Below are 144,179 nucleotides of genomic sequence, written 5' to 3'. Positions count from 1 at the left end.
AATGAAAACTAAGGTGCCACAACGAAGAATTGATACTTCTCATCTCTCTGCCTTACTGTCTGTCTGTCCCTAGCTGTCCTTTTCTCTGTCTCTCTCTGTCTTTGTCACACACACACAAAAAAAAATTAAAGAAAGAAAGAATCAAATGGGAGATTAACTCAAGTCAGGTCTGATTACACAAAACATTTTAAAGAAGTCATGGCTTCTATATTATAACACAATTTTGGAATGGCCCTAATAAACAGTGTTTGTATGCCTCCTCCAACACCCATTGACTCTACAATGTGTAATTTGGGCCAAAATAGCTGAGAATATAAGCATCAAGTAATTATGGTTTATGACAATAGTTTTCCATAATTTTACAAAACTAACAGTTTCTTCTGTGGCAGGTTTACAATGAAGTCCAAAATGTAACAGAGATAACCATGGAGAAAAGAATGGTGACACAGAACACCGTCCAACAGTGTCCAATTTTATATGATTGGAAATAATTCAGTAGGGCAGATGTTTCTTTATTATTTTATTATTTATAAGGCACTGGTCCCAGCCCCCCACAGCAAGCAGGAGAATGTTGGAAGAGAGTAAACTTAAACAACCTTTAGGAGTTTACAAAGCACATTGTTGCATTCCATTTTCTCACAATAATCCTGTGTGATAGGTTCCAGTAGAAATTTCAGACAACTTGGCCAGGACTGTGGAATTTCAACCTATTTTTTAAATTGGTTTTCCTTCAGGGATACTCATACAAATGGATTTATAAATATGTTCTCAAAATAATGTTGAAATTGGCCCTGGCCTATGAGCTCAGACAGACTGTTGTCCCAAAATGCCAAGGTTGTGGGTTCAATCCTTGGTGAGGATACGTAAGAGAAGTGACCAATGAATGTACTACTAAGTGGAACAACAAATAAATGCCTCTCTCTCTCTCTCCCTCCCCCTCTCTGTTTCTTTAGAATCAATCAATAAATAAAAATTAAAAAAATAGTCTAAAAAATAATGTTGAAATCAAGAAAATATTTTGAAATATAAGATTTTTTGGCAATGCTAAAGAATCACTTTTTATTTCAGAATATTATAGTTGATTAGTAATGATGAAATGAGTCTATACTTTTCATTGTCCTATTCAGTGTGCTTTGAAAGTTCCTGAAAAAATGAACATTGTACATTCTTATTTTTTTTATTTTAAATTGACATGCAAGGAAGGCTTAAACTTTTTAAGTCAACTATTATATCTTTCTTTACCATTGATTCAAGGGATTAGAATCCTAATTATACCTTAACATCTTTTTTTTATTTTATTTTTATTTTTGTATTTTTCTGAAGCTGGAAACAGGGAGGCAGACAGACTCCCGCATGCGCCCGACTGGAATCTATCCAGAACGCCCACCAGGGGGCGATGCTCTGCCCCTCCGGGGCGTCGCTCTGTCGGGACCAGAGCCACTCTAGCGCCTGGGGCAGAGGCCAAGGAGCCATCCCCAGCACCAGGGCCCGGGCCATCTTTTGTTCCAATGGAGCCTCAGCTGCAGGAGGGGAAAAGAGAGACAGAGAGGAAGGAGAGGGGGAGGGGTGGAGAAGCAGATGGGTGCCTCTCCTGTGTGCCCTGGCCGGGAATCGAACCCGGGATCTCCGCACGCCAGACCAACGCTCTACCACTGAGCCAACCGGCCAGGGCCATACCTTAACATCTTTAACATGTTTCTTCTTCTTTAAAGTGGGGATGGAGTTGCCTGACTAATGATGAGCTGTGTATAAACTAGTTTATAAAATTAATTACCTGTCAAATGTAAAGTTGATGAAGGTTAATGGATGTATCTTTAAGTATTACCATTATAATTCCTATATTTTCTTACAATAGATGCATAGTATAATTTTTTATTGTAAAATCTCAACTTAAGCCTCACTTCCTCCAGGACACAATGCATTGCCTTCCTGCATGATTATGTTATGATACCCTGCTCCAGGCTCTAATACAGGGGTCCCCAAACTACGGCCCGCGGGCCGCATGCAGCCCCCTGAGGCCATTTATCCGGCCCCCACTGCACTTCCGGAAGGGGTACCTCTTTCATTAGTGGTCAGTGAGAGGAGCATAGTTCCCATTGAAATACTGGTCAGTTTGTTGATTTAAATTTACTTGTTCTTTATTTTAAATATTGTATTTGTTCTCATTCTGTTTTTTTACTTTAAAATAAGATATGTGCAGTGTGCATAGGGATTTGTTCATAGTTTTTTTTAGTCTGGCCCTCCAACGGTCTGAGGGACAGTGAACTGGCCCCCTGTGTAAAAAGTTTGGGGACCCCTGCTCTAATAGAACCTGGTCTTCTTCCTCATCTGGAACCTGTCCCATTTTATTGTAATTACTTGTTTAGTTACCTTCACTGCCAGATAAAATGAAAGCTTTTGGGAATAAGGACTCTTTCACCATTATATCCTATATGTGCCTAGGAAAAAATATGACATAGTAAAAGTATAATAAATCCTTGTAGAATGAATAAAAAGTCAAATCTAGAGCTTTTTTGTCCATTTTACTAAAGTTTATTTTCAGTGTTGAATATTATTACTTAAGAAAATTTTATTAATAATGTAACCCCCTAAGGTGTTGATCACTTTACTGTTCCTCTAACCCATTAATATAAACATTTTGCATAGAAAATGCAATAATAATGATGATAATAAAACAATATCATTAAAATGACTTCATGATATATTTGCCTAGAAAACTGGTGTCTTTGAATGAGCATATCAAGAAGATAAATTTCCAAGTTATATCACACCTGTTGAGTTGCTGTGAGGTGATTATATGATATGTTATTCTCCAAAAAGTCATCTTATCAAAGTCACCCTTTACCCTAAGAAGATAATTCTTAGTAGAGAAGAAAAAAATGTTTCTATTTTTGGCCATGGTAAAATAAATCTATAAGCAAAATTATAATAAAATATTAACACTGTTTGAATGCATTAATAATTTTCTTTTAAGTTCCTAAGATTTCCAGGTAAAATCACATATTATTTAGACTTTCTCATGATTACTTCCAAGCCAATCTTCATTTAAATAAACAATATGACCTATGAATAAGTTTTATGGTTACCATCTTAATATTAAAGCTTATGCACAATTTAATCAGGAAATTGAAAAAATCAAAAAAAATCGAGGATCCAAGCATTATTTGTTTGTTCTCCTCTTTACTCCCACACTTTACTACCTGGAAGAAAATGGGGAATTCATATAATTTTTAACATTTTATTCAACATATATCCACCAAAAGAATATGAGTGTTAAAAAAATTGACCATGACTTTTTCTGCTCTTTATGTACTTAGCATTTAGCAAATACACAACATGTTGTGTATATTCTATAAATGTTTAATGTTTAATTGATGGATGTGTGAAAAAATTGTTTTTATAAGTCTCACTTATTCTTACATTTTCAAAAATCCTACTTTAATCTCCTTACAAATGTGCATTTGGTTGCATTGATGATATTAACCAATATACCTATTAATGCCTAGCAGAGGGAAAATAATCTCTTATTTATAGATAATAACCATCTTTTCAAAGTAGACTGAATCCAATGCACCCTCGTCATCTCCTCCTCTTATGGTTTCTTAATAGTAGTGTGTCATTAGAATTACGGACACTCCTTTTTAAAAATCATTAGCTCTTTCACAAGGAACAAAGTAAAAAACTCACAAAAGAAAAACAAACAGTCAAAAAGGTCAAATAATTAATCATATTTAAGAAAAAAAATCTAATCATCCTCAATTAAGCTGATGTCTTTGTTCCCAATTTTGTTCGACTGCATCTACCTGATTTAATGTTCTTTGTACAGAACTATCTTTCTCTCAAAATCACCAAGTATAGATTCAAAGCAAAACAATTTAAATCAAATTCACATGCAGATTATAGAGTCTCCCAGCCACTTCCTCTTATCACAATTGACCAGAACTGTGGTACTGTTGTGCTTTATAGAGTTTTAGAATAATTTTCTTTGATGCACATTTTATATCATTATGAAATGATATGGCCTGTTTAAAATATGTTTTATAAAACCAGTTCCCTGTCCTTTCTCCATTTTGAGAGTATTGGATGGGAAAATTTTTGAAAGTTATTTATTTCTATCTTTTTGGCTTTGAAATTTTCTTTAGACTAGAAATTGAAGAAAACATAAATAAATTTCACCTGTGTTTTAAAGTAGTTTTAATTATACCAAATATTTTTTAAAGTACTACAAAATGTATATCATCTCCAGTTATCTTTCAAAATGCCTCCTAGAAATAATTAATTAATATTAGCAAAAGCAATTAAGTCCAAAAAACAAGGAATTTTATAGTAAAATTGAAAATGCTGATTTTTTTTAAGTTTGCAAGTAATCTTAAAATTTTTTTAGATATATAATATAGTCATGAAAGTATATAAAATTTAGGCAGTCTAAACAATAAAAATAATAAAATGAACACCTATAAACCCATTGGCTTAATATATAAAACATTATCAGTGTCTTAGAAACTGTTTTAATGCCCCTACCAGCTACAAAATCTTTCTTTATACTATCCCAAGAGAAAACTGCTAACCTGACTTCTCTGTTATTTCCTTGTTTTTCTTCATAATTTGTATCACCTATCCTTAAGCAGTTTCACCCTTATTGTTTAGTTTCAAAACCCTAAATGACAAATACAAACCTAGATGTATACTGAAAACTCTATATTGCCAATGCTATATATACCTTCTAAGGAGAATAGAAACTGAAAAGAATTTGTATGTTACAATCCTGCTTCAGCTTCTCTGAAAGTTTTAATGAGTCCTTTTTAAAGAAGTCAGTGAGCAAGGCCAGAAGTGAATAGGCAGAACATCAGTCAGGCCAGTAATGTGGGTCAGCTTGAAGAAGACAGAAACAATGCAAAGAGGACAATCTTAGGAAAAATCATTGATATAGCCAAAGCATAACAGAAATATATAATATATATTATATATTTCTTTGAAATATAAAGAAGTCCACTCTTTAAAAAAATTTTTTTTACTTATTTATTTTAGCGAGAGAGGAAAGGAGAGAGAAAGAGATGGGAACATTGATCTGTTCCTGTATGTGCCCTGACTGGGGATCAAACCAGCAACCTCTGTGCTTCAGGAGATGCTCAAACCAACCAGCTATTCGACCAAGGCAAAAAAAAAATTCTTTATTGTATACACTGCATACATGCAATGGATTGAATGTTTATGCCTCCCCCATTCACATGTTGAAATCCTAACCCCCAAAGCAATGTTGTTAGGAAGTGGGGCAATTGGGAAATGATTATGTCCTAAGGGTGAAGCCCTTATAAATAGAATTAGTATTCTCATAAAAGAAACTCCAGAGAGATCCCTTGCTCCTTCTACCACATGAGGTTATGGGGGAAAGACAGTGATCTATGAGGAAGTGAACACTGACTTGAGACCAAATTGCCAGTACCATGATCTTGGACTTCTTAGTCATTAGAACTGTGAGCAACAAATTTCTGTTTTGTATGAGCCACCTCGTCTGTACTTTTTATACAAGTACAAATGGACTAAGACTATTATTTATTTATTTATTTATTTATTTACTTATTTATTTTGGAAAATTAGAATAAGTTCTGCAAATTAAAAATATGATAGAAAAAATGAAAACTCAATAGACAGTTGAACACTAAATTGAAGAAACCTTCCAGAAATAGAGCAAGAATATTAAGAATCATACACTAAAAAAAAAAAAAAAAAAGAACATTTGAATATCAGTTTAGGAGACACTATATCTAAATTGAAGGTATTCCTAAAATATGAGAACAGAGAAGAAGGAAAGCAAGAGATTGTCAATGAAATAATTCAGGAACATGGCCCATAAAGAAAGGCATGTCACTAGATTGAAAGACCTTACCTTGTGTCCAACACATGGATGTAAACAGACCCAAAGCAGATCATCAAGAAATTTCAGAATACTTAAGACAAAAATAAGATATTATATGCTTCCAGGAGTATAAAAGAATAATTCCATACAAAAGACAGGAATCAGGATTGCTTTAGACTTTTCAGTAGCAACACTGTAAACAAGAAGATACTTGAACAATGCATTTCAAATGCCTGAGGAAATCTAATTTCCAACTTAGAATTTTATAACCAGCCAAACTATTACAGTATAAGCTATGAAGTAAAATAAAGATACTTTAAGACATAGAAAAATGTAGAAAAAGTTTAATTCCCCATATCTTTCTAAGCAAGCAACTGAAGAATGTAATCCTTCAAAGAAAATAAAATGAACCTGACCAGGCAGTGGCAAAGTGAATAGAGCATTGGACTAAGACACAGACGACCCAGGTTTGAAAGCCCAAGGTCGCTGGCTTAAGTGTGGGCTCACCAGCTTGAGCACAGGGTCGCTGGCTTTAGCGTGGGATCATAGATGTGACCCTGTGGTTGCTGGCTTGAACACAAGGTTGCTGGCTTGAACAAGGGGGTCACTTGCTCTGCTGGAGCCCCCTGGGTCAAGACACATGTGAGAATGCAGTCAATGAACAACTAAGGAGACACAATGAAGAATTGATGCTTCTCATCTCTCTCCCTTCCTGTCTGTCTGTCCCTGTCTCTTTCTGTCTCTGTCGCAAAACAAATAAATAAATAAACAAATGAACAAACAAACAAATAAATAAAATGAGACTGTAAACAGGGACTAACTTCAAAGAGAGCTGAAGTGAATATTCAGAATGTTGGTGAAGGGAGATCTCAGGATGACACTTGTGTGTCTGGTTAATAGTATAACCAGTTTAGTTTAGTTAAAGGAAGTTAAAAAGTCTTAGGTGGTGGGGAGAACATTTTCAAGATAAACCTGCCAGAATGTTTGTTGTATGAACTTCTCGAAAGGACATCTAGACAATTAGTGAAGATGTTGGGATTGAATTGTTAGTAAATAGAACATTAAGCAAAATTGAAAAATAATGAAAAACTCTAGGAAAAATATAAAGTCATCCCAGAAAAGTAAACCTCATTTATCTTACAGTTCAGCTCTGAATATATTCTATACATATATAATATTGATCCAACCTAAATTCCAATACGACTAAATTAGAGGAAGAGCAATAGAAAGTAAGTGTGTTATAGTGGAAGCAGTAAAAAGAGAGCTAAGGCCTCTTCCATAGTGGGAGTCAGTATGGTAATGCCAACATATTATTTGGAGATATAGAAGCTAGCAAAATAATAAGGTGAAAAGTTACAAGTGGTTTTCTCTGGGAGCAGAGGAAATGACTATAGATAGGTGTGGGGCACTACAGTTTCTAAAATTTCTTAAGAACTAATTGATTCTTTAAATAAGGTATAATTTTTGTCAAAAAAGGAAAAACTAAAGAGAAGACACACAATTTTTCAAAAAAAAGAAAGAGCATCCTATGTACCCTGCAGAGAACCCAGAACTGAATGTCTAGGTCTGGTAGCACCCGTGGTGACTGAAAGAAGTAGAAGGATGTTCACAAGGTCAGCAGACAAGACATAGTTCTCAAGTTCAGATTCCTATTCCAGGCTCACATTATCAGCTTAGTTTTCCACTCTTAAACGGACTCCTGCACCATCTGCTATAGGCAACTCTTATCATCTTAACTCTTTTGCCAGGGTCCACCGTAATTAGTTTGCTAATGGTATTAACATGTGATGTAGCTGTTAAGGGCATGAATTTTAAAATCAGAAAGACTAAGTTTGAATTTTGACTTGATGCTTTATTTGTTATATGGTCTCTGGTGAGTGAGTGAGTAAACATCTCTGAGCTTTAGTTTTCTCTTTTCTGAAATGAAGAATAATAATGGCTGCCTCTAAGGACAAATGAGAGCATTAAGTGAAACAGTATATGTAAAGGTGCCGACTACAGTGTCTGGAATTTAGTGAGTGCTTAGTTATTATTATTAAACTCCAGAAGCATATTAGAAACAGTGTTTTAATTTAAAATATGAGACTGTTTATTTGAAATAATTACAGGTATGTGATGCTATTTTAAACTTTTAATCATAATTCATTGTTGGATCATTAAATCAATGCAGTGAGTCATTATAAATATTTTTAAAACTAAAACAAAGTACTGTAGTAATGTATATAATGTATAGACTAGAGAACTTCACACTAGTAGGGTTCATTTATATGTCTGAGAAACAATGACCTAACTGTTGATGAGAGGGAAGGCGGTGGTGGTTCTCTCCTTTTAAGTAAAATCACAACCACAGTTATAAAAAAAATTGTCCATGTTTACAATAAGATAACTCCTAATTTTCAGGGCCATTACAAATCAAAAAGGTACTTTGGTGAGTCCATGGCATCCTAGCTCATCTTTCATGTCTAATAACAAAATTCTAAAATCTTATAAAATAAGTTTAGTTATTAAATATATCTCTGATAAAATTTTATATTTTAAAAGAGCAGATATACATTTATCACCCAGAACTTGGTTTCTAAATACAACTCCCCAATAAAAGAAACCAGGTCTCTGTGGAGCAATGACTGAGTCCACAACAGGAGTTGGAAAGTATAAGATAAAGCTGGAACATCTTGCTGTGCTCACAAGTACATATTGTTGAAATATTGATGAGCCAAGTTAAAAGAAGTTACAAGCCAGTTTGAAGAAGTTCCCATAGGCTAAATCTGGGGCAAACTAAGAATCAAAGAAATATTTGGGAAACTTTAGTTATTCTTGGGCTGGGGTAGGGAAAATGCAAACTGAGCCTAGACCAGGGGTCCCCAAACTACGGCCCACGGGCCACATGGCGGCCCCCTAAGGCCATTTATCTGGCCCCCGCCGCACTTCCAGAAGGGGCACCTCTTTCATTGGTGGTCAGTGAGAGGAGCACATTGACCATCTCATTAGCCAAAGCAGGCCCATAGTTTCCATTGAAATACTGGTCAGTTTATTGATTTAAATTTACTTGTTCTTTATTTTAAATATTGTATTTGTTCTCATTTTGTTTTGTTTTTTTTACTTTAAAATAAGATATGTGCAGTGTGCAGAGATTTGTTCATAGTTTTTTTTATAGTCCGGCCCTCAACGGTCTGAGGGACAGTGAACTGGCCCCCTATGTAAAAAATTTTGGGGACCCCTGACCATCTTATAGTGAAAAAATTAAGTACTCCAAAATGAAAGGATGGATTTATCAAAGGAGCCAATGTGAAAGAACTTCTAATGACCAGAGCTAAAACAATTTAAATACCAATAAAGTAATATTGGATTAGACACAAAGTATAGAATAAATAACCATGAATCCATGTTTATATAAATAAATCACTAAATAAATAAATAAATAGTGGACAAATTGGCATTACTGAAGAATTTCAAATAATATATGCAGATACTCTTTCCTCCTGAAAGTGGAACTTAATTCTGCTTCCCACTGCCACTCGCACTCCACTCTGGCTTTGAATGTGAATTAGGTTTATTAATTTCCAAAGCACACACTATAGATAAGGAACAAGTGCAGTGGAGAAATCTGGAAAACACTACCTTAACCAAGTGATCAAGGCTGAATCACCAGTAGTAATTTATGTAGAAAACATTTTACCTCTATGATTTTATGTGACGAGGATAGTACAGCTCTGTGATAGTCTCTCCCCAAATCCTTAATTCCAATCTAATCATGAAATAACCATCAAATTGAGAAAAACTCTAAAAAATATCTGACAAGCACTTAACTATCAAAGTCTTAAGAAATTTAATGCAATTCCCATCAAAATTCCAATGACATTTTTTAAAGAAATGGAGCAAAAAATCATCAGATTTATATGGAACTATAAAAAACCCCGAATAGCCAAAGCAATCCTAAAGAAAAAGAATGAAGCTGGAGGCATTACAATACCTGACTTCAAACTATATTATAGGGCCACGACAATCAAAACAGCATGGTATTGGCAGAAAAATAGACACTCAGACCAATGGAACAGAATAGAAAACCCAGAAATAAAACCACCTATATATAGTAAAATAATTTTTGATAAAGGGGCCAAGAACACACAATGGAGAAAAGAAAGCCTCTTCAATAAATGGTGCTGGGAAAACTGGAAAGCCACATGCAAAAGAATGAAACTGGACTACAGTTTGTCCCCCTGTACAAAAATGAACTCAAAATGGATCAAAGATCTAAACATAAGACCTGAAACAATTAAGTACATAGAAGAAGACATAGGTACTCAACTCATGGACCTGGGTTTTAAAGAGCATTTTATGAATTTGACTCCACAGGCAAGAGAAGTGAAGGCAAAAATTAATGAATGGGACTACATCAGACTAAGAAGTTTTTGCTCAGCAAGAGAAACTGATAACAAAATAGACAGCCAACTAAATGGGAAATGATATTTTCAAACAACAGCTCAGATAAGGGCCTAATATCCAAAATATACAAAGAACTCATAAAACTCAACAACAAACAAACAAACAATCCAATAAAAAAATGGGAAGAGGACGTGAACAGACACTTCTCCCAGGAAGAAATACAAATGGCCAACAGATATATGAAAAGATGCTCATCTTCGTTAGTTATTAGAGAAATGCAAATCAAAACTGCAATGAGATACCACCTCACACCTGTTAGATTGGCTGTTATTAACAAGACAGGTAATAGCAAATGTTGGAGAGGCTGTGGAGAAAAAGAAACCCTCATACACTGTTGGTGGGAATGTAAAGTAGTACAACCATTATGGAAGAAAGTATGGTGGTTCCTCAAAAAACTGAAAATAGAATTACTTTATGACCCAGCAATCCCTCTACTGGGTATATACCCCCAAAACTCAGAAACATTGATAGGTAAAGACACATGCAGCCCCATGTTCATTGCAGCATTGTTCACAGTGGCCAGGACATGGAAACAACCAAAAAGCCCGTCAATAGATGACTGGATAAAGAAGATGTGGCACATATACACTATGGAATACTACTCAGCCATAAGAAATGATGACATCGGATCATTTACAGCAAAATGGTGGGATCTTAATAACATTATACGAAGTGAAATAAGTAAATCAAAAAAACCAGGAACTGCATTATTCCATACGTAGGTGGGACATAAAAGTGAAACTAAGAGACATTGATAAGAGTGTGGTGGTTACGGGGGGGAGGGGGGAGAGGGAGAGGGGAAGGGGGAGGGGGAGGGGCACACAGAAAACTAGATAGAAGGTGACAGAGGACAATCTGACTTTGGGTGATGGGTATGCAACATAAGTGAATGACAAGATAACTTGGAGTTGTTATCTTTGAATATATGTATCCTGATTTACTGATGTCGCACCATTAAAAATAAAATCATAAAAAATAAAATAAAAAAATAAAAAAAGTCTTTTAAAATCAAAGAAAGACTGAGAAACTGTCAGAGAGGAGAAAATGGAGACATGACAACTATATGCAATTTTGCACCCTTGATTGGGTCATGGAACAGCAAAAGAATATTAGTGGAAAAACAGTGAAGTTTGAGTAAAGTCTGGAGTTTAATTAATAGTAACATACCAACGTCAGTTTCTTGATTTTAACACATAACGTAAGAGGTTAATTTTAGGAGAAATTATATGAAGGACATATGGGGACTCTCTGTACTATCCCTATAACTTTTCTGTCATTTTAAAATTATTCCAAGATAAAAAAGTTTATATTAGAGCAAATATAATTTAATGACAAAACGTTAATAAAGAAAGGGAAGCAAAGAGCTCTAGAGGAAGGAGGCCCATAGCTTTTTTGCATATTCTGAAAAATTTTCAGAGCAATGGGGAAATAAGCAAGTTTCTAGGAAGTTGATCATAGCTTCCAGATGAGAATAACTTGAAGTCATCTATTTTTCAGTCCTTCATACCTAGAGAGGTTGAGAATTTTGCTAAGGTCATTTGGCCGGGCAAGCTGTATGAACAGCTATCTTGTTATATATAGTCTAATCACTAAAGTCTAGATTTCGATGAAACTATTTGCATTCTAGCATGAACTTCTGGTCCTGTGAGAGCCACATTTTTGCTTTATCATACTGTTAATAGATTTCCATTGTTCTTGGGATAAAATTTAAACCTCTTAGTTGTTTGCCAGAGATCTCCAGCTCCAGTCAGTCTAAACTTTGAAGGCCATCACACATTTTTTTTCCTCTGACTAGAATGCTGTCCCTTTTTCTTTTTTTTATTTGTTTTTTGGGGTTTTTTTGTATTTTTCTGAAGTTGGAAACAGGGAGGCAATCAGACAGACTCCCGCATGCGCCCGAACGGGATCCACCCGGCATGCCCACCAGGGCGATGCTCTGCCCATCTGGGGCATCGCTCCGTTGCAACCAGCGCCATTCTAGCACCTGAGGCAGAGGCCATGGAGCCATCCTCAGTGCCCAGGCCAACTTTGCTCCAATGGAGCCTTGGCTGCAGGAGGGGAAGAGAGAGACAGAGAGGAAGGAGAGGGGGAGGGGTGGAGAAGCAGATGGGCGCTTCTCCTGTGTGCCCTGGCCGGGAATTGAACCCGGGACTCCTGCACGCCAGGCTGATGCTTTACCACTGAGCCAACCGGCCAGGGCCTGCTGTCCCTTTTTCTACTGTCCCCATTCCTCCTGGTTAAATCTGGAATTGTCTTTTTCAGGTTTCAGCACAATGGCTCTTCCTAAGAGGGGTAAAGTTATCACAATATAATCAGCCAACCATAGCGAACAGTTCTCCTTCCTTCGGGTCAAATATACTTTAACAGTTTTCTTTCTTCTTAAGTTACATTAATAATGAAACTACAAATAAATGTGAGGGGGATAAAGCAGCATTTCGACCACCCTAATAAATGAAATTATATTCATTTGTTTAAACTCTTGTCTTATTCTTAGCTATTTGCACATATAAATTTTACATAGTTATGTTATGCAGGTCAACTTTTTTTTTTTTTTATAAATAAATTTTTATTTTAATGGGGTGACATCAATAAATCAGGGTACATACATTCAAAAAAAACATTTCCAGGTTATCTTGTCATTTAGTTCTGTTGCATACCCATCACCCGAAGAGAGATCGTCCTCCGCCACACTCCATCCAGTTCTCTCTGTACCTCTCCCCCTCCCCCTCTCCTTCCTTCCCTCCCCCCACCCCCTGTAACCACCACACTCCTGTCCATGCCTCTTAGTCTCGCTTTTATGTCCCACCAATGTATGGAATCCTGCAGTTCCTGTTTTTTTCTGATTCGCTTATTTCACCCTGCACAATGCTCCCAAGACTCCACCATTCTGCTGTAAGTGATCCGATGTCATCATTTCTCCTAGCTGAATAGTATACCATGGTGTATATGTGCCCTATCTTCTTCATCCAGTCCTCTATTTTTTTTTACAGTGATTAAAAGCCTTTAAGCAAACTCTTGGCCAATACAGCAAGAATCCCTAAAAGAGTAGTGTCCTTAACATGTTCACCAAATCCAAGTTGGCCCCATCACCATGCCAAATCCCTGAAAAATGCAACCCAACCACAGTTCAGTCTGTTAGGAGCTGTCACAGGGAGCAGGAGTCCAGGAAAGTTCCCCACAGGAAAAGTCCGCATGGCACTGGAATTGTTGTCACCATTCTATACTTTGCAGCTCATGTCCAAGTCCCAATGACCGCTGCTTCTAGCTGGTAATGATTCAGGTAGACTGGAAAAAGCCATTTGCAGCATGCGTGGATATGGAGCTTCTGTTCTCCTCTGCCTGGAGAGTTGAGACCAGGTTGCTTTTCCCTGGAGCTCTGTGACTGTGGCCTGGTAAAGAGAACCTTGGGATACACTAAGCTGGGTGGCAAAGGTAAATTCATAATACAAGTTGGCAAAAGGAGGAAAGAGAGCTCTAAATTAGGAGTAGGTCCCAGCCTGAAATATGAGTGGGGCATTGAGGTAGGAGGGATAAAGGAAACACTATATATTAAGCAAAGTAGCATAAAATAGGACTATCAACACCCACAACAGAGATCTATGAGGGAAGAATAAAAAGCCTGACTATTCAGGCAAAACATAGTTAAGTGGCACTTGTGCGAATGAGATCAGTTTACCTGCTTCTTGGAAGAAATACCCTAGGCTCGTCCACAGTGTCGTAGATGGGGCCGACGGCCCTGGGCACCTTCAGCCTTCAGTGGCAAACCCCAGCTTTCTGGGCAAGGTTAGGTCATAGGTGGCTGGAGCAGGGCTGGAAGAGACTGAACCCTCCCTTAGAGGAGCGAGGGGGAAGCCCACCTTCCAGTGTCCCTGTTTCCTCACAGCAGAGGCGTGTAAGCCTGGCAGGCTTTAGCTCAATGACCTTCCTTTCCACTATTGAAGCAGGACCCAGATGGCATCCTATGAGACCCCTTTGGGGAGTTGGAGCCTTTAAGGGTGTATCCTAAAAGCTGGTAGTTCCCCTGATCTCTATTGGGCTTTTTCTGCCTCTAGGTATCTTAAAAGCCATTCTCAGAAGATCTCACTGAGGGGTTTGAGGATCCCCATCCGCCTATATAAATCTTTTCCATATATCTGGAGCTATTTGGAAAAAAGACAGAACAGTGTTATTAGCTAGATCTAATAAAGAAGGTAGTAGTTTGCAGGCGAAAAAGATTTGGTGTTTCCTGTTCATCAGCATTCAAAAGAAATGTAATTTTTTTTTTTTTTAAGTAAAAAGCATGATATGGTAGACCCGTCGGAGTCATTGGCCTGGTGTGCAGGATTCCCAGGTTTGATTCCTGGCCAGAGCACACAGGAAAAGCACCCATCTACCTCTCCACCCCCACCCCTCTCCTTCCTCTTCGTCTCTCTCCTCCCGCCCGCAGCCAAGGTTCCACCGGAGCAAAGCCACCCTGGGCGCTAAGGATGGCCCCATGGCCTCCGCCCCAGTCACTAGAATGGCTCCGGTTTTAACAGAGAAACACCCCAGATGGGCAAAGCATTCCCCCCTGGTAGGCATGCCAGGTGGATCCCAGTCAGGCGCATGCAGGAGTCTGTCTGACTGCCTCCCCATCCCCATCCTCAGAAAAATACAAAAAATAAATAAATTTTTAAAAATACTTAAAAAAAAAGGGGGGGGGGCATTCCCTTGTGTTAAAGCTCCAGGGAGCATGGAGTGAGCTTGAGTATGTCCTATGAAACATGGAGCTCTATGTTGACATATAAGTCTTTGAAGAAGGAGGAACTGCTGAAATAGTTTATCAGCATTTGTCCCTAAGACAGCAGTCTTTATAGTGGGAACACCATACGTAGATATTTGCTGTCTGTCTATAGATTAAGCGGGGAATATGGCAAATGCTGAAAAGCCATGATCTTTGTGCTCCTCCCCTCCCCTAACCCCCACCTTCTCCTCCCCCCACCCTGTAACCCCAACACTGTTGTTCATGTCTCTGAGTCTCATCTTTATGTCCCACCTATGTATGGAAACATATAGTTCTTAGTTTTTTCTGATTTACTTCTTTCACTCAGTATAATGTTATCAAGCCCCATCCATGTTGTTGTAAAAGATCCTATGTCATCATTTCTTATGGCTGAGTAGTATTCCATAGTATATATGTACCAAAGCTTTTTAATCCACTCGTCCTCTGATGGACACTTGGGCTGTTTCCAGATCTTTGCTATTGTGAACAATGCTGCCATAAACATGGGGGTTATGCAGGTCAACTTTTATATTCTGCTTTATTTTTTATTTGCATATTGTTAAGCATTATCCATGTTGTTACATACATTAGGCATTTACTTTTATTATTTCTATCTGATAAATATTTCATATTTAGAGCCTACTATAAATTAAGAATTAGGCAAGATAAAGTTGTGCAGAAGCAGAAATAAAATTTCACTCTAGGGGACTTTATATATAGTTTACATTAGAGAGACACTTTGCTTTCTATCTTTTATGAATATTGTTAATATAAAATACCATAGTTTATATTAATAAGATAAATATCCTTTCATACTCTGTAAAAGCAGTGCTATATATATATATAGCCTTCTTTTTCAAATAGCCTGACCTATAAACTGCATTTACTCTTACTTTTTCTCCTCTTATGCAGTTTGCAAGGAATCAGCTTTCCTGATCTTAAATGCTAAATATTTACCGTAGACACCCCAAACATAATCTTGACCCTACACCTGTACTAAAATCTTCACTGAATGTTTTGAAGACACCTCAAATGCATTTCCCAAACAGAACTTACTTTTCCTCACAAGATTTCCCCCGTGTTCTAAATAATGGCATCTTTACGTACCCAATGTCCGAGTATAAACTTATATATAGCCCTGGCCAGGAAGCTCTCGGTTGGTTAGAGTGTCATCCAAATATGTCAAGGTTGTGGGTTTGATCCTCAGTCAGGGCATTTACAAGAATGAATCAAACAATAAATGCATAAATAAGTGGAACAACAAATCAATGTTTTTCTCTCTCTCTTTACCCCTTCTTTCTAAAATCACTTACAAATAATCCTTAAATTTTTCCTTGAGTCTCCTAATTTCCCATCATATCTCTAGCTGCTCTCATTCCTTCAATGTTTTAAGTATCTCAATTTTTTCTCTTTCTCTCCTTCCTTGTTGTTTTAGTTCAGGCTTCTTTACACTTGCAATAGTCTTTTAACTGGTTTCTGCCTTCTCTGTTTTCATTTTTAAGTCTTTCTCTTCCTAAACCCAAACATGGTTAAGTGATTTTCCTGCTTCAAAATTTGTGATGGCTTGCTCATTATCTGGCACAATCACCATCATTTATTGAACACCTAATATATAGCAGGCATTCTCAAGTGCTTCATATATATTATTTCATTTTTACATTAGCCCTTTTGGAATGCCCAGTATTTTCATCCCAATTTTAGATATATAACAAAAAAAGCTAGGCACAGAGTGGTTAAATAACTTCCCCAAGGTTACAGCTAGAAAGTGGCAGAGCCAACAGTTTGACTCTGGAGTTGTTGCCCTTAACATTACATTACAACTGCCTTTCAGAAATATACTAACATGTTTTATTTACAGTATTCTTCCCAGTAGGATCAAAAATCTATCCATACATTCATTAAATAGTTATTTAAATACCAAATGTAGCTAGGTATAAAAAAAAACTGCCTTCAAAGAGCTTATGGGTTAGTGAAAAATAATGAAGAAAATATTAAATTTTTATATTAACATGCAAATAATAAGTGTGCAAAGTGTTACAATTAAGTGGATAATATAATGGAATAAAAATATTCCTAATTCTATGTGAAAGAGTGAAAGCTTCAAATGGTCTCAATTTTTCTTTTTCATACTTTTGGTCCATTTTCATGTTGTTCTTGTGTTTGAAATGTGTCCTTCCTTGACTACATGACAGACTGCAGTTTTTTCAAGATGCCACTAAATTGTCTTCTGCCCTGCTTTCTCAGCACAGAACTGGCATTCCTCTTTTGAATGTTCATCTTACATGGGACAGAATTATAATACTGTATAGTCTGTTTAATTTTCATTGCTTATTTATGGGGCTATCCCCTACCTCAACCTCAGACTGTAAACAGAGATCAGGCTGATTTTTCTTTGTATTCCCTTAAACCACACCTACCACAGGGCATGTACTATCCAATAATTGTTTAAAACATAAAAAATTAAAATGGTGACAACCAACCCTGTACTGTTTACTGTGTGCCTGGTTTTCCCCTAAGTTTTTTTATATGTTAGATAAGTAAATGAATAGGTGAATCAATAAATAAAAGTGAGCCTAGAGATAGGTTGGCTCGTTACAGGTGTGTGTCACAGAGTCTCCGAGTCAGTAGGTCCTGCTCTCTTTACATTGTGCTAGGCAGAATTCTAAGATGGCCCTTGTGATTCTTGCTCCCTAGTTATTCATGTTTTTGTGTGGACAGAACCTATAACTGTAGCAGGAAGCAACTCAAGGGAGGATAGACACTCAGATAACTTAATCAATAAAGGAAGTAGGACTTATTAAAGCTGGCGGACCATGTGGAGTTTGTAGCTCCAAAACACAGGCTCCCCAAAGTTGATTTTCTTACAGGTTATATACCTTTACAGTATCTAAGCAATGGGCATGTGATTTCTTTCTTTAAGGTTTCCCATGACTCAAGGAGAGGGGTGAGAAAATTTCAGTGGGGGAAACAAGGGGGCAGGGGTTTCCAGATCACTGGCCATAGTTACATACAGATCCTGCTATTCTTTCTTTGTATTGTAACTATGGGAAATAGTTAATTTATCACTGGCTGACTCAGTTACCCCTGCTGGCTCCTTTCCTTTGTATTCTTTTTGTTTCTTCCTTCTCAGGGAAGAGGGGGCCTGCCCCTCCTTCCTCATAACTTGCTTCTAATCAATAAAATACAGTAGACCCCTCTTATCTTTGGTTTTGCTTTACTTGGTTTACCAGGGGTCAAAATATTAAATTAAAAAGTCCAGAAATAAGCAATTGATAAATTTTAAATTGTGCACCTTTGTTAATAGTGTGATGAGATCTCACACCATCCAGCTCCATCCTGCCCAGAACTTGAATCATTCTTTAGTTTTGTCCAGTGTATTCACACTGTATATACCACCTGCCCAGTAGTCACTTAGTAGCCCCCTTGGTTATCAGATCCACTGTTGTGGTATCACATTTGTGTTAAAGTAACACTTATTTTACTTAAAAATGGCCACAAAGTGCAAGAGTAGTGATGTAAGCAATTCAGATGTGCCAAAGAGACACTGTAAAGTGCTTCCTTTAAGTGAAAAGATATGTACATACATATATATGGTACATTTTTATGTGTTGGTTGAATAAATATAAATATATGGTTCCATACTATCCACGGTTTCTGTAATTTACTAGGGGTATTGGGACATTTCTGCATGGCTAAGAAGTGACTACTGAATGTCAAAGGTGAAGGTGTTTTTCTGATGCAATTAAGGTACCTAATAAATTGACTTCAAGTTAATTAAAAAGAAGATTATGCTGGGTGGAGCTGATCTAGTCAGTTGAGCCTTTTAAAGGAAAGTCTAGAGGTCAAAAACTGTGAAGATTAATGTTGTCAACTTAGCTAGGCTATGATGTCCAGTGTGTAGTCAAACACCAGTCCAAATGTTGATGTGAGGGTACTTTAAAGATGTGGTTAACATTTAAATCAGTATATTCTGAGTAAAGCAGGTTATCTTCTCTGGTGTGTTTTTTTCCAACACCATCAAACAATTCTTTAATTCTCGGTAGAGATGAGTGAGTGTCCTACAAATTTAACTCAGTTATGACACTGTCTACCTGGAGAAGCATCAGATCCCATAGGTTAAGAGCTCAGTCTTACAAGACTGCCCACACTTAAGAGATAATCAACAAGTCCAGGTTGCCACTTGTGCTTCCGACAGACCTATAAATTGGAGATTCCCATGATCCTTTTCTCAGATTCAATTAATTTGCTAGAGTGCCTGACAGAAACATTTACTATATTCACCATTTTATTATAAAGAATATTATAAAGTATACAGATAAACAGGCACAGAAAGGGGCATAATGGTTGAGGTCTGGAAAGGTCCAGAACACAGAAGATTCTGTCCCTATGGAACTAGCATGAGTCACCCTCCCAGCATGTAGATGGTGTAATCAATTCAAAAGCTCATCTGACTTGGGGCGGGAATGAGGTGGGGGGCAGGGAACATACAATATGGTATACAGAGACGTGTTAGAGAATTGGGCACCTGAAACTTGTATAATTATGTTAACCAGTGTCACCTCAATAAAATTCAAATAAAAAAATATTTTGTAGAGATTTGAAGTCCAGCTTCTCTCTACCTCCTTTCTCCTTCCCAAAAGTCAGAGGTAGGGCTGAAAGTTCTAACCCTGTAATCTCTTGGTGTTTCTGGAGACTAGACTGTCCTGAGGCTATCTGAAGGCCTCATCTTAAATCATCATGTCAACAGAAACTCAGATGTGCTTATAAAAAGCTCCTTACAAATAACAAAAGATACTCTTATTACTGAGGGAAATTCCAATTTAAGGGTGGTGAGGAAGAGAATGATTGGTTGATTGACTAATAGATAGATAGATTGATTGATTGATTTTAAAGAATCCTGCTCACACAATCCTGAGGGCTGGCCAGTCCGAAATCCACAGGATAGGCCATCAGTCTGTACATGCTGGCAATATTTGACACTTCTATCTTGTTTCAGGGACAATTTCCTTCCTTTGTGAGAGGCCTCAGTCTTTTTTCTCAAGGCCTCAATTGATTGGATGAGATCCACCTGGATTAAGGAAGGTTTGGTATATCTTGAATAGATAATATATGGTCTACCGGAAAGTTCTGTCCATTTTTGGAATAAAACAAAATACAAATTTTTCTTACCATCAATAAACTTTATTAAATAATATAATTGCCACTATGATTAATGATTTCTTGCCAGCATGAGGGCAATTTGTATATCCCATTTTTGAAAAATGTTTTATCTTTTGATGCGAAAAATTGAACCAGTGCTTGTTTGATATCTTCTACATTTTTGAATTTTTTGCCCTTCAAAAAATTTTGTAAGGACAAAAACAAGTGATAGTCGGAGGGTGCTAAGTCCGGGGAATATGATGGGTGTGACAGAATTTCCCAGCCTAGTTCTGCAATTTTTTGACGAGTCCCCAAAGCAGCATGTGGCCTGGCATTATCATGATGCAGTATGATGTTCTTCCTATTGAACATCGCCGGCCTCTTTTCTTGGACTGCTGTCTTTAAATTATCCAGTTACTGACAATACTTCTCTGAATTGAGCTTTTCATTCGGTTTTAAAAGCTCATAATGTATTGGTCCTCGAATGACCCACCATATACACAACATTCTCTTATTCAGAGTCAAATTTGGTTCAGAGGTGGAAGGGATAGGTTTTCCAGGTTCACAATATGCCCTTTCCCTTATGATGTTTTCGTAGGTAATCCACTTTCATTCCCAGTTATCATCCAGTTAAAGAAGGGCTCGATTTTGTTCCGAACAAGCAGAGATGTGCATATGACGACTCTATCATCCAAATTCTTCTGACTTAATTCATGTGGCACCCATCTTGAATATTTCCACACCAATCCTATCTTCCGAATATGGTCCAAAATGATTTGCTGAGCTGAGTTAAGCCTTTCTGCGATCTCCGATGTTGTCAGAAAAGGATCTTGCTCCAACATGGTCTTAACAACATCGTCATCTATCAAAGATGGTCGCCCAGAACGTGGCTTATCAGAAAGGCCTGTTTCGAATTTTTCGAACCATCTTCTGCATGTCCTATCAGAAACTGTACCTTCACCAAACACTTTCAATAAATTTCTATATGCTTCTGTAGCATTTCTTCCTTGTTGAAATTTGTAAAAATTACAGTGGCGTAAATGAACTTTATCAGTAGCCATGGGTATACTATTGCTTCACACATAAGACTAACGTGAATCAACTTTGTTTTAGTTAATTTGCTATGTCAGTATGTATACATTAAGTGATAAAAATACAGAGGCACACATGCGCCAAATAAACATGTGCTTATGTGTCGAAACTTGTTGTGATAGAAACAGACAGAACTTTCCGGTAGACCTGATATATGTTGTTTAAGCCTCTCAGTCTGTATCAATTTAACACAAATTTTAAATGACTTACTATATCCAGGTGATCTTGGTGGTTGATTTTGTTTTATTATTTTGGGGGTGGGAATGTCATTTTATTTACAAAATTTTACATTTAAAAAAATTATAAAAGGGGGATTCCAAGATGGTGATGGAGTACACGGATGTTCCAACTGCCACCTCCCAGGACCATATTGGATTACAACTTAATTTAAGAACAATCATCTTGGCCCTGGCCGGTTGGCTCAGTGGTAGAGCGTCGGCCTGGTGTGCGGAAGTCCCGGGTTCGATTCCCGGCCAGGGCACACAGGAGAAACGTCCATCTGCTTCTCCACCCCTCCCCCTCTCCTTCCTCTCTGTCTCTCTCTTCCCCTCCCACAGCCGAGGCTCCATTGGAGCAAAAGATGGCCCGGGTACTGGGGATGGCTCCTTGGCCTCTGCCCCAGGCACTAGAGTGGTTCTGGTCGCCACAGAGCGACGCCTCGATGGGCAGAGCATCGCCCCCTGGTGGATCCCGGTCGGGCACATGCGGGAGTCTGTCTGACTGCCTCCTCGTTTCCAACTTCAGAAAAATACAAAAAATAAAAATAAAAAAAGAACAATCATCTTGAAAAACCAACTTTGGATGAAACAAAGAGAAGTCTATAACCAAGGATCACAGAAGAAGCCACACTGAGACTGGTAGAAAGAGAAGTGACGCAAAAAGGAATGCCTCACTCCCAGGAGTGAGCGGCAGTGGGTCTGGAGGGACTTTCACTGGGCGGTGAGTCACTCTGAGAGGGAAGGGTCCTCAGCCCTAGGCCAGCAGCCCAGCCTAGAGCCCTAGAGCTAGAAGAGGCGCCTACACTCCATTTGGCAGTGAAAAGAGCCAGGTTTCTGTCTGCCAGAAAGAGATGAGAGTGCCATGGCTGGTTGGCTCAGTGGTAGAGCATCAGACTGGCGTGTAGATGTCGCGGGTTCAATTTCCAGTCAGGGCACACAGGAGAAGCAACCATCTGCTTCTCCACCCTTCCCCCTCTCCCTTCTATCTCTTTCTTCCCGTCCCACAGCCAAGGCTCCATTGGAGCAAAGTTTGCCTAGGCACTGAGGATGGCTCCATGGCTTCTGCCTCAGGCACCAGAATAGATCTGGTTGCAATAGAACAACACTCCAGATGGGCAGAGCATTGCCCCCTAGTGGCAGACTGTCTCTCTGCCTCCCTGCTTCTCACTTAAGTACAAAAAAAAAAAAGGAGCTCTCAGAGACACAGGCATTGTCTTAAAGGGCCAGTGCAGAAAATCTCATTCATAGCCACTTACCTGGAGTACCAGAGGAGGGAGGTGTGGGACAGCTGTGTTAGGCTTGCTCACGGGGTTACCAGCTGCAAGCCCTTTGCCTGAATGGTGCATGAGTGTGTGCCACATGTCTATGACCTATGCAAGGCAATAGGTGCTTGTGCTCAGGGAAATTGAGGATGGAAGATTATGGACTGCTTGCCCACCACTGTGAAGGGCCATTTTTGCTAAATATTTGTTTGTCTGAGAAGTGGTTTTCCCCTGCCTATTTGCACAGCCGATGTTGCAAGACTTTATTATACAGGAATAGCCCAATGTTTTTCAGCTCCACAGTTTTTCTTCTATCTGCACAGATCCAATGTGGACCTGCCTGGTCTTGGCCACCAGCATTATAGGAGGGTTGAGCACCTAGGACTAGAGTTGTGTGAGGAGAGTGTGAAGTTTGTGGCCCAGGGAGAGACACCATGGGGTATGGCCACCAGAGCCCCTGTGCTGAGTCACTCTCCAATACCACAGTCACCATCTTTCTTGGGTGGAGCAGTCCCCTCATGCATCATCAGCCTGTTGGAAGTAACTGCCCCATCCTCGAGAATACCTCCTGCCCAACCCTATGGAGACTGGGCCATTCTGAGAAGTCAGCCAGGAATCAGGGGGCATGTCAGTGGCTCAGTTTTCTGATGTTGAGGCCCGAGCTTTACCTGCACACTCCTGAATCTATGACTCGTGCTTCTGCCTCATGGGAGACTCAGTAGAAACTGCCCAGACTGTGGGCAGACCACATCCACCAGACTCCTGGTGGCCACACCCTACTGAGGTCTGGACACACTGACACCTGGGGCCAAGAGTCAGAGCCACACCCACCACCCTCCCTAATCCCTAAACTGCCTGCCCCAGGCTTTGGAATCTACCAGAAGTTTTATTTCAGTGGCTGAGCCCAACTAGCAGCCAGCAGACAGGTGCTGCAGGAGGCAAACCTCAGGGAACTATGGCCTATTGCAGACCTTCCCCCAGGTCCAGTGTGGGTAAAAAACAGCCGAGGTGTGCGGCTTGGTATTTGCATGTACACCTGGGCCCAGCACAGGCAGCTACAAAGTCTGGATTGCTTGTAGCTCCAAGTAGGTTGCTGAGGGCCAGTCACTGGCAGTGTCCCCCAATGGTCTGTGCCAATTTCCCTCCAGGGAGGCCTAGGGCTGGCACATCCAGTGGCCAGCTGTGGAGAACATCAGTTTAGGACCTAATGACCCTTGCTGGTGGTGTGTCTTGAGGGAGGGCTTATCAGAAACTGGGCCCAACTGAGGCAAGTTCTGCTCTCTGTGGTCAGCACCTACACAGTGGCTCATGTACATTGGACAGGGTGGACTTCACAGCCAGCCAGCCCAGGTGCTGGATATCCTGTCCCGCTGGACTAGGTTCCACAGGGGAAGAGAAAGAGGCTTGGAACATGGACATTTAAAGCATAGGTCCCTATTGGGCAAATGAGTTTGTAAACTTTATATTTTTTTAGTTTGCTCACTTTTATTGTTAAAAAACGGTGCTGGGCAGCCATCTGTGTGCTTGCCCTCCTAGCAGGGCAGTTGATTGCAAATTGCAGATTGCATTCCTGCTTAGGAGGGACCATTGTTTTACTAATGTTTGCTGGAGGAGAGATCTTTGTGGGCCCAGACACTTTTGCAGGGAGAGTGGAGAGAATGCAGAGTGCTGAAGAAGAAGCCAGTTTTGCAGAGAGTGAGAAGGTGTGTAGATGGGGAACCAGAGCTGAGGGGCTTTGGGAGTCCTACTGAGGCTTGTGGGGGCTTATGATTCTGGGAAGAACCGGAGAAGATTCTTCTGGTTGTGGAACCAGAGAATGTGTCAGGGCTTTGTGAGCCCTGAATGAAAGGGAAATGTTTTCCCTGTGTGTTTGCTCGTTGGCCAGTGCAAGTCTTTAATAAACAGAATGGCCTACCATTTTTGGCTCCACTGTTTCTTTACCATCTGCCCGAATCCAATGTGAATCTGCATGGCCATGACAGCTGCACCACTGGCCATACCGTCCCTGTGAGCCTATTGTTGGGTTCGATCGAGGGGCTTAGCCACTTTCTGGGGGAGAGGCACAGTCAGCCTCAGGAGAGAACTTTCTCAATCTTCATCCCTTAGACCAGGGTCTCATCAGCTGGAAGAACTTCTGCAGAGGGGACTGATGGCTGCACCCAATCTGAACCTGCTACTTACCTCGCCAGGGAGAAAAAGAATTGAAGTACCCAGCATTGCCTGAGGGATAGTCTTTGGAGTAGGGGCCATTTTCCTCATACTGAGCTCCTGACCAAGTCACCACTGAAGTAGGGGGTCCCACTAATGTTATATTCCCAATCTCAGCTTCCCTAAGCCACCGAGCTTGCAACCTGTAGAGAGTTCGGTGGGCTGAGGCCAGTCTGAGCTCACACCACAGTCTTTCTACAGAAGACTCTGTAAGAAGACCATGCAGCTGAAAGAGGAAGTGGAGTAGCTGAAAAGTGGAGGCAAATCTTACAAAACTTAGGGCTTTTATGGAGCTGCTAACATCTGTAAGCAGGAGGAAGCTGATCATTTTACGCAGGTTGGACCCTCCCTTACTACACATGCACAGAAAATGCAGACACAAACAGCAAACACAGCAGTAGCTCCAGACAGGTAACACATGGCAGGTTACAAACAACAGCTGATGCCAACCCAAGAAGACCAGAACCAACACAACCAGTAGTGGGTGGGAGACAGCACTAATGCTAACCTCAGCTAGCTACACAAGCAGCATGCCCAAAGGAGGAGTCCAGCCAGTACCAGGCACTGTAGAGAGTAAATATGCCCAACAGGACAAACATTGCACAGTGTCTAATACACATCATCAAGGTTGACCCTTGGAGCCAGCCAGACTGAAGGGATAACTGCACCCACAAAAGGACTGACTGCATTCAATACTCACAACAGGAGGGTAAATACTATCCTCAAGAAGCATTCTTGCCTGACCAGGCAGTGGCACAGTGGATAGAGCATCAGACCGGGATGCAGAAGTCCCAGGTTCAAATCCCTGAGGTCGTTGGCTTGACCATGGGCTCATTTGACTTGAGCACAGGCTCAGTTTGAGTGCAGGGTTGCCAGCTTGAGCGTGGGATCATAGACATGACCCTATGGTCACTGGCTTGCACCCAAAGGTGTCTGGCTTGAAGCCCAAGGTCACTGGCTTAAGCCCAAGTTTGCTGGCTTGAGACCAAGGTCGCTGGATTGAGGAAAAGGTCACTCACTTTGCTATAGCCCCCCAGTCAAGGCACATATGAGAAAGCAATCAATGAACAACTAACATGCCACAATGAAAAATTGATGCTTCTTATGTCTCTCCATTCCTGCCTATCTGTCCCTCTCCATCCTTCTCTGTCTCTCTTTCCCTGTCTCTCTCGCTTAAAAAAATAAAAGTAAAGAAACATTTCTAGAGCAAGAAACTCAGGTGACCTGGAGGTTAGTACCACCACACCCATGTTCCTCATAAAGACATTCCAACAAATTTCAAAGTCAGACAGCACTACATAATACATAGACAAAATGGGCAAAGAAACATGACCCGCCCTGGCTGGTTGGCTCAGTGGTAGAGCGTCGGCCTGGCATGCAGAAGTCCCGGGTTCGATTCCCGGCCAGGGCACACAGAAGAAGCACCCATCTGCTTCTCCACCCCTCCCCCTCTCCTTCCTCTCTGTCTCTCTCTTCCCCTCCTGCAGTGGAGGCTCCATTGGAGCAAAGATGGCCTGGGCGCTGGGGATGGCTCCTCGGCCTCTACCCCAGGTGTTGGAGTGGCTCTGGTTGTGACAGAGTGATGCCCCGGAGGGGCAGAGCATCGCCCCCTGGTGGGCAGAGCATCGCCCCCTGGTGGGTGTGCCAGGTGGATCCTGGTCGGGCGCATGCGGGAGTCTGTCTGACTGTCTCTCCCCATTTCCGGCTTCAGAAAAATACAGGAAAAAAAAAAAAAAAAGAAACATGACCCATGAATCAAAATGAGAAATCCCAGAAAGAGAACTAAATGAAATGAAAGTAACCATACTACTAAATGCAGACTTTAAAATAATGATTTTTCAGATTCTCAAGGATCTTAGAGCAACAATGGGTGATCACAATGAGAACTTCGGCAAAAAGACAGCAAGCATCAAAAAGGACATTGAAATCATAAAAAAGAACCAGTCAGAAATGACAAAGACAATATCAGAAATGAAGACTGCACTAAAAGGAATCAACAGCAGGCTGGATGAAGCAAAAGATTGAATCAGTGATTTAGAGGACAAGATAAGCAAAAACACAGAAGCAGAGCAGCAAAAAGAAGAGGCTCAAAAAGACTGAGAAAATTCTAAGAGACCTCTGCGACAACATGAAGAGAAACAACATTCACATCATATGGGTTCCTGAAGAAAAAGAGAACAAACAAGGGATAGAGAACCTATCTGAAGAAATCATAGCTGAAAATTTCCCTAAATTGATGAAGGAAAAAAGTCACACAAGTTCAAAGCACACAGGATCCTGTTAAAGATGAACCCAAGGAGGCCTACATCAAGACACATCATAATTAAAATGCCGAAGTCAAGAGACAAAGAAAGAATACTAAAAGCTGCAAAAGAAAAGTAGTTAATTACCCACAGAGGAACCCCCATAAGGATGACATCTGACTTCTCAACAGAAACACGTAAGGCCAGAAAGAATTGGCAAGAAATATTCAAAGTGATGCAAACAAAGACCTATAGCCAAGACTAATTTATCCAGCAAGGCTATTATTTGAAATTGAAGAAATAAAAAGCCTCCCAGACAGCCTGACCAGGCAGTGGCACAGTGGATAGAGCGTCGGACTGGGATGAAGAGGACCCGGGTTCGAGACCCCGAGGTCACCAGCTTGAGCCCTGGCTCATCTGGTTTGAGCAAACCTCACCAGCTTAGACCCGAGGTTGCTGGCTTGAGTAAGGGGTCACTCAGTCTGCTGAAGGCCTGCAGTCAAGGCACATATGAGAAGGCAATCAATGAACAACTAAGGTGTCGCAATAAAAAACTGATGATTGGTGCTTCTCATCTCTCTCCATTCCTGTCTGTCTGTCCCTATCTATCCCTCTCTCTGTCTCTGAAAAAAAAAAAAAAAGCCTCCCAGACAAAAAAAAATGTCTCAAGGAATTCATTACAACCAAGCCAGTAATGAAGGAACATTGTCCTTAAATGACACACTAGATCAACTGGGTTTAATTGATATTTTAAAATTTTTTTACCCCAAAGCAGCAGAATATACATTCTTTTCTAGTACTTATGGTACATTTTCTAAGATAGACCACATATTAGGAATCAAAACAAATCTCAATAAATTTAAGAAGATTGAAATCATATTAAGCTTCTTTTCTAATCATAATAGCATAAAACTAGAAATCAACAACAATAGAAAACCTGAAAAACTTTCAAACATTTGGAAGCTAAATAGCATGTTAACAATGAAATGAAAGAATATAAAATTTCCTTAAAACAAGTGAAAATGAACATCCAGCAACGCAAAATCTATGGACACAGCAAAAGCAGTCCTGAGAGGGAAATTCATAGCATTACAGGCATGCTCTACAAAGCAAGAAAAAGCTCAAGTAAACAACCTAACCCTGTACCTAAAAGAACTATTAAAAGAACAACAAATAAAGCCCAGAGGAAGTAGAAGGAAGGAAATAATAAAGATCAGAGAAGAAATAAATGACATAGAGGTTAAAAAACAATACAAAAGATCAATGAAATCAAGTGCTGGTTCTTTGAAAAGGTAAACAAGACTGAGAACTTTTAACCAGACTCACCAAGAAAAAGGAGAGAGGACCCAAATAAATAAAATTAGAAATGAAAGTGGAGAAGTAACAACTGACAGCGCAGCAATACACAGGATTGTAAGAAAATACTATTAAAATCTATATGCCAAAAAATTGGACAATCTAGGATAAATGGATAAATTCATACAAACATACAATCTTCCAAAACTCAATCTGGAAGAATCAGAAAACCTAAATAGATCGATTACAACAAATGAATTTGAAACATTATCAAAAATCTCCCAACAAATAAAGTCCTGTACTGGATGTCTTCACAGGCAAATTTTGCCAAACATTCAAAGAAGAACTAACACTTATCCTCAGGTTGTTCAAAAAAATTTGAGAGTAAGGAAGACTTCCAAGCTCCTTTTCTGAGGCAAGCATTATCCTTATTTCAAAACCAGGTAAAGACACTACAAAGAACGAAAACTATAGGCCAATATCCCTGATGAACATACATGCTAAAATTCTCAACAAAATATTATCAAACCGAATCAAGTAATACATCAAAAAGATCGTATATCATGATCAAGTGGGATTTATTCTGGGGAGGCAAGGCTGGTATAATATTCGCAAATCAATAAATGTGATTCATCACATGAACAAAAAGGAAAGATAAACATCACAGGATTAAATCAATAGATGCAGAAAAAGTGTTTGATAAAATTTAGCAGCCATTTATGATCAAAACTCTCAGTAAAGTGGGAATACAGGGAACATACCTCAACATAATAAAGGCCATTTATGTCAAACTGATAGCCAACATCATACTCAATGGGCAAAAATTAAAAGCAATCCCCTTAAGATCAGGAACAAGACAGGGGTGCCCCCTTTCACCACTCTTATTCAACATAGTTCTGGAAGTCCTAGCCATACAGTCAGACAAGAAGAAGAAATAAAACGTATCCAGATTGGAAAAGAGAGAGTAAAACTGTCATTATTTGCTGATGACGTAAAAGTGTGCATAGAAAAACCTAAAGTCCCAGTCAAAAAACTACTGGACCTGATCAATAAATTTGGCAAGGTTGCAGGATATAAAATTAAAATTCAGAAATCATTTGCATTTTTGTACAACAATAATAAAGTCAGAAAGAGAAATTAAGGAAACAATCCCCCTCACTACAATATCAAAACAAAAAAAAAATAAAGTACCTAGGAATAAATTTAACCAAGGAGGTAAAAGACTTGTACTGGGAAAATCATAAGACATTGAAAATGAATCAAGAAAGATACCACCAAGTGGAAGCATATACCGTGTTCATGGATAGAAAGAATAAACACCATTAAAATGTCTATACTACTCAAAGTAATCCATAAATTCAATGCAATTCTTATTAAAATACCAATGGTATACTTCACAGATCTAGAACAAATATTTTAAAAATTTATATGGAACCAAAAAAGAACCCAAATAGCCTCAGCAATCTTGAAAATGAAAAATAAAGTGGGAAGTATCACACTTCCTGATATCAAGGTACACTACAAGGCCATTATAATCAAAACAGCTTGGTATTGGCATAAGAACAGACATATGGATCAATGGAAAAGAACAGAGAACCCAGAAATAAACCCATACCTTTATGGTCAGTTGATATTTGACAAAGGAGGCAAGAGCATACAATGAAGTAAAGACAATCTCTTTAATAAATGGTGTTGGGAGAATTGGACAGGTACATGCAAAAAAGTGAAACTATACCATCATTTTATACCATCACAAAAATAAACTCAAAATGGATAAAAGACTTAAATGTAAGTCATGAAACTATAAAAATCTTGATAGAAAACCTAGGCAGTAAACTCTCTGTTATCTCTCACAGCAATAGACAAAATAAACAAATGGGACTATATCAAACTGAAAAGCTTTTGCACAGTAAAAGATACTATTAAAAAGAGGCAAATGTATGTTTTTCTTGTTTCCATAAATTGGTTATCAAACAAACATGATTTTAAGTTAATAAAATTATAACTGGAACTAATTTCATTTTTTGAAATAAAAACTCACTCCCAGGGGTCACTACTCAAAGAGTTAACAAAATAAAAAGACAACCCACACTATAGGAGAACATATTTGCCCATACATCTGATAAAGGGTTAATACCCAAAGTTTATAAAGAACTTCTAAACTCAACAGCAGGAAAGTAAACAATACAATTAAGAAATGGGCAAAGGACCTGAATAGACACTTCTCAAAAGAGGACATATAGATGGCCAATAGGCATATGAAAAATGTTCAACATCACTAATCATTATTGAAACACAAATTAAAACCACAATGAGATACCACTTCACACATGTCAGAATGGCACTCATCAACAAATCAACAAACAAGTGCTGGCAAGGGTGTGGAGAAAAGGGGACTCTAGTACACTGCTGGTGAGAATGCAGACTGGTGCAGCCACTGTGGAAAACAGTATGGCATTTCCTCAAAAAATTAAAAATTGAATTGCCTTTTGACCCAGTGATCCCACTTTTATGAATATATCCTAAGAATCCCAAAACACTGATTCTAAAGAAGATTTGCACCCCCATGTTTACTGCAGCATTATTTACTATAGCCAAGATCTGGAAACAGCCCTAGTGTCCATCGGTGGACGAGCAGATTAAAAAATGGTGGTACAATTGCACAATGGAATACTACATAGCCATGAAAAAGAAAGAAATCCTACCTTTTGCGATGGCATGGATGGACCTGGAGATTATTATGTTAAGTGAAATAAGCCAGGCAGAGAAAGACAAAGATCATATGATCTCGCTTATATGTGGAATCTAGGGAACCAAGTGAACTGAGGAATGGAATAGAGGCAGAGGCAGGGTCACGGGGAGCAGAGGGTCAGCTGTCAGAGGGAAGGGGGATGAGAAGATGGGATCAGAGTAGGTGAAGGGATTAGTGAAGTTATATATACATAACACATAAATATAGATAAAAGGACAGTAAATCTCAGAGGAAAGGGGGAGGAAGTCAGGGAGAGGGAGGTAAAGGGGTTTAATGGGGGTCATGTTGTTGGGGGTGAGGGAATTATATTGAGTGGGACACTTGAATCCATATTAACATAATAAATTCTAAAACTCAATAAAAAAAGATGCAAACATAAGTAGGAAGCCACACATGGACACCATAGCCATTCTGCAATGTAAGACTTAACCTGGACTCAATAACTGTGCAGGTTTCTCTGCATAAATATTTGTGGACACTGAAGATTTCTGTTCCAAACCAAACAACTATTTCAGCCTCCCTTTGAGGCTTTTGGGGCTTTATACATAGGTACTATTTTTTTAAACAAAAAACTAAAAATGAAGGACTTTGCTCTTTAGTGTTTCCAAATAAGTGACATTAAAGGTCATGAAAAATTAAAAAAAATTATAAAAGTTAATATATGCTCTTAAAAGAGAAAAGTAAAACAATCTATATGAAAGAAACTAATCCACCATCATCTCCATAAATAAACTGTTCTCTAGCTAATTTCCCCTAATACATGTGAAAGAGCTTTCTATATTTTCACATATATATCTACTTCTATTTCAAACCTTCTTGGGTCAGAGCATCCTTAGTATCACTGTACTCAGAACATTGTCCAATTAAATGCCCAATGACTCTATTCATTAAGTAATTAGATCAAAAGAACTTAAGAAGCATTCATGTCTGACCTGTGGTGATGCGGTGAATAAAGCTTCAACCTGAAACACAGGTCACTGGTTCAAAACTCTGGGCTTGCTTGGACAAAGCACATATGGGAGTTGATGCTTCTTGCTCCTCCCCACCTTCTCTTTCTCTCTATCTTTCTCTCCTCTCTCTAAAATGAATAAATAAAACCTTAAAAAAGAAGTATTTATGTTCTAACAATTTAATTGACATCTGAAAAACTAATAAGTATAAACTAGCAGAAAAAATATCTTAATCTCATTCTTAAGGAATCCAATTCCTTACTAATGGGATGTGATATTCATTGGTCAGTATATACCTCTCATAGAACACAGTGGACATTGTCACCCTCATTTCCTATTCCATGTTGATTTTTGCTTTTGTTACATTAATTGCTGAAAACCAATGCTTGCAAAGTTATGAAATCATCAAAAGGAATGTATCATAATCTAATAATGAAACTATGAACTACCTTGAGATAGCAGTGTGCACAATATCTGACAGATATCAAGAATCACTGTGCTTATCTTAGAAATGTAAAATATTCTAAAGTATTTCTATGAATTCAGTGCCATGTCCTGGTGCCTGTTGGTGCACAATTTGAAAACTCTGGCTCTATCTCATTCCTTTTAATGAATGCATATTAATCAATTTTATAGCTAAACTTGTTAACTTGTTTTAATTACTGTTCTATTAAGGGTTAATCTAGGCCCTTTTTGGTTTTATGTCCTTTCCTCTTTTATTTTTTTCTTAATTGTGATCATGAATTCTTTCCACCAATAAAAAATCCTCATGAATTATCTTGCAATTTTATTGAGTAAATCTGTGGAATGAATTCCTATAAATTGAATTGGTAGTTTAATTTAAATATTGATACCATTGAAAAATATGTCTCTAAAGAGGTTGAACTAATTTATATATTTGTGTATCAATATCTCTATTCTCCATATTTTTTCTACATTTGTTTCATCAAAATTTTAAGTCTTTATCATTCATAGAGGAGAAAGTGGTATCTAAACAATATTTTAATATGTATTTCTTTTTGTTGATAGTTGTGAGCATTTTCTACTATGTTTATTGATCACATATTTAGTTTTATATTGACTGTTTATGTTCTTTGTCCGTTTCCTTATGGAATTATTTTCCTTATGAGTTGAAAGAGCTCTATTTTAGAAGGAAATTTAGTAATTTTTTTCTCCAGGCTGTTTTTTGACTTCATGGTATTTTTTTTTCTTTGAAAACTTTTAAATGTTTATGTATTCAAATTTACAAGTTTTTCCTTATTGGCTTCTGGGTATACTGTAATGGTAGAAACAATTGAATAATAATTTAAAATTAACCCATATTTACTTGTAGTATTTTCAGGATTACTTTTAAAGTTAAGTCTTATTACACCTGGAATTTATTCTGGTGTAAAAAGTAAAATAGAAACATCCATTTTTCAGGTGATTCCATTCTAACTGCTTTATTAAACAACCCTAAAGTCTTTGTGGCTTAACATTAATAAAAATATCTTTCCTGCTTATGCATAGTCCAAACTAGAAAATGACAGAGCTGAACTTCAAATGGGCATTCCATATTCAGAGTCCATGCTCTAACTTTATTATAACTATTCTTCAAGTGGGTATGCTATCTACTCCTTTTTGCTTTAAGTTCAACTTACGTTAGGTTGGGGCATATAGAGGAAGGAGACTCAGTTTCTCACTTGCAAAATAAAACCAGTACGGTTTCTTTCTTCTTCGTTCACTCTGTGATGCCTATAAGAACGAGGGACTCCACACTATCAAGACAACTGGAGTGACGTCACGGAAATGGCGCCGTGAGCAGCGCGTCCGACAGATCTCCCCAAAATCACAACAAATTTATCAACTAGAAACAGAAAAATTTATCCTCGGAGCACTCCGGAGTTCCACACAAACTGAAAGCGAAAGGACTGTTATCACTTGAATTTGAGAAACGAGGGTGTAGAGGAAGCTACCGCAGAGACGTTCATTCAAGCCGCGAAGGGAGGGCGCCTGTGGTGAGTCAGCCCACACTCGGGAGCGGTGAGCCCGGTCCGGTTGCAGAGTGAGTACCGCCCACACTCGGGAGCCGTGGAGGGAGTGCGCCTGCGGTGAGTCGGCCCACACTCGGGAGCGGCGAGCAGCCACCGGCGCGCGCCCGGTCCGGTTGCAGAGCGAGCACCGCCCACACTCGGGAGCGGCGAGCAGCCGCCGGCACGCGCCCGGTCCAGTTGCAGACAGAGCACCGAGCACCGCTAACGTTCCCAGCGGCCTGCGCTCTGCGAGTGAGAGACCCCAGCCACCGGTGCCCGGAGCACCCCATTCGTGTGCGTGCCCTGGGCAATCCACGCGCCCAGAGTGCCCTACTGGCCCGCACACCCAGGGTGCCCCATTATCCTGCGGCCGGTGCGTCCCAGCCGCCAGCGGCGGGGCGAGCAGGAGAGGCGCCAAGGCGGTCTCACCTACTTGGGAGATTCTCTCCGCAGGCGGGGCACCTCACCCAGCTATTCAAGCTAACAATCAAGCGTTGGGGGAGGGGCGCTCAGGCAGCCTGAAATACCTTCGGGAGCACAGCTGCGGACCCAATCACTGAAATTAGCTTAACCCATGAAATCTGCGCACCCACGGGCTCTAATTGATAAGATCTCTCTCAGTTCAGCGATCCAAGACAAGAGGCGTGATATTTCTTAGTACCTCTCGCTAAAGGGGCGGGGGCAACTTCTGATTGATAGAGCCTCCATATTCAGGGATAAACGCTAACAAGAGGGACTTGGCAGATAATAAGATCTATACCACACTAGTCGCAAGCAGAGACTAGTGCCTCTTATTCCCAGCCAAAACAGGCTACAAAGTGTGGAAAGCCTGGGTTGAGTGGTCCAACTGAATGCTAGGTGCTAAACAGTCACCTTGACAACAATTGACTCCAACTCCTGCCTGCCTGATTACACTGGAGGCTCTGACTGCCAGAGCCTTTCCCAAAGCCTTGTGCTGAGTGGGGATAGAGTGGGGATTTCCCAGCTCTTTGAGCCTCTTACTCCCCAGGCAGAAGCAGTTGCAGCCGTATAGCTGGATCACCAGGCTGCTAATTCAGGAAGGGGGGACTAGGAGAGAGACTCCAGGAAAGCAAACTCTCTCATCGTTGGACCCTGCAAACGCCAACAAGCCTTGACTACCAGCAAGGCTAAAGCCAATTATATGACATTGCCATAGAATCCCATCAACTGCAAATCCCTACCTAAGTGTGACACAGGGGCAGAGCCTGGGGTACAGAGTCACCGACCAGGAAGAGGGAGAGAAAAGAAAAAGGAAGAAGTTAACTTCTCAAAATCAAGAAAAATCCACAGACTTTACAACTTGTTCCACTAATTTTTTTGTTGTTGTTGTTTGTTTCTTCTATCTTATTGCCTTTAATATTATTATTTCTATTTCCTCCACCTTGGTCCTTCTATTCTCTGCCCATCTTATGCTTCCCTTTTCTTGAACTACACTACCTATGAGTGTTACATTTTATTTCTCTTCTTCATCCTCACCCTCCTTTAAGGTTATACTCCAAACACTCTCTCCTCTTTTGTTTTGTTTTTTTTTGTTTTGCTTTATTTTGTTTTTTTCTCTTCCTTTTTTTTCTTCCTTCGTTTTTCTCTTTTTCTTATTTTTTCCTTTCTATTCATTTTTTCTTTTCTCATTTTACTTTCCTCCCATTTAATCCTCAATCACGAACAAATAGTTAATTTGGGACTCAAGGTTTTTTTTTGGCTTTATTTTTCTTTTTCGCTTTTGTTTTTGTTTTTTTATTGTTTGTTTGTTTATTTTTGTGGCATTTTGGGTACTTTTTACGTTGCTTTTTAACTCACTAGCATTCCTCCCAACCCAAGGTCTCCATTGTATTTAGTATTCACTCCACTTAATACAACAGATTTTTACTTATTATTTTTATTTTTTTCTTCTTTATTATTCTTTTTTTTCCCTCCTTTTTTCTGGTTCCCTCTTATCCCTCTCATTATATCTCTTAGTCAACCATCACTTACAAGCAAATCATCTTATGCTTGTCTAAGATTTTCTTCCTTTTTTTATTTTTTTATTTATTTATTTTTTGCATTTAGTAGGAACCTACTCCCTTTTTTTGCCCCTTAAACTCTTCACCCCAAATCAGGCCCTCCATTATAGGCAGTTTTTGTTCCATTTAGCATAATATAATTCACAGGTCATCACGATATTTCCCTGAGGAGGGGAGAGGAGGGAAAGAGAACAAAGAAAAAAGGGGGAAATAATAAATTATTACTGTTTTGTTTTTTTTTGTGGGGTGTTTTACCTTTTTTTTTTTTTTACTTTTTACTCTTTATTAATTCTAATTAGTGCTATCAACAAGACCACCCTCAGATGCCAATAAGAAAGAGGAAATCGAACATTATGGATACAAAAGAAAGAGAGGTAACACAAATAGATGTGGAAAAATCTATGGAGAAAAGACTTAACATATTGGAAGCCTTGGACCTAAATGACAGAGAATTTAAAATAGAAATCTTAAAAATACTCAGAGATATACAAGAAAACACAGAAAGGCAATTTAGGGAGATCAGAAAATAACTCAATGAACACAAAGAATATATTACCAAGGAAATTGAAACTATAAAAACAAATCAAACAGAAATGAAAAACTCAATTCACGAGCTGAAAAACGAGGTAACAAGCTTAGCTAACAGAACAGCCCAGATTGAAGATAGGATTAGTGAAATAGAAGACAAACAACTTGAGGCACAACAGAAAGAAGAAGAAAGAGACTTAAAAATAATAAAAAATGAGAAAGCCCTACAGGAATTGTCTGACTCCATCAGAAAGAATAACATAAGAATAATAGGTATATCAGAGGGAGAAGAGAAAGAAAATGGAATGGAGAATATACTCAAACAAATAATAGACGAGAACTTCCCAAGCCTGTGGAAAGAACTAAAGCCTCAAATTCAAGAAGCAAACAGAACACCGAGTTTTCTTAACCCCAACAAACCCACTCCAAGGCACATCATAATAAAGATGACACAAACCAATGACAAAGAAAAAATTCTCAAGGCAGCCAGGGAAAGGAAGAGTACAACATATAAAGGAAGGCCTATTAGATTATCATCAGATTTCTCAGCAGAAACTCTACAAGCTAGAAGAGAGTGGACCCCAATATTTAAAGCCCTGAAAGAGAGGAACTTTCAGCCAAGAATACTATACCCATCAAAGCTATCCTTCAAGTACGAAGGAGATATAAAAACATTCACAAATACAGAAAAGATGAGAGAATTTATCAGCAGAAAGCCCCCACTCCAGGAAATACTAAAGGGGGTTTTCCAACCAGATTCAAAGAACAAAAGAAAACAACACCACAAGTAACAGCTCCACCAAGAACACAATAAAACCAAACTTAAACTGTGACAACAAAGAAAAAGAAGGGGGGAGAGGATGGAGATTAACAGTAGCAAAGGACGATGAAGTGCAGAAATACTCATAAGATAGGGTACTACAATGAATATGGTAGGTACCCTTTTCATTACTTAATGGTAACCACCCTTGAAAAAACCACCACAAAAACACTTGACTTAAAAAAGGTAGCAACAGAGGAAAGAAGTATGGAACACAAACAAACAAAAACAAATGATAGAAAAACAAAAGAGAAGAATCAAACAAGATACAAAACTAACAGAAAGCAATTTATAAAATGGCAGTAGGGAACCCACAAGTGTCAATAATTACACTAAATGTAAATGGATTAAACTTACCAATAAAAAGACACAGAGTAGCAGAATGGATTAAAAAAGAAAATCCAACTATATGCTGCCTACAAGAAACACATCTAAGCAACAAGGATAAAAACAAATTCAAAGTGAAAGGCTGGAAAACAATACTCCAAGCAAACAACACCCAAAAAAAAGCAGGCGTAGCAATACTCATATCTAATAATGCTGACTACAAGACAGAAAAAGTACTCAGAGACAAAAATGGTCATTTCATAATGATTAAGGAGAAGTTGAATCAAGAAGACATAACAATCCTTAATATATATGCACCAAACCAAGGAGCACCAAAATATATAAGACAGCTACTTATTGACCTTAAAACAAAAACTAACAAAAATACAATCATACTTGGAGACCTCAATACACCGCTTACGGCTCTAGATCGGTCATCCAAACAGAGAATCAATAAAGATATAGTGGCCTTAAACGAAATACTAGAACACCTGGATATGATAGACATCTACAGGACACTTCATCCCAAAGCAACAGAGTATACATTTTTCTCTAGTGTACATGGAACATTCTCAAGGATTGACCATATGTTGGGCCACAAAGACAATATCAGCAAATTTAGAAAAATTGAAATTGTACCAAGCATATTTTCTGATCATAAAGCCTTGAAACTAGAATTCAACTGCAAAAAAGAGGGGGAAAAACCCACAAAAATGTGGAAACTAAACAACATACTTCTAAAAAATGAATGGGTCAAAGAAGAAATAAGCGCAGAGATCAAAAGATATATACAGACAAATGAAAATGAAAATACGACGTATCAGAATCTCTGGGATGCAGCAAAAGCATTAATAAGAGGAAAGTTCATATCACTTCAGGCCTATATGACCAAACAAGAGAGAGCCGAAGTAAACCACTTAACTTCACACCTTAAGGAACTAGGAAAAGAAGAACAAAGACAACCCAAAACCAACCGAAGAAAGGAGATAATAAAAATCAGAGCAGAAATAAATGAAATAGAGAACAGAAAAACTATAGAAAAAATCAATAAAACAAGGAGCTGGTTCTTTGAAAAGATCAACAAAATTGACAAACCCTTGGCAAGACTCACCAAGGAAAAAAGGCACAGGACTCAAATAAATAAAATCCAAAATGAAAGAGGGGAGATCACCACAGACATCATAGATATACAAAGAATTATTGTAGAATACTATGAAAAATTATATGCCACCAAATACAACAATCTAGAAGAAATGGATAAATTCCTAGAACAATACAACCTTCCTAGACTGAGTCATGAAGAAGCAGAAAGCCTAAACAGACCAATCAGCAGGGAGGAAATAGAAAAAACTATTAAAAACCTCCCCAAAAATAAAAGTCCAGGCCCAGACGGTTATACTAGTGAATTCTATCAAACATTCAAAGAAGACTTGGTTCCTATTCTACTCAAAGTCTTCCAAAAAATTGAAGAAGAAGCAATACTTCCAAACACATTTTATGAGGCCAACATAACCCTCATACCAAAACCTGGCAAGGATGGCACAAAGAAAGAAAACTACAGACCAATATCTCTAATGAATACAGATGCTAAAATACTAAACAAAATACTGGCAAACCGAATACAACAACATAATAAAAAAATAATATATCATGATCAAGTGGGATTCATCCCAGAATCTCAAGGATGGTTCAACATACGCAAAACGGTTAACATAATACACCATATCAACAAAACAAAGAACAAAAACCACATGATCTTATCAATAGATGCAGAAAAGGCTTTTGATAAAATACAACACAATTTTATGTTTAAGACTCTCAACAAAATGGGTATAGAAGGAAAATATCTCAACATGATAAAGGCCATATATGATAAACCATCAGCTAACATCATATTAAATGGCATAAAACTGAGGACTTTCTACCTTAAATCAGGAACAAGACAGGGTTGTCCACTCTCTCCACTCTTATTTAACGTGGTGCTAGAAGTTCTGGCCAGAGCAATCAGACAAGACAAAGAAATAAAAGGCATCCATATTGGAAAAGAAGAAGTAAAGGTATCACTTTTTGCTGATGATATGATCCTATACATCGAAAACCCGAAGGACTCCACAAAAAGATTATTAGAAACAATAAACCAATACAGTAAGGTCGCAGGATACAAAATTAACATACAAAAGTCCATAGCCTTTCTATATGCCAACAATGAAATATTAGAAAACGAACTCAAAAAAATAATCCCCGCCCTGGCCGGTTGGCTCAGCGGTAGAGCGTCAGCCTAGCGTGCGGAGGACCCGGGTTCGATTCCCGGCCAGGGCACACAGGAGAAGCGCCCATTTGTTTCTCCACCCCTCCGCCGCACTTTCCTCTCTGTCTCTCTCTTCCCCTCCCGCAGCCAAGGCTCCATTGGAGCAAGGATGACCCGGGCGCTGGGGATGGCTCTGTGGCCTCTGCCTCAGGCGCTAGAGTGGCTCTGGTCGCAACATGGCGACGCCCAGGATGGGCAGAGCATCGCCCCCTGGTGGGCAGAGCGTCGCCCCTGGTGGGCGTGCCGGGTGGATCCCGGTCGGGCGCATGCGGGAGTCTGTCTGACTGTCTCTCCCTGTTTCCAGCTTCAGAAAAATGAAAGAAAAAAAATAATAATAATCCCCTTCATGATTGCAACAAAAAAAATAAAATACCTAGGAATAAACATAACAAAGAATGTAAAGGACCTTTATAATGAAAATTACAAAGCATTGTTAAGGGAAATCGAAAAAGATACAATGAGATGGAAAAATATTCCTTGTTCTTGGATAGGAAGAATAAATATAATCAAAATGGCCATATTACCCAAAGCAATATACAAATTTAATGCAATTCCCATCAAAATTCCTATGAGATTTTTTAAAGAAATGGAACAAAAAATCATCAGATTTATATGGAACTATAAAATACCCCGAATAGCCAAAACAATCCTAAAGAAAAAGAATGAAGCTGGGGGCATTACAATACCTGACTTTAAACTATATTATAGGGCCACGATAATCAAAACAGCATGGTATTGGCAGAAAAATAGACACTCAGACCAATGGAACAGAATAGAAAGCCCAGAAATACAACCACATATATATGGTCAAATAATCTTTGATAAAGGGGCTAACAACACACAATGGAGAAAAGAAAGCCTCTTTAACAAATGGTGTTGGGAAAACTGGAAAGCCACATGCAAAAGAATGAAACTCGACTACAGCCTGTCCCCGTGTACTAAAATTAATTCAAAATGGATCAAAGACCTAAATATAAGACCTGAAACAATAAAGTACATAGAAGAAGACATAGGTACTAAAATCATGGACCTGGGTTTTAAAGAACATTTTATGAACTTGACTCCAATGGCAAGAGAAGTGAAGGCAAAGATAAATGAATGGGACTACATCAGAATAAAAAGTTTTTGCTCAGCAAGAGAAACCGATATCAAAATAAACAGACAGCCAACTAAATGGGAAATGATATTTTCAAACAACAGCTCAGATAAGGGCCTAATATCCAAAATTTACAAAGAACTCATAAAACTCAACAACAAACAAACAAACAATCCAATAAAAAAATGGGAAGAGGACATGAACAGACACTTCTCCCAGGAAGAGATACAAATGGCCAACAAATATATGAAAAGATGCTCAGATTCATTAGTTATTAGAGAAATGCAAATCAAAACTACAATGAGATACCACCTCACCCCAGTTAGATTAGCTATTATCAACAAGACGGGTAATAGGAAATGTTGGAGAGGCTGTGGAGAAAAAGGAACCCTCATTCACTGTTGGTGGGACTGTAAAGTAGTACAACCATTATGGAAGAAAGTATGGTGGTTCCTCAAAAAACTGCAAATAGAACTACCTTATGACCCAGCAATCCCTCTACTGGGTATATACCCCAGAACCTCAGAAACATTGATACGTGAAGACACATGTAGCCCCATGTTCATTGCAGCACTGTTCACAGTGGCCAATACATGGAAACAACCAAAAAGCCCTTCAATAGAAGACTGGATAATGAAGATGTGGCACATATACACTATGGAATACTACTCAGCCATAAGAAATGATGACATCAGATCATTTACAGCAAAATGGTGTGAACTTGATAACATTATACGGAGTGAAATAAGTAAATCAGAAAAAAACAAGAACTATATGATTCCATACATTGGTGGAACATAAAAACGAGACTAAGAGACATGGACAAGAGTGTGGTGGTTACCAGGGGTGAGGGGAGGGAGGACATGGGAGGGAGGGAGGGAGAGAGTTAGGGGGAGTGGGAGGGGCACAGAGAACTAGATAGAGGGTGGCGAAGGACAATCTGACTTTGGGTGAGGAGTATGCAACATAATTTAATGACAAAATAACCTAGACATGTTTTCTTTGAATATATGTACCCTGATTTATTAATGTCATCCCATTACCATTAATAAAAATTTATTTAAAAAAAAAAAAAAAGACAACTGAATTCAGTAGTTGGGTTTAATGTAATTTTCTTTAATATGCTCATACTCCATTTCAGATAATATTTTGTGATTAAAAAAATCGGATAAGCTTAGGGAATGAAAGTTGAAATATTTAAAAATTTTTACACTTATTTATTGATGTGTGTATGTTTGCGAGAAAGAAAGAGAAACATCAATTTCTTGTTCCACTTACTTATGCATTCATTGATTGTTTTATTATATGTGCCCTGACCTGGAATCAAACCCACAACCTTGGCATTGAAGGAAGTTTCTCTAACCAACTGAGCTACCTGGCCAGGGTAAAGGTTGAAATATTTTAAATGATGACTCTTGAGTCTTTTATAAGCTATTTATTAAATCTTTACTTTTGAGAAAGAAAAACTCCTATAGTCTTACTTTAGTCTAGTTAAAATTATTTTCAAGTAATTACTTTGAGGAGATTTAAAATGATAACAAATTTCCATATCACATTTTATTTATTTATTTATTTTTAAACTTTTATTGTATTGATGAGAGAGAGAGAGAGAGAGAGAGGGAGGGAGGAATATCAATTAGCTCCTGTACGTGCCCTTACCAGGGATTGAACCGGCAACCTCTGTGCTTCAGGGTGATGTTCTAACCAACCAAGCTATATGGCCAGGGCTCCATATCACATTTTAATAAGACAACTCAAACTAAAAACAGTGCCATAGAATTGATCAAACCTTATGTTCTTAGTGTTCCAGTACCTGTGTATGCAAAGTTTCATTATGTGCATTTAATTCTATTTTAAAGAACATTTTCCTATTTAATTTATAATTCTATGAAGTTAGAAATAGTTCTACTTCTCTGGAGTGGTGAACACACAACACAATATACAGATGATATATTCTAGAAATGTATACCTGAAACCTGTATAATTTTATTTTTATTTATTTATTTATTTATTTTTAAAGATTTTATTTATTCATTATAGAGAGGGGACAGAGAGAGAGAGAGAGAGAGAGAGAGAGAGAGAAGGGGGGTAGGAGCAGGAAGCATCAACTCCCATATGTGCCTTGACCAGGCAAGCCCAGGGTTTTGAACCGGCAACCTCAGCGTTTCCAGGTTGACGCCTTATCCACTGCGCCACCACAGTAAACCTGTATAATTTTATTAACCAAAGTCACTCCAGTAAAGTCAATAAACATTTTCAAAAGAGAAAAATAAAATGGAAAGGGGAGGACTTAAATCTTAGTTCTGCTACTTAGAACTTGCATAACCGCAGTTAAAGGTTTGGTTGCTATACATTTCAGCTGCATACTGGAAATTGTAAGGTCTGCTGAGCAGGAATAGTAAAGTGTTAGTGGGAATCGGGGAAGGTTCTAAAGAAAAATGATTTTATCATGCAAGACCTAAAGAGGACCGATCTTTACCTTTCAAAGTTCAGATAATATGGAATACTTTGGCTTGTATCCAAATGGAATTTTAGCAGCTCTTACACTGAATCATTCACATTAAGAATCAAAACCAAACAATACACTGAAGGCCAAAACAGAGAGAGAGAGAGAGATAGATAGACCCAGAAAGTAAACTAGGACTCTCATACATTGCTGGTGTGAAGTCAAATGGCGCAACCACTTTGGAAGAGTCTGACAATTCTTCAAAAAGTTAAAAATGGAATTAATACATGAACCAACTATTCCAATTCTAGGTATATACCGTACCCAAGAGAAATGAAAACACACATCTGTTTATACAATAACTTATACAGGATCCTTCATAGCAGCATTATTCCTAATATGCAAAAAAGTGTAAATGACCCAAATTTCTATCAAAGGATGAATAAATCAAATAATGTGGCATGTTCCCACAAAGATCTATTTGACATTTAAAAAAGAGCTAGTAATGATACATGCTACAAAATGGATGAAACTTGTAAACATGCGACTGATAGAAGCCATTCATAAAAGACCACATACTGCATGATTCTATTTACACAAAAGGTCACCAGGCAATTCTATAGTCAGAAAGATTAAGGGTTGTCTATGGTGTGGGATTTAGGCTGAAATGGGGATGGTATATACTAAGGTGACCATTCTCCCTCCTTTAGGGAGGACGGTCATTCTTTTGTAAGTTCTGTCCTCCCTTGAAAAGTGTCCTCCTACATGGCCTCCTTTTTGATATTGGAAGACTAATCTGTAAACATCCATACTCGATCGATGCAGAGTCAATCTATTGTGTGTGATGTGATGTATTTGTATTTGACATGACGCTTCTTCAAGGATCAGTACAGTGTGGCGAGTCGCGATTATGAGATGCATGCTTTCCACGTGGGAGACCTTGAGAGAGCGTGCAATATACCGAGTGTGCAAATGGCTTTGTATACTTCTTACTGAAACACAACATGGCACACACGACATTGTAGACTCACAATTATTTCTTTCTCAGTGAATATTCAATCATAGGTAAGCACAATTCATGTTTTATTAATTCATTATCTATTTAATAATTTCCAAATATGTATAATTTTATTTACAAGTATTTTCCCAAAATTAGAGTTTTAAAGTGGAAACCTAACCTCAAACCATATCTATTAATAATGCATTTTGATTAAATAGTTGGATAAAACAGATGTTTTTTAATTAGAAAATGATAAATACACCCAAATATCACTCCAAATTAGTGCTTTTGTTTGCTGTTTAGTTTTACTAAATGAGTACTTTTTTCTTACAATTATTATTATTATTATTTTTGTATTATCCAAAGTTAGAAGCAGGGAGGCAGTCAGACTCCTGCATGCACCCAATCAGGATCCACCCGGCATGCCCACCAGGGTGTGATGCTCTGCCCATCTGGGGTGCTGCTCCTGTTGCTGCTGGAGCCATTCTAGCACCTGAGGCAGAGGCCATGGAGCCATTCTCGGCGCCCAGGCCAACTTTGCTCCAATGGAGCATTGGCTGCGGGAAGGGAAGAGAGAGAGAGGAAGGAAAAGGGAAGGGTGGAGAAGCTGATGGATGCTTCTTCTATGTGCTCTGGCCAGGAATCAAACCCAGGACTTCCACATGCCAGGCCAACGCTCTACCACTGAGCCAATCGGCCAGGGCTCTTACAATTATTAAAAATTAATAAGCATGTAAGTATAATTATAATATAAAATATTACAAATGTTTTTATTATGCATTTATCATATTACAGTGTATTATTGTTGTAATGAATAAAATGATTATTTACAATATTGTTTTCTTCAATTTATTTTTGTTCTTTTCAGTGTAAAAAAGTTGGCCACCTTATATACAGTATTGGATAAATGAAGCCCTTACTAAATAATGGCTGTTACTCTTTGATGGCTATTTAGTTGATGTCTTCTTCACCATGACTAACATTTTAAAAAACATTCTGTATATAGAAATACAATACTGAAAACTTTTGCAGCCACCATTTTCTTTTAGAACCTTTGGAGATGTAGAAGTGCTCATCAGATGTTATGTACATTTCCTTGAGGACAACCCCCCTCTTTCTCCCAGAAAGGCTGGTATCTGTGGGCATTTCCTTGAGAGTATGGAGTGCCAGTAAAACATTTTTTTTTTTTTCAGTTTTTCTGTCAAAATGATAATACTACATACATATAAAAGAGTCCTAGTGTTACTTCTAAAGGTCTTGACAAGCCAAACAAATTGATTCTGCTTCGATCCTATTTGTGGAAGTTCGCAAGCATTGCTGCAGTGGAAAACGTAGGCCTCTATTAAAAGTTTCTCTGACTTTTCCCAACAATGGGTATTAACCTAAATTCTGGTTGTGAACACACCTAAATTGAACTGAAAATGTTTTAAACAGCCGAAGTGCTAACAGGCGTGGAGAAGCCTCGTCCAAACTGTGAGGTGTAGGAAATGTAGAAGATGACTCAAGACCACCGATTTTTAAAAACAGATCTAGGCTAAAGAATTGGGAGCACATAGTATGTGCTTTTTTAGGCTCCCTTCTCCCCTCAAAGTTTTATCAGTAGGCACTGGAGCCCCCAAAGTTGCTCAGCCCTTCCTGAAGTTTTAGGACGAGATGCTGGAAAGCAGTGGAATGAAGATGAAAGGGGCTGGTGAGATGAGGGTACTTCATTCCCAGGCGCTGGGAGGCTGTTGCCCGCTGCAGACCGCGACCCCCCGCCGCTGGGGGCGGAGACGTAGGGGCGGGTCAACAAAGGTCGGGCGATTGTTTCGGAAGAACCGGGCGTCGGCGGCGGAAGGCGGGGCCGGGGGCGAGTGATGTAAAAAGCCGAGGGACCCCACTGGGAGAGTCAGGGCTGCGCGGTGAGACCCCAGGGGTGTGGGGCGGGGGGTTCCAGTTCCCGCCCTTTCCCCGCCCCTCCCCCCGCCTCTCAAAGCTCCTCCCCTCCTCCCCGCTGGTTGGAAAGTTTCTAGAATCTCTTCCCAGCGGCCTTTGCGGTTCCAACATGGCGGAGCTGACGGTGGAGGTTCGCGGCTCCAACGGGGCTTTCTACAAGGTACCCTTTTGCTTCTTTGTCGGGTCTTCCGGCGGCCGGGGCAGCTTTGGGAGAGGGTTGGTGGTCCCAGAGAGGGAGGCTTGGGGTCAGAAGGGGCCGCCCGACCACAACCCTTGGTCGCTGGGTTCCTTGCTTCTCCCCCCTCCACCCGCGGTTTAACGGTCTTGGGGGCCTGGGCTCCGTTATGTTTTGAAACAACACGTTGGACACCTTTGCGTTTTTCTACTTAAGAAGCTTCTTCTGGGACGCTGGTACGGTCCTTGGCCGGCTGGTGGCGAGAAGCCGAGTGGCCGCCGGGCGGCGGGGCGCTCCCGGGAGCAGGCCTGCGCGCCGCGAGGTGGGAGTCGTGAGAGGAGGCGGTGGGATTGTGTGGCCGCAGCCGCGCTCCCGCCCCTCGGCCGGCGGAGCAGCAGCGCCGGGCGGCCGCCGGACCCCTCCCCGCCCCCGTGGGGGGCGCGGCGCGGCATCTCAGGAATTCACCTTTGTACTGGGCTTGGGGGCTGATCAACTTTCGTGTCAGAAGAAGCGAGCACCGATTTGAGGGATAGGTTCGAAGACAGAAAACTAGAAAACCTTGAACTGTGGCGGGTGTACATCGTTGCGGCCTGGGGAATTGGGCGGCGCCTGAGCCCCTCTGTTACGGAAAAAGGCGAGAGTTGCAGGCTTTAAAGTACGATTTAAATGTGGAATGGATCTGGGAGACAGGTAGGAAGGTGACCAGTTTCTTTTAATCAGTTACCAAGTGCTTTTGAAAGGTGTAGAGTTTGTTTGGTTTTTTTCGCCACGAGGTTTTTTGTTTGTTTCTGTCGGGCAGAAGGAGATTCGTTTCTGTGGGATCGGGGCTGGAAAACGGGGGAGGAATTCGAGAGTGGAGGAATTTAGTAGGGGCTTCCAGTATGTAGGGGCCACATAACAGAATGAAATCCTTACAGTGTAGTTCTGCCATTGTAACGGTCTCTTCCTATCTCCCAAAGTATGCCAGGATGTTACAAGATCAATACAAACTCTTCCCAGCTGCTCTCTGTCAGTCAATCTTAGTAAGCCAGCATCTCAAATGTTTGAGAGCCCTGGCTATTTTTACGAAAGGGCCTCCTAATACAGGAGTACTGTGCGTACGCAGAATGTATTCTCACTACATTTCATTTCGACGTACCTTTTATCCCACGGGATATAATTTTATTTGGTGGTCGAAATTTCCTGTGCGTTTTTTGAGCGTTTTTATTTTTTTCTTAGTTTACTGATCAGCTGTGTAGATTTGTGTTACTGTCACGTGGTAACAGCATAGTGGGAAGTCACAGTTGGCGTCTAAAGGATCGCCCTAAGCTTTTTACAACTTTAAACCTTCTTAGGTGGTTAGTGGTTGCCTTCTTTGAATGACTGCAGACATAGCTGTGGCACAATACACAAAGAATATTATACTTGTCCTATCAAGGGTAAATAAACAAGGTGTATCATTTTTGCATTAGCACTCCCTCACCCATGGAAAACTCAAATTCTCACTGTTTGGCTATACAGTTCTTGTTTAATGAAGGCGTGTTATTTTTTGTTTTGTTTTGTTTTTGGTCATTGAAAAACAAATTATTTTGTCTTATTTTGCAGCATGTATGGTAGAATACCTTTTCAACTAAATTTACTTATGTTGATTGCTACAGAAGATTGTCTTCATTCCTTTTTCATAAAACACATTTAAGATCATGGAAAATTTTAGTAAAAACTTAATCTTTGGTTTATCAGTAGTATTTTTTTTTAAGCCACAATAAGTCAAATGTCCCCGTTTTGGAACTCTAAAGGACTTTTTTTGTGTGTGTGTGACAGAAAGAGGGACAGATTACGAAAACAGGAAAGGAGATGAGAAACATCAGTTCCTGATTGCGGCTTCTTAGTTGTTCATTGATTGATTTCTCATACGTCCCTTGATGAGGGATCTAGAGCAGAGCAGGTGAGCCCTTGCTTAAGCCAGCAACCTTGGGCTTCAAGCCAGCGACCTTTGGGCTTAAGCCAGTGACCATGCAGTCATGTCTATCTGATCATATGCTCAAGCCAGTGACCCTGCGCCCAAGTTGGTGAGCCCGTGCTGAAGCCAGCGATCTTGTGGTTTGGAGCCTGGATCTTCCCTGTCCCAGTCCGACTCTTACCCACTGCGCAACCGCCTGGTCAGGCTAAAGTACTTCCTGTTGTTCCCTATCCATGCTTTATGAATCTGCTTGGTTCTACTTAGATTCTGACTCCATTACTCAGTATTACTTAACAAAGTAAGATGGTTCTTTGGAAAAGGTTGGGACGAACCCTAGCTACGTTTTTATGTATTAAAATAATTGTACTTTAACATTTGGAAAGTTATGTCTTGCTATAATCCACTTATACTTGCACTTTGTGGAAACTTGTCTTAGAACTCTGGAATCCAGTGTGAGAATGGTCAAGTGGAGGAAACTGTGGATTTGAAGTTAAACAAATGGGGATTCTAAGCCTGTACTTCAGCTTGCTATATATATTATATTATCTGGCAGTGGGACTGTTTCCTTTTGTGTAAATGAAGGGATTGAAAGAGCTCAGTGTCCCCAGTATTTTTTTATTCCCTGAAACTACCCACTTGGAAAAAGTTGGCTTACCACACAAGCAATTTTTTATTTTTAATTATGTGAATTGAGATTACTATGCATATAGTAAAATTCACCTTTTTTGATACACAGTTGTATAATGTTTGATAAATGTTCATAGTTCTGTAGCCACTATCAGAAGGATGAAGCTATCAGCAGGATGAAGAGAGAAAGAATAGTTCCACCATCCCCAAATTTCCCTTACATTTCTTTGTAGTAAACCTCTCTCCTTAACCTCTAACCAGACCCTAGAGTGTTTTCTGTCCCCTTAGTTTTGCATTTTTCAGACTGTTCTATGTGTAGAATCAGATACCTTTTAGCATTTTGAATCTGGCTTCTTTCATTTAGTGTAGCAGCAATTTTAAGTACTTTTTAGTAATCTTTTCTAATTTAAATAACAAGTGGTTAGTTGAGGGAATTTTGGAAACTATCAGAAATTGCCTTGAGATCACAGCTAACATTTTGGTCTTTCAGTTGTGGTTTTCAGTGTACAGGTTGATCTTTCTTTATCTCCTTACTTACCTCTACATGCACACACACAATTGGCTCAGAATGTGAATTGCCAGCGAAGAATTTCAGCCATGGGATTAGAAGCCTTGAGGCAGTGTTCTGTAGACATTGATTAAAGATTTTTCTTCTGGAACTGAAACTTCATTCCACAAATTAATTGGAACCAGTGAAAAGCTAAAGATTTGACAAAAAAAAATAGGATAGTTTTATTTTTTTAAATTTACACAAGTAGTAGCATGTTCTGTATTTTGCTTTTTATAACTTAACTGGACCTATAGTTAAAGAGAGAAAACTTCATAGGCTCCTGTTTGCAGCCTTGTCAATCTATGGGGATGGGAAGAAATGGAAGATAATGTTAATTAAGCGCTTGATGCTTTTTTAACCTTGCCTACCTGGAGCATGGCATTTTAGGGTTTATACTACTAGCCTTTTTTTTTTTAAGCTGTGAGGTAGAATTTATAATTTATGATAGTGTATTTACAGAATGTTGTGTAATCATTACCACAATCTTATTTTAGAACATTTCTATTACCCCCAAAAAACTTTGTGCCCATTTGAGGTCATTAAAATTTTTTTCTTTTTTCTTTCTTTCTTTTTTTTTAAGTAAGATAGACAAGAGCCAGAGAGGGTCAGACAGACAGGAAGGGAGAGTGATGAGAAGAATCAATTCTTTATTGCAGCATCTTAGTTGTTCATTGATTGCTTTCTCATATATGCCTTGATGGGGGGAGGGCATCCAGCTAAGAGCCCAGTGACCTCTTGCTCAAGCCAGCACCCCTGCTGCTCATGCTGGTGAGCCCACCCTCAAACCAGCAACCTCCAGGTTTCGAACCTGGGTCCTTTGTGTCCCAGGCTAAAGCTCTGTCCACTGGACCAATGCCTGGTCAAGCTAAAATGCTTTTTAACTGATGGTTTCTGATATTAAACTTTGTAATAACATGACAACTTGCATAGCCAAGAGCAGAATGTAATTTTAAACATAAGTTGAAAATCACTCAATTTCTAGTTCATGTAGAGGAGAATTTCCACGGTGTTCAAAGAAAAGTGTAATCTCAAAAGTGTTTGAATGAAACATTAGGCTTTCTTTATAGAAGATGGAACTAATTACTTTTAGAGCTTTGTGATTTCTTTTTTGACAATGTTGACTACAAACTTTTTTTTTCTTTTTACAGAGACAGAGTGGGAGTCGGAGGGATAGATAGGGACAGACAGACAGGAACAGAGATGAGAAGCATCAATCAGTTTTTCCTTGCGACACCTTAGTTGTTCGTTGATTGCTTTCTCATATGTGCCTTTACCGTGGTGCTACAGCAGACCGAGTAACCCCTTGCTCAAGCCAGCGACCTTGAGTCCAAGCTGGTGAGCTTTTGCTCAAACCAGATGAGCCTGCGTTCAAGCAGGTGACCTCGGGGTCTTGAACCTGGGTTCTCCACATCCCAGTTCAACGCTCTATCCACTGTGCCACCGCCTGGTCAGGCGACTACAAACAAATTTTAAAGTAAATTTCCAAAATTTTCTTATTATCTTAATATTAAAATGAAATTTGATAGTAATTAAATTTTCAGGTTTATTATCGCTACTGATGGTGACTTACGAAGTTTTAGTCAAGGATTGTTCTGAACGTGTACTGACTTCAAAGTTGGTATGGTTTATTGTTGGTTTCTTTGTGGAGATCAGTAATTGAAGAAAAGATGGTGGCTGTCTTAATATTAGGGACACTTATATTAAAAACATACAATTTCAGATATTTCAAAGATAGTTTTTAGTTTTGCATGTTTTAAAATGCTACTGTTATAAAACTTAAAAAGAACTAAGATTTAACTAAAGGAAAAGGTTAATAATTTTTAAAGATTAGTTTTCATGTGCTTTTTTTTTTTTTTTGTAATACCAGAATAGCACAATTATGAGAAATGAAAACAAATTGATAAAACAATCTTACCTACCTAGAGATATATTGTCAAGGCCTTGGCTTTATATCCTTACAGAAAGCATACTTTTCCCCATATTTTTACTTTATTTGCACCAGTATATTTCCAACATCATATTTGTGTGCCTTTTTTGACTTAGATAATAGTTTTCTGTGTATGAGTGCCTGTTATTTACTAGAAGTTCTGTTTCACTTATTTATGCATGTATTTCCTGATTTTCTTGCAAGGACTCCATGAGGTATGTGGTATTAGCTTCATTTTACATTTTAGAAAACCTGCATGATTACACTGTAGCTGAAGTAAGATTTACCTCTAGGGCCTCTCACTCCCCATTTGCCTATTAGAGTACGTATAGTATTAGAAGTTCTTCAAAGGAAATTTTAACATAGTGTGCTTACATTTAAGAACACAGGACAGATGCCTGACAGGATAATAACTCAAGAAGTGCGTTCTCTTAGGGATGTAGCAAATTGGTTTTTTTAGTGGGGAAAGCAAGAAGTCTTCCATGTCTGACCCATAATTTTTTACTGGCTGTTCTTGAGACCTTTATTTTTTTATTTTATTTGCAGTATGAGACAGTTGGGTATCTTCTAACAGTTTTTCAAGTGGTGAAATCTGCTAGGTTCTGTTAACATCTAGCTCTAACAATAACAGCTATTATTTATTGAGCATGCAGACAATCAAATAGTGCGGGTACTTTACATGAATTTATCTCATTTAATCTTTTAATCACAAGGGGGGGGATAGTGTTATCAATTGAGAGAACAGGCTAAGCGAATGAATCTAGAGCCATAAAATTAATCGGAGGCTGATTGAGGATTCTGACTGATCTTTTAGACTTGAGAGAACTTGATGTCTTTAATCATTAGAGTGTGATTTTTTTGAAATATAAATATTCTATGGCTTATTTAATTATTATAAATTACTACTAATTAATACAGTGGAAGTCAAGAGGACTCAATTGGGAGGATTTCTGGAGAATTGATTTGAGCTATGTGTTCTCTTTATAAAAATCTCTCCTGTATGGTAGCCACTAGCCTTTGGGCTGAAATGTGCTAGTCTGAGTTGAGATGTACTTTAATTGTAAATTCCATATGGATTTCAGAGGCTTAGTATGATAAAAAGCATATTCACTGTAATTTAAAAATACTGATGACATGTTTAAATATTTTGGATATATTGGATTAAATAAAACTTAAATTTTTATTTGTTTTTACTTATTTGAATACTGCTAATAGAAACTTTAAAACTAGATATGTGGCTCAAATGATCATTTGTGCTGGATATAACTATCCATATATTTATATCATTCTTAATTATTGGCGTTATATTGATTGTGTAAGGAATTTGGGGAATACTTGAAATATTTCATATATGCTTATGTAGTAGTGTACAACATCTTGCTTATAATGCGGCACTTCTCGTTGGCAGTATTACAACACAATATTTTTTGAGGGTGCCAGAGCTTTTTTTAAAAAATGGTTTTTCATTTTCAGTTGATGTAGTCTTCTATTAGTTTGAGGTGTACAACAGTGATTAGACATTTATAAACCTTATGAAGTGATAATCCCAATAAGTTTATCTGACACCATACATAGTTATTGCAATATTATTGACTTCTCTAGGCCTCATAGTATTTTTTCTTCTTCTTTATTTCCAAGTGAGAAAAGGGAAGATAGAGAGATAGACTGTCGTATGCGCCCAAACCAGGATCTACCCGGCAACCTGGTCTGGCATCTATGCCCTGCCCATCTGGGGCCAAGCTCAGTAACTGAGCTATTTTTAGCTGCTGAGATGAGACCAAGGCTCCCTGGAGCCACCCTCAGTGCCTGGGGCCAGTGCACTTGAACTAGTGGAGCCATGGCTTCAGGAAGGGAAGAGAGAGAGAGAATGGGGAGTGGAGAAGCAGATTGTCGCTTTTCCAATGTGCCCTTAGTGGTAATTGAATCTGGGACATCCACATGCCAACGCTCTACCATTGAGCCAACCAGCCAGGGCCACCACAAAGTATTTTTTGAGTATAAAAGGGCCTTAGAAGATTTTTGTTTTAATTGAGAGGATGAGAGGTGGGGAGTGAGATTTTTCGACTTTTTAGTAAATAGTAAGAAACTATTGTGATGCTAGTTAAATTTTCTAGGACCAAATCTTTATAAAAACAGTTCAAGCAAAAGAAAACATGGCAAGGCATTGCTCTGTTAATCTGAGCATAATCTATTTACATGTATGACAACCCCTTTGATTTATTTGTCCTTAGATTAAAGAGGCTGATAGCCATGGCAAAATTGAACCAACATTAAATCTGAGTTAAATATCAGTTGTTTTAACTTGTCTCTCATACTCTAGCCTCAGTACTTGCCTCCCTTTTTGGGGAGGATGCATAGAGGTCTCCTCCCAGTAATAATAACTGATGGAGTTTATAGGTACTGTTGGCAAAGGAACATGCATTCACCTGGCAAGATTTCTTCAGGATAATTAGTCATATGAAAACTTTTCCTTTTTCTTTTCCATGTTACAACTTTTTTGCTTCATAAAGTTTGTCAGGTTGTTTTCAAGTCTTAGGTTTTGCAGAGACTTGATGTGTGTACTTCAAGTGTGCCTAGTAGGCTTTCAGTACATATTGAATAAGCAAATGAATTTGCTATTTTTGACACTCAGACACTGATTTATTGTTAATCTTAGTATAACATCACATGTATACAAAACTAATTTCATTTTTAATTTTGATTCAAACTGAACTTAAAATGGATATTTGTAAAATTAACAAGCCAAGCCATTACTAGTATGCAAGCACTAATAGATATTTATGCATTCTCACAAAATTCTCATATCTTCACTGATGTTTTCTCAGAAAGTGAAAAACAATTATGGTAGCATACAACAGCTTTTTACAAACAATCTTTTTACAAAACACCTACAGAAGTATTCATCTGTCAAAAATTACATATACTTAAAAAAAGTTAATGTCATTTTAATCTCATACAGTGAAACAATTGAAACCATACTGAGGAATTACCTACAGCTGTCAGTACTGGGAAACACTCCAGGAGAAAGGTGCTTATTCTCACTTGGAAGGACCAGGTCAAGGCAGCTAGTGCACATGGCAGCAGAGAAACACTGTCCCAGTCTTTCTTGTTAACTGCAGCATTGTAGATGTCATGGTGAATCAGGAAAACATACTCTTTGGCACTGTTAACAGTATCAAAGTTTCCTATACAAATTAGGATTTACATAGATACAAACTAGAGAAGAAGGGAATTATATGTAAACATCAAAGATAACTGGTGATTTAAACTTAGGTTATTATTAGAATAAAGTTACAATTTAGATGAGGTAGATGTTGTAAATAACAAGTTTGTTACTTAGAAAGTACATTTGAGATTTCTAGAGATGAGAAAATTAAAAAGATGTGTGTAGTGGTGATATATATATGTGCTGTATGGAAAAAGTGCTGGCTGACAAAGTGTTTAAGATAATTTCAACTCCTTGAAAATACGTATGCATATGTGTAATTTTACACATGTGTAAGTATATATACAGCCTTGCTTTAAGTACACCCCCAACCCCCCACCCTGTTGGCTTTTTTTCACCACTTGGTCTCTTTTTCCCCATTTCATTTTAGGTAAACCACTTACCAGGTTTTCCTCCATATTCATTAGAATTATATATTATATATTATATAATTATATATTATATATTATATAATTATATATGCATGCATATTCAGATACTAATGTAGGTTTTTCCCCCCATACTGCTATAAATACAAGATAATCTACAGCTTGGCTATTTTCACTTGGAATATAATTATTTTTTAATGATTACATAATGTTTCACAGTAAGAATTACCTTGAAATCCATTCATTCCCCAATAGATATACACTCACTTGCTTTTCATTTTTTTGCTACTCCACAGATCTGTTTCCATAGATAGGTTTCAAAGAGTGGGACAGGTTGGGTTGGTGGAAGGGAACTTTTTTTCCCAAGTCTAATAAAAGTTAACAGATTACTTTCCAAAAGGTTTAAGACTTCCTTTTTCTTCCATTGATGAATATCAATTCATGTTATATTCTTGCCAGAAAATGAGTTTTATGAGCTTTAATTTTTGTGTGTCTGATGTAAAGAATTGTCTCATTGGAACTTTGACTTGCCAATCTCCGCTTGTGAATTCTGATATTTGTTGGCCATTTGAATTTACTTTTTTTTTTTTTTTTTTTTTTTTTTTTTTTTTTTTGAGAGAGAGAGAGAGAGAGACAGATACAGAGATGGGGACAGATAGACAGGAAGGGAGAGAGATGAGAAGCATCAACTTGGAGTGTTGGCACTTTAGTTGTTCATTGAGTTCTCCTCATATGTGCCTTGACCAAGGGGCTTAAGCCAAGCCAGTGACCCCTTGCTCATGCCAGTGAGCTTCAGCTTGAAGCCAGCGACCCATCAGGTCATGTCTGTGATCTCATGCTCAAGCCTGCGACCTTAAGGTTTCAAACCTCAGTCCTCAGCTCTATCCACTGAACCATCACTTGTGTAGGCTGAATTTACTTTTCCATAAATTGCCTGTCAGTTGCCTGTCTGCTTGCTGGGATGTAATTTATCACTTTTTGAGATTGCCTAAGTCATTCACTGTAAGAGTGTCCCTTCCACATTTATTGTCTGTTGACTTTATTGTATCCCTGGCCATAAAAGAAGTTTTATTTTTTATATACTGAGCTATTTTTGCCCTATTACAGCTTCAGGGTTTCCAGTGCTGGGTTAAGACTGCCTGTGTTCAGATTATACATAAAATTTTTTAGGTTTTCCTGTAGTATATCATTTACTCATTTTATATTTACTACATAAAGACTTATTTTTGAATAGGCAGTTGTATTAGCACCGTGTATTAAATAACCCTCTATTTTAAACTTTTTTTTTTGGCACGTGGGAAAATTTGCTCTCCTTAGCCAATCTTTCCTTTCTTCTGGGACTAGGGTGGGAGGAGGATGCCCAATTCAAACAAAGCTGGTTCTCATTCATGGTTGATAGAACCTCTTGAGAATTGCTCCAGAAAGCCTTCTGGGGTGCTCTGGGAAGACCATTGTATTCCTGAAGGGGTACTTTGTGACTTCATTTTGGGCAAATGAAGCTATTTAAGAGTCTTATTTTCCTTATCTTATTAATAGTCCTGGGTCCTCTCTTTTGTTTTACCTACCACATAGTAAATAGTGGATCTCAGCCCAATCTTAATAGAGAAACTCCACTATACCAAAGTGTTGTCAGTAAGATTTTTTCCTTTCCCCATTGGTAATGAGTTCTTCTCATTATCTGTTAACTGTATATATAGTTCAGCAACAAAATGTTTTATTATAAATTATTTAAGTAACCTGATACAAAAGCTCTAGGAAGAATTACCATAGTATTTATGGGGCCAGTGGGAGGGGTGGGAGTAGTAGCTATAAGTATTTCTGACTGGCACGCCTTTGAGTGCCTGGAAATACCTTAGTTTAAGATGCTTTAACTGGCCTGACCAGTCGGTGGTGCAGTGGATAGAGGGAGGTCGGACTGGGACTCGGAGGACCCAAGTTTGAGACCCCAAGGTCACCAGCTTGATTGCGGGCTAATCTGGTTTGATCAAGGCTCACCAGCTTGAGCCCAAGGTCACAGGCTCCAGCAAGGGGTCACTCAGTCTGCTGTAGAGCCACCGCCCCTCTGGCCCCCCCCCCCCCCCTTCAAGGCACATATGAAAAAGCAATCAATGAAAAACTAAGGTGCTGCAACAAAGAATTGATGCTTCTCATCTCTCTCCCTTCCTGTCTGTCTGTCCCTGTTTGTCCCTCTCTCTGAGTCTGTCTTTGTCGCCCCACCCCCGGCCCCCCAAAATGCTTTAACTGCTTGCAAATTGAGACTCATATATAAATTGCTTAGGTTGTGATTGCCTGCATCTGGGAGCCGCTAAGTTAGTTTTCTCGATAGAGTTTCTCATCTGAATTATGAAACACAAACAACTATTTTCTCAGTTTTTCAAGGACGGTGCATAGCTAGTGTCATTCTAGATCCTGATGGTGAACCTTTTTATAAAAACCACCCACTTTTACAGTGCTGGTCAACCTGCTCCCTCCTGCCCACTAGTGGGCGTTCCTGCTTTCAGGGTGGGCCTAGCAGAGCAACCAAACAGCACCCCGATTCACCCACCATGCAAGCTGGAACGCCCACTAGTGGGTGAGAGGGATCAGGTTGACCAGCACTGCAAAAGTGGGCAGTTTTTATAAAAAGGTTCGCCATCACGGTTCTAGATGCATGGGAGAAAAATTAATTTATTATAGACAGTGAATACCTTGATGATTGGGCTTTATTTTCTTAACTGCTGTATTCAATTTTCTCTTTTTAGTCCTGTAAATTGGATCATAACGTGTAAAGAGTGCAAAGTAGGATGGCGGATAATGATTCTTTTGGCATGTTGATTTGAGGTGTAAAAATAAGCCAAAGGGGGATATGTTTTTAGTTGGAAGTTGGGGTTAGAGTCCAGGAAATAAGTTATTTTTTCATATAGTGATTTTTGGAAGATCCATATAATTTCACTGTATGGGAAATGGTATTAGAGGCACTAAGAGGAAATATTGTCAATTTCTTGAGTGTAGTTTTCTTTATCTTTTAGAATTGTTTTATATTTACTAAAAGGTTATCTTTAAATAATTCCATATATAAAATGGTAAATATATAAGCATTTTAATTTAAATCAATAAAATGTAAATTGGTTAAAACATCTTCACAGTTAGGTGATTGTTTATTCTCACACTAGCTTCCTCAGTGCCGTGGAGAGCATTGATGTTACAAGCATACTTTAAAAGAGCTTTCCTCTATTATCTCCAGGATTTTCTTCCAAGAATTTTCACCCACTCTGCAAGTTTTGATGCTGGTGCTTTCTTGATTTTATCAGAAGGTGTCAGCAGAACAACCTTCTGGTAAGAAACCTCAGTCTTCCCTACAATGATTCTTCATTGGTTTGCTGAATGAAATGTCTAGGTGTAAACAGTCAAGTGTCAAAGGAAATTGGAAGCAAACCAAGTTTGAGCATACTTAAACAGTGACATTTCTGTTTATATCCTGACTGCCATATGGCTCTCAGCTATTCTAAGATGTCATCAGTTGTAAGAAGCATTCAGTTTCAGAAATGTTGAAATTACTAGAAATGATGGGCTGGCAAGGTAGACCGGGGACTGAGAATGAATCAGTAAACTGATTATTGATCAAAGGGTAACAAGTGATAAATCCATTGTGGCAGTTCTTGGAAAAGAAAAACTTTAGGTAAATTTTACATGAATTATGGTATTAACTTTTCCTTTCTCTTGGGTTACGTCAGGGGTCTCAAACTCGCGGCCCGCCCACCAATTTTGTGCGGCCGCAGACTGGCCCGCAGATTAATCCACGAAGTTTGATTAGTCTGCGGGCTGCACAAAATTGGTGGGCGGGCCGCACGGCCGCGAGTTTGAGACCCCTGGGTTACGTTTTTATAATCACCTTTATCCACAGCAGTAAACTTAATCTGAGGTAGTTGGGGGAAATGGAGACTTAACCTGGTCAGATAGTCCCTTGTAGGATCTGATATATAGAGAATTTATTCTAATCAGTTTTTTTTGGATGCTTCAGTAATTAAGTCATCAACTGTAATACTTTTAACACATTTGGAGAAGGTATAAAAAATGTAGTTATTTCACTGTTGTGCCAAATAAATGGAAAAATAAAATCTCGAAATTTCACAACAGTGATCCTGACAAAGACTTTAAGATGAAAATCTGATAGAACTATCAAAACTGGAGTGAATCTTAAATTATATAAGAATACTTGATCAATTGTGAGTGTGAGAACGCTATACTTGCTTACGATAAAAAAAGTAAACTCGTATGATTCCTGATGGATCCTTTTTTTTTTTACTACTTGAGATTGGAGTCAGAAATCTACCCTCCATTTACCAAGATAGTACTGTTTCTTGCTCAGTCTACTGGCAATCAGCAAACTCAGTTCTAAGAAAAATTTTGAAGTTTATGAAGGAGTTACAGCTTAAGGGTCTGAATCTCCTGTTTGTGAATCTAGGCTTCCACTCAGCCTTTGAAGATTCATGCTGTTTTCTGTTATGAGTATTATAAAGTTTTTACATTTTTGTTTCCCATTTATAAGAATTGTAATGAATCCCAATAGTAGGAAGTCATTAGTGGATTTAAAAAAAATTGAAAGTAATAGGTGAATTTGAAATCATTGTTACTTTGCAGTCAAAGGAATTTTTCTAGACTGGGATGATATGTTCATAATGAATGTAGTGGGAATGTTTTCAAAGGGATGCACGCATTTCTAGATTTCTAAGCCACAGCTCAAGCAAAGTCTTTGATAAATTAATAAGTATTTTAAATATTAAAATTTTATTTTTGCTTTAGCTTATGTTTTGGATATAACAAAACATACCTTTCCAGTTTTGGACATGCCTTTTTCAGTTGTGTTGTAGATTTTGATGTTTTGTTCTGGAACTTTGCCTTAGTCTTTTTAGGAAAGGTACCTTATTTCTTCTAATTAGTATTGCTACCAGACTTACCTTTTGGAATTTAAAAGTATGAATTAGCAAAAGCTCTTTATTATCTGATTGAAGAGCTTGAGACAGAAGATGAGGTTTTGAATTCAGTACATATAATCTAGGGATTTAAACTTTGGGGCTATGTAGATGTATATGGTTTCAGTATCCTTTCTCTAATATAAGGGATCTGGAAGATCTATAAATGATCTTCAGAGTCATTAGCCAGGATTCATAATTCATCTGTTTTTGACTATATATTTCAATCTTTGAATTCCAGAAAAACACTCATACTGTGTTGCTTTCTGTTCACCCAATATGGTTTTCTTCCACCTATGAGGACTTGCCTCAAGTCGAAAAACCTGTTTTTCAGCTGTAGTGTTCTCTAACTTCAAAATGTATCCTTACATTAAGCAAATATCCTGTGCTCCTTTTTCCACAGATCATTTAAGCTTCCACCTCAAAATATCATATACCTTATGTAAATGTTTAAAAGCTGAAGTTGATTTTTATATTCTGATAAGCAAGGATCTACAAGATATAAAGGGAGGAGAAAAGCAAAATTCAAAACATTGTAGTAAATGTATAACACTTTAAAGAGGATTCATATATTAAAATTACAACTTTTTGTGAACTGCCCACTCTCATAGTTCATACCTATTCTTCTCATGTTAGCTTGTTCAGCTCATTCTTACTCACTAGAGACTATTATAGAGAATTTAACTTGGTTGTTTCACCCTCCTGTTCTTTCTTCCTTTCTTTGTATGTGATACTGTTTGCTTGTCATAGTTTAGCTTTTATTTTATTTTCTTTTTTGTATTTTTCTGAAGCTGGAAACGGGGAGGCAGTCAGACAGACTCCTGCATGCGCCCAACCGGGATCCACCAGGGGGCGATGCTCTGCCCATCTGGGGCGTCACTCTGTTGCAACCAGAGCCATTCTAGCGCCTGAGGCAGAGGCCATGGAGCCATCCTCAGCGCCCGGGGAAACTTTGCTCCAGTGGAGCCTCGGCTGCGGGAGGGGAAGAGAGACAGAGGAAGGAGAGGGGGAGGGGTTGAGAAGCAGATGGGCGCCTCTCCTGTGTGCCCTGGCTGGGAATTGAACCCGGGACTTCCGCATGCCAGGCTGACGCTCTACCACTGAGCCAACTGGCCAGGGCCATATTTTAGCTTTTAGGTGTATAAGTTTATCAAACTTTTTATTTGAGGCTTTGGATTTTTGTGGAGGGCGTTACAAAACCTTCCTTAGTCCAAGGTTATAGGTAGTCTACTTTTGCTGTCTCCTAGATTGTCTAGTAATTTAATTTGAATATTTCATCTATTGTTTTTTTGGTGAAGATGTCCATTTTCTTTTTCCTCAGTAATTATCTAAATGTCCCAATACTCTTTAAAGATAATCCATTGATTCCTCTATTTGTAATTTCCTAAATGGCTTATACCTACATTTGGAATATATGTTTGTATTTTTTGTCTTGATGATTATAGCTTTAAAATAAACTTAAATATTTGGGTAGGGGTAGTGTTTTCTAGATACCCTCTACCCCTATTTAATTTTCATTTTTGAGTACTTTCTTGTTTGTTTGCGAGAAAGAGACAGGAACATCAAGCTGCACCTATACGTGCCTTGATCTGGGAATTGAACGAGCAGCCTCCACGCTCTGGGACAACTCTCCAATCAACTGAGCTATCCAACCAGGGCATAATTTTTATTGATGTTTTTAAAGAGAGAGGAAGGGAGAAAGAACGGAGGGGGACAGAAAGCATTTGTTGTTCCACTCAGCTGCTCTTTTTTATTTATTACTGGGGCGGGGGTTGCTTCCTCTGTTTGCTCTGCCCGGGGATTGAACCTGCAACCTTGTTGATTTGAGACAGTGCTCTTAATGGACAACTAACTGGCCAGGGCATTTCTTTTAAGATACATTTCGGCCCTCTCTGTTGGTTAGAACATCATTCCCGTACACCAAGTTTGAGGGTTCCACCTCAGAACACATACAAGAATCAACCAATAAATGCATAAATAAGAGGAATAACAAATTGGTGGTCCTTCCCCCACCCCCCTTTTCTAAAATCAATCAATAAATATTTTTTAAAAATATATACTTTGGTGTAGTTTTATTAGGGTTAGCCCCTTTCCCTCCAACAGAACCATATAGTTCCTTAACATTTTAATAGGATCCCATGTAGGGATATATTGAAAATTTTACAATATCAAGATCCCCTAATTAAGAATGTAATATGGTTTTACATTTTCCTATATATTTCCTTTATATTTATTTATATGTGAGGTTTCAAAGGTTTCTGCACATAGATCTGCACCTTTTTGTTGTTGAGAACTTTTCTAGGGTTTTATTTTTGAATGCTATTGTTATAATATTTTTTGTCTATTTTATTTTCCAGCTGGTTATTGTTTTTATCTAGAAGCTGATTATTGGTTAACTTGCCCCCTTACTGAATCTTTGAGGTTTTAAACTTTTTTATTTTAGGTTAGATTGTATTTGAAAAATCATTTCTTAAAATAGTACTTCCACTGCTTAGGGATTCCTGTTGTTCCCTCCCTCTCCTCTCTTATCCCCAGTTTATACATAATTTATGACATTGGGTTTTGACCAGGGGTCCCCAAACTTTTTACACAGGGGGCCAGTTCACTGTCCCTCAGACCATTGGAGGGCCGGACTATAAAAAAAAAACTATGAACAAATCCCTATGCACACTGCACATATCTTATTTTAAAGTAAAAAAACAAAACGGGAACAAATACAATATTTAAAATAAAGAACAAGTAAATTTAAATCAACAAACTGACCAGTATTTTAATGGGAACTATGGGCCTGCTTTTGGCTAATGAGATGGTTAATGTGCTCCTCTCACTGACCACCAATGAAAGAGATGCCCCTTCCAGAAGTGCGCGGGGCCGGATAAATGCCCTCAGGGGGCCACAGGCGGCCTGCTGGCCGTAGTTTGGGGATCCCTGGTTTTGACTATATGATGATCTGTTTCTCCTGGTAGAACTTTCTGAGACATTTTGATGACACATAACATGTGTTACACTGTCTTGTTACTGATGATGATTTTAAATTCTAATTAAGAGTTTCTAATGCAGATTATATTTTAGATTGTGTGAATGAACAAATTAAAAGATTGTTTTTATAAATAGGATGCCATGGAATCTTCCATTTTTGTGTATTTTGGGAGGGTGAAAAAGAAATGTGAAAATTTTTGTTCTGAGAAATACGGTTCTTAGATGAGTGTAACTAGAAAGAGACAAAATCCTGAAAGGTTGGAGTAACATAAGGAAGACAGAAGTTAAGGAGACTTGAAGTAATAAAGCCCCGCCTGTGTCATGTGCAGGCCATAATGTTATTTGGTGACCCTCAACTCAAAAGACTTTGATAAAGACCGAAACCTGCCATTTTGTGTCTCTTGAGTGTAAAAGGACCCACCATTATTCTGGTGACTTGGGGAGTACAAAAATGTCTGGAAAAGTATGGACTTGATCCTCCATCAAATAGACACAATTTAATGAGACCTGGCCACTAAAAGTACCTTATCAGTAGCTTCTAGGGTTTAGGGATTGGAACATATTTTGTAACTGTTCACTACTGTCCAAATGTATGTTAAGGGCTGATTGTCAAGTCCTTAATTAATTTAGTCTTATGCCTGACAGATTTTAATAAGAGTAGGTTGTCCGGAGCTGTATTTTTTCCTTAAAGAATGTGAAAAATGTGCACCCAAACAAAGCTGATGATATGCTGGAAGTAAAAAGTAGGGGAGAGGGTATGGTGAAGAGGTGTAAACACTGATGTTTAGATAGAGGGGAAAAAAAAGATTTTATTGTGCTAAAGAGGAGAATTTTTTCAGTGACTTGGACTTTTGATTTGAACTAATCCATTGTTTAAATTTTTATACATAAAACATTCCAAATTCTGAAAGTTTCTTATGAAGGACTGGGAAATGTTAGTGAAAGTATGACTGACCTTTGATGGCAAGATATGTTTTACTCTAATAATCAAAAACTTGAAATTTTCAGTTTCTGAGAATACTTGGAAATGGAAAGCCTGTAATAGAGATAGATGTGCTGGTAATACAGCTATGGAAGTGCTGACCAAAAATGACGGCTGAAAGTAGATGTTTGGATGAACTACTATTGCAGAAATAAACTGATCAGGAAATCATTATTATAGTAGTATGGTCAGAGAGCTCGTGCTAGAATGGCAGTTCTTAATTTTTAGCTTGGGAAGGAGAGGAAAGGAATAATTAAAAAAATGTGTCCAGAATTTCAAGACAGGAACCATTATGTCACTCTTGAAAGTACAGTAAGTCCTCACCTGACATCATTTATAGGTTCTTGGAAACTGTGACTTTAAGCAAAACTATAACAAAACCAATTTTATTATAGGCTAATTGATGTATAAACAAGAGTTAATTTTCTAAAGCATATTTCTGATCATAGAAATGTCATCAGACTTCTAAATAAAGATTCAAAACACATCTAATAATAAACATAGAACTAAGTGTGAACTATTCAGACATTTAAGAAAAATTAATAAAGACAAGGTGAGTTCTCAATCTCCTTCCAGTTCAGGGTTGGGAGGTGGTGCTTGGAGCCTATCCTGGCAGCTCTGGGCTCAAGGCAGGAACCACCCCTGGACAGGAATCCCTTTCATCCCAAGGCACTCTCTCACACACTCACTCAGACTGGGACAGTTTCAACATGCCAGTTCACCTGAAAGTGCTCATCTTTAAGATGTGGGAGGAACCTAGGGAAAACCACACAGTCATACTTTCAACTTTAACTAATGTTTCCTAGTCCTTCACAAACAACTTTTAGAATTTGGAATGTTTTGTTATGTCAGTCCTTGTCATTTCTGTATAGAAATTTATGCACTGGATTAGTTCAAATCAAAGGTCCAAGTCACTGCAAAATTTTACTTTTCATTACAATAATGGGGAGAACAGGTCAGCTCTACTCAGGAGTGGCCCTAAGTGGGGATAGATTTATTTCCCCCCTTCAATGTTAAAATGAAACAGTGCTATCTGAAGACCTGCTGTATCTGAGTTTCAGGTCTCGCAGGAGGATGTTTGCATTGAAATGACCCTTAATACACAAATCAGTTATAGGCATTTAGAGCTGGAGACAGATTGGGGTAAAAGTTCAAAATCATAATTGAGTAGCAAATGTGGGAGGAGGACACTGAGAGACAAGTTATCTACATTCTGTAATTGGTGACTTCTATATTATTAAATTCAAATGATTTTATTTTTAACTCCATCTGTTACCCTCTTTTCTCCAAGTTCCAAAGATTTTTGTGGAGAGGTATTATTGATTTTGCTCTTTGGTGTTCCCACTGCAGGTTTGTTTCATAGTCTTTGGTTTGCCAATTTGCTTAGAATGTCTAAGGCATAGTATTTAAATATTAGTAGTTGTTGCTTTGTTTTCTTTTTAAATTAATTGCTCTTCATCTGTTTTGTGAATTTCTCAACTTTTGTTACATTTTTTCTTGGGGGTTTATGTCAGAAATCCCCTTAGTATTATTTGATGGACTTTGGTAGGGAGATGAGGCAAACAGATGTGTTCATTTCTGCCATGTTTTAACCAGATACTGAAACGGTGTGTTTATCTAGCTAGTTTTTAGTGCATTGTTTGGAGTCTATTGTGATCTTTGTTTTAGAAAAGTATTTGCTAAGTATCTAGTGTTTCAAAGTGTGTGTGTAAGCCTTTGACTGAGGTTGAGAACTCTGCAGTTTTGATCCACAGAAGTATCAAGTGTCATTTAATGTCATTTGTAATACAGGTGCCAAGGACTACTTGACCAAGGTCACATAGTGGTGAGCAAGGATTCAAACACTTGTTCTATATACCCAAGTCCTTTGCTCTTTCTTAAGTATATTAGGTCTTATGCTTTCTTTAAGTTTTATTCATCAAATGAGGATAGAGTAATTATATTAAGGCTAGAAAATGACTACTGATTTCTATTGAGAGTCTTTTCAAAACATTATTGAGATAATGTACTCACTATTTTCCCCCTCCCCCTTTTAAGCAAAGGAGGAAGAGAAGCAAGAAAAATAAGATTAGGTTAATGGTAAGGTTAGTATTCAAAATATGGTCATGTCTTTTATTAAAGGTGAGCTATATTTTAATATTTATTATAACTAATATTTGTAATAAATTTTGAGTTTTCTCCATGCCAAGGAGTGTGGTAAACATTATTTTACTTAATTCTCATAATTCCATGACGACGTATGATACCTTACTCCAGAATGTATAAGTGCCTAACCAGGCAGTGGCGCAGTGGATAGAGCGTTGGACTGGGACACAGAGGACCCAGGTTTGATACCCCATGGTCGCCAGATTGAGTGCGAGGTCATCCAGCTTGAGCACGGGGTCGCTGGCTTGCGCGTGGGATTATAGACATGACCCCATGGTCGCTGGATTGAGCCCAGAGGTCACTGGCTTGAAGCCCAAGGTTGCTGGCTTGAGGAAGGGGTCACTCGCTCTGCTATATCCCCCCCTCCCCGTCAAGGCACAAAGAGAAAGCAATCAATGAATAACTAAGGAGCCCCAATGAAGAATTGATGCTCTCGTGTCTCCCCCTTCCTGTCTGTCTGTCCCTATCTGTCCCTCTCTGTCTTTGTCACACACACAAAAGAGAATGTGTAAGTGATCGAGCCTGGGAGTGAATCCTATCAGCCTGACCTTAGAGCCTGAACTATTAGTCACAGTACTGAATACTGCCTCAGTTTGAGTATTGCCTAATACTTATGGTGTTTCAGATTTTTTACTAATTCCTAGGTAGGTATGTGAAACAGGTTCAGAGAGGTTAAGTAAATTCCAAGGTCATACATTTTACAAATGATGGAGATGGAAATTAAACCTAGCCTTACCTAATTTTAAGCTCTGTGTTCTTTTCAGTACTCCATATTGTCTTTGTATCTCTATTATTGCCTTTAGAGTTAACATTTAATTAAATATTGATATGCTTTTAAATTTTTCTTTTTTGCAGGGAATTATCAAAGATGTTCATGAAGACTCCCTCACAGTTGTTTTTGAGAACAAGTAGGTTATTTTTATTTATAGAGATCTTAATTTTAATTTTAAAGAAGGGTAATGCAAATGGTTTGCTTTTGGTTTTTCCTATTGCCAGTGGAAAATGACTTAGCTTTTGGGTAGGCTTTTTGATCATCTTATGAGTTTAAATATTCTAGTTTTGATAATTATTTGCCTGTTTTTCTGCCCACAATTTACTTGTAACTTTTTTGATGACCTTTTTCTTTGCTAACACATGTGAACATGAAATCAGTAAGTAGTTTTTGCAAAAATAGATGACATAATAGGATTATAATATGTTAATTCTTAAAAAGGCAAGAGCTGAAATGTTGTAGGAGGCCTTCCAAGTCTCTTCTACTGGTAGTCAAAATAAGTATTATGCCATTTTTAATTGCATGATATTATTAAGGAATATCAATTTGATAGGTTTTTGTGACAACTAGGTAATGTTCTAAAATATGGAAGACAGTAAGTATGCTGGGCTTGGTTATGAAGGGTTATAAAGGAGCACTGTAACTAAAGGTCAGAAAAGAACTGTTCAACTCTCACTTCTGGAACTGCCTGGAAAGGTATCTGCCCAACAGCTGTTTCATGTAGAAACAAATGTGGCGATTTCTCTCTTTGAGCAGCTGCCATTTAGATAGTTATGGTGAAAAGAAAGCATGCAAAAATCTTTTACTTGTCTCCTGCTATGTGTGTGTGTGTTTTCCATGCAGATAGATGCTATAGGAACATACTATGTTCTGGTATATATCCCAGGTATATGATCTATGCGAACTTGAAGTTATTCATCAACTCAGCCTATAAAATACAACACAAATAATGTCAGTTAAGCAATAGCTAAATTTGTAATTTTGGTACATACTTGCTACAGACATTAAAGTTAAGCTTTTACTAGGTTTTAATTATGTGTGTTCTTTGTAAAAGAGATAAATTCTATGTGAGAAAATTAAATCATATGTAATTCAGCTATTCAAAATTGAGTAATTTTCTGTATTCTGTGAATGTTAGGCAGTTTATATTGTTTTATAATCTGAAATTCTGTTTTTTGACAGGTCACATGGTTCTCTTTGAAATAAGTTGATTAAACGGCTGTTTATTTGGCAGTGGTATTTTGAATCTAAGTTACTACTATGAATGTAACCTATTTCTTTTGCAGAATAATGTATGTACTGTTCCTTTAGGATGGGTAATTTGGCAGGTAATATGTAATTGTTTTTCAGTGATGTTAATTATTTATAAACTTCATTAAGAGTAATGTGAATTTGTTCTACCTCAACAGACTAATTACTTGGAAAATAATACAAAAGTTTTCTTTAGGAAAAGCTAAATGATGACACTGGAAAAATATACAGCACTAAGCGTAGAATATATATAGCTTCCATATTAGGGCGTATTAGGATAATATATTTTGAAAATTTTAATTCCTTTTCTAATCCTTCAGTTGGCAACCAGAACGTCAGGTTCCATTTAATGAAGTTAGATTACCACCACCACCTGATATAAAAAAAGAAATTAGTGAAGGAGATGAAGTAGAGGTATGTATTTGTAAGTTTATTTTGTGTGATTATCATTTTGTTTTAAATAATCGTGTAGGAAAATCTGTTTAGCTGATGGAGAATAAATGAAATTTCTTTTCGCTTTCTGTTGGTAATACCTGTGTAAGTGGCAATTGCTTGAGTTTTGGAGTTTGAATTGGAATTCATGTCTCAGCTTGTAATACTTAGCTTTTTGCCATGGTCAGGTTTCTTTATCACTAAAATGAAAATAATAAAATAATGTGAGAATTAAGGATGGTAGTGCATTTGAATTGCTTTGCACAAAATCTGGCATAGGGAACTAACTGTATGATGTTGATCACTGTTACCCTTCTTTTTTTTACTTTAAATTTGCCTTGGGTTTTTTCCCTTAGTATCTGTAAAAGGTTAATTATCTTTATAATTATTAATATGATAACATGACCGTTAATATAGTTTATATGTATTGTGAAATACTGTAATTGCTTTAGTACCTTGTTAAAGAGCCTAGAGATACCTGGAAATTTTAAAACACAAAAACAAAAAGGAAAATAAACCAAAAATCACTGTCCAGAGATTAAAACCCACTGCTCACACATTACATATTATTTCCAGGCTCTCCTTCCCCATCTTTTTAAAAATAAAAATAAGATCATTTAAAAATAAAAATGAAGTCTTTATTTCTTGCTTTTTTCCACCTTTAGGAGATCTGATTTTGGATGTCTGACATCAGTATGTTAATGTTAATTAATAAGCCTGCTCTATATAAAGAAACTTGAAAATAATTGTCAAATAGAGGTGTAATGAGTTTGTTAGAGATTGAAATTTGAATATTGATTTTTTTTTAAAGAATTAACAGCATCCAAGATGCTGAGATATGCTAAATATGTTCTCACAAGGAGTTGGCTCAGTAGTATTGAAAGAGATAGTTTTACATCTCCTACTGTATTTTAAAATCAATCTCCTTCCTTTATAAGTCTCTCCTTCCCTCCCCCTTTCCTCCCTCTCTTTCCGCTTTCCCTTTTCCTCCTTTCTTCTCTCTCCTCCCTTCCCCTCCCCTCCTCTCCTTCATGCACCCCAACTGGGATCCACCTGACAAAATCACACATGGGGCGACTATGCACTCCATGCATTCGAAGCAATCTAGTCATGGCTGCGGGAGTGGGAGCAAAGGGTGGTGAGGAGGAGGAAGGGTGGAGAATCAGATGGGTGCTTCTCCTGTGTGCCCTGACCAGTAATTGAATATGGGACATCCACACGCCAGGCCAACGCTCTACCACTGAGCCAACCAGCTAGGGTAATTTGTTTTCATTTTTTTAAATTTAATTGTTTTTTAATTTTTTTCCCTGAATTCTTAGTTTTCTAGAATTAGAAATGTGGTAGTCAGTTCTGAGAATAGTGCTTTTTCACACTTAAGTTGTTCAGACACTTATCAGTAGAAGGACTTCGTGGGAATGCTGAGGGTATTGTTAACAGTGTGCTTTCCTCAGTCTCATTTGAGGAAGTTCTTACCCATTTCCTTAACCATCTTTGCTGCCTCTTTGGAAGTTAATGATTACAAGAATATTTTATTTCAGTTTATTTTTTGGTTTAATCTTCGTGAATTTTGCTCCTTACATTGGTGGGAATCATCTGAAATTAAGGTGTTGTTAATTTTTTCACTTGAAAATTTGCATAAGGAGGAAGCTTAAAATTAATCTCGCCTCACTCATGAATTTATTTTTATTTTATTTGCCATCAGTAGTTAGGAGTGTATCCATTAGGCTTTCTATTTTGAACCAAAGAACTTTTTGAAAACATCTCAACTTTAAATTTAGAGTAATAAAGGTTAATGTAAAAAATGAAATGATAGAGAATTGCATAATGTAAAATGTGAATCTTCCCTCTTACAGTGGGTAGGTAGGTATGCTTGTTGCTCATCCCAGTTAAATCTCATTTCCCAGAGTTCGGTTTCTCTTCAGATTGTTTTTGCTTTATAAGGAATATGTGTTTTTGTTACAAAAATCAAGAGTACAATATATATTTGTGTCTTTTATTTTCAGTTAATTAGACCAGTGATTTTCAACCTTTTTTGAGCCGCGGCACATTTTTTACATTTACAAAATCCTGGGGCACACCACCTACCAAAATGACACAAAAGGACACTCTGTTAGAATTTATTTAAAGTTTAAATAAATTACATTTATTAAAAAAAAAGTTAAATAAAAAAGGATAACCCCCTCATATATACAGTCCCACGTCCCTCATATATATAGTCCCACGTAACATCCCCTTATAAATACAGTCCCACGTAACATCCCCTCATATACAGTCCCATGTAACATCCCCTCATATACAGTCCCATGTAACCTCATATATACAGTCCCATGTATCCCCTCAGATATACAGTCTCGCTAATAGACACTGGAGCTTTCATCAAGGTTGTGGGTTCAAATCAATTTGGCAAATACTCTCTCTACATAGAGACTGGACAAAATCAATTTTAGAAAATGTTGGGTACTTGTGTAACATCAAAAGTCCTCAGAGCATCTCTTCTGTCAGATTGAGAAGTTTGCTTTCTAGGTAAGGATTCTGATAAATACTAGAGTTCTCCCTGAGGTTGTGGGTTCAAATCCCATGGTCAGCTGGGTGCAGGGGCCTTGGTTCTGTCTGTTTTGATGGTGTATATAGAGATTTGAGCTTAAGAAGATGACCCTTCAGGAGGCCATATACAATATAGATAACATTGTGATGCATTGTATATCACCCTCTGCGGGAGCCTCTTTTAAAAAGAAAAAGGTCAAATATTTATATACACCATCAGGATAGACATAACCAGCTGAGGCTGAGGCTTCATCTAGTGGTGGCAACATTTACCTCCAGTCCTGACCAGGATTAGAAATCGGGACCATGGGGAGGAGTAGCAGCTTCAACTACTTACTGCGGCCACACAATGACAAGTGTGCGGCAGCCCGAGCGGGGACCTTCCTGGGTGTGGATGAGAGGCGGCCTACTATTGGTTCATTGCTAGTGGTCGGGATGAATCCTAGAATGTGATTGGTCAGTGAGCGGTCCCTGTGCTACCACTCTTCCTGTCGCTGATAGCTGGAGGGATTGTGAGGGGAATGTTTATGTTCGGATGGAGGCGGCTGGCAGCGGGCTGGATAAATAGCCTCCGCGGGCCGTATCTGGCTGGCGGAACGTAGTTTGGGGACCCATGTTTAATTTCCCCACGTCACACCTGACCATGTCACTGAATTAGACTATCATAGACATTTTCATTTTTGAACATACAGGTCACATCATTTTTTCTGACCACCCCATAATACTTCTTAGTACAGATGTATCAGAATTAGACACGTTGAAATAGGCTTTTTGTTTGTTTCTTTTTGATATTTAAAAACTAGAATTAGTTAATAGTCTTTTATATAAATCATCTTCTGGTAATACAGTTGTAAATAGTGCAATTGCTTAGTCAAAAGGCATGTTATTTAAAATTTTGATACTACCAAAATGAACAGTTTTGTTCTCTAAAAATGATTTTGAATTACCACTCCATGAGGTATTTGTTTATTCATTGATTGACTTAGCTGGATTATTATTATTCCATTAAAGTTTTATAAACCTGATAGGAGGAAGCTGATGTCTTCTGAGTTTTCATTTGCTTGATAATCACTTATTTCTTTTATAGTGTGTTGTCAGTTTTGTGCCAGACTCACAACTCTCTTGTTATTTTGCAGTTCGGGGAATTCCTTCTCTTTCACTAATGGAAAGGTGACTGATTTGGCCATTGGTAATTTATAAGGTCTACCGGAAAGTTCTGTCCATTTTTGGAATAAAACAAAATACAAATTTTTCTTACTGTCAAACTTTATTAAATAATATAATTGCCATTATTATTAGTGATTTCTTGCCAGCGTGAGGGCAATTTGTATATCCCATTTTTGAAAATGTTTTATCTTTTGATGCGAAAAATTGAACCAGTGCTTGTTTGATATCTTCTTCATTTCTGAATTTTTTGCCCTTCAAAAAATTTTGTAAGGACAAAAACAAGTGATAGTCGGAGGGTGCTAAGTCCGGGGAATATGCTGGATGCGACAGACATGTTTCTGTAGCATTTCTTCCTTGTTGAAATTCGTAAAAATTACAGTGGCGTAAATGAACTTTTTATCAGTAGCCATGGGTACACTATCGCTTCACACATAAGACTAACGTGAATCAACTTTGTTTTAGTTAATTTGCTACGTCAGTATGTATACATTAAGTGATAAAAATAGGCACACATGCGCCAAATAAACATGTGCTTACGTGTTGAAACTTGTGATAGAAACAGAACTTTCCGGTAGACCTTATATTTACAACGAAAGTAATCCAGGAGAGAACTTTCCATTAAGCTCTTTCAGGCATTATTTAATGTTAGGCCATATAAAATGTCTGCTCTTACTAGGTTAAGAATGGTTGAATATTGACTATTTCCTATGGTTTACCCTGAAATTTTATTATTTAAAAATATTTGGCTACTTGAGGTTTGTCTTTTCACCCAATTTATGAGGCTTACATGAAGTTACAGAATAGAAATTAATGTAGTATCATGGTCTAATGGCTTCAAGAAGACACTACACGATTCATAATATATAGGAAATTGGTTTTGAAAGGCCTAAAAATTAAAGATTTATTTTCAGTGGGTTTTATTTGACTTTGAAAACATGGTGGATGCCTGACTGGGCGGTGGCGCAGTGGATAGAGCATCGGACTGGGATGCAGAAGACCCAGGTTCGAGACCCCAAGGTCGCCAGCTTGAGTGAGGGCTCATCTGGTTTGAGCAAAAGCTCACCAGCTTGAGCCCAAGGTCACTGGCTCGAGCAAGGGGTTACTCAGTCTGCTGAAGGCCCGCGGTCAAGGCACGTATGAGAAGGCAATCAATGAACAATTAAGGTGTTGCAATGCACAACGAAAAACTAATGATGGATGCTTCTCATCTTTCCGTCCCTGTCTATCCCTCTCTCTGACTCTCTCTAGGTCTCTGTAAAAAAAAAAGAAAAGAAAGAAAACATGGTGGCATATACTTTTAAATATAATTAATTTTTTTGATAAGTATTTGCCAAATGGTTGATTTTAACTAAAGGTTGCTAAGAAAATAATGTTTTGCTTATAAAGTTGGAGGTTATGGGAAAATGAGTTTTTGAGATTCTCTTGAGCTGGTAATATAATATAATGTAATATAATATAATTAATATAATATAAATTAATATAAATTAATATAGAATATAATGTTATGGGATATTGGAAGAGCAGTAGAAATCACCCCAGAGATTTCACATGAGGTATGCTTTGTCTTTTAATATAGATAACCGCCTTGTTTAGCAAGTTACTACGCCCACCACACATATGTGCTCGCATGTTATATAGGAAGCCTTACATCTCGAGCCAGTGTATAGTTTTACAAGATTTTCTTCTTGGGTTTAACATATTTGATAATGAAAAAAATTTTATTTTTGAATTGTGTTTTCTGGTTGAAATAGGAATTGGCAAGTTCTTGTTCTTGTGATGTGCCTTTTCATCCATCTTTTATGGCAGTTGTCAGACATTATTATTTAACTGATTTTTTTTTTTTTAACAGAGACTCAGAGAGAGGGATAAATAGGGACAGACAGACAGGAACGGAGAGAGATGAGAAGCATCAATCATCAGTTTTTCGTTGTGACACCTTAGTTGTTCATTGATTGCTTTCTCATATATGCCTTGACTGTGGGCCTTCAGCAGACCGAGTAACCCCTTGCCTGAGGCAGCAACCTTGGGTCCAAGCTGGTGAGCTTTTGCTTAAACCAGATGAGCCCACGCTCAAGCTGGTGACCTCGGGGTCTCAAACCTGGGTCCTCTGCATCCCAGTCTGACGCTCTATCCACTGTGCCACCACCTGGTCAGGCTCAACTGATATTTTAATTATAACATTGGCATAGGTGCCTTGATAAATTAGATAAAAGGAGTAAGAATAATTTGAGGTGGGACACTCTTGCCTTACAATTTTTTAAATTCAATATTTTATTTATACAAAAGACAAATATACAAGTATTTTTTACATACTATCTTTAAAAATGTTTCAGTTTGATTCTTGCAACCAGTCTGAAAATTTTAGCTGTCTGTACTCTTTCTCATAATATCAAGTCTCCTGTTATTCCTAGTGTGTGGGAAATGCTCATACATTTTTAAAAAAAGTGAATATATTTTTTAAGTTATATTTTTGTCTTGTAAAATGGCCAGTTTTTAAGACTTATGTAACCCATTTGTTAGCTTATCAGCCACTAATATACAAATGAGATAATTATTGTATAGGTATGTAGATTACATTAGTGTATTCTAGATGTTTGCTTTTCTAATGTACATTTTTTATTTCTTCATAGATGGTGATAATGAGATTAAATGGTGACTACAGGGGAATGATAAGTGTATCGTGTAGTTGTAATAACGGTCATTAATTAGGTATTCAGTTTAATGCTTAACATTATTTAGAAATTCTCTATAGTTTGGTGAAAACTGAAACATTCTCTACTTCTAGTGTTTAATATCTCTATTTGGTTGTGACTTTGAGAGGCATAGTTGGACATTATTAACTTGAATAAAAAGTTAGAAATAATAGAATACAGACTGGAATTTCATATAAGTCACAATTTGGTGTGCTAGAATTTGGAGACCATTTTGTAATAAGGTTTGACTTGGAGTCATTTGTTAGAAAGAATCCTTAAACAGGCTTTTGGAATTTGATTCTTCATTCACTCCATAAAAATGTAACCTTCAATCTGAGTACTGTTGTGATTTTAGGTCTCCTGTGGTCACTACTTAATCATCTGCTTTTTTGCACCTTTTCTTGGATTTGAAGAAACTTAGACTGTTTAGCAGTGAGAGCCACTGGTGAAGAGTGTGAATTACTCCTTTGGAGTAATTTGGAGATTTAAGTGAAATCTGAAGAAAGGGAATTTCTCTAAGATGCTCTTACTCTAATGACATAGTCATAAATAAATTTAGTAGTCAACACTTGGAACATAGTACACTAGGACAAAAAGATTTTGAACCTTTTTACACTTGGGGACTGGTAGAAATAGGAGAATTACAGGATAACTAAGGCAGAAATCACCCTGAGCATAAGCGAATTTGACTGAGATCATTAGGTCTATAATCTTCATGTGACATCAGGGTGGTTAACTCTTGAGGATTGGCATGAAATTTCTGGTGGACTGATTTGCAGATGAGTGGTTATAAAACACAAGGGCACAGGTTTATGAGACTGACGCGCTGCCTACTGCGCTAAGGAGGCCACTAAGGGCACAGTTTTAATTGTGGGTTATTAAAGTTATTTTTTTTTACTGTATGAGATACAGTCCCTTTTATCAAGAAAGTGATTTGACCCAGGTTCAGCACTCAACAGACCCAGGTTTGTAGTTGACTTCATGAAGGTGGCTTTGTATTTCAGGGATAGAGTTGCTAACGAAGTTTACAGAAATGCATGTAATTATAAAATGGGATCCAACATTGCAATGTTAATGAGAAATAAAGCCTCAGAGCAAAAGGGTTAATTTTTTATTTTTTTCTATTGTAGCGAAGTTTACATAGCAAGCCAGATTCCTAGAAGATTATGCTTTGGTAAAAATAGATTTAGAACAAAGGGATTTAGGTAGTTTTAAGACCTTTGTTTCAGCATTTAATATTGTAGCACCCATTCACTATAGATGACCAAGAGATACTCTATCTAGCTGAATGCTTTTCTGAGATAGTGCTTGGAATCAGCAATAACTTTTGTAGGGTTTTTGTTTTTAAAACCTCATTATACTAGGGAAAATAGTCGTCTTTGTTATTTGGACCTGGATAATCCGTATTTATTGGTTTTTAAAATATTTTAAAGTTATTTTACATGTAAGATTTAAGAAATAAAAATGAAATGATGGTGCTGGTCAGCATTAAGTATTTAAACAAAGCAAATTGAACTTTTTATTCTGTATTTTCTTGGTTTTGATAATACAGATACCTAAAATGATTGAAGTTCACTTAATATTACTGCTCACCAGCCATCATGCATAAATCCAAAACATATTCATCTTACAAATACAGATATTAAAATACATCTCTGTTATTATTGAAAAAAGCATAGTGATCTTTATGTTATCATTATATTGTTTGTTAAAAATTGCTTTATTTTTATATTTAACCAATTGGGTTGACTAATCCACTGAACTTTTTGCATTTCTTCATTATCTGTTTTTAGTCATCCTTGTATACACATTTGCCTTTGGCATTTTACCACTTATTAACTGAATTGAGTGCATTTTGGTATGTAAACATAGAAGATGAAATAATATTGTTACGTGTCCTTGTAGAAAAAGAGACTGGTCTGGGTGCTTATTGTCAGGATTTTGTATAATGAAGTCCCAGTGGAATGATTAACTGGCTGAGAATACTAAATTTCCTTTTTCTCCTTAAAAATGTGTTGTTTGGGGTTTTTGATCTAAGATGTCATCTGATGACTTCATAGTCTGAGATTCTGCTTATAAGATAATTTCACATTGGTCGTTAGAATCTAGAATGAGTGCTATTGTCTCTTCTCACCAGTCTGCTTCCTCTAATTGTCAAAGTTTTTCCTCTGTAAATTTTCTTCTTTTTGCATTTATGGGTTGAAAATAAAAATTCTGAATTCCTAACTGTTTTGCAGTAGCCAAAAACAGACTAGAAGAATGGTATTTCTAGTCTTTTTTTTATATTTTCTTGAAAGACTATGCCTGACCTGTGGTGGTGCAGTGGATAAAAATGTCGATCTATAATTCTGTGGTCACCAGTTCTAAACCCCAGGCTTGCCAGTTGAGGCACATGCAGCACATGGGAGAAACAACTGCAATGAGTTGATGCTTCCTGCCCCCCCCCCCCCCCCCCACCACCACCTTTCTCTCTCTCTTTCTCTTCTTTCTAAAACTTGTTTGGGGTTTTTGATTTAAGATGTCATCTGATGACTCAATTCAGTTAATAAGTGGTAAAATGCCAAGTAAATAAAATCTTTTAAAAAAAGACTATTCAATAAACTATAGGATGATACAGTAATAATAATATTCTCTATTTTATCCTTCCAATTAATACCATTATTCTGGGTTTTGTTTTTTTTTAATTATTTTTTTAAGCCATAGTTAGAAATAATTGAATGATGATGAAATGAAGTAGCAAAGTGTTTCAAGATATAGGAAATACATGATCACTAGATTCCACCTTAGCTTTATAAAATGGCCCACTGGATTCAAATACTACTGATTGCAAGATAGAGTAATTTTTATTAAAAAAATAAAATTTATTGTTTTATTTGGAAGACCTGTGAGAAAAGATAAAATTCATGAAATAGATTGGCTTATAAAAGAAATGCAGAAGCTGAAATTGAGTCCCTTGGAGCCTAATTGGTATAAAGGCCTACCTTATTATTACTTTTCCCCCCCTTTTTTTCCTACATCTTTTTTTCTAATCATTGAGTACAGTGAAGTTGATCATGAGATTTTTTTTGCTTATTCATTTTATAGTTTTGATATTCCACCACTTCCAAAATAACTCTCAGATCATCTTAATAGAAGCTTCAGGCTTTTTAAAACTATTTGCCTATCAAGAGTTAGTATTTATCTTACAGGTAGGTGTTAACAATTTACATGTATAGAGTTCTCTGGCCATCTCAGTAGGGGTTAACCTTATTTTGGTCATCTCTTCTCAACCCCCAACCCCCCAGGTTTTTGAAACTACATTTCAAAAACTGCTGGATCATAAGAAATGTTTCTAATTCCTAATGGATAATTTCTAATTATCTTTAATGGATAATTTCTATTGTATAATGTTAAAAAACCTGGTAATTATACAGAGCACATAAGTCATACTTTTTCTTTAGATAGGTGGTTTTGTAAGCTATTTACTGTATTTTCCTATGTGTAAGACACACACTTCGAAAAATTAGGGGTCTAAAATTCTTTTTAAAAAATTGGTGCATTTTATACAGTGGTTGTAGATTTTTTTACTTGCGTTTTCCGCTTTTTCACGCTTGTTGTCTTTGCGCTCATTGTTTCACACTTGTTTCCAGTATATTACGGTAGGTTACATTTTGCCATGTTCTGCACAGAAATAGCTCAGAAAAGATTTTCGTACAGTGCTGAATTCAAGTTATAAGTAATCCACTTTGCAAAAGTGAATGGAAATCATGCTGTTGAACATAAGTTTGGTTCTCCTCCAACTGAGAAATCAATCGAGACTGGCTACTGAAAATGCCACGGCGGAAGAAGGCCATGAGAGGCAAGTCAGCAAAATGGCCTGATTTAGAGAGGGAATTGAAGATACGGGTTGAAGAGCAAGGGCAATTAGAATTCCTGTGTCCACAAAGATGGTTTAGCATGAGGCAAGAAAAATTGCTGATGAAAAAGAAGTTACTGATTTCAAAGAAGGACACAATTGGTGCTTCAAGTTCATGAAACGGAATGGAGTAAGCATGTGTACATGCACCAGACTTGCCCAAAAGGTGCCTGAAAGCTATGAGCAGAAAGTCTTTGAATTTCATCATTTTGTCATTCAGTGTCAGAAGACACATCAGTTTGATTTGGGACAGATTTCAAATATGGATGAAGTCCCCCTTCAATTTGATGTTTCAAGTAACAATTGTTGATAAGAAGGGAGTGAAAACTGTAACTGAAGACAAGTGGACATGAAAAGAGCCATTATACAGTTCTAGCTTGTTGTGCTGACAGAACCAAGCTGCCTCCTATGTTGATTTTCAAACGCAAAACAATGCCAAAAGACGACATTCCTCGAGGAGTGATTGTCCATGTTCATGACAAGGATTGGATGTATCAGGATGGGATGAAGATCTGGTCTGAGAAAGTTTGGAGAAAGGGGACCAGGTGGGCTTTTATGCAAACCTGGTGCTTGTTCAGTTCAGGGCACACAACAAAAAACAATATTGTTGCAGAGCAATAAACAAAACTTGCCATCCTACCTTAAGGCTTGACATCCCAGCTCCAACCACTTGATGCCAGCATTAACAAACCCTTCAGAGCTGCCATGAGAGACGAATAGAACCAATGGATGAAGTCTCCTGGGAACAATTTGACATCAGCAGGAAGAGTGAAGAAACCAACTCTAGGAGAAGTTTGTACCTGGGTGAAAAGATCCTGGGATAATAGTCAAGATTGAGATCATTGTCGAGTCATTTAAGAAGTGTGACATTTCAAATGCCATAGATGGAATTGAGGACAAGGCAATATATGAAGACAGTGATTTGTCATCAGATACAGATGAAGACAAGCTAATGGATGGGAGTTTTGACAGTGATGAGAGGTTGTATGAATTTTAAAATGAATAAAACTTGAGTTCAGTAACTTTATGTAATACATTTTTTCGCCAAATTTCAGGCCCCATAATTAAGGTGCGCCTTATACATGGGAAAATACAGTATATGTACTCCTAGATGTACTAAAATGTGTAATGTTTTTGTTCATCTAAACTTAGTACATTTGATCTTAGGTTTCTCAACTAGAGAGCAGAATGTCATAATCTTGAAGGGATTTTATTTATGTACATAGAGACAGGAAAAGTGAGGGAAAGGAAAATGATGAGAAGCATCAACTCATGGTTGTTTAACTTTAGTTATATTTTGATTGCTTCTCATATATTCCTTGACTAGGGGGCTCAAGTCAGTGATCCTGCGCTCAAGCCAATGAGCCCCGTGCTCTAGCTGGCAGCCTCGGGGTTTAGAACTGGGGCCCTCAGTTTCCCAGGCCAACACTTAATCCACTGCACCACCGCTGGTCAGGCTGAAGAAATTTTAAAACAGGGTTTACCATTTTCTGAAAATAATTCTTGATTTGAGTGTCTTATAAATAACTGATATCAGATTTGAAATACATACCTAATAAGTTCTGGTTTATCCTTCTGATACCGGCCCATCAAAATGCAGTGTTTTAAAAATGAACAATGTTAACAAACTGAAAGACCTCTGTTTTACGCTGTGTAAAACTGCCTTGTGAGAAATATTCTTACTATAAGAAATGCTTACCTGAAACCTATATACTCTTGTTGATCAGAGTTACCCCATAAAGGAAACATTTTTTTAGTGGTTGTTTAGTAAACCCTCATGAATTTGAAATCAGTTTTAAGGAGCCACCTGACCAGGTAGTGGTACAGTGGATAGAGTATAGACCAGGGATACTAAGGACCCAGGTTCAAAACCCTGAGGTTGCTGGCTTGAGTGTTTTATCAGAGACATGACCCCATGGTTGCTGGCTTAATTAAGCAAGAGACCACTGGCTTGGCTGCAGGGCTGCCCACCCCATTAAGGCACATACAAGAAAGCAGTCAGTGGACAACTAAGGCACCGCAGCTATGAGTTGATGCTCTTTATCTCCCTGTCTGTGTGTCTGTCTGTCTCTCTTTCCCACTCTCACCCCCCGAAAAGTTTAATGAGACTTGGCATTTATAATAAGCTATTATTTACAGTGTTGAAATGTTTTAGGATGAATGGTTGAGGGCATTTTTTTTCCTTCCCAGGTATATTCAAGAGCAAATGACCAAGAACCTTGTGGATGGTGGTTGGCTAAAGTTCGAATGATGAAAGGAGACGTAAGTGATACTAACACTTGATTTGTGACTAGTTTCCAAGGAAATGCTTTAACTCTTGGTTTCTTTTAATACCCCTCTAGTTCTGTTTTGTTTCTAAAAACCTATTTAGAAATAGTTGATCACAGCTTTCAAAAATTCACTACCATTAATTTGTTTGTGTTCTGAATTTGCAAACACCACTACTGTCCAGAGGTACACCCTGAGCATGTGAGGACTGCCAAGGTTCATGCTTGTAAAAACCTATAATCTACTTTAGGCAAATCAGATTGATGTAACTAAGCTGTGCTTAGTATTTGTGCCACAAGGGGAGGGCCTACTGTATAAGCTGAGCAAGGTAATTAGAACTTCATTTAAGGCTCAGTTTTGTTCAGATTGGATTTTAAAAGTATTTTGATATCTTTTAGTTTTATGTCATTGAATATGCTGCTTGTGATGCCACTTACAATGAAATAGTCACATTTGAACGACTTCGGCCTGTCAATCAAAATAAAACTGTCAAAAAAAATACCTTCTTTAAATGCACAGTGGATGTTCCTGAAGATTTGAGAGAGGCGTGAGTAATTTTGTTTACTATTGAACTTTTTTGTGAATTAAGAGGATTTTTAAGTGCTACAAAAATCTTTTTCCCCCAAACACCGAATCAAAAACTTGTAATTGAAAATGTTTTAATAAACAAAAGTTTTCATGGGTTGTATCAAAATGAAATTCTGGGGTTCATATTATAAATGCCCTCTAAATTTAATCTATTATTTAGGTCTTATACATAAATTAATTTCTCTGTAGGTGTGCTAATGAAAATGCACATAAAGATTTTAAGAAAGCAGTAGGAGCATGCAGAATTTTTTACCATCCAGAAACCACACAGCTAATGATACTGGTAAGATAACTTCATAATTTAGGTAGTTAATGGATATTGCACAAATTTTGTAATTATTTTTAAAAATAAAAGCTAATTTGGTGTATAGCGACTTTATTAATAAAGTGGGAGAAAAATTCTAATTATAAAATGTTAAATTTTATAATTGAACATTCTAAAGGAGGTAAAATGTTATTACGACATTTTTTTTTCTTTTTTTGAGAAGTAGGAAGGCAGCGAGACAGACTCCCACATGCGCCCTGCCTGGGATCTACCTGGCAAGGCTCCTCCTAAAGGGCAGTGCTCTGCCCATCTGGGGCTGTTGCTCCATTAATGGGCAAATGAGCTATTTTAGTGCCTTAGGCAAGGCCATGGTGCCATCCTCAGCATCTGGAGCCAACTTGCTTGAATCATTTGAGCCATGGCTATGGGAGGAGAAGAGAGAGAGAAATGGGGAATGGGCAGTAGAGAAGCAGATGATCGCTTCTCTTGTGTGCCCTGACAGGGAATCAAACCGGGACTTCCACATGCTGGGCCAATTCTCTACCAATTAGCCAACCGGCCAGGGCATATACAACATTCGTAACATTGTAAAATTCTTAATGTATGGGTTGTTGGATTCCCCTCCCCCCATTAAAATGTGAATAGCAGAATTAAATAATATGGTAATGTAGAAAGTAAAATTACTTATGGGAAGAAGGGCTGTGTTAGGTGAGAAGTATAGTTGAAGAGAATCATGGAAGTCTTTATTGTGAAGGTCCTGTTTATATTATCTTGAAAAATGATTAAGTTTTTGAGTGATTAACCTGTTTATTTATAGTCTGCCAGTGAAGCAACTGTGAAGAGAGTAAATATTTTAAGTGACATGCATTTGCGAAGTATTCGTACAAAGTTGATGCTTATGTCCAGAAATGAAGAGGCCACTAAGCATTTAGAAGTAAGTGGGTTTACTCATAAAAGTTTTTGTGTTCCTGTTTCATAAGTATATTCAGGTTCTCTGGCTCAAACTAGTTGATTGTTAGGTAAGGTGATTTAGGACCTATTTTATGGCTAATTCCTGGAGTCATTGTGTCCTTAGAAGAACTGCGTTTCTTCTGTTTTCTCAAACACAGTCATACTTGCCAAATACTGTACCTAGACGCTTACTAGGGATATCCAGTAGAACTGTATTGCTAACTATTCTTGACTCTGTTCTTAACTCCCCCACACACACCTTTTTTTCTTTAACTTTCCTGTCTCCTGTCAGTCACAATGCACTTCACAAGCCTATCGTTGATTGCTTTTCTGTCATGTCCTGAGACACTGCTGTTGTCTCCTATTTATCACTAGGAGACTTGTTCCTCCCACCCTTCCCAAACATCATGCAAATATACACTGTCTTAGAGAAATTGAGGTATGTTTATCTTTAAGAAAACTTTACAAATGCCCCAGTTAATTTAAAAGGTCCAAATGGGATATGCGAAGGAGTTTTGAAGCATGAATCATCTGAATTGGAGAACTGCTTGTATCAGTTAAATTCTGGAAAATTGTTTTAGATACTCTTTTCTGTGACTATGACTATAAATAGACTCATCAAACTATTTTCCCATCTTCCATTCTATGATTCCAAATAAATGTCTTTATTCCTTTATCTTCTAAGTTTTTATTTAAATTGTAGTAAAATTGACATAACATAAAATTTACTATCTTAACCATCTCTAAGTGCGGTTCAGTAATGTTAGATTGATCTAGCTTCGCAACTTTTTCATCTTCAAAGCTGAAACTGTACCCATTAAAGAACTTCCCTTTTCCCTCTTTCTCCTTCAGCCCAAGTAATCTCCATTCTACTTTTTGTTTCCATAAATTTAACTACTACATTTAACTGTAATCGTACAGCATTAGTCTTTTTGTTACTGGCTTATTTCACTAAGCATAATGTCTTCTATTATGTTGATGCACATTGTTGCCTGTCAGCATTTTCTTTTAAGCCTGAATAATTTTGTGTTGTATAAATATATCACATTTTTTTGTAATTCTTCAGTCTCTATATTTGGGTTACTTCCACTGTTTTTTGTTTTTTGTTTTTTGTTTTTTTAACAGAGCCAGAGATAGAGGGATAGAGAGGGACAGACAGGAACACAGAGAAATGAGAAGCATCAATCATCAGTTTTTTGTTGTGGCACTTTAGTTGTTCATTGATTGCTTTCTCATATGTGCCTTGACCGGGGGCTGCAGCAGACCAAGTAACCCCTTGCTTAAGCCAGCAACCTTGGGTCCAAACTGGTGAGCTTTGCTCAAACCAGATGAGCCCGCGCTCAAACTGGTGAGCTTTGCTTGAACCTGGGTCCTCCGCATCCCAGTCTGACGCTCTATCCACTGTGCCACTGCCTGGTTAGGCGGGTTACTTCCACTTTTGACTCTTGTGAATAAGGCCATGAATATGGGTGTACAAAAAATTCTTTTTTTTTTATCTTTTATAATAAATTTTAATTTACTACTTTTACTAGTGCACAAAACAGCTTGCAGCAGCTTTTCATGAGGAATTTGTTGTGAGAGAAGATTTGATGGGCCTGGCAATAGGAACACATGGTAGTAACATCCAGCAAGCCAGGAAAGTTCCTGGAGTTACAGCTATTGAGCTAGATGAAGATACTGGAACATTTCGAATCTATGGAGAGGTAAGCTGTGACATAGGATAATTTTGCTATAACATTAACTAGTGTTTGATCTATTGATTTGGAATTTGTTTCCCAGGGAAAACACTTTAAAATCAGTCAGCCTAATATATATATGTATGTATTGCATATAGATTGAAGATACTGTATTATAGGAGGCATTGAAAGATTTTTGAGTATTTAATGTGTACTATTTTCAGAAGTTTCTTAACTAGCTGCTTCTGGGTTTACCTCAGTTTATGTGCATTACAAATAATTTATTCATATTTTGTGTGTTTACTATGTTCCTGGCACTAACAGTTATAAATAACACAATAGAATAGCTTTGGTAAAACTTGAATTTACTGTATTTCCCCATGTATAAGACGCACCCTTTCCTGAAAACCTGAGTGCATCTTAAACAGTGGCTATAGATTATTTTTACTTGCATTTTCTGCTTGTTTGTGCTTGTTTTTGCACTCATTGTTGATGGTGATTTGTCATCAGACACAAATGAGGACAAGCTAATGGATGGGAGTTTGACAATGATGAGGAATTGTATGAATTTTATGATGACTAAAACGAGTTCAGTAACTTCATATAATACATTTTTTTCAAATTTCTGGCCCCAAAATTAAGGTGTGTCTTATACATGGGGAAATACGGTAGATAATATTTTGCCACTGGTAATTGTAAAATTTGTGTGGAGAGGAAAATAATCTGAGAAATAAATAATTTAAGTTCTTCATTGAGGCCATCCTTCACTTTATAATAAATGGGTAAGGAGTTCTTTTGGGTAATAATTTCAATCTTGACTTTTCATACACAAATCTTAAAATCTTAATGAAAAGCTTGAGTCATAAATCTGACTAGAGGCCTGATTTTTATTTCTAGAACCTTAAGAAGTGTGGGCAATATAACAGAGTAAGACGAAATGCTTTGGAGCCATACTGCCTGAACTGGAATTCTGTATCTACCACTTTGAGTGGGCTTGGAGAAAGCTACTTAATCCTCCTGCATAATTTTTCTTATTGTATAATGAGAACTATAATAGTGCTTACCTTATAATTTATGAGGATTAAGTATGTTTTAAAATTTTTTATTGTATATGTTATATGAATACATAATATACTTGATCTGTAGTTATGAAAGGACGAACAGTAAAAGTGGAAGTTAAACGTTACTGAGAACTGTGAATTCCCTTTAGGGAGCTGCCCCACACCCCATCTTTCAATCTTTTAAAATTGTACCCATTAGAAATTAAGAATTTTAATTATCTTGTTGATAGGTTCTTTTTTCCTAATGTATTCCTGCCAAACCTGCTGTTTAAATCATGTTGATAACAAATAAATGTAGACAGTATAAACTATATGAACAGTTTTTAATATTTATTTCAAGATATTCAACATGGGAGAATGGAGCAAATAAAGATATTTAGGACTGGGTTTAAATTTGCCAACATAAGTAAGTTAATTTCATGCTAATTTTCTTAGAAGCTTAAAAGAGACTTCAGATATATCTAAAATGTTTTTGTTCTAATAGTACATTTTTTCTTGCTTTTTAATGATTGTTTTTTTAAAAAAAATACTTTATGAATTACTTGACCTGAAATGTCACTCTCTGGGCCTGAGCTTGTTAGTAGAATGTAATAATTCAGATTTCTCTCATTTCTCATTTTTCTGTTTTGGATTGTGGGGTTTATTCAGGGTTTATTTCATTTTTGTTTCTCCCCCTCACCCCCATCTTTCCTGCTCCCTCTCTTCAGAGTGCTGATGCTGTAAAAAAGGCTAGAGGTTTCTTGGAATTTGTGGAGGATTTTATTCAGGTTCCTAGGAATCTCGTTGGTAGGTACTTCTACATGTTAAATAAGTTAAATGTTATTTAATTATATACAGTGACTTAGTTAAAAATTAGTTTTGTCTGATTTTACTTAGTTGAGAATTTTTATAACAATACTTTTTAATTTTTCAGTAATAACATTGTATGTGACTTGTATCTCGTCATGATTTTCATAACAGTTTACCATTACAGTTTTGCTTAAGCCAGTATTATGCCTTGGACTCTTTCTTACTGTTCTCATTCATTTAATGTCTTTTTATTATTTATATCTATGAAAATCGTCAGTACTTTTTGAGAAGGTATATTTTTTTTAGTATAAAGAAGAAAATAAAAGTGAACTAACAATAATAGAGTAATAAAAAAAACTTAAAAAGTAGACGCTGAATAAATAATGATTGGTTTTTGCAAAGGTTGTAGAGTAGTGGTAGTCAACCTGGTCCCTACCACCCACTAGTGGGCATTCCAGCTTTCATGGTGGGCGGTAGTGGAGCAACCAGAGTATAAATGAAAAGATAGATTTAACTATAGTAAGTTGTTTTATAAAGACTTATTCTGCCAAACTTAGCGAAAATCCGACATAAAGTACTTGGTAAGTAATTATTATATGCTTTAACTTGCTGTAACTCTGCTTTATAAATTTTATAAAGTAAAGTGACTTCCCTACTTCATAAATCACCATTACTGTGGAACCGGTGGGCGGTTAGAAAATTTTACTACTAACAGAGATACAAAAGTGGGCGGTAGGTATAAAAAGGTTGACTACCCCTGGTGTAGGGTAAGGTAAGGTGTATATGGGCAGCAGAGGACAATGGTGGTGATATGATAGGAGGTTTCACTGTTACATTTTTGATACCATTAATGGGCCCATGGGTTATAAGTTATGACACAAAATTTGAAGCTGTAGTTAATGGGACATTATAGCTGGGAGTGGGTTGTTTAATAGCTTTGTTATTAATATCCTTTATATCTGTACTGTCCTTGAATTACCATTCGACACAAATGGGAAAGTTTTTGTCACATGTTAACTATTCAGTAAATATCCTAGAAGTTTAATATAAAAATAAACATCACCGTGAAGTAGTGAATTTTACTAGGAGAGGAATAAATTTTTACCTATTGTATCTCATCAGTTTTTTTACTATAATGAGCCCTTGGGTTCCATTTATATTTAGGCCTATTCTGCCTTTAGGAAATGATTTCTTTGCTGTGTTTTATTCTGTAAAACAAACAATGGGAGAAAATGAAAAAAAAACCCTCTCACTGTAAAATGATGTTTTCTGGCTTATAACAACTAGTATACTCTGGTATTATAGTTTACAACACAAGAATTTGGATAGTTTTCTTTGTACACAGCTCTTAAAGGCTTTTCAATTTTGCCCAGACCTTTAGATAGTTATGACATAGTGCCAATTAAGTAAGCTTTACTTTATATGTTCTTGGTATTCACTGTTCACTGTAGACTAATTTTAATAAATGTTATGATAAAAATGTTATCAGATGTTTATTGTCAAATGAAATCACCCCAGACAAGAAAGCTGCTTTTTGAAAATGATCCACTTTTTTGGTTTAATATATACTCAATTATTATTGACATCGTTACTTACATTGATTTACTGCTTTCCAGAATATAACTTAACTTAGTTTTCTTCAATTGTAAAAATGATTTGGAGGTATGTACTGGGGAATCAGGCAGGGTTCTTTCCAGCTCAACAATTCTTTAAAAGATAGCCTTAATCTTAGAGAGTTTGTGTTAGTGTTACTTTTGAGTAAAAATTTCAGATATTTCAGAAGTAAGGTATATTTGTTGTTTCTGATTCTTATTTATTTATTTTGTGCAGGATGTCTGTGCTAGTCATATCTCTTTTTTCCTATATCTGTTCTGGTTGACTTTGATTTGGGTTATTTGTGTACTCTTAGGAAATATACATTAGCAGCAACTGTTATACAGTACATTGGACAGATTTTCAGAAGACATACAAAGATTTCAGTTGGTTGTTGTGTATAATAATACTATTATACATTTCCCTCCAAAATGTTTAATGGGTGAAGCAGTCTTTTGAAAGTAATACATTCTTAGTCCGAGTGAAAGAGAAAAAGCGGACTGAGGAGTAAAAGGGATTGAGGACTACTTGATGGGTAAGTTCCAGAGAGGTTTCCTTTGCAGATTCAGGTTTCAAGGGTCTAGAACTTGACCATTCTCACTCTCAAATCAAAAGAAAAAATGTTATGTGAACATTGATTTGAAAATGAATCGAAATCATTCACCTCCTGGAAGATTTCCTTAATCACTTCTCTACTCTGTCCCTTCAGCATTTTTGCTCAGTGCTCAATTTATACTACAGGTCTGCTTCAGTTATCAGTATGCTTTGGAATTTAAACTGGAAATGATCAGTTAAAATTTTGACGGTCTTGGTGGGACTAAGTAGAACTTGCAGGTAGGTCCTTGGCACAGACCCCAGAAGGGTGAATGTATGTTCACTCACCACTGGTGTCGTTCACAAGAAGAAAGAAAGATTGGGGTGGGAGGTTATGAGGTTATCAATTTGACTTATTTCGAAAAGATACTTGTTTATATTTTTACCAGGGTCAAGGATGGAGTTGCTGCTTGAGCTTCACTGTGTTAACAATGAAGGTTGCTTTTATATGCTGCTGCTAGGGCTGCTCAGAGAAGATATGTGAATTCCCTGACCTACCCTGTTTTATTTTTTACCTGTTCACTTGGCTGTTGCTTTTAAATTTAGGATTACTGATGGGGAAGGAGACTTGAGAATAAGCACAGAAATTCCTGTAATAGTGTATTTGCTGTATTGACTGGCTTGCTGTTGCCATTGTACCCTTATTCAATGTAATGGAAAGTTTTTTTAGCACACATAAGAAAATACTTCCATTTTAACCCTTTTCGACCAAAATTAACTTATGGTGGAAATAGGTTGCTTATATAGTAAGAAAAAAACTTTATTGGGGATTTGGACTTCATAAATGAGACTTTAATAACAAATACGGTGTTGCTGTTAACTTTATAAGGGATGCACCAATTTCATACAGTGAAGGTTACTACCCAGGATTGTCTGTTATCTTATGTGACTGTATTTTGTAACTAATAAGTTTGTATGGGCAGGAGATAGCTTCATGCTCCCCTTTTAGGTTGTCCTTTAATTATTGGGTACTCAGTAACTGCTGTTTGACAGACTTAAAGAGTTTAAGTGTGGAGAAGGTAAATAGTTTGGTTTTTTTGTCATTCTGCAGTATTCAAATCTAGGAAGACAACATACCATATGCATACTGCATGTATTTGTAGAGCTGTGAAGCACTTTGAAAACTTACTGGTATAAAATGATATACTTCTTAAATATAAACATTTAATTTCTGTGAAGAGAATATTAACTTTAAAAGTTAAATCTTCAAGTCACAGGTGTCTTTTGAACATAAACTTGAAAATAAAATCAAGGTTGAATTTTTTTAGTTGTTTGCATAATTGTATATAATATATAATAAATGTAAACAATTTGATATGATTAATGCCAGAATAAAAGGTTTGGTTTTGCCTTTATGTATACAAGCTTTTGAAATGGTCGGGCTTGATATTTTAAAATGATAAAAATGATGTAGCACATCTTAAGGAATATTCAGGATTTGAAAATGTTTTCCATGTGATCAGCATTGTTAGTCCAGTTAATATAGCCTTAGGCATACTGAAGGGAAATTTCAGATCAATGATAAAAATTTTCAATAGTTTTTAGTGGTGAGTTAATTGAGAATACAAAGACAGAGCATTGATTGGTTTACATAATGTGAAAGCAAGTCAAATAATTTGGACAGGTGCTGAAAGGATAGCAGTATTGGTTTTTGACTTACCATTTTATTTGTTTTCTCTTATTAAAGGAAAAGTAATTGGAAAAAATGGCAAAGTTATTCAGGAAATAGTTGACAAATCTGGTGTGGTTCGAGTGAGAATTGAAGGAGACAATGAAAATAAACTACCTAGAGAAGATGTAAGTATTTAAAATGTAATTTAATTGGCTTGTTTTTTTTCCAGTTCTTTTTTTGGCTGACTTAATGTTGTTTTATATTTTGGAAATCATTTAATGAAATTATATCTAGAGAACTAGCTACTTAGAATCTGATGTAGTGGGTTTTTCTTTTTAAAAACATTGTTTCTTAAAATATTTTTTGCAACTTAGAAAACAAATCATCTTTTAACTGTGACCCTTTGTTTTTATTTTTTTATTTTAAAGAAACCCAGTAACCTTTAAACAATATTATTTTATTGATTGATTTTTAGAGAAAAAGGAAGGTAGGTGAAGGGGAAAGGCGAGGGAGGGACAGAGAGATTGATTTGTTCTACTTATTTGTGTATTCATTGGTTGATTCTTAAATGTACCCTTACTAGGGATTGAATCTACAACCTTGGCTTATTGGGACGATGCTAAAACCCACTGAGCTACATGGCCAGGGCTGTCAGAAGCCAATTTTTTGATAAAAGGCTTCAATTAGATCTTAACATTTCATTTTTGTAGTTAGAGTGTAAAGCTGTTCAATTTGATACTCAACAAAAGAGTCTTTTATAAAAGGAATTGTTCATAAACAGTACTTTCCTCAGTATTTTTGTAGACTGTGAAAGCACTGACCGTTTCTTAATTGAAATCTTTAGCCTGACCAGGCGGTGGCAAAGTGGATAGAGCATCAGACTGAGATGCTAAGGACCCAGGTTCAAAAGCCCAAGGTTGCTGGCTTGAGCGTGGGCTCACCAGCTTGAGCATGGGGTAGCTGCCTTGAGCGTAGAATCATAGACATGGCCCCATGGTTGCTGGCTTTGCTGGCTTGAGCAAGGGATCGCTCACTCTGCTGGAGGCCCCCCCCCCCCCAGGCACATATGAGAAAGCAATCAGTGAACAACTAAGGTGCCGCAACTAAGAGTTAATGCTTGTCATCTCTCTCCTTGTCTTCCTCCCCCCCCCCCCCTCTCAATAAAAGGGGAAGAAATCTTTAAGCTTTTATGTTGCTATTTTAATACCACTTTCTGAAATTTTCTTTCATTCTTACATGTTGGTATTTTGTGCACAGTGCTGTTCTTTGCTCTTCATACATTACTCCACAGGATCACTCTTTTGTGGCTCTAGTATTCAATTCTGTATGGTTGACTTAAACTTTGTATGTATGAATATAAGGGGTTTTCCTTCAAATTTCTTCTAGCCATACACTCACAACTTCACTTTTGCACAGTATCAACTACTCTGGTGGGTTTGTTAGCCTGTGGGATAGAGTCAGTCTCATAAAACAAGGAAGAGAAAACTAGACAGTTAGCCTAGATAAATAGTCTCGCATTAACAATGTTGGAATGTTGTAAAGATGCCTATCAAAGATAGTCACTATTAATTTAATTAATTAGAATGTGGAGGTAAATACACCCTTAAATGAAACATAAATGACTTAGTATTATACAAATGAGTACTTGTGGCTTAGATTGAGTTTATCTTGCACTAGATTGAAAATTGCTATAAAACTCAAGTAACTTATTCGTAAGCAAACTCGCCTATCCTTCCCATCATTTTTCATGACTTTAAGATGCCTTTGAAATAAGGAATAAAATTAATGGTGTTATACTATTAGAATTGACACTTTCTCCCTTGATACTTAATATATTGCTCACAGAAATTAGCGGATATTTCAAAATGAATATGAAGTGATAAAATATCTCCTAATTTTTTTGAGCAGTGTATATAAAATAATGGAAACCATTGGCATACAACCACCATTTGAAATTGGTCTGAAGATCAAGACGTTTACTGGCAAAGGCCGTTAAATAACTCAACTATAGATTTCTTAGCTTGAAACTTAAAACTGATCATCCCTTAGCTTGATTTATCCCAGTTTTTATTCAATATTTACATCTTGTTGCAAGTGAATTCTTCTGGGTTCTCCTACATAAATAAAAATTTATACTTTTCAGTGTTTATAGTGTTGGTCACTGTTACTGCCATTTCTGTGCTAAGGTTGAATTTAAATGCTTACAGAAACCAAGCAGATGATGTAAATTATCAAGCAGGTTGGGATGTAAAAGGCAGGGATGAGCAGGCACCCAGTGCCTTTCTATAAAAGAAACAAATGTTGCTCAGCTCTAATTTGGTTGACATTTGGGAATGCAGCATTGTATTGCTGTATTTTCTGATATTTTTAGGTGAAGCTGGAAATCTATAATTCTATACAGAATTTTTCAGTTTTCCCAACATTGCATCTTAAAACAAATCTGAAGGTTAGTATTTGCCTATTTTGGGCCACCATTTCACAGTTTAAGCTGTCTAAATTACCTTCTTGATGACTTTCTTGAAACCTTTCTCTTTTGAAATTAAGCAGAATAAACCAGGTCTGGGTTAATCCTTTTACTTTAATACCTGTGATTAAGTATTTGCCCTTGCCATTAATTCCTATATTTTATTTTACTAAGTACAGTATTTATACTCTGTAGGTGATACTTATTAATGGTTAAGAAGCATTTCCTCCAAAACACAGATATTGAAGGTTTTGTTATCTGAGGACACATTCTAGGGAAAACCTATCACTGCTAAAATGGCATATCTGGTTTATGAATTCATGCCAGTTTGAACGAAATTTTTTTTTAAGAATTGATTTAAATAGTTAAAAAATTTTAATTAGAAATTCAAAAACTATGTGAACTGGTAAGTAATTTCTTAAATGCTAAGTTGTACAGATTGGACAAGATTATGGAAAAAATAATCAGTATTTCAAATTATATGGATTTTTTGGGCAGTGTTTATAAATCTTGAAGTTTAATAGATGTAAATTTCAATGTGTTTTAGAAAGTTTTGAAAAGTACATATTGGTATGTCAAATTTAGGTTAGAATTTGTTAAAGTATAAAATGCTTGAGAAGGTTTTATTTTCTTCCAGGGAATGGTTCCATTTGTATTTGTTGGCACTAAAGAAAGCATCGGAAATGTGCAAGTTCTTTTAGAGTATCATATTGCTTATCTAAAGGTTTGTATATTGTTCACATTTATATCAGCTGCTGCCCACAGTAAATTTAAATTAATTTTATAACTTGCTTATAGTAAATTTCAACTGTTTACATATTTTTAATTTAGCTTCAGATATGCCCTGTTTTTCTGTATGAGAGGATAGAAATAAAAGGTCCTTTGCCATAATGAAGTGATTTGTCTCACGCACATTGTTTCTCTTTCTCTGTGAACTTTAACATTTCTTTCTTTACTGTTTAAAGGTTACTTTTGTATTCCTATAATTTCACTGTTATCACTTATTTACCTACATATTCTATACTGGAACTATTTTCACTTTGATGAAGCAGGAGTGAAGTTAGGTCTTCTTTGTAACTGGTATTATCTGAAGGAGATGCACTATCCTCATAAGTGTCATTTGATAATTCTTAACCATTGTTTCTAATGTAGTCTGTTGGAGTTGTTAAATAAAAGAGCAAGGGTTCTAGAAAAGAAATACCCCATAAATTATTAGAAGCTGCATTTATTCTTTTCTACTGTTCCTTTTATTCCTGCTATGTTTCTCTTGTTTAGAATATAGTAATGTTCTCAACCTGCTCTGTCTAGTATGTTTTCATTTTAGTCACCTATATCATTGCTGCTATGTTAATATTTTGAAGGCCACTCTGATAGTCTCATTTCATTTTTTTAAAACTTAACTTTATATAAAATCTCAATTCAGTCTCATTAAAATCGCATGTTTTATCTTCCAGTACTCTGCTTTTATAGAGCCAGAAACTTGTTCAGAAACTGTACTATACGGTAATAACTTTAATTTCTGAATGACCAAGCCTACTAGTTCATCTAGGTCTAAACTCAGGTGTCATTATTTTTATTGGAAAGTAGGTTGTTAATGGTACCTCTCATAGATGGTACCTGAACCTCATTTAGCAGAATTCTAACTTGTTCTGAACTAAATCTGGTAACGTTTTGTAATTATGAGCTATTTTATAAATGGGTTATTTTGATATTTGTTAAATATCCCCTTGAAGGAGGAGAGTCTTTGTTCTCTTTTTATATTGTATACTTGTGGCACTTAGCATGGTTGGCTAAGGCTTCAGTGGATATTTGGTGAATTGAATCAGCAAGTGACCTTGCAGATTTTGTTTACTAGGAACACAGTTATACTTGACCAGATGCCTAAGATCACAGCTTCTTTCATTGATAAAGGAGTATAGCTCTAGCTTTAGGCTTTAAGAATATAAAAAGTTACAAATAAGATATACTCTTTATTGTTTTGATTATAGGAAGTAGAACAACTAAGAATGGAACGCCTTCAGATTGATGAACAGCTGCGACAGATTGGTATGGGTTTCAGACCTTCTTCCACCAGAGGGCCTGAAAAAGAGAAAGGATATGCCACTGATGAAAGTACCGTCTCTTCTGTACAAGGTTCTAGGTCTTATAGTGGAAGAGGCAGAGGTCGTCGGGGCCCAAATTACACCTCCGGTTATGGTAAAAAAAACAATTTTTTTGGGTACTAGTTTTAGTTTAGGTGCTCCAGTATAGTTTGCTTAATGTTAGTTCCTCACTATGAAATTTGTTCTCCAGATCTTTCCCTTGTATAGTTATATATATTTTCCAATAAAACCTGGTAATTGTGATACTACTAGGAATCATCTTTTGCTCACCCTTTGGTGAAAAATAAAAAGGAAATATATGCTGACCATGGTGCAAAGATTGCATATAGCATTATGTACTAGCTTTTAAAATTTACTTTATTGGCGCCCTGGCTGGTTGGCTCAGTGGTAGAGCGTCGGCCTGGCATGCAGGAGTCCCAGGTTCGATTCCCGGCCAGGGCACACAGGAGAAGCGCCCATCTGCTTCTCCACCACTCCCCCTCTACTTCCTCTTTGTCTCTCTCTACCCCTCCTGCAGCCAACGCTCCATTGGAGCAAAGTTTGCCCGGGCGCTGAGGATGGCTCTGTGGCCTCTGCCTCAGGCGCTAGAATGGCTCTGATTGCGGCAGAGCAACGCCCCAAGATGGGCAAAGCATCGCCCCCTGGTGGGCATGCCGGGTGGGTCCTGGTCGGGCGCATGCGGGGGAGTCTGTCTGACTGCCTCCCCATTTCCAACTTCGGAAAAATACAAAAATAAATAAATAAAATAAATTTACTTTATTGGCTCATTCAGCAGTTCTGGTTCTGAATATTAATATTGCTGGAATTATTTTGTGAAACAGCATTTCACTAAAATTAAGGCTTTAAAAATTAGAGCCTAATTAACATTTTATAAAAATATTTTTCTAAAATGTATTTATTTTCTCTGAGGATGAGCTTAACCCATATAGGAAGGGGCCACTGGATGGTGATGGTCAGTAATTCTCTAATTCTGAATTCTCACTTATTCTTCCTCAGCTTTGGAGTTTTCCATTTTTCTACTGTTTGGACTTGGATCTTAGCAGTGACTTGTGTTTTTCCCTTTCTCACTCTCGTTTCTTTCACTTCTCTTGTTCTTTCCCTCTCTTTTTTTTCACTCTTCTGTGCTTATTCTAAATGCTCTGGAAAAATATTTCATAAATCTTAAAATAAAAATCATTTAGGGTAAATAGGAAGACATGAAAGCTTATAGTGCAGATTCCATAGCCAAATTTCATGTCATTTTTGACTGAAGGATCATTTAATGTTGTCAGTTATGTTAAATTTGTACTATTTTTTATTTGCTATAGAGTTGGAAGGTTAATTTTTCCTTCCTTTTCATGTCCTCATTTCTTGATGTTTTTTATTTTTTTAAATTAGTTCTGTACTGAAATCTGAAAAGCAAATTCCAGTAAATTGTTTTTGCATTTGAAGGGCTGAGAACTGGGAACTATTATTATATTCCTGAAAAGACATTTTAATACAAAATAAAACCAGTAATTAAATAGAAATTATGTATATACTGAATGATTTTAGGAGGTACAAATTATTAGTCCAAATAATCAGATTTGACTTTTTGGATGATGAAGATGAATTCATTGAATTTTATAAGCCTACATGGAAAGTCAAGTCAGATTATTGATGAGAGAACACTGCTTTTGTTGAGAGTATATCATAAATTTGTATGAGAATGGTAGAGGAATATCATTGGTACTGAAGAAAGCTATGGAAATTGTTCAGTAGATGGCAGTCTTAGCTATGAATCTTAATCTCTGGTACTTCAGCTATTAAGTTTTTAGCATGCACAATCATTGGAAAGGATGTGAAACATCATAGTTGATTTTAGAAATTTTAGAGGGGAAAATCTTGTTTAAAATTCTGTTAAAAACAGATCTTTTTGTTTGTTGGGAGTCATTACAAATTGAATCAGTTTTATGAATTATATTTAAAGCTTTTTAAAAATTTGTAAATACAACTTAGTTGTAAATACAACTAAGAATGGAACGCCTTCAGATTGATGAACAGCTGAGACAGATTGGTATGGGTTTCAGACTTTCCAAGAACCCATCAGTTAATAAAATTCTTTTTTACTATTGGAAAAATAAGTGGGAGATTTATGCTTTTCTATTGAACTCTTATTCCTAATGAGTTGAATATGAATAATAGAAGCTTGTTATAGTTTTTCTAAAATACACTTCCAACTAATTATTAAATTGACAAGTTACATTCTTATGGTTTGTAGGGAAAAATGATGCATTGAAGTTATTTTAAAGGAGAAAGGAAGTTAGAAGGATCCTCATTTGTTAAACTTCACATTTTATTTCTTGCATCTTAATACTTACTACTTTTGCATCTGAAGAGCTCTTGTGTTTTGCTTTTATCATCAAATGACAGTGGCATTTAATGTAGAGAACTTATAGTTTATCATGAAATCTTTTTTGGAAATTTAACAAAGGAACTTCAAAACCATGCAGAGTATTTGCTCAACAAGAGAAAATGGTTATAAGCTCTTTGGTAGGCATCTAGGGGCATTTAGGAGGTGTGAGACAGAACTCCGCCCTTTAAATTTCACATAGACAGAGTGAGAATATAGATCCAAGGGTATAAAATTAGAAAACAGCATGTGGCAACACTGCACAATATAGCTCTACATTACTTGTCAAGTAATGAGAAGGGGAGAGATCTGTTTTCATTTAAATTTGTCTGAACCTAGAAATGAAGTAGGCTTTGAAAGATATGTTTGTATATATACTAAAAGGGGAAAGGGTGGGAGTGGAATCCCAGAGCTACCAAAGAATAAAAGTGGAAATGAATGAGTGTGACAGTAATGAGGTCACATAAATGTGATAAAATGATGATATTGTAGGCTTTTATGGAATATTTGCAGTGTTTAAACTTTTAAAGGGTCAGTGTTAAAATAGGTCATTTGAATGTTAGAAATGATCTGTAGACTTTTAAAGTCAGGCTGAATTTTTGTCTCTTTGATAATGGCTTTAATTTTGTCAGTTTAGAGTTGTCTATTCTCAGAATAACATTAAAATTTGTTCAATAATTTCAAATACTCTAGTCTTCTAATTTAAGATACTTTGCTCATAAAACAATTATTTTATGTACAGCATTAAAAATATACTCCCTGCTTATAAGAGACCATCAAATATCAGAAATATTCTGATTTTAGAGATGTTAAAATCTAAAAAAAGTGCCTTCTAGAGTCACTGAAATAATGTAAAATACCCTATCCTGTATAATTATTTTTCTAAATATAAATAAATTTGCTCTTAACTATTAGATAGTAGTTATTTATTATACTAATTTGATATTAAACCTAAAAGTGGGCAAAATTTTTGAAATATTTTCTCATTAAGTGCATTTTTATATTGTGTATATACCATATAATGTTCTATATGTTTTCCTAACATTCTGTTTGTTGTATTCCTACAGATCCAGACAATTCAGGTTTTAACTATCATAGATAATATATTATTAGTATAATATTAACATTTCATTATTTCTTAGGAAATTTTGAAATCAGTGTTTTTTAGTTGTTTTTTAAGCACCATTTAGTAGTGTTATTTAAAGTGATTTGTGGGAAATACTGAAATTTTTTACTTTCGTTTTTATTCTATAAAAATTGGCTTATCTTCTCTTCTTTCACAAGGTACAAACTCGGAGCTGTCTAACCCCTCTGAAACAGAATCTGAGCGTAAAGATGAGCTGAGTGATTGGTCACTGGCAGGAGAAGATGATCGAGAGAGCCGGCATCAGCGAGACAGTAGGAGACGCCCAGGAGGAAGAGGCAGAAGTGTTTCAGGGGGTCGAGGTCGTGGTGGACCGCGTGGTGGCAAATCCTCCATCAGTTCTGGTAGTCTTTTATATACTATGTCAGCACACTTTCTTTGTAAACATTGTAACTTTATACAAGTTAGTTTATTTCCTAGGGCCGTCAATTTTTGAAAATTTTTCTTGCCACTCACTGAGGAAAATAGTAGAACATGGAATATAAGGAGAGTGTTTTTTAGTGAAGGTTTAGCTAGATACAATATTTGGGCTTGAGAAAGTTTAGTTGGCTGATTCTCTGTTTCTGTGGTCAGATGTTTATCCCTTCAGCTTTTTAGTGGGTGGGATTATGTAATTAGAATGTTTTTCCCTCTAGAATTTTTGAGTGTTACGTATTTGTTGACCAGACAGACCCAGAGAATTCTTATGCTCAGAGAGATCTAAATACGTTTGTATGCATAATACTGAAAAAACCGAAAAGCGTAATGCTACACTGTGTACTACTTTGGGAACAGGGAAAATGTATGAAATCAGCTTAATTTTTTTTTTTATTGTTTGAGGAATTGAATTGTAAAGGGAAGTGTTAAGACAGATTTGGGGTGTGCAAGCAACTCTTTACTGATGTTCTTGAAAATTTTAAATGCTGTAACTTGAGTTGTAGAGTTGTCATAATGTTCTTCCTTAGCATAATGGGCTGGTCAGGGGGTGGGGATTGCCAGAGATGTGGACTAGATTATATCAGGGATATAACCTTAACTAACCATTATTTACCACTTTTAAGTAAACCCCCTAATGTTGTACTATACCCTATGAAAGTTTATATAGTATTTTAAATGTTTTAGAATATGTATATATATTTAAATATATACTAAATGTGCTTACAAATTAGAAAAAACTAGAATAACAGATTTAGAGACTTCAAAAGTTACTCTCTAGTTCCAGAGAAATTCTTTGATTATTAAAATTCAGTTGGTCAGCTTTCAGGTAAATAGTTTTTATATTTTAGTACATTGTTTACTATTACCAAGATTTATGAAATTATGCTGAATTGCAAAATAAATGTACTTTACTTAGTGTTTATGATTAATGGATAAACTTAGTGTCTTTTGCAAAGATGCTAGCTTGCTAGCTGTTACCAAAGGAAACTTAGAAAGGAAAAGTCGTGATTAGGTGAATTTCTTCTATAATTTGATTGGTGGAGGCAATAAATGCACATAGGTAAGATGGGTACTTTTTCTTACAAATTATATCTTAAAATTTTTCCTTTCTCACCCTCACCCCATCTTTCCCCATCTTCACTCTTTGTTTCTAGAGATGGGAGTACTAGTCAACATTCATTTTCACATTTTGGTATAACCAGTTAGAATTTCAACTTTTTTAGTTTGCTTTTTTGTGTAGACTTGTTTTGATTGCTTTAGTTTATAGTAACAGATTTCTGTTAAGTCATGGAGTGTAGATGTTGAGTATTATTTGGAAATAGTCCATTAATATATATTAGCAGAAAGAAGCACCAGTCAGTCACCTTAAACTCAGTAAAGGGGATAAAGGGTCTTTCTTAGAATTAATTTCTTAGAATTAGCTGAATATTTCTCTTTATTTTTCTAACTTCTGGGCAGGATTAGCCAGGAATGTGAATGTCAGAAATAACATGTAATACTATACTATTTCCTAACCATTTTAAAACAAGTCAGAAAGAAATAGTAGGAAGCTGAGGTGTCTGTTCATTTTCTGCTTTAATTTTTCATTGCCATTTAAACTTTTTTCATATTTGTTATTTTCCAGGTAAAATGATACAGGAAACATTTAAAGACAATATGTTTTTATTGGGGGGAAATTAAAGTTATTTTTATTATTAATATAGTTCAAGATAGAGCAAAACATTACTAATAACTGCAGCTCTCTTAAACGAATATTTCTTGCCTCTGACATGCATATAGTGCTCAAAGATCCAGACAGCAATCCATACAGCTTACTTGATAATACAGAATCAGATCAGACTGCAGACACTGATGCCAGCGAATCTCATCACAGTACTAACCGTCGTAGGCGGTCTCGTAGAAGAAGGACTGATGAAGATGCTGTTCTGATGGATGGAATGACTGAATCTGATACAGCTTCAGTTAATGAAAATGGGCTAGGTATGTAAGCACTTAGGGAAAGGACATATATATAAGGACATATACTGTTAACATATGATACTTTAAAAAAAACTAATGTGCAGTTTGAAAGTTGGATTTTTTTAGTGCTTACTTCAAAGTAGATAGCTTTGTGTCTGTCATAAATGTCTAGTTTTCAGATTTGTATAGCCAAATTATTTGAAACTGAGAGGGTTTACTAAAGTATACTTTGATGTCATTAAATAATACAAATATACAGAGTGCAAGGCACTTTTTACTCTTACTGTTCCTAAACTAAAATAGACCTTTCAGCCTACTTCTTTAAAAATTATTGTGACACTAGTGAAAGTATGTGTATTGGGTATGCATTAGCTTCCAAAGGGCTAAAATGTCATTAACTGGGCTAAAACTAAACTGTACTGGAGAAGAAATCTTTATAGCTGAATGATGGAAATTTTAAATTCTTAGATTTTGTTTAATTAAGAGTTAAAACCTTCTTAATTTCTAGATGATAATTCCATTTTGTAAATCTATTTGGAATGCTTAAAATTACAAAAGTATTTTTGCTTTTTTTAATTTATGTTGCTTTGTCTTCTCTATTTAACTGAAAGGTTCTCCTCCCCCTTCCTTAAATCTTGTGAAGGAACCAAGTTCTTTTGTTTTGTTGTGTTTTTGTCAGAACAGTTCATGGTAAATTTTGCAATTACAGATGATAGTGAAAAAAAACCCCAGCGACGCAATCGTAGCCGCAGGCGTCGTTTCAGGGGTCAGGCAGAAGATAGACAGCCAGGTAACTTGAGTGGACCTGTTGCCAGCACCAGGTCATAAGCATGAAAAAAATGTCATGTTTCTGCTTTCTAAATATATTATACTTACATGTACACGTGTGTGCCTATATATTCAAGATGTGCATTGCATAAATTGTTTACTCAACTAATAAGACTACTACTCTTAAGAAAATGCATTCTTCCTTGACACCATAAATGTTTAGTAACCTGTCTAATTGAACTAATGTTATCTCTCAGTTTTTTACATGGAAATACTGTTGAGAAGACCATTATTTTGTCTACTTGGCAGATTCTTCATACTTTAGGAACTGCCATCCCAGGAACTATGTTGTAGATTGTATTTGAGGTTGATTGGCAAAACTGGACAGTTTTTGCATGGTGCCTGCTTACTCTGTCTGCATCTAGCACCTCATTTTTGTGGGAATTATAGTAATGCCCACAGTTTTAAAAAAGTATAAATGAGAAAAATTCTGAGAAGTGTCTTTTTCCTAATAAGAGGAATGCATGTTGTTTTTGTTTACTGTAGTGTGATGCTTTTTCCATACACCTACTAACTATTCAAATTAATAGTACTTACTTAGCTTTAGAATGTTAATTTTTAGTCATATTTTTAGTAACTTGAAAGAAACTTGTTTGCTGTGTCTCTTATTTTGGAGATAATTTCATTTCTTGTGTACAGAGAATTCACATGTATTTCACAATGAAGAAATTGTGTGCACCAGAAATAAACCCCTTTTAAACTAATCAATTTTTCCTTCTTTTCAGAGAAAATTCTTTTATGTGTTTTCCCCAAATAAAGAATGCAAATTCCAGTATCTTTAGTATTTTAAGTTTAGTGGTTATAGAGACATTTGGGAAAACCAGTAAAGGGTATTAGTTCCCATTCTTGGGGGGGGAAAGTCATCTTAAATATAAAAAGAATTAAATATCATCAAAAGTAGAAAGTTTTCAGAAAATGTTTTCCTCTCTCTCTTTTCCCCTTCCTTAGTGTTTGAAAAATGTTTTAGATCAAGAAATTATATTTTGCTTTTTGAAGCTGGCACAGCAGTGAATACAGACAGTATCTGACCATACTTTATAATTAAGATAATTCAAGCTATCAGTATGGACTTTACATAGGATAAATTACAATGTAATTTATTAATCGGATGGTTATTTATTACTAAGTCAATGGACATAAAAAGAATAACAGTGGGTTTGTTAAAGAAGAGTCAGAGGTTTCTACATGGTATTAATTAAACCTTGAGTTACTTGGAGTTTTCAATAACTTGTGTTCCATATGACATTTATTTCTATTTTACTCTGTTCTTTGGGAAAACTGCTTTTCATCTTTAGAACATGCTTTCCCTAGCCTGTCCCTGCCCCACTTACTTTCCACCCCAAAACCCAAAATGAGACAGGTTAGAGGAAGCACACTAATTTCTCGTTGCTCCTGGCAGCAGCTGTGGGAAGAGAGCCTCCATCTAAAGAATATCAACATTTTCTTAAATAGCCAATTATTTAATTTGTTCTCATTGCTTAAAATTTCTGTTGTCCTTAATGTAAACTAAACAGTGGATATTCTTTACTATATTTAGAATGTGACATTACACTGGTGTCTGATTAACTTCACCCCCTTAGAGGAAATTCTGGAGTCCAAGTTATGTTGCACAAAGTGCCTGTATTTTTTCTTTGGGTATTATAAATATTTATTAATCTGTATTGCACTTTTAAGTGACTCATAAAGACTGGCTCTAAATAGGTTTTAGTGTTTTGTTTTTTTTGTTAAATCCAAGGTTGTTTTGGTTTTACTCCCCATGGGGGAGGAGAGAGGTACTCATAAGATTTTACCTTTCCAGCTAAGTGCCTCTTAATTTGATAAACTGTATCAAATTATATTATCCTCTGTCTGTACATAGTAGATGAAGGGTTATAAGAACTGTCAGGATTTCCAAGTAGATAAATTCTTCCAGCTGTCACTGAGGGCTGAATTATGGAAACAATACATTTATTAAGGTGCTCCCCAAACCAGAATCATTCCTGGAGTTGTTTTTCCACCTTTTATGTAGACATAATAATAAATTGGATTTGATAGTCTCCCCCTCCCCAATTTTGGGAATCATTTTTAAATGTAGTTATATTTTATTAACAGTTTATTTAAATGATTTTAAAAGCTCCAAAGCAAGCACATTGAGTTTCTTGTAATTTGAAAGATAAGAGGCAGTTTTATACAAGAAACATCTTAAGTGGTGTTCTAATAAATGATATGTATTAGTTTTTAATTAAGTTTTCTTGAGATTTTAAAAATTTATTAAAATAGTTCTAGACAAGTCTTGGGTCTAATAAAAAGGGTTAGCATATTAATTTATGATTAAGAAAATGAGTATATCTAGTTGTATATCAAAATGGTTTATTTGTATATAATTTGAACCTAGTGGACCAATTCTCCCTATACCTAGTAACTTTAATTTGCAATTTACTTGAATTTTCATTCTTTACATAATTAACTTGCTTCCATAATACACTATATTTCACATAATCAGGGATTTTTCTTCACCATTTTCTGACAGAAAATAATTCTTTCAGGAGAAAGAGGATGGTTATTTTGATATTCCTTCAAATAATTGAATTCTAAGTTGCAAGTCCTCGGAGAGAAAGGATTGAGGTATAAAGTGGGGTCAGCCCAGAGTGCCTGTAGACAGGAGATCAATTGTGGCATTGGGTTGGCAGTAGGATGTTAACTTGGATCAATCCTTTTCTTATATCACTAGTGCCATCTATCCACATACATTGCAAACTCAATCAGTCACTCAAAGGATTGAAAGAGTGGGGAGGGAGTGGTTAATAAATTCATTGTGGCCCTTCTCCCACCATGATCATTGTCCATATTTTTAGGGTGATTTTTCTGTCATCTTTTAGTTTGCTTGTAGTTTTTTATTGTAGACCACTCAGAATGGTTTTTAGTGTGGAATGTTTAGAAGGAACCATAAAATACCACACTTGGATTTCTTGCTTGTGTGTGTGTTTTTTTAATAACAAAACAACTAATATTTGAATAACCATTTACATCTTTGATGAAATTTTCAAATTGAAGTATACCACACCATGATTTACACCAAATTTGTCTCATTTTTTCCCCCACTGATAATTGTAAACATTGTCTGGGCGTAGAATGCTGCATTTCCTATTCTTGGTTGTGGATTTCTGTATCAAATTTATGCCACAGCCGTAGTCTCAAACAGAAGCAAATGGCTGGATTCCTGTTGAAGAGGACTTTAATCTAAGCTTCCTCAATCTCCAGCTTAAATTTTCTATTGTTATCACTAACTCACAGGCACATTTTTTAAGCTTTGTTTTTGGTTGGAGGTGGTACCCAGATTAAGAATATTCTAAAATTGGGTAAACCACCATTAGTTTATTTTAAAAGTAAAATTACTCTTTATCCATAAATAAACTTTAGAAATATTTTCTTCAACACCTGTAATTTTTTTCTCATCTTCAACAGTCACAGTTGCAGATTATATTTCTAGAGCTGAGTCTCAGAGCAGACAAAGAAACCTCTCAAGGGAAACTTTGGCTAAAAACAAGAAAGAAATGGTAAGGAGAATTTAACCTGTAGGTTTTGTTGCCTTTTTTTTTTTTTAATATGGTTTAGCTTTATTTTTACGTAACTTTCTGTATGATCACCTAGACAAATAATATTTTTTAGTTAAAGTCTACTTTTGAGTTGTTGTTGGCGCAGGTAACTGAAGCTAGCTAGTTTGCATGCTTGAGCCTGAAGTACTTTTCCGTTAGAACTTGAAATAGCATTTGTAAAGTTCAGTCTGCCCAAAAATACTGAGCATAGAGACTATTGCTTAATTTGGGAGCAATAGGCTGTATATACCTCTTCTCAGTGATGAATATAGACCTTTAAGTTTTAATTCTGTTAAATACTTTAAAGGATTTGATATATAAATGTGAGTTTTAAAAAAAGGTGAGTAAAGTAGGCAATCACTTAGGGTGTTAATTGTTTATATCTTTTACATGGGGAGCTTTCCACTGGTTAAAAATAAGATTAGGTACAAGTTTACAGTGAAAAATCAGATTCTTCCTGTGGTAATGTAGGCACCACTAGGTACTAGAGATGAGCTGAAAGACCCAGAGAGATGGAGTACATTGGTATTTGTTTTGAACTTTTAAGAACATTTGACTTATTTGATTCATTGTTATGTATGAAACTAAATTATTTATTAGCTAATTAATGTATATTTAGTGATTTTTTTTCCTCAGCTTTAGATTTCATTTATAAAGATGTTGAAAAAGTTGTCTCCCTTTGGCAGGCAAAAGATGTGATTGAAGAGCATGGTCCTTCAGAAAAGGCAATAAATGGCCCAACTAGTGCTTCTGGCGATGACATTTCTAAGCTACAGCGTACTCCAGGAGAAGAAAAGATTAATACCTTAAAAGAAGAAAACACTCAAGAAGCAGCAGTCCTGAATGGTGTTTCATAAACTGAAGAAGTTCCTAGTTTACAGTTCTTTTACATTACATTTTACAATAGTGCTTGTACAAGCTTGCCAAAGATAGAATACGGATCGCCAGTCTTTACATCGCACTTTCAGTTCCTCCATTGGAATTCAGAAAGGGGAGGGATCCTGAAGAAATCATATGTTAAACATACTTTGACACCTACTGTGTTATAAAATATATCATCAGATGTGCCTTGAGAATAGTATATGTAACATTAAAAAAAAGTTGCTGGCTATAGGAAATGTTATTTTGTTTTCAAAATATGGCAGAGATGGGGGGGAGGTGGGTGGGGTAGGATCCCTAAGGTAATATTCTTTATGAAAGCATTAGTTGCTTTTGTTACATTTTTAATAATATGCAACCACTTCTTCACCTGAGGAAAACTAGAGTGAAATGCAGTCTAAAATATTTTGCACTGAATTGTAATTTCTTCATCAGTTTAGTCTGGAAACTGGTCTGTTTAATGTGTTTTTAAAATGCTGTATGTTGAGGGAAACCTGCAGACCACTGGAATACATTTGTTAAACTCTCATGTGCAGGGACATTGGGTGATATTGGCAGTGACTGTTCTATATTGAGGCTTTGTTTGGTTTATTTATTAAAGTGTACAGTATTTAAAAATCAAACATAGCTTTAGTTAAAACACTAAGCAGAATTAGTCATGTCCATTCAGACAGAACCTGAACTACTGAAAAGATCATTTTCCAGGTTTATTCTGTATAAACTACGTTAGTGTTCAGTAGAGTATCTTCCTTTTTTTTCCTTTTTTCTTTTTTTTTTCTTTTTTTTTTTTGTTTTTTGTTTTTTGTTGTTTGATGTGCAATATGTTTTTGTATGCAGGTAGTAAATAAACTTTGATCTTCCATTTGCTGATTTTTAACTTGCTACTTTTTATACCCACTGTTGCAAAGTAGTTAGAGCTACTTATAGGCCTAGAATAGTATCTTGATTGCTTTTTAAAAAGCATTTGTGCTCATAAATAGTGTCAAACTGTAGTTGGTCAGTTAATCATTTTGTAATTAATCCTCTGAAATGTAAGCACTTAAAATTTAATGTTAGAATAAAATGGCGTTAGGGAATTGATCATACACTTGATATTAGGAAAGTCTTTGTAACAAAATTCTAATGAAGACTTTAGAAGGCAGTGGGGTAAAATCTAGAATTTTACTTTTGCTTTTATTAAAAATTATTTTTATAAAGAAGTATGAGCAGTTTTTATGGAATAGGTCACTGATTTGCTTTTTGATTCTCAAGGAAATAATTTTGAAGCTTGCTATAATTACTAATGACTTTTTTGTATATATTTTAGTGAGACGGCTTAATTTTCGGAAGATAAAGACTTTCACACTAAGACTTTTCACACTAAGTGTATTATAAAATGTACTCATGTAATTTATGCAGCTGATTTGAGATCATATAAAATAGTGGGTTTATGGGAGACCATAGCTCCACAATATTATATATATCACTGAGTATGAAAGCCCTTTTTGTTATTTGATGTCTTGAAGGTTTTTATGTGCATAATTTATGTCTTTATGTGCATAAAAATGTGATTTTAGTTAATTTATAATTATCGAAGGAGAATTCAGGGTATAATTAAAAATGCAGTAATTGCCAGGTCAATGTACATAACCCTAGCCCTCACAAATTTATTATTGAGGTTAAGATGTGATGTTATTAAATGCTTTTTTATGACACCCTATAATGGGATTTTGAAGTACGGTGTGTTGTGAATAGTCAGCCCTTGTACTTTGAATAGCAATATTAAGTAATTTCATATCCTGCTTTGAATAGCAATAAGTAATTTCATATCTTGGTTTTTAAAAATTTACCCACAAATGTATTTTTATCCATCAAAGTTAGAAACAAGTAAAATTGTTGGTGTTCTTATACTTAATCCTCTTCAGTAATAGATTTACAGATTAACTGTGAGCTATGAAAAGAATGTTCATTAATCCCCAAATTGGTGAATATGGGGATGGTATAAGGAAAAAAAGATTTTTCCTTTTCTTCTGTGTAGAACAGATTTCCTAAAGATTGTTTCAGTGGGTAAGGAAGAAAGGTGAGATGACCTTAAAATATGGGTATAGCCTAACCCCAGTTCTTCAGACTAGAACTAATAACTAGTAATCATAGCCTAGAAAATAAGTATTAAGATTTCATATACAAATGACAACCCAATGTTTTGTCATATCTATCTATCTATCTATCTATCTATATATCTATCATGATAGGCTCTTTTGGGGGGGTAAATAGCACATGCTCAGATTCAGAAATGAAAAGCCTGCTCTATTCAGGTAGCGTTCCAAATTTATTTTGAGAGGGGGTGCTGCATCTTTTTTGACTACTGTATTACTTTGATGTTTGTTACTGTGGGAGAACCTGCTTGTGCACAGTAAAGACAGAACTCAAGCAAAAAAGTATTTTAAAGGTCTTATGCAGCTCAGATACCGTGTCAGCACATATGTGAAATCTGAACTAAATCATAAAGTGGAAGCAAAAAGGATCTGCTTTTCCTGAAACCTTGGAAAATCTGGAATTTTGAGATTGACATTACCTTTTTTAAGCCTTCATTGGGCCTAAACCTGTTTTTGCAAAATGGTGGGTCTCTGTGTCAGGTCAGTCAACACTGGTAGAATTATAGTACAGATTCACAGAAATCTTCATTTTAAGTAGTTAGGTATTTTAATGTGAAGTTAAATAGCACATCAAATTGGTGACTTTATGGAAACTTAAACCTGGAGACATTGCTTAGGAAAAGGCTGAGGCAGGTTGCTTAAATGTAATTTTTTTAAAAGGACAGGTATATATGTAGGTAAGCAAAATAAAGAACAGGGGCAACGAATAGGTAAGCAAAATAACGGGAACATGTATAGGAAAGCAAAATAACTGGAGAACAGGGAACCACTAAGATAGTGAGGAGGAAGCAAAATAGCTGTTTTTCTTGTATTCTGGATCTCCATTCATCTCAGCCATTCTTTTTTTGCCTGGGATCCATCACCTTATGTCAGTGTTATTTATTTTTGTAGCTATGAATCTAGTGTTTAACCTAAGAAAGGTCTCTTGCAAAGTTGGCATGTTAACTGAATGTTGTAGTTAGTCTGGGAAATAATAGCATTTGTGTCCTCTGCAAAATACATTTACAGTTTTTTTGAGGCTGAAACCAACCAGATACCTACCATTCTCATAGGCTGTGCCTTCAGTGAGCTCTCAGTCTAACCTAGTGGTAGTCAACCTGGTCCCTACTGCCCACTAGTGGGCATTCCAGCTTTCATGGTGGGCAGTAGCGGAGCAACCAAAGTATAAATAAAAAGATAGATTTAACTATAGTAAGTTGTTTTATAAAGATTTATTCTGCCAAACAACGAAAATCCGATATAAAGTACTTGGTAAGTAATTATTATTATATGCTTTAACTTGCTGTAACTCTGCTTTATAAATTTTATAAAGTAAAGTCACCATTACTGTGGAACCGGTGGGTGGTTAGAAAATTTTACTACTAACAGAGATACAAAAGTGGGCAGTAGGTATAAAAAGGTTGACTACCCCTGGTCTAACCCTTTGAGTAGTGAGTCTTTCATGCTCACTGATCCCTAGGAATGAGTCTATTTTCAAAAAATGAAATTAGTTTTATTAACTTAAAATCATGTTTGATAACCAACTTATGGAAACAAGAACATACATTTGCCTTTTTTTAATGTTGCCTTATACATTTTTAAAATGATCATACTCTGTATGGTCAGGAGGCACAAGGATGTACATGAACGATCATACTATTCAAAGGGTTTAAGGACAGAGGAATGGCCAACTGGCTATAATGCAGAGTCTTATGTTAGATGATTGGTGGTTATTGGAAATGAGTGTTTTATACTTTGATGTTCTAGGATTCACGTAACTGGTATTTGAACTAGATCTATGGGCTTGGCAAAATTACTAAAGGCCAAAAAAGGATGTAGAGTTCCATTCAGTCTTCCTTTGTTTGCTGTTATGGTTTGGATCCCTTACACTCTTTATAAGGTCATCTGGCATAGTGCATTTGCTGACCCCTTATTGAAAAATGTTATTAGGATGCGTGCTTGAACACATCCGAGTAATTTATAATCCATGATAAACCTATGACAGCATTTGGGTATTCAGGAACTGTTGCAATAAATCAACAATTGCAATTTGCTATAAACTTCTGGCAAGGGGTCATAATCTGAAACTATTCAGCTGCTTGTTGAAAATGTCAGTTATGTTGAACTATAGGAAATTGCCAATAGTTGGCCATTTTTGACGCACAGAAATGGCAGTTTCCTATGCTATGGTTCAACATAATATTTTTAATTATACTCATTTACTTCAGAAATCTAAACAAGATAATTAAGAAAATACCAAATTACTAGATGAGGCAGGTACATATTTTGTTTTTTAAGGGTTTATCAGTGGAATGTTTAGAATCTGATTCATCTGTATTACTATTTCAAGTACTAAAACAGTACATAATTTTGCCCCTGGATAAACTATGATGCACCTTTTTATAAGAGGGATTGTCAGTTTGCTTTCCTATTTGAGAATTTGAAAAGATGTTGTGTGTCTAAGTACAGAATGGGAGTTACTATCTTCTAACTTTTTCTGTATTTCATCTAACTAGAGGGCTAGACTAGTCTAAGGGCCTTTCCAATATTAATGTACCTTGAGTTTAATAATATGTGGGACCCTAAGTAACAGTTAAGCCATATTCTCAAGTACTCTCAACAAGGTGTATACTGAATTTAAATGGTGTTTTATATATGTATCCATCCCAGACATTTCCAGCTATGTATGCAGCCTAAAGGATATCAAAAGCAAGGTCAAAAGTTTTTTTCACTGACGTTTTCAGTCTTGAAGCCCCACTGTTTGTGTTTTAGAGATTGAATGTATGTCTTTTTGGGGGTGAAATTTCAGGGATATTTTTGAATGTTTTGTACCCTTTTAAACTTTATTGTCAAATGTAACTACTAATTTTCTAGTTCAGGGACTTCTCACATTACAAAAACTTCGTATGGTTTTTCTGGTAAATCATTTTATAGTTGTCTGGAGCATCTACCTCAACTTTGAGCTCCATTGGTTAAGAAAAATAGCACATAAATATTACATTTGAAATTCTATTAATAGACATCACTAAGAACAGCACATGTTGATGTGTTCCAGATTTTACCTTAACTGGACTAGGTCTTCATTGCATGAGGAATTATAGGTAACGCAGCGTAGCTCTTCCTGTATCTTGTTGCTAAGGCAACAATTGTCACACAATTAAGTGTCAACACAGACCAGGGCTTAGATCATTTAAGTTTCCTGGTACTTAAGGTTACCCTCACTTTGGGATTTTTTATGTAACCAAAAACTGTAGCATTCTAAATAATTTACTTCAGATTTCTTTGCCGTTTTTGAGCCAGTTTCTAAATTCTCATTGGAATTAATGTGTTGGGGGGGAGGTCATTTATGTTTAATAAAAATGTGACCCCACTGCACACTTCTGAATTGCAGAACAACTTTTATAGGTCATTGTCAACAGCAAGATGCGTTATAAATTCTCATTGAAACAATTCAGTATTTTAGCCCAAACTTGAGATTTTTAAAACTTCACTCTTTAAATAAAAGCACTCTGCCTGAGTTAATTAAAAAATATTTATGATGAAAGATTTTAAAGTAGGGTATAAATGTTGAACACGAGGGTAGCTTTTTAGTTGCATATTTATGTTTCGGATGTTACCCTTCTTTGTGTTTCAGTTGTGCTTTTTATTGGTGCTTTTCCCTGTTAAGATGACCTTCAAGAGTAATGAAGTGCTGCCTATTCCCATACACAAGAAGGCTGTGATGTGCCACCACGAGTTAGTGATGGTGGCCAAGTTCAATGATAAGGAACCAATACATGAAATAAGGTGTCTTTAAACAGAAAGCACACATAAAGCAAGGTTATATATTGACCGATTGACAAGTGATCAGAGGTTCATAAGAACCTGTATTTCATCTAGGAACAGTGGTTCAGTATTTGCTAATTCAGTGTTCTCAGCAACGATAGAACAAGTAGCTACCTCAAATAACAAACTGTACCTTTGTACCCCTGGAAAAACTAACAAGATTAATCCTATACTTGAGTATTGGCTGCCTCACCATACTCTAAAACAGGGGTCCCCAAACCGCGGCACCCTGAGGCCATTTATCCGGCCCCCACCGCACTTCCGGAAGGGGCACCTCTTTCATTGGTGGTCAGTGAGAGGAGCTTATAGTTCCCATTGAAATACTGGTCAGTTTGTTGATTTAAATTTACTTGTTCTTTATTTTAAATATTTGTTCCCGTTTTGTTTACTTTAAGATATGTGCAGTGTGCATAGGGATTTGCTCAGTTTTTTTTTATAGTCCGGCCCTCCAATGGTCTGAGGGACAGTGAACTGGCCCCCTGTGTAAAAAGTTTGGGGACCCCTGCTCTAAAACATACAGACTTGATCAGATTTTAAACTAAGAGGAGAGAAAACAAACCAAAAGCAGGTATGGCCCAACTTTGACCTAAATACATGATCTTAAACAACAGGTACAGTTGGAGGCCACAGATTAGCTATTTCCCGTGGGTGTTGTATACAAGTTCTTTGGTTAAGGTCTTTATATGTTCTTATGTTAGACCAATAAAACCCATTTGCTCCACATGTCATTTAAATATATCGTACAAATTCTTAAGAGTTCGAGTTCAAGCCAAATATTTTGATAACAGGGTATTTCAGTTTAGCTAATAGTGTTTAAACTTGATCATAACAAATACAAAAGTTCTGATTATGTTAAAGATACCTATTTATAAATGGTCAGTTTCTTGAAGAGGCTAGCTGAGTCCACTGTAAATACTTTATTGATTAAAAACAAGACCTGGCCAGTTGGCTCAGCGGTACAGTGTTGGCTCCACCGGGCATGTGGAAGTCCCGGGTTCGATTCCCCATCAGGGAACGCACGAAATGCGCCCATCTGCTTCTCCACCTTTACCCCTCTCTGTTCTCTCTGTCTCTTCCCCTCCCACGGTTCCACTGGAGCAAAGTTGGCTGGGGCACTGAGGATGGCTCCACGGCCTCCAGGTGGATCTCTAGTCAGACACATGCAGGAGTCTGTCTGACTGCCTCCCCACTTCTAACTGGAAAAATACAAAAATAACAAAAGACCACTCATCCCTTTTATCAAGTTTTTAATTATGAAATCTGAGGTCTGTCAGTGATACATACATACCAACATCAATTCGTTTTAGCTTGAAGTGGGTCTGTTCACTTTTAAATTCAGTTCCAAGCAGCTGAGCCATCTCTACCTACCATGACAGCCTTTCTTCCCAATGAGTCCACTATAAACATAACATACTAATTCCATCATAGTATTTATCACATTGTATTTTAATTACCAGTTCATCAGTTTCCCATGATTGGGGTTCCTTGAGAGCAGACTTGCATGTTCACTTTGCCTTATTTGTTAAATGAGTCATGAACATTTCTATTTAAATGTTAGTGTTTATCTGTAATTTTTGAACATTAGTCTCCAAATATTCTATAATCTGATTCAAAATCTTTAAATTTAAACAAGAAACTTACTTACACCAATGCTTGACTTTGTGCTAAGTCATTTTTTAAAATTTGTAGCTTTGGGACATTTTATTATAAAAAGTTGGTACTCATAATAACTTAAAAATTCATCATACATTTTAATTTCATTTTTTAGCTTGACCTTCTAGTAAATCTTTAGCTTCATTGATTTTGGCTGCTATATAAGGAGATCCTCCTACAGGAAGAAAGAAAAAAAGAATGTTACATGGATTCTGAGTTTCTCCTGGATGAAAAAGCTATTATTTCAAAGATCCCTATGCTTTCCTGAGAAATGGGATTAATAGAAATGGTAATTCTGATTTTTAAAAACAATTACGACAGTGAAACTGGAATAATCACTTATATGGTCATATATATTTGAACAATGGGAAATGAGATTTCCCCACAAATGGCATCTTTTAAAGTCTAAACCAGGGGTCTCAAACTCGTGGCCCGCCTAACAATTTTGTGCGGCCCGCAGACTAATCCACGAAGTTCAAAATATTTTGGATATAATTAAGTAAGCCTAGGGGCCTACTTGTATTTTTCATTTCTCTAGCATCCTAGCTAGATATTAGCTTAGTTAACAGCAGTTGTAATGCGAACTACAGTTTCTGGTCGTTTTGTGACACTGAGTAAACTGCATGTACGATTGTGCTTGTACTGATTTTTTTTTTGTTTTCAACTGCAGTGAGAAAAGTGTTGCGTAACAGTTGCCTTTTGTAGACCTAGTGCGCTAGTGCGGCCCGCCGAATGGCTGTGATCTTGCTCTGCGGCCCACATGCTGAGTTGAGTTTGAGACCCCTGGTCTAAACTGATGACAGGAATAAGATTTCATAAAACCCAGACTTACATAACTTTAAAATAATCTAAGTGACCAGGCATGTCATGATTACAAGTCATAAATGAAACTTTATTTGTACTGTTATTTTAAAACCTTGCTATTTTCAGAGGCTTCTGCGTTTTGTTGGAAAGGCTCTACTTTGCTTTAGATCTTTTCTCTGCTTTTCCGTTTTTCTTTTTCCATTACTGTCCTTTCACAATGTCATTACAGCTTTTTCCTACTAATCTGCTGAAGCAGTGATTCTCAAAGTGTGGTCCTTGGATCAGTAAGCATCAGCATCAATAAGATTGGTAGAAATGTGAATTTATGGACTCTACCCTAGACTTTAATCAGAAGTCCTCCAGTTAATACAAACTAAATTTAATAAAAGAGGCTATGCAGTCAGATACCAGAAAATTACAACCCTGTTTAAACATGAAGTCTTAAAAGAAAGGACTCTAAAAGGAATTGAGCACTGGAACAAGGTTTGTGGTCTCTATTTTGGTATTCCAAGAAATAATTTCCCTTCAACACAGCTAAGGCTGCTTAGAAATGTATCATGAACTTAATACCTTCGAATGTTTCTAACTATGTTATCTCAAGTTTAAAGGTCTAAACGAATAGGAAAAAATACTTTTTTCATTAACTTAAATTGAACATTTCCTTTATAAAAAAATGTAGTCTAAATCCTAGCCCCCCAAAACAGTAGAATTAGAAGTCAAGTTTTCTCACAGTTGTAGCTCTCAAAACATTGTTAATACTTATCACTACTTCTAAATTATAGCAGTTGTTAGACTTCTGCTCAGTATTCTATAAATTTTTCACTCAGAATTTATTCTTTTAAGACATCAAACAACAAATGGATCCAGCCTGGGAGACAGTGCTCACACACAGATTTTGGCATTTCCCTTATAATAAACCCAGAATTAGATATAAAATTAACCCAGTAATAACAATATAGTCAGTTCAATGGCACACACAAGTTTAATGATTACTTACCTTTGTCTGGGTGATTTAAAAGCATAATTCGTCGATGAGCATCTCTTATTTTCCCTTTATTGGCAGTAGGGCTAAATTTTAAAAAAGAAAAGGTATTGTTTACTTCAAACTACTACTGGACCACATTTAAAAAATTAAAGGCCAGTTAAAGATGCAAAACGGAGAAAACATAACAGTATGAAAAGCTATTTAGGAACCCTTTAACATACAAGGAAGATGAATATTTTGAATTAGAACTAAATAGCTCCTTAGAAAAATAAGGAATTCTCAAAAATTTAAATGAACGATAATATTCATTGTAACAGTTCTTGGGAAGGAGAGCATGTTTAAATGAAGGCAGAATTTCTCCCATAGAGCAACACTGAGTACTGTGATTACCCACTGCAAGTCTTTTTTTTTTTTTTAATTCATTTTAGAGAAAAGGGGGAGGGGGAGGGGCAGGAAGCATCAACTCCCATATGTGCCTTGACCAGGGAAGCCCAGGGTTTTGAACCAGCGACCTCAGCCAGGTTGAGGCTTGATCCAGGGCGCCACCACAGGTCAGGCCATCCTTGTCTCAATGAATTAAAAAGTGTTTATATGCCAGCATGCCTTCTCATTGGTATTTTGTAGGGAGTGTTTAGATACTAAAAATGTAGGTGATAAATAACTCCCTCTTAATAAAAGAAGAGCTTTTTATTTTTTTATTAGCTGGAGTTGTATAAAATACATAAAATATTAGAAATGACTTTACCTTACACCTAGTATTAACGCAGCTTCCCGTTTTGTCATCTTAGGTTCAAACCCACCCCTGTAGTAGCCACCACTGAAGGCCTGAAAGGAAATGCATTAATAAGATGATTATTAGACTAAGAGTTGATATAAAATATAAATATTCATAGAAGTAGCAGAAAACTAAGGCATTTCAGATAACTAAGTGTAATTCCCATGGTATTTTAGCTTTATAAAAGCAACATATTTTTAATGGTCATTAAACATTCATTGTCTCCCTAGACAACCTAAACTGTTTTGAAAAGTAGAAAAGAGGCCCTGACCGGTTGGCTCAGTGGTAGAGCGTCAGCCTGGCGTGCAGGAGTCCTGGGTTCGATTCCCGGCCAGGGCACACAGGAGAAGCGCCCATCTGCTCCACCCCTCCCCCTCTCCTTCCTCTCCTTCCTCTCCTTCCTCTCTGTAGCTCTCTTCCCCTCCAGCAGCCGAGGCTCCATTGGAGCAAAGTTGGCCCGGGCACTGAGGATGGCTCTGTGGCCTCTGCCTCAGGATGCAGCAGAGCGACACCCCAGAGGGGCAGAGCATCCCTCATCCCCCCTCATCCCCCCCCATCCCCCCCCCCCCCCCCCCCCCCCCATGCCAGGTGGATCCCGGTCTGGCGCATGCGAGAGTCTGTCTGCCTCCCCGTTTCCAGCTTCGGGAAAATGAAGAAAAAAAAAAAAAAAGTAGAAAAGAACATTGGCGCCTCAAAACCAGTTTTTTGGGGGAGTGAAGGGAAGACTCCCAAGTTAGCCACGGTTTAATTTACATAATACAGTGGTCCCTTGTCTATCACGGCGTTTAGGTTCCAGAGCCACCCCCCCCTTCCCCGCCAATAGGAGAAAATCCGCAACGTAGCGACCTTATATTTATTATTTATATGTGTATTTTAAGGCTTTATAAACCCTGCCCACACAATTATAATCCTTTCCCACACTGTTATTAACCTTTCCCATACTTATTTTACAGCAAAAGTAATTAAAATAATATATAAAAATACCTATATACCGCAAAGTCCCGCGATATACTGAAAAATCCACAATACAAAATTAGATACATATAATTTTAAAATCCACGATACAGTGAGACCGCAAAAAGTGAACTGCGATATGGCGAGGGACAACTATAATTTGATCTCCTAATGTGACTAGGTTGTAGAACAAGTCCCTCGAAAAGATTTTTTTTTTTTTTTTGTATTTTTCTGAAGCCGGAAATGGGGAGAGACAGTCAGACTTCCGCATGCACCCGACCGGGATCCACCCGGCACGCCCACCAGGGGCGATGCTCTGCCCACCAGGGGGCGATGCTCTGCCCCTCCGGGGTGTCGCTCTGCCGCGACCAGAGCCACTCTAGTGCCTGGGGCAGAGGCCAAGGAGCCATCCCCAGCGCCCGGGCCATCTTTGCTCCAATGGAGCCTTGGCTGCGGGAGGGGAAGAGAGAGACAGAGAGGAAGGAGGGGGTGGGGGTGGAGACGCAAATGGGCGCTTCTCCTATGTGCCCTGGCCGGGAATCGAACCCCGGTCCCCCGCACGCCAGGCCTACGCTCTACCGCTGAGCCAACCAGCCAGGGCCATCGAAAAGATTTAAGAGCTCTTTGAGACAAGTGGTTCAAGGATATTTTGAGGTTTAAGGCAACTACTAAAACAGGACTTTAAGATATATATGGAGAAAATCAGGCTATTAGGTCTTTCTGACATTGTCAGAAATATTGGTAAAACCTACCATCTTTCGTCACAATCACAACAATAAAAACACTTAGCAAGCTGTCACAGCCATATTCATTCTGAACTCTGACCACAGGTGTGATCATCACATCCAGTTACATTCTACAGCCTAATTAACTGCAGTTAGGAAGTGTCAGGTCCACACAGTAAGAATGAATGGATCATCTCAGATGACTAGATAGATGGCTGTGTTCGTGATGCAGAGCAGTTGGGGGAGGAATGTGGACAGATAATGGTGAAGTTAATAGTATGTCAACAAAATGACAATTTTGATGATAATTGTTAACACCTGCCCCAATTCTGTCACAAAAAATTTTGACTTTTTATGGTAGCATGGCTACAAAGTTCAGAACTTCTATATCCTCTCTGTAGAAAGCCAAAGAAGGGACCCTCAAAGTAATCAAAACTTCACAGATGTTTGGAAATGTACCCTCTTCAGGTGTAGTTCTAGGCTTCATATATACACAGCAAAGAATTAGGGAAACTGTTTGAGAAATCTTACAGATTTTGGTAGACTTTGAAATACTTGTTTCACTTGAGGCTCCATATGCTTCATGGCTTGCAAAACATAACGACCTAAAAAAAAATAAAAAAGGAATAGTATAATTAACAAGTCCCCAACCTCCCGGGCTTCTATTCCATCCCCAAACCAAACGAACCTGCAAATCCTGCAGCAGCAATGGTCAGTCCAACTGCTACCACTGTACTGGCCTGGTAAGGGGAAGCAGAGGAAATACTTACTTCACTAATTCCCACCCCTCCCTATCACACCCGTTCTCCCAATTCATTACAAGTTTTATTTCAACGAGAGAAACTTTTCAGGGTGAAGATATTCTGCCCACTAATCCTTTAAAACGACTACAACTTTTATGTCCAATGCATTGTAAAGGTATCGGAGTTTCACCAGGGAAGAAAGGGATGATTTCCCTCCTTTTGAAAAACTCTCTCCCACCTTTGGGCAAAGGTTACACTCAAGTTCAATCAAAGCAGAGGAAAGTTTCTGCCAGAGAAATCCCTTTACAGAGGGTTCCCGTAAATTTCTGAGAACGCATTTCAACGTTAAACGTCGGCTCCACGAGGAGGAGCTTTCCGCAGCCCGTGGGGCGCTCCAGAACAGGAGAGGAGCGCCCATGTGTTTCAGAAGAGACGGGAGGGCAAGCGCCCGGGGACGGGGAGCAGCGCGGATCAAGCACTGTGAGGATGTGTCGGGGAAAGGAAGGTGTAATCAAATGCACCTCCACCAGTCTCCGAGCGCAGACGGGCTGTGAAACAACACAAAGGCCTGAGAGGGGTGAGCCAACCGCTTTGTAGCCAGAGAGGGGCTCTCCGCAGCCGACACCCCGGCGCGCGGCCGCACTAGGGAGACCGTCGCTCCTCTCCTCCGAGGCCAGAAGCTGAGACTGAGGTCTGGGCCCGAGATCGCCCAGGGCCCGGAAGGCTGCACTCACCATGGCTCCGGCTCGGCTCACCTGCCTCCGCCCAGAGCGCGGGTCATCCTAAACCAGAGCCGTGGACACCACCTCCACGCCGCGACCGGAAAGCAAGGCGGACACCGCAATAGCTAGGACACAACGTCCAGACACTGCCCCCCAGCAAACACGGCAGGGGCAGCCGCACACTAGGCCGGAAAACTGTCGTAAAAGGGGGAAGACGCGGGGAGGGTAAGGTGCGCCTGCAGCGGGCGGTGGAAAACACGACTTCCGATTGGCTGACAGGCGGCGGGCTCGTTCCTCGGGGGCTCCGCGTTCTGCTGTTTGCTCGCGGGCGGAGGGAGTTTGTGAATTCCTTCAGGGGAGGGTGTTTATAGACGAGCTTGAGGAAATACTGTGGTTTCCCTCAGAACATTTTTCTTTCCCTTCCTCCCAGGACCTCCATTTGCGCTTACATTGTTTATTATTGTCAAAGGCCTTAAACATGCCGTCCCAGGTCCATCAAGAAGCCAGATAAAGAAGCGGCATACCCAGTATAGCACAGGGGAAGCTGTACGAGAAAACCAAGCGGTCACGCTCCATGTGTTCAGGGGTTTTGTACATTATTTTAAAGAATTTTGTCTAAATATTTGACTTTGCAGGACCTTTTGTCAATGTTTGGGGTTCTGCTGCTTTGTGAAATGGTACTATGGCTGCAAAGATAGTTAATATTTATGATCATGGGGTCTCAAAATCCCCTAAACTGAAAAATTTTATTTACAATTCTCGCCCTCTCATGAAGTAAAAAGTAGAGTTTGGTTTTGCCCTTAGAGGGCATCAGTTTCATGTATCACTGTATTAAGGTGACCAATCGTACTCCTTTAGGGAGGACAGTCCTTTTGTAAATTCCGTCCTCCCTCGAAAAGTGTCCTCCTACATGTCCTCCTTTTTGATATTGGAAGACTAATCTGTAAATGTCTGTATTTGATCAATGCAGAGTCAATCCATTGTGTGTGATGTGACGGATGTGTATCTAAATGCATACTTTTTTCTCACAATTATTAAAAATTAATATGCATGTAAGCATAATTATAATATAAAATATTATAAATGTTTTTATTATGCATTTTATCATATTATAGTGTATTGGTCCAATGAATACAATGTTTCTTTTATTTATGATGCTGTTTCAATTTATTTTTGTCCTCCTTTTCATTGTAAAAGAGTTGGTCGCCTTAACTATATAAATGCTTGAGAAGAGAAAAATAATGGAGACAATAATGGAAGCCTTAGAGTGCAATGTTTGGACGAGCAAAATAAGTTTAGAGTTACTTCCCAAAGTATTAGAAATTTGTTTATATTTCAATGAATTTCTGCTTTGTTGATGTGATTGGTTCTTAAACAAATATGCAAACTTAACTTGTTGGCTTTGTTTTTCTCATTTATAAAAAACATTCTGCATTTGTATCTTCAAGAGCTTTTCTAACCCTGAGATTTTTGTGGTCTAACTTATTGTCAATAAATGATTCAATACAGAGATACTAGTTATAAGTGTACATCTTCCTTTCTTGCCTCTCTTTTATGTAGCTTTTACCCATCAACTACAAAAGAAATAATCAAATGATGGGATGTTGGACCAAATTGGCCAGAAACAAGCTAGATTGCCTTCTGAAAAGAATTATTACTATGTCTTTTTTTTTTTTTTTTTGGTATGTTAAGGTGACCAATCATCCTCCTTTAGGGAGGGCAGTCCTTCTTTTGTAAGTTTTGTCCTCCCTCGAAAAGTGTCCTCCTTTTTGATATTGGAAGACTAATCTGTAAAAGTCCATATTTGATCAATGCAGAGTCGATCCATTGTGTGTAATGTGACGTATTTGTATTTGACATGATGATTTGTCAAGGATCAGTACAGTGCGGCGAGATGCAATTATAAGAGGCATGCGCTCCGCGCGGGAAACCTTGAGAGAGCACGCGATATACCGAGTGTGCAAATGGCTTTGTGTACTTCTTACTGATACACAACACAGCACATATGACATTGTAGACTCACGGTTATTTCTTTCTCAGTGAATATTCAACCATAGACAGGTAAGCACAATTCACGTTTTATTAATTCATTATTTAATAATTTCCAAATACGTATAATTTTATTTACTAGTATTTTCCAGAAATTCAAGTTTTAAAGTGGAAACCTAACCCCAAACCATATCTATTAATAATGCATTTTGATTAAATAGTTGTATAAAACACATTTTTTAATTAGAAAATGATAAATACATCAAAATATCACTCCAAATTAGTGGTTTTGTTTGATATTTAGTTTTGTTAATTTAGCTTCTGGAAAATTCACCTATGATATAATGTTTTCAGTTCCTAATGTGCTTACATCGTTTGTGTAGCTCTATATTTTATTTTTAATTTTAAATTTCATTTAAGGGATGGAAAAATCAAAAAAGAGAAAATGCCATTTTAACAATAAATTGAAAAAGGAATTTCCATTTTTCGTATCAAAGAAAGTACCATTGTTTTCTGCAATATTTGCAGTGGAGAATTTTGTATTGCAGTTGGGGGCAGAGCAGCGATAATGAAACGATCACCAACAAATATAAGCAATCATTAGATGCATCAGCTTCCAGTTTTAAAGTAACAAGTTTTCTTAAAACTTTAAATTATTCTGAAGATGAAAACAGTTGGCTGCAATGGAGGGAACATTTGCATTTATACCATAAGTCACAAAGTTATCATAGTATGAATTGTACAACTAAATTATTGAAAAGGCTTCACAATGTAAAATTTTCATGTGCCAGACAAAACAGGAGGCTATTTTGAAATCAGTATTTAAATATTACTGTGACAAAATACTTACAGAGGACTTTGAAACTGAAGCATTTGTAACGATTTTACTGATGCATCAAATCATAATGAAATTAAATTGTATCCAATAATAGTAAGATATTTTAATGTTACAAAGGGCATTCAAGTAAAAATTTTAAATTTAGAATCCATTGAGGGTGAAACTCCTGAAATTTTGTCACACCATCTATACCAGTGGTCCCCAACCCCCAGGCCGCGGACTGGTACTGGTCCATGGACCATTTGGTACCGGTCCGCAGAGAAAGAATAAATAACTTACATTATTTTTGTTTTATTTATATTTAAGTCTGAACGATGTTTTATTTTTAAAAAATGACCAGATTCCCTCTGTTACATCCATCTAAGACTCACTCTTGATGGTTGCCTCGGTCACGTGATACATTTATCTGTCCCACATGTAAAGGCTGGTCTGTGAAAATATTTTCTGACATTAAACCAGTCCATGGCCCAAAAAAGGTTGGGGACCACTGATCTATACAGAGTAATAAATGAAAATAATTTGAAATCCAAAGTTGTTGCACTAACAATTGATAATACAAATACAAATTTTGGTAGGTGAAGATGCAAAGGGATAAATAATGTGTATGTAAAATTAAGAGTTATTCCAAAAGAAAATAGTAGGAATAGGTTGTAATGCACATATTTTGTCAAATGCAATCAACACAGTGTCATGTGCCATGCCAACTGATGTAGAAGTAATAATAACTACAATTTATTTGTATTTTAGTCGTTTTACTGTTTGTGTTGCTACTTTAAAATAATTTTGTGAAGAAGCAAATGTTGAATACAAAAAACTTTTAGGATATTCAAAAGTTAGATGGCTTGCTCTATCTAACACCTGCTATAGAACATGTTCTACAATTATTTGAGTCTCTCCGTTCATATTTTTAAAGTTTAGGCAAATGTCCTAAAATCCTGGAATTGTTTTTCAATAATAAAGTATCTGAGATATTAATGTATTTTGTACATAATCAAGCATCTATTTTTCACAAAACGATTCAAAAGATTGAAGGTGAACACATTTCAGCTACAGAAGTTAGTCTTATTTGAATGACTTTATTCTTCAATATAAATCTCATTTTGAAGAAAAATTTCTTTCTTTAATTATAAAAAGAAAATTGTCAGACTTAGAGGAATCAAATCCAGGCATAATAGAAAAGTTTATCAAAGAAATGCAGAATTTTTACCAGACATGTTTTCAATATATCAAAGAATGGTCTGAAACAAAATCACAGGAAATAACAGTTTTCAATGGTGTTTTTTTACTTCATCGCAAGTATATTGGACAGATACTGAATCTTGTCTTGAGTTCTTATCTAAAGAAATGCGAGACATCAAAATAGACAACAATTATTTCTTTGAAGAAATTAGAAGATTGTATATTTAAATTCAGAAAAATTAATACAATAGGAAAATGAACACATCAAAATTGATAAAAGATGGATGGAAATATTCAGCCATTTCAAAAATGAACGTATCCCATGTGAAAATTTATTTATTCTTGTTCAATTTATATTGTGCTGCCCTAGAACTAATGCAACAACTAAAAGAGTTTTATCAATTGCTAATGATTTTTGGACAAATGAGAAATCGAGATTGAATATGATACTCTAGCTACAGCACTTACCACCGTAACATTCAATATGAAGAATATTTCTTGTTCAGATATTTCCAATATATTGTTACAAGATGATACATTGACAAAAAAAATGTTTATTCAGCCTCACCTGTGGTGGTACAGTGGGATAAAGCATTGACCTGGAATACTGAGGTCGCCGTTTCAAAACCCTGGGCTTGCCTGGTCAAAACACATATGGGAGTTGATGCTTCCTGCTTCTCTCCCTTTACTCTCTCTCTTTCTCTCTCTCCCTTTTCCCCACTCCTCTCTGAAAAAAAAATATAATAGTCTTTAAAAATTTTTTTTAAATGTTCATTCAATGGAAAAGTACTCATTTAGATAACATTATATAAATGAGTACTTTTTTTCTTCAATTATTAAAAATTAATAGGCATGTAAGCATAATTACTATATAAAATGCTACAAATGTTTTTATTATATATTTATCATATTATAGTGTATTGTTGCAATGAATAAAAAGTTTCTTTTATTTACGATATTGTTTTCTTCAATTTATTTTTGTCCTTTTCATTGTAAAAAAGTTGGTCACCTTAGGTATATACAAACTACGGCATGCAGTTTGCTTGATGTAAGGTACCATACAAAAGCCTAGCCCCAGGAAGTCAGGTAAGGGCAACACAGGGAGAGATACAGGAAGTGGAGATAGCTCTCCTTTTGGAGGCAAATCAAACTAGATGTACAACTTGACTCTGTCACTTAATAGTTGTGTGACTCAGACAAGTTATTTCTGACTGAGTTTTCTCACTTGTAGCAAGAATAATGATGACTACCTTGCTGACTTTTTATGAGGATAGAGATGAAACACGTAATGTGTTCTGCATATAATTAATTACACCTCAATGTGTGGTTATTACACTGCTCGCAAAAATTAGGGGATATTTTATAGCTTCATATTCGTTTTGTAATATCCCCTAATTTTTGTGAGCAGTATATTATTATGAGGGAAGTCAGAGTACAGATTGGTGTGCAGAGGACTTCTCAATTCTTTTTTTTTTTTCATCCTCAGTGCTTAGGGCCAGTGCACTTGAACTAATCGAGCCATGGCTGCAGGAGGGGAAGAGAGAGAGAGAGAGAGAGAAAGAAAAAGAAGGGGTAGGGATGGAGAAGCAGATGGTCTCTTCATCTGTGTGCCCTGACTGGAAATCGAACCCGGGATATCCACACGCTGGGCTGACGCTCTACCACTGAGCCAACCAGCCAGGGCCTTTCTCAGTTCTTATGACACCTCGATTCCTGGCTGCAAATCTGATATTCCCTTCTCTGCCTGCTAAGAGCATGGAAAGAACCTTTAAAAATAACCTTTTTAAATGCCCATCAATGGATGAATGGATAAATAATCATTCCTTGCTTCTTCTAGCTACTGTCAGCATTCCTTGACTTGTGACTGTATCACTTCAGTCTTCAAGGAAGGTCAGTATCTTAATATCTCTTTCTACTCTGTCTTCACATGGCCCCATACCTCCAACCTCCCTATCCCCCTACCCGGGGTGTAAAATGTCCTCTGCTTCCCTCTTAAAGGATACACATGCTTGCATTTAGGGCCCACATCTATAATCCAGCATAATCTTCCCTCTCAATCAAGAGCCTTAACCTAGGCATCGATCTTTAACGTAATCATACTTGCAAAGAGTTTGCCGGGTAAGGTGATATTCACAGGTTTTAGGGCCTGAATTTTGGGGGGCCATTATTTAGTCTACAACAGAGAATAAGAGAAGATAAAACATGGGAATAGCATACAGAAGAGAAAGGAATCAAGCACATCTGCTCATTTTTTCCTGTCAGATTTGTTAATCAGGTAAGTAGGGCACTCTTGGGGAGGAATAAGTGAGAGGTGAGAGGGCATAACCAGAAGTGTTCTTGCATTGTGGCTTTCAAATGGTTTTGATCATGACTCTTAGTAAGAAATATACACATAAACATACACATAAGCACACACACATGCACATACAAACACACATTAAGTTTAATATGTATTTAGATTGAATTTAATTGAAAGTGATGTTTTGGAGACAATATTTTTCCTTAGATGCATCCTGGTCCTTTGAATTTCTGAAAAAAAAAATGCTGGGTAACCCATTAAGTTCACAACCCACAAATTGGTCATGATCTGAAGTTTGGAAACTATCTCTCCATAAAAATTCACACTTGGAAATATGATGCGAGGCAAATAGGACTTGGTTTTCTTTCCCTAAAAGGTATGGGTCAAACATTGCACTTAATGCTTCATGTAGATTATTTCACTTCACTCAATGATAGTAGTATTTATTACTGTTTAGCATATGAGGACATTTGATCAGATATGTTTGTTTTCTCTTCTAGATCCCTTCCCTATCATTTTGTATTCTGCTTTGTGTCCCATAGGAGCACATGAAGTTAGGAAGCTGACATTAAAGGACTGTACCAATGGGCTCTCTTATCTTCTCCCTTGGGGTTCAGTTGTGTTTGAATCAGAAAATCAGAAGACAGGAGAAAAGTGAGTTCATGATCTGCATTCTCCATTTTTCTTACTGGTGGTTGTCCCTGAAGAATGAACTTCTCTGTCTGTGTGTGTTTTGTTCAGGTAATTACTCCAACTCCATGCTGCCTCATATCTAAGGGTAGTAATGTCCCATTGGCTTTCTCTTCTTTGTCAGACACAGGACATTTCACCATCATTTGCTAGTTTTCCTTAATCTTGTCCACACCTTTGTAAACAGTCCCTTTAATAAATTCTTCTCAGGTATTCTATTTGGGTATGCCATCTGTTTCCAGCATGGGTTTTGATGGTTATAAAAGACTACTGAAATGGTTCAACTAGAGATGATGATAGCAATGGGAATAAAAAATATCAATATAAAAAAACCCTTCCAATTCTGTAAGAATTTTTATGAGTTTATTTGGACCTACTGTTGACAATTTCCAGGAAACAGAATCTGAACAGATTGAGAAAATGCTCTAGAAAATGGAGGCCTCACCACTCATTTTATACATTGGAATCAAAGGGAAAGACATAAGGGGTTACATGAAATTGATTGTTGATAGATTAGGGAGGCGGGAGAAAGTAAAGCGAGGAAATCCTTGGAATTGGATAAAAAGCAAAAATGTATACATTGAAACTTCTCTTGCATAAGGACGCACAAGACAGGTAAGTTAATTAACATGATAATAATAACAATGAAAGAGTTTGTTGATTCCTGCTCTGGTGGGATGCCTACGCTAAGGGGGCAGAAAAAGAAGATTACCCCTACATTTCAAAGGCATGTTATCAAGTACATTACTATAAATGTAAAAGTCAACAGACAGGCTTCAAAGCAAGAATTTACCTTTGTTCAGATAGAGAATAACTTCCTAGGACAGGAAGTTATTCCTGTGGTGGTTTTCAAACTTTTTGAAGTCGAGGTGCAGGTAAAATCCTACAAATAATTGTAGGTGCAATATATACAAATTTCTGAGAAATATGTTATAATAATTAAAGAAAAAAAATACAAAGGCCAAGCGTGCTTTTATGGTAATTAAACAAAATAAGTATGAAAAAATTAAATGTATTTTGACATTAAAAAACATTTTTATGTTACATTTTTTGTTATGCTTTTAAGAATTTGTAAAAAAGAGGGGTTAAAAAATAAAAAAAATGACAAAAAAGTTTTCTTTTTATATATATACATACATTCTTAGTAAGATTTAGTAAATTTGGTAGATCCCGGTGCAAATGTGTTAAGTTTATCCATTCTTGTGTTTATGAGAAACATGAGCTTGATGTTTCCCAGTGATTTCTTTAATGTATAGGCATATATTTGAAAGGCAAACTCTCATTTCCTCATCAATACATTGAAGAATTCCTCTCTTTTTACTCTTAATTATGTGGAGGGTAGAAAATCTTAATTCACATAAATAGGATGTTGAAAATTGTAGTAAAATGTTCAAAGCTTTTTAGATATTGCCACATATTCTTCTTTTATAGAAATCCAAAAGGCAAGAGACAATTTCTTATGTTTAATCATTAATCCAAAACTCCCACCATACATATCATCTTAACTTTACACCAAACGAAGGATAGAAGAAACTTGCCTCCAGTCTTTCTGGGGAACATGGAGGGTAGTGTAAACAATCCAGCACCACAGTTTAACAACCTTTTGCAACCTAATCAGGCAAGTGAGGTGGGGGGTTGGGCAGACTATCAGCTTACAGCCAATTCCCCACACCTCTGTCCCCCCAAAATCTAAATTCCAAAAACCCTGTTGGTTTTTTGATCCCCAACAGGCACATATTTCTCTGGAATACCATAGGGCACAACTGGAAATCTTCTAGGGTGCACCAGTGCACCCTGGTGCACACTTTGAGAACCACTGCTCTAGGACATTACTACCCACCATAAACCACTTTTAGTTAAAAAGTTTTGATTTCAGATCATCCTGCATGTTTACTTTAGGTCCTAGAGTCTTACCATGCAGGCTTTCCCTGAGCTTGCCAAGTTCAGCATTTAGCTGCTTTTTCATCCTTGAAAGAAATGGCTGGACTCCTGCTTGTATTTTGAGGGAAGAGCTGTTAGAATTAGCTGATGGTTAAGATGTGTTTGAGAGAAAGAAAGGATTCAAGTATGGCTCCAAAGTTATAGTTTGACCAGCAGGAAGGATGGAATAGCCACTGAATGGAACTGGAAAGACTTCAGAAAGAGAAAGCTAGAAGTGGGGACTTTTGTCATGTTAAGTTTGAAATACCAACTTGATATGTAAGCCATGTTTTCAAGTAGGAATTTGGATATACAATTATGGCACCAAGAGAGAAAGTCTTGAGTTATAACCCCATAGATGGTTTTGAGTCTGTGTAACAGATGAAATAATCCATTGCATGAGTAGAGAGAGAAAGAAGAGGAATAACAGCTGTGTTTGGGGAATCTTTCATATTTTGTAGTTTGAGGAGATGAGGAAAATCAGAAAATTAGACTGAAAAGGAGTGACCAGAAACCAGATGAGTGTGGTGTCCTGGAAGGCAAAGGAAGAAAGTATTTGGTTCAGGAACTGTGTAAAATGTTGCTAATAGTCAAAACAACAATTGACAATTGACTGCCAGAGATCATTGGTTGTTGTATGAGAAGAGTTTCTGTTATATGGTGGGGACAAGAGTTGGATTGGAGTGGATTCAAGAGAGGATGGGAGGAGAAAGAGTGGACATATGTATCATAAGATAGCTCTTTCAAGGAATTTTGCTGAAAGGGAATTAGAAAAATAGAGCAGTATCCAGAGGGAGAAGCAGTATAAGAAGAATTTTTCTTTATTTTGTCTGTTTGTTTTGTTTTTAAGATGAAAAAAATAAAGGCATACTTACCTGTTATAGGAATAATCTTATAGAGGAGGAAATTTGACAAAATTCATTGAATTATAGAATTTAAGAACGAGAAGAAAATATAAAGACCATTCTACCACCTCTCCTCCAACAGCTTCATTTTATAAATGAGGAAACTGGGCTTCAGAGTTGTTGACTGACTTTTCTAAAGTCCTGACAGAGTCCAGTTATGACTCATCCTTATTGTCCACTTTCCAGAGGAATATAATGTCAGCGTCATAAGATGAGAAGGTCATAAAATTGCCTTTCCCTTATCTTTCCTTGCCCCTCTTTTTAGGAATTAGCTAAGATTTGGATTAATGCATTCTAAATTTTTTACCAGAAGCCATTTAGCCCCGTTCACATAATGCTGTATGTAAAACTAAATGAGACTCAATAAATATTTTCTTCCCTTCTCCTCTTTCCATTCCTTTTTATTCTCTTCCTTCCTTCCTTTCCTCCAATGATCCTGCCCCAATGATCCTGCCCTGACCTGATAATCTACCATTGGGAATTCATCCTATGGTTGGGGTATGATTATTCTTGGTAAGTGATCATACTGAGGTCTAACCAACAGACTCTTCTATGCAGTATTTTAAGAGATCCTTTTGATGTTATAACTAGTAGAAACAATACTTTGATTTGAGTGTAGAAAGGAAAGAAGAAAGAAGAGATTTAGAGCAAGAGGGACCGAGAACAGGCCTGGGTAGGTGTAAAGCCAGTAGCCACAGCCACCATCACAACTACCTGGCCAATACAGGTTCGCATTAGATTCGGACAGATGGTAATGAAACAATGGAGCCAAGAACTGGTGGGCCATTAGCTTTAATCTTAGCTTGTACCCTGCAGGCAAGAAATACACCCAGTGGGAAAACACTTCCCTTTCCATTCAGGGCTCCCAAATCCACTGACTTATCCAAGTTTCCTAGAATCAAAGGTTTCTAGTTCACCAGCCTTATTCACTTCTGTTCCCCATCTCCTTTTTTCTACACAAACTCTGCACTAACTGGCTTCTCCTTCAGCACTCAGCCATTTTGGCTGCTTCTCCTCTTCTCCACATGGCCTTTCTCTGCTCTCCTCTCTAATGCTAATCTCAGGAACTGAGAGAGCAAGCTCCCGGTCTGCCCCATTTTATAGTGTAGAAGTCAAAACCTTTAATCCAATATACAAACAAGGAAGTCTCTGATACAAAGTTACTTAGGGTGGGAAAGGCCTAGTCTTAAAACTAAGCCTTAGACTATAAGGACCCTCCCTGCTTACATCCTGTCCCCTCACATCCAGTGCAAACTATAAGCGAGCAAACCTATGTATCATATTTACAAACTTATTTGACCAACAGTAGGGATCATACGAGGACCTAGGGCAGTGGGCCAGTAGATGGGATGCTGGAAAACCGAAGGGAGGCCAGAGATCCAGCTCCTCTTTCTTCTAGTCAGCATCATCTGCATCTAGGTCAAGTGACCCTGCCCTGCCCTCTGGCTATTATACAGTACGTTATAACTATTTCTCCTGTAAGTTGTCTCTCCTTTTCCTCAGCTTGTGTCATTTTTCTCCTACTGTATCTGTTTTAGTGTGATTTCCTACTTTCCTTTTTAATTACAACTCTTGTCTTTATTTAGTCTGGAGCATGTGAACAGACAACCAGTCAGAGAATTACAATGTGTTTGACCAGAGTGACAGCACCCAGAAGGCATGTATTTCTGGATAAAGGCTCTATTATCTTCTAAGCTGTGAGAAAAGAAGATTGAGGCACTTAGGATTTCAGGGGAAACTTGGAAATTGGGGTAACCTAGGTGCTTTTTCCTCAATGGAGATTTCCCAACAACTCCCCATTATATTCTATCTTTGCTTGTCTTTTCTATTGCCTTTCTCAGTCTGTTTCCTCCCAGAAGCCTCCTAGCCAGGGTTCCACTTGTAGACAGCGGCTTTATCACTGTGTAAATTAAACCCTCCCTGCTGAGCTGTCAGCAAATGGAAGTGACCAACAGAGCAGCCTGTGTAAGTGCATCTTGTGCCTGGACCAGACAGACAAGCATGGTTATTTGATTGCTGGAGATTGCCATTAAATGAGGGTGAAATAGTGGGTCTGAGACTTGTTGGTGAATATTATTAATAATATAGTGTCATGCATTAATAACATAGTGTCATGTGAAACAAAGCTATGCTGGAGGGTCTGTCTGAAGTCCCATTTTAAATCACATTTTTGGGGGAGCCAGATGATGGAGGAGATGGGAAATAATAAAGCAAAGTATCTACAAGCATTGTTTGGGGGTTTCAATTTGACCTAGGCTGAAGAGAATACATATTGCTCTCCTGTGTTATTTAATGAGCAGAATGAAGCGTGGGACTCATCCCTGGCTAATTGTCATAAAAATCACATTACTATAGTGATTTACTGTGAAAAATCATCTTCACTCCTATCATCATCATCCTTGAAGAGAGACCACTGCAAGAACTCCATGAAATTCTTTCTGGCAACCTTGATGTCCTCAGTTACTGCACAGTCAACTTCCTTAGCCCACCCGTCAGACAAACCTTCCAGATTCCTCTACTTCTCCCTCCATAAACCTCATAGTCCTGCCAAATGTGATTTGTCACTATTGTTCTCTACGTGGGCCCTGAAGTCCCCTGCCCCTGGGCTTTGATTCAAGTTATTTTCTCCACTCCAAGTGCCCTTCTCTCCTTTCCATCTCTGTCCATCAGTTAAGGTCCTAGATCAGATGTATATTCTTTGAAGCCTTTTTTGTTCATTCGTTTGGAACAGGTATATACAAACATTTTAATGTAAAGGAGCCAATAGTAAAATTTTAGTCTTTGCAGGTTATATATAGTTTGTGTGTTCTTTGTTTTATCAAAATGTAAAAACTATCCTTAGCTTGTGGACCATTCAAAAGCAGACAGACCACAAGATACATTTCTTTCATGGCCCTTAATGAGCTAATCCATGCTCTAAAATGATCTCTCCTTTATATGAACTCCATTACAATTTTGTTTGTGTTATACATGCCACTTATTGCATCTAATCTTGTGTAAAAATTATTAATATACAGGTATTTTCTGTGTTAGACTGAAGATGCTCAAGAGTAGGAATCATGTCTCATGTACTTTATTTACTCCCTACATTAATTATAGTATCTGAATATAGAAAATGCTCAAAGGAGTATGACCAGGCCGTAGTGCTGTGGACAGAGCATCAGCCTGGGGTGCTGAGGACCCAGGTTCGAAACCCTTAGGTTGCAGGCTTGAGCATAGGCTTCAGTGTGGGCTCACCAGCTTGAGTGCAGGGTCACCAGCTTTCGTGTGGGATCCAAGACATGACCTCATAGTCGCTGACTTGACCCCAAGGTTGCTGGCTTGAGCCCAAGGTCACTGGCTTGAGCAAAGGGTCACTCAATCTGCTGTCGCCCCCTGGTCAAGGCACATCTGAGAAAGCGATCAATGAACAACTAAGGTGCTGCAATGAAGAATTGAGGCTTCTCATCTCGTTCTCTTCCTGTCTGTCTCTGTCTGTCCTTCTCTATGTCTGCTTCTCTCTCTCTCTCTCTCTCTCTCTCTCTCGCGCGCGCGCGTGCACACGCAAAAAAAAAAAAAGTGCTCAAAGGATGTTTTTAGGATGAATGAATAAATTACTTATAATGTCTTCTAGTAAGAGCATAATTTATTTTCTAACTTTCCCAAGACTTTAATATTGTGATAGGTAGGTCTTCTGCCTCTACCACAATTCTGGAAGCCCTTAATAAGGCCAGGTACATAATCAATGCAATTAGTAATTAGACATAGAATATTGTTTTTATTTATTAAATATTCATTAAACACTTATTATGAGAAAACATCAATGGGCAGCACAGACAGAAACCTCAGCCCCTGTGGTGCTCTGCAGTCTAGACTGGGAAGCATGATCTTAATATGAGCTCTCCTTTTGATATATCTCAACTTCACTTTTCTGTTTTTCAGGTCATTGACTTAATAGTAATATTTACCACTTAGTCTGTCAGGGTACAAGAAATAATAAAAGCTATAATAGTAGAAGCTGACATTTATTGTATGCCTTAGTTAGACAGTTAAGGAATCCTTTTTTAATATGTACAACCACATACAGAATTTAATGAAACAATTAACTGCATTTAGTTATTTTGTTGTCAGTCTGGATAAACTGGTGATCACAGCTGTCATTTAACTAGATTATAGGAGATAAACCAGTAAACTAGGGGCAATATCTTGATCACAAGCAAAATTAAGCAATATCACTTAGAATAGGCACATAGTACTTAATGATTGATGGGTTGTTGTTGTTTTTTTATAAAACTTATCTAGTAAGTGAAGGAGTAGAGATTTGATTTAAAGTCTCTTTCAATCCTAGGCCTGATCTTTCTAACGTAAACATAATCAAAATAATGTTAGATAATATTGAGTTTCATTCTGAGTACATATTTGCACTGAAATGAACAATAGTGAAGCAAAAAAATAAAAATAAGAAACAAAAGGAAGTATGCATATAATTAGTTAAAAAAATTAAGATATTTTATGGCAGTCTCTAAAAGAAAATACCGAAAGAGGGAGCAAGTTCTTATTAGTCAGAAGAATTTTCTTAAAGTTCTCTTTCCTTATTGTATGTTTCTTACTGTTTTCCCCAAACAGAATTCATTAACAGACAAAACTCCTAACTTTCCCAATTCTCCATCAGTGCTATTTGCTCAGCAGTTCTTCCTCTTGCCACTGCTCCTCAATCTGTTTTTCCCATTCCAGTTACTCTCTGCCCATTCAGGATTTCTCTATTCCTTAATTATAGTCTCTCTCTCCCTATAATACACACGGTGGTAGGGTAGATTCTAAGATGGCCCCCAAGATTCCCAGCCACTGGTGTACACTCTCTGTATGATTCTATACCCTAGGCCAGGGTGTGGGCTGGACCTGTGAATATGGAGATGGGGAGTAATCAGCCCCTTGATTAGATAATATAATATAGCAAAAGTGACGATAAAGGCATCATTTTAGCAGACTGGCATGAGATTCTCCTGCTTGCTTTGAAGAAGTAGGCTGTCATGTTTTAAATAGACCTTGTCGCTAGGACATGAGTGTGGCCTCTAGAAGCTGAAAACAACCTCTAGGAACTGACAACCAATAAGAATGTGGGTTTTTAGTTCTACAACTGTGAGAACTGAATTCTGCCAACAACTTTAAGTCTCGGATGAGACTGCAGCTCTGGCTGACACCTTGGTTTCAGACCTCTGAGACCCTGAGCACAGTACTCAGTCAAAATGAGCCTAGACTTCTGAGCTAGTGAAGTAATATGTATTTTTTAAGCCAAAACATTTGTGTTAACTTATTAAACAGCAATAGAAAATGAATACATGAACATTAATTTGGTTTATGTGATAAGGTTCAGAAATATCTGGGGAAAGGGAAAGAGATGTGTTTTTATTTTTTGTTTTATGCATTTATATTTTTTATTTGTTATATCAGTATTCTAATCTTTTTTTTCCCCATTAAATACACACACTATATGCCTGAAGAATGTGATGTCCTTCTGTCACAATAGTGTCTCTTTATACCTATGGATCTCCAAGGGTTAGGCTAAGGCTTTGGTAGTTTGTCAAAATCTCTGCATGGAAAGAGTTACTTTGAGTTGAAAATTATAGCACTATAATATTTTAAGGACTGCTAAAACAGCCTACCACTTATCTCTGGACTAGATCATACATTGACTTTGATTTCAATGAGCTGGAAATTTGAAGTCACCTAAAGTCAGAGGCTAGTGGTCTCTTCCTCTTCCTGATAAAATTCAGTGCTAGACATTACCTAGATATATCCTTCCCTGCTCCTGTCACTTACCAAAAGTTGGGATTCTTCAGTCATCAAATCAGTTCTGGTCTTCAAGGAAGGCTGGTATGGTTTTGTTGGTAAATATGGATAACTGGTGGGGAAGGGGAATACCTCTAAGCCAGGGGTCTCAAACTCGCGGCCCGCGGGCCGCATGCGGCCCGCCGAACAATTTTGTGCAGCCTGCATGCGGCCCGCCGAACAATTTTGTGCGGCCCGCAGACTAATCCACGAAGTTCAAAATATTTTGGATAAAATTAAGTAAGCCTAGGGACCTACTTGTATTTTTCATTTCTCTAGCATCCTCTAGCTAGATATTAGCTTAGTTAACAGCAGTTGTGATGCGAACTACAGTTTCTGGTCATTTTGTGACACTGAGTAAACTGCATGTACGATTGTGCTTGTTGTTCTGATTTTTTTTTGTTTTCAACTGCAGTGAGAAAAGTGTTGCGTAACAGTTGCCTTTTGTAGACCTAGTGCGGCCCGCCGAATGGCTGTGATCTTGCTCTGCGGCCCACATGCTGAGTTGAGTTTGAGACCCCTGCTCTAAGCATACACAGACTTAGTGGGCTACTATTTGAGAGAGGTGCTAGGAGAACTTGTGAAGGCATTATGGCTCCTTTTGTTACGTTTTATTAGGGAAAAGTGTAGACTAAAGTGGTATCTAACATAATTCTTCTATCTCATTGAAAAGGTGTCTTTTTCCTTATTCTTTCCTTCTTTTCTGCCAGTGTTCACAGAATCAATTACATTGATTTCTTTTTTCTTTTTTTTAGCAAGAAAGATAGAGAGACAGAGATAGAGAGAGGGACAGATAGGGACAAACAGGAAGGGAGAGAGATGAGAAGCATCAATTATTCGTTGCAGCACCCTAGTTGTTCATTGATTGCTTTTTCATATGTGCTGAGATTGAGGGACTCCAGCAGAGCCACTGACTCCTTGCTCAAGCCAGTGACCTTGGACTCAAGCCAGCAACCATGGGATCATGTCTATGATCTCATGCTCAAGTCAGTGACCCAACCCTCAAGCGGTGAGCCCTCAATCAAACTGATGACCCCAGGTGGACGCTCTATCCACTGTGCCATCGCCTGGTCAAGCACAGTGATTTCTTTTCTTTTTTTTTTTTTTTAATTTTTTTTTTTTGTATTTTTCTGAAGCTGGAAACGGGGAGAGACAGTCAGACAGACTCCCGCATGCGCCCGACCGGGATCCACCCGGCACGCCCACCAGGGGCGACGCTCTGCCCACCAGGGGGCGATGCTCTGCTCCTCCTGGGCGTTGCTCTGTGGCAACCAGAGCCACTCTAGCGCCTGGGGCAGAGGCCAAGGAGCCATCCCCAGCACCCGGGCCATCTTTGCTTCAATGGAGCCTTGGCTGTGGGAGGGGAAGAGAGAGACAGAGAGGAAGGAGGGGGGGGTGGAGAAGCAAATGGGCGCTTCTCCTATGTGCCCTGGCCGGGAATCGAACCTGGGTCCCCCGCACGCCAGGCCGACACTCTACCGCTGAGCCAACCGGCCAGGGCCACAGTGATTTCTTAATGTTAACACAATTTTGCATGCCTCAGCTAGATTGTGATATATTCATGTTTATGTATTGCTGGATTTGAGTTGCTAATATTTTATTTAAGGTTTGTTCCTATGTTTACTCTTGATATCAGCCTATAATTTGCCTTTCTCATAATTTATTTTTAGGTATTGATGTCAAAGTTGTGCTGGCCCCATAAAAGGAATTTGGGAGGGTGGTAGGCTAGAAAACAGCTCCCAAAGTGACATTAATGCCCTAATCTGTGGATTCTAATAATGTTACCTTATTTGAAGAAAGGATCTTTGCAGATATGATTAAGTTAAGGATCTTGTGGGGAGATTATCCAGGTGGTCCCTAGATGCCGTCACATGCATTTTTATAAGAGGAAGATAGAAAGATATCCACATAGAAGGCAATGTAAGGTGGAGACAAAGATCGGAATGATGTGGCACAAACCAGGGAATGCAACCATCCCTAGAAGCTGAAATATGCACAGAACAGATTCTCTCCAAAACTCCAGAGAAAGGATGGTCTTCCTGATGCTTTGATTTTGTTCCAGTGATGGTCTGGCACAAAATCTGATGGTCTCCAGAACTGTGAGGTAATACATTTCTGCTGTTTTAGGCCTGTTTGTGTTAATTTCTCCCAGAAGCTGTAGAAAACAAATATATATCCAGTTTTCCCTATTCTTTTTTTTTAAATCTTTGAAAGAATGTAAAAAGTTGATATTATTATTATTATTATTAGGTGAAAGAAAGGAGATAGTGCAAACTTTTCTTTCTTACTCTCCTCAGGTTACCTGTCAGACAGTGGGGAATTCACTTCCTGGGGCAGTAGAATGTCTGCTTCTCTCCTTTTTTCTTCTTTCCTTCCCATGCTACCCATCCCCCTACCAAGCTCCTGGCTTGCCTTGGACCCTTATGTTCTATCAGTGGAGACCCATCAGACAAGCAAACTTCACCTGGTGTGAGCATGGGGCAGAATAAGGGGAAAGAGAACCCTGTCTCATCCTTCTGATGAAGATGAAGTAGGACAGAATCAGGTAAGGGACAGAGAGTTTAGTCCTGTCTCATATGTACATGATGAAAATAAACACTCTTTACATGGAATTAAAGTAGTCAAGAAATGGCTATGTATTAGAGACAGGTTTTAAATGTTTCAAATGCTGTTTTAAGATTATTAGAGATAGACATAGTCAGTGAAGGGGAGGGCACAGAGATATGCAGAGAATACTAGAGAGTCAGACATCGAAAGAAAAGTGACAACTCAGCACCTTGTGTGGAGAGTGAAGAATATAACATCATTAAGAATATAATGAAGCCTGACCAGGTGATGGTGCAGTGGATGGAGCATTGGACTGGGAAGCGGAAGACCCAGGTTCAAAACCCCGAGGTCCCCAGCTTGAGCGTGGGCTCATCTGGTTTGAGCAAAGCTCACCAGCTTGGACCCAAGGTTGCTGGCTTGAGCAAGAGGTCACTCAGTCTGCTGTAGCCCCCTGTCAAGGCACATATGAGAAAGCAATCAATGAACAACTAAGGAACCGCAATGAAGAATTGATGTTTCTATCTCTCTCCCTTCTTGTCTGCCTGTCCCTATCTATCACTCTCTCTGACTCTCTGTCTCTGAAAAAAAAAAAAAAAAAAAGAGAGAGAGAATATAATGAAGAATGAGAAGAAAAGAAGAAAATAGTTTCATGTGGATTGTTGGAAAATATTAGAATTAGAGCAAAGACCAAATTTGAAAAGCTTGCAGTACCTTTAACTTTTAGTTTTCTTAGTGGTAGCCATGTATTGCACACATGCAGGCCTGTAAGGATAAAAAAATATACCTGCTCAGGAATGACATTTGATCCTGGCATTCTGGATTCTGCCTTAAGACCCAGGCTCTAATGCTTCATTCTGGCCCTTCTCTGGCTGTTCGTCTCCTGTTGGGTGATGTGTTTGTGGGGCCAAGGAGGTATTTGCTAACTCAGAGACTGTTTTCCTTTCTAGACCACACACTGGGAATCCCCAAGCAGAGGCCTCTTACTGAGCAGGAAGAAGGAAATGATGGGAAGAGTAGGTGAGGTGGGTGGGTGCATTGTGCAAAGCTAGGAACCTCCATTTGTCCTGTTGCCCAGGGCCCCACAGAAGTTAGGGTTGGCCCTGTACTTGCTGGTGCTGCAGCTCATTTTTTTAATCTTCTTCTCAGCTCCAGTCTTAGATCTACATTACATCAGCGGGTTTCTGTTTTTCACTTTATCCTTAATCAGTAGTTCTCTGTATGCAAAGGATGTGTTAAATGGAATGGAAAAAACTTATATTTTTATTTTCACTAACTTCTAATTAAAATGTATCTTTTCCTTCAATATGAATGTAGGAACAAAACACAATAATATTTGTAGTACCTATAACTTTCTTACCAATAGAAATCAGATAGTATAATTTTAACAGTAAATAAATCTTAAAATATCATTTATACTTCAAAAATTTTGAAGTAATTATTATTTAATGTGTTAATAAATATGCATACTTATATATCACAAATTAAAAAAAAGATTTCTATAGCTTTATTTTAATATAATCTGTTTTCTTTGTAATCTTATGTATTTTGTTTGACACATTTAAAAACTATTCTAAGAATGAGTCCATAGGCTTCAACAGACAGGCAAAAGGGTCTATGGTACAAAAAGGGTTAAGAACTTAGACACTGAGGTTTGTATCTCTGTCTTTTTCTCTCTCACCATCCTTGTTTATCTCAGGTAGGAATGTCCCCACTAGCCGCAGACTCATAGAATCTAAATGTCACCTGGTCCTGGCCCAGAGCTGGCCAGAACTATATTTTCAAATGAGAACACAAATTCAAAACTTGTGGTAGGTAGATAGGAGGGGGCATAAGTCTCCTTAAACCACCTAATCATAGATGTGTCCTCTGCCAGAGCTGTACTCTCCAACACTTGTAGTTCATTCGTTCGTTCATTCGTTCATTCATTCATTCATTCATTCATTTTTTTAATCTATTTTACAGTGTGTAAAGTAGTAACCCCGTGTGGTTTTGGTTTGCATTTCCTTAATGACTAATAGTACTGAGATTTTTTCCCTATGCTTCTTGGTCATTTGTATATCTTCTTCAGAAATGTCCATTCAAATCCTTCACCCATTTGAAAACTGAGTTAAGGCCTGACCTGTGGTGGCACAGTGGATATAAGTGTCGACCTAAAATACTGAGGTTGCCAGTTAGAAACACTGGCTTGCCTGGTCAAGGCACATATGGGAGTTGATGCTTCCTGCTCCTTTCCTCTTTTCTCTCTCCCCTCTCTAAAAAATGAATAAATAAAAATCTTTTAAAAAGTAATAAAAAACTGAGTTAATGTATTTTTATAATTGAGTTGTAAGAGTTCTGTATATATTCTGGATACTAGACCCTTAGCATATATATGATTTGCAAATATTTTCTCCCATTCTGTGGACTGTCTTTTTACTTCTTGACAGTATTCTTTGAAGCACAAAATTGAAAAATTATAATGGATTCTAACATCCATTTTTCTCTTTGGTTGCTTTACTTTTAGTATAATATCTAAAAACCATTGTCAAATCCAAGATCATTAAGATTTCTTCCTACTTCAAAGAGTTTTATAGTTTTAGTTCTTACATTTAGGTCTTTGATCTATTTTTGAGTTCACTTTTATATATGATGTGAGGTAGGGTTCAGCTGAATTCCTCTGCAAGTGGATATGCTATTGTCTCAGCAACATTTGTTTAAAATACTATCCTCTTCCCCCAATGAATTGTGTTGGCACCCTTGTCAAAATAAATTGACCATAGATGTAGGGGTTTATATCTGAACTTCCAGGTCTATTATATTGATCTATATGTCTGTCCTTATTCCAATGATACACAGTTTGATTGCTGTAGCTGTGTAGTAGGTTTTATAACTTGGAAGTGTGAGTTCTGCTATTTTTCAAGTATTTTCATTTGGAGTGGGGCAGACTATTCTGAGTCCCTTGCAAGTTGACATGAATTTTAGGATTAGCTTTTCCATTTCTGTAAAAAAGGCAGTTGAAATTTTGATAGGGATTGTGTAGAATCTGTAGATAAATATAGGGAATATTGCTATCTTAACACTTACATATTTTAATCCATGAACATCGAATGTCTTTTCATTTATTTAGGTCTTTAATTTTTTGTAGTGTTCAGAGTATAAGTCTTGAATTTTTTGATTAAATTTATTCCTAAGAATTTATTTAAAATTTTTTTTATAAAAGTGATTATTTTATTAATTCTATTTTTGGATTATTAATTGCTAATGTCTAGAAATACAAATAATGGTTTTTTAAAAAATATTTTACTTGTTTTTTATAATTAAAATTATTTATTTATTTATTTAGTTTTAGAGAGAGAGAGAGGAGAGAGAGAGAAAAGGGAGGAGGAGCAGGAAGCATCAATTCCTATATGTGTCTTGATCAGGCCAGGGTGTCCAACTGGCAACCTCAGCACTCCAAGTGGATGCTTTATCCACAGTGCCACCACAGGTCAAACCACAAATAATATTTGTATATTGACCTTAAATCCTGCAACCTTGCTGAACTTATTTACTGGCTGTAATATATTTTTGTTTTGGGGGAAGTATGTATGTGTCTATTCTTTAGGATTTTCTACATATGAGATCATGTCACCTGCAAATAGAGAGTTTTACTTCTTACTTTCCAATATAGATGCCTTCTATTTCTTTTTCTTACGTAATTGTTCTGCTAGAATCTCCAGTCCTATATTGAAAGAAATGGTGAAAGTGTACATCCCTATCTTACTTCTGATTTCGGGGGAAAGCTTTTAGTTTTTCACTATTAAATATGATGTTAGTAAAAAAAAAATGATGTTAGTTGTGGTTTTTGTAAATACCCTTATCAAGATGAGGAAATTTCCATCTTTTCTTAGACTGTTGAGTGTTTTCATCATGAAAAAGTGTTGGATTTTTTCAAACGCTTTTTCTGCATACAGTGAGTTATATTGTTTATTTTCACCTTTGTTCTCTTAATATGATATAATGCATTTATTAATTTTCATGTTGAAACATACTTGTATTCCTGGGATAAAATGCTAGCCTCGTAGAACAATATGGCAATCCTTCTTTTTAGTCTATCTTTTGGCAGAGATGGTGAAAAATTGGTATTTAGTTTTTTAAAAATATTGATTAGGTTTCACCAGTGAATCTATCTTGTCCTGGGCTTTTCTTTGTGGAAAGTTTATTGATTTCTAACTCAAATTTTTTACTTCTTATTCTTATTTATTTATTTATTTATTGTATTTTTCTGAAGTTGGAAATGGGGAGGCAGTCAGACAAACTCCCACATGCACCCGACCGGGATCCACCCGGCACGCCCACCAGGGGGCGATGCTCTGCCCATCTGGGGCATTGCTCTGTTGCAACCAGAACCATTCTAGCGCCTGAGGCAGAGGCCATAGAGCCATCCTCAGCACCCGGGCCAACTTTGCTCTAATGGAACCTTGGCTGTGGGAGGGTAAGAAAGAGACAGAAAGGAAGGAGAGGGGGAAGGGTGGAGAAGCAGATGGGCGCTTCTCCTGTGTGCCCTGGCCGGGAATCGAACCCGGGACTCCTGCACACCAGGCCAATGCTCTACCACTGAGCCAACCAGCCAGGGACTAATTTTTTACTTCTTATAGGTATTAATATTTTCTATTTCTTTTTGAGTCAGTTTTAGTAGTTTGTATTTTTCTAGAAATTTGTCCATCTCATGTAGGTTATTTATTTATTTATTTTAACATATAATTGTTTATAGTACTTCCTTATAATCCTTTACATTTCTTTAAGGTAAGCAGTAATGTCCCTCTTTCATTTTTGATTTTAATAATTTGATCATTCTCTGTTTTGGTTTTTTTTTTTTTTGTCCAGCTTAGCTAATGGTTTTTCAATTTTGTTGATATTTTTAAAGAACCAACTTTTGGTTTCATTTATTTTCTCTATTTTTCTGTTCTCTATTTTATTTCCAATCTAATCTTTATGATTTTTTTCTTCTGTTTGCTTTGGGTTTGGTTTGCTTTTCTTTTTTCTAATTTCTTAAGGTAGAAAGTTAAGTTATTGATTTGATACTTTTCTTCTTTCTTTATTTCTTTTTTCCAAGTGAGAGGATGGGAGATAATAAAACAGATTCCTGTATGCACGCTGAGTAGGATCCACATGGCAACACCCATCTGGGGCCGATGCTTGAATAAACTGAGCTATTTTTTGCACCTGAGGCTGATGCTCCACTGAGCAATTAGTGCCCAGACCAATGCTCCAACCAAATGAGCCACTGACTTCAGGAGGGGAAGAGAGAGAGATGGGGTTGGGGGAGGGAAGCAGATGGTTGCTTCTCTTGTTTTCCCTGATCAGGAATCAAACCCATGACAGCCATATGTCAAGCTGATGCTCTATCCACTGAGCAAACTGGCCACAGTCAACCTTTCTTCTTTAATGTAGACATTTACAGCTATGAATTTTTCTCTGAGTTATGCTTATACTGAATTCTACATTTTTATATGTTGTGTTTTTGTTTGCATTAATCTCAAAGTCTTTTCTAATTTTCTTTTTCACTTCTTTGACCCATTGATTATTTTGGAGTCTATTATTTAATTTTCCTGATTTCCTTTTGTTATTGATTTCTAGTTTTATTTCATTGTAATCAGAAAATGTACTTTGTATTTTAGTTCCTTAAATTAGTGAGACTTGTTTTATGGCCTATCCTACTAAGTTCCATATGAACTTTCAAGTCAGCTGTCAATATCCACAAAATTTTCTGGTATGTTAATTGTGACTACATTAGATCCATAGATCAAGTTTGGATGAATTGACAGCTTATCAATATTGAATTTTCTTATTTGCCAACAGGAAATACCTATCCAAATATTTCATTTTTAACTGAATAGTTTTTATTAGTTTCTTTTTTATAGTTTTTATTTGTGTTACTGAGATTTATTATATTTCCATTGATTGCAAACACATTTTTCTTTACAGTCTTAAGATAAAGATAACTGCTTTAAAACCAGTGTCTGCCAGTTATAACATCTGGGTCATCCTGAGGTCACCCTTCATTTACTGTCTTTCTCATGAGTAAAAGTCAATATTTCCCCCTCTTCCTTTATATGTGAAGTACTTTTGGATTTTATTCTGGACATTGTGAAAAATACATTGTCAAGACTCTAGATTTAGACTTTTTTTTCCCAATTTTTAAATCTTATTTTTATTAATTTTAATGCAGTGATATTGATAAATCAGGGTACATAGGTTCTGAGAAAACATCTCCAGATTATTTTGACAT

The 144,179-nt window shown here is 37.1% G+C and overlaps 2 protein-coding genes and 1 non-coding gene across 10 annotated transcripts; 2 read left to right on the top strand and 1 right to left on the bottom strand.

Annotated features, from left to right (window-relative positions):
* The first annotated feature begins 21,677 nt into the window (after positions 1-21,677).
* Positions 21,678-21,753, top strand: TRNAT-GGU (transfer RNA threonine (anticodon GGU)). The gene has a single exon. It is a non-coding gene; the product is annotated as a tRNA-Thr (tRNA).
* Positions 21,754-46,749: 24,996 nt separating this feature from the next.
* On the top strand, positions 46,750-107,316 carry FXR1 (FMR1 autosomal homolog 1). 5 transcript variants are annotated; one of them, XM_066347992.1, is made up of 18 exons: positions 46,750-46,854; positions 67,420-67,472; positions 68,908-69,001; positions 81,509-81,580; positions 81,985-82,133; positions 82,364-82,457; positions 83,257-83,373; positions 84,923-85,093; positions 86,835-86,913; positions 90,791-90,900; positions 93,817-93,903; positions 95,168-95,225; positions 95,313-95,375; positions 98,937-99,140; positions 100,993-101,193; positions 101,882-101,962; positions 105,445-105,536; positions 106,262-107,316. In XM_066347992.1, the coding sequence occupies exons 1-18, from the start codon at positions 46,804-46,806 to the stop codon at positions 106,430-106,432; spliced, it is 1,947 nt and encodes a 648-aa protein (XP_066204089.1). In that variant the 5' UTR covers positions 46,750-46,803; the 3' UTR covers positions 106,433-107,316. The 5 variants fall into 5 exon arrangements, with proteins under 5 accessions (XP_066204089.1, XP_066204090.1, XP_066204087.1 ...); XM_066347993.1 differs by lacking the exon at positions 101,882-101,962; XM_066347990.1 differs by having other exon boundaries at positions 95,168-95,375.
* A 6,307-nt stretch (positions 107,317-113,623) lies between these two features.
* On the bottom strand, positions 113,624-119,956 carry DNAJC19 (DnaJ heat shock protein family (Hsp40) member C19). Of its 4 annotated transcripts, none has more exons than XM_066347602.1 (6): positions 119,788-119,955; positions 118,978-119,029; positions 118,821-118,894; positions 116,581-116,660; positions 115,848-115,918; positions 113,624-114,221 (listed from the first exon to the last, which is right to left on the bottom strand). In XM_066347602.1, the coding sequence occupies exons 3-6, from the start codon at positions 118,872-118,874 to the stop codon at positions 114,151-114,153; spliced, it is 276 nt and encodes a 91-aa protein (XP_066203699.1). In that variant the 5' UTR covers positions 118,875-118,894; positions 118,978-119,029; positions 119,788-119,955; the 3' UTR covers positions 113,624-114,150. The 4 variants fall into 4 exon arrangements, with proteins under 4 accessions (XP_066203699.1, XP_066203697.1, XP_066203700.1 ...); XM_066347600.1 differs by having other exon boundaries at positions 119,767-119,954; XM_066347603.1 differs by lacking the exon at positions 118,978-119,029 and having other exon boundaries at positions 119,788-119,956.
* Positions 119,957-144,179: the final 24,223 nt, after the last annotated feature.

Source organism: Saccopteryx leptura, chromosome 8, assembly GCF_036850995.1.
Source record: "Saccopteryx leptura isolate mSacLep1 chromosome 8, mSacLep1_pri_phased_curated, whole genome shotgun sequence".
NCBI classification, from domain to species: Eukaryota; Metazoa; Chordata; class Mammalia; order Chiroptera; family Emballonuridae; genus Saccopteryx; species Saccopteryx leptura.
The sequence above is the reverse complement of the archived record's forward strand: the minus strand, read 5'-3'. Positions and strand labels throughout refer to the sequence as shown.

What these genes read in the sequence shown, in the direction of transcription:
- FXR1 (XM_066347990.1), top strand. Translation starts at nt 46,804, where the DNA reads ATGGCGGAGCTGACGGTGGAGGTTCGCGGCTCCAACGGGGCTTTCTAC. An exon ending in CCAACGGGGCTTTCTACAAG is followed by an intron (nt 46,855 to 67,419) that starts GTACCCTTTTGC and finishes TCTTTTTTGCAG; the next exon opens with GGAATTATCAAAGATGTTCA. An exon ending in ACAGTTGTTTTTGAGAACAA is followed by an intron (nt 67,473 to 68,907) that starts GTAGGTTATTTT and finishes CTAATCCTTCAG; the next exon opens with TTGGCAACCAGAACGTCAGG.
- DNAJC19 (XM_066347600.1), bottom strand. An exon ending in TGCTGCTGCAGGATTTGCAG is followed by an intron (nt 118,895 to 118,977) that starts GTTCGTTTGGTT and finishes ATTTTTTTTTAG; the next exon opens with GTCGTTATGTTTTGCAAGCC. An exon ending in TTTAAATCACCCAGACAAAG is followed by an intron (nt 114,222 to 115,847) that starts GTAAGTAATCAT and finishes TTCTTCCTGTAG; the next exon opens with GAGGATCTCCTTATATAGCA.